General features: G+C 37.2%; 12 protein-coding genes and 3 pseudogenes across 14 annotated transcripts in view; 8 read left to right on the forward strand and 7 right to left on the reverse strand.

Moving 5' to 3' along the window:
• The first annotated feature begins 314 nt into the window (after positions 1-314).
• Positions 315-5,924, forward strand: LOC143586304 (uncharacterized). Its single transcript, XM_077067872.1, has 10 exons — positions 315-635; positions 3,944-4,038; positions 4,132-4,199; positions 4,272-4,315; positions 4,424-4,501; positions 4,584-4,737; positions 4,833-4,985; positions 5,080-5,190; positions 5,400-5,465; positions 5,565-5,924. Exons 1-10 carry the CDS (start codon positions 352-354, stop codon positions 5,649-5,651), a joined length of 1,140 nt encoding a protein of 379 aa, XP_076923987.1. The 5' UTR covers positions 315-351; the 3' UTR covers positions 5,652-5,924.
• An 8,273-nt stretch (positions 5,925-14,197) lies between these two features.
• On the forward strand, positions 14,198-17,059 carry LOC143586315 (uncharacterized). The gene is made up of 3 exons (XM_077067880.1): positions 14,198-14,488; positions 16,631-16,727; positions 16,815-17,059. Exons 1-3 carry the CDS (start codon positions 14,242-14,244, stop codon positions 16,885-16,887), a joined length of 417 nt encoding a protein of 138 aa, XP_076923995.1. The 5' UTR covers positions 14,198-14,241; the 3' UTR covers positions 16,888-17,059.
• A 6,994-nt stretch (positions 17,060-24,053) lies between these two features.
• LOC143586927 (polygalacturonase-like) lies at positions 24,054-25,253 on the forward strand. The gene is made up of 2 exons (XM_077068371.1): positions 24,054-24,182; positions 24,774-25,253. The coding sequence occupies exons 1-2, from the start codon at positions 24,054-24,056 to the stop codon at positions 25,017-25,019; spliced, it is 375 nt and encodes a 124-aa protein (XP_076924486.1). The 3' UTR covers positions 25,020-25,253.
• Positions 25,254-28,041: 2,788 nt separating this feature from the next.
• On the forward strand, positions 28,042-33,548 carry LOC143588229 (casein kinase 1-like protein 2). Its single transcript, XM_077069294.1, has 14 exons — positions 28,042-28,357; positions 28,476-28,516; positions 30,253-30,322; positions 30,416-30,564; positions 30,639-30,734; positions 30,827-30,897; positions 31,003-31,064; positions 31,143-31,206; positions 31,295-31,379; positions 31,459-31,585; positions 31,670-31,752; positions 31,847-31,910; positions 32,973-33,115; positions 33,181-33,548. Exons 1-14 carry the CDS (start codon positions 28,282-28,284, stop codon positions 33,427-33,429), a joined length of 1,380 nt encoding a protein of 459 aa, XP_076925409.1. The 5' UTR covers positions 28,042-28,281; the 3' UTR covers positions 33,430-33,548.
• A 1,617-nt stretch (positions 33,549-35,165) lies between these two features.
• LOC143586937 (dihydrolipoyllysine-residue acetyltransferase component 2 of pyruvate dehydrogenase complex, mitochondrial-like) lies at positions 35,166-41,935 on the forward strand. Its single transcript, XM_077068379.1, has 19 exons — positions 35,166-35,202; positions 37,117-37,254; positions 37,329-37,456; positions 37,544-37,596; positions 37,679-37,719; positions 38,559-38,614; positions 38,701-38,775; positions 38,884-38,976; positions 39,644-39,883; positions 39,989-40,061; positions 40,153-40,256; positions 40,359-40,444; positions 40,529-40,604; positions 40,719-40,786; positions 40,889-40,955; positions 41,173-41,268; positions 41,359-41,461; positions 41,569-41,664; positions 41,751-41,935. The coding sequence occupies exons 1-19, from the start codon at positions 35,166-35,168 to the stop codon at positions 41,819-41,821; spliced, it is 1,701 nt and encodes a 566-aa protein (XP_076924494.1). The 3' UTR covers positions 41,822-41,935.
• A 1,322-nt stretch (positions 41,936-43,257) lies between these two features.
• LOC143588267 (mitochondrial import inner membrane translocase subunit TIM23-1 pseudogene) lies at positions 43,258-43,916 on the reverse strand (annotated as a pseudogene).
• Positions 43,917-48,708: 4,792 nt separating this feature from the next.
• LOC143588249 (protein phosphatase 2C 7-like) lies at positions 48,709-51,578 on the forward strand. The gene is made up of 4 exons (XM_077069310.1): positions 48,709-49,800; positions 50,159-50,503; positions 50,611-50,716; positions 51,090-51,578. The coding sequence occupies exons 1-4, from the start codon at positions 49,306-49,308 to the stop codon at positions 51,425-51,427; spliced, it is 1,284 nt and encodes a 427-aa protein (XP_076925425.1). The 5' UTR covers positions 48,709-49,305; the 3' UTR covers positions 51,428-51,578.
• Positions 51,579-51,783: 205 nt separating this feature from the next.
• On the reverse strand, positions 51,784-63,821 carry LOC143588256 (DNA-directed RNA polymerase I subunit rpa49-like; annotated as a pseudogene).
• An 11,759-nt stretch (positions 63,822-75,580) lies between these two features.
• Positions 75,581-79,634, reverse strand: LOC143588239 (uncharacterized). The gene is made up of 4 exons (XM_077069302.1): positions 79,149-79,634; positions 77,657-77,785; positions 76,598-76,918; positions 75,581-76,226 (listed from the first exon to the last, which is right to left on the reverse strand). Exons 1-4 carry the CDS (start codon positions 79,608-79,610, stop codon positions 75,783-75,785), a joined length of 1,356 nt encoding a protein of 451 aa, XP_076925417.1. The 5' UTR covers positions 79,611-79,634; the 3' UTR covers positions 75,581-75,782.
• Positions 79,635-89,902: 10,268 nt separating this feature from the next.
• LOC143586324 (uncharacterized) lies at positions 89,903-92,193 on the forward strand. The gene is made up of 4 exons (XM_077067893.1): positions 89,903-89,972; positions 90,093-90,219; positions 91,061-91,178; positions 91,748-92,193. Coding segments are annotated over exons 1-4 (300 nt in total). The 5' UTR covers positions 89,903-89,971; the 3' UTR covers positions 91,802-92,193.
• Positions 92,194-100,271: 8,078 nt separating this feature from the next.
• LOC143586333 (uncharacterized) lies at positions 100,272-102,540 on the forward strand. The gene has a single exon (XM_077067903.1). It carries the CDS (start codon positions 100,276-100,278, stop codon positions 102,010-102,012), a length of 1,737 nt encoding a protein of 578 aa, XP_076924018.1. The 5' UTR covers positions 100,272-100,275; the 3' UTR covers positions 102,013-102,540.
• A 1,908-nt stretch (positions 102,541-104,448) lies between these two features.
• On the reverse strand, positions 104,449-107,742 carry LOC143588347 (PHD finger protein ALFIN-LIKE 4-like). Its single transcript, XM_077069375.1, has 5 exons — positions 107,626-107,742; positions 107,510-107,542; positions 105,140-105,368; positions 104,928-105,060; positions 104,449-104,857 (listed from the first exon to the last, which is right to left on the reverse strand). Exons 1-5 carry the CDS (start codon positions 107,720-107,722, stop codon positions 104,603-104,605), a joined length of 747 nt encoding a protein of 248 aa, XP_076925490.1. The 5' UTR covers positions 107,723-107,742; the 3' UTR covers positions 104,449-104,602.
• Positions 107,743-110,538: 2,796 nt separating this feature from the next.
• Positions 110,539-116,371, reverse strand: LOC143588277 (leucine--tRNA ligase, cytoplasmic-like; annotated as a pseudogene). The gene is made up of 5 exons (XR_013145078.1): positions 114,451-116,371; positions 112,438-113,947; positions 111,136-111,650; positions 110,978-111,039; positions 110,539-110,758 (listed from the first exon to the last, which is right to left on the reverse strand). The product of XR_013145078.1 is annotated as a leucine--tRNA ligase, cytoplasmic-like (transcript).
• A 2,473-nt stretch (positions 116,372-118,844) lies between these two features.
• Positions 118,845-133,082, reverse strand: LOC143588284 (polyadenylate-binding protein-interacting protein 4-like). The gene is made up of 15 exons (XM_077069336.1): positions 132,953-133,082; positions 125,357-125,526; positions 125,124-125,282; positions 124,896-125,032; positions 124,577-124,767; positions 124,275-124,452; positions 123,990-124,187; positions 123,747-123,820; positions 123,563-123,635; positions 123,428-123,461; positions 120,226-120,443; positions 119,988-120,134; positions 119,777-119,875; positions 119,608-119,670; positions 118,845-119,353 (listed from the first exon to the last, which is right to left on the reverse strand). Exons 2-15 carry the CDS (start codon positions 125,493-125,495, stop codon positions 119,324-119,326), a joined length of 1,740 nt encoding a protein of 579 aa, XP_076925451.1. The 5' UTR covers positions 125,496-125,526; positions 132,953-133,082; the 3' UTR covers positions 118,845-119,323.
• Positions 133,083-134,581: 1,499 nt separating this feature from the next.
• The window catches only part of LOC143588294 (phospholipid:diacylglycerol acyltransferase 1-like), a 10,134-nt gene continuing 1,291 nt past the window's right edge, over positions 134,582-143,424 (reverse strand). The window contains exons 1-6 of one of the 2 annotated variants that reach the window (XM_077069349.1): positions 143,221-143,270; positions 136,646-136,868; positions 136,281-136,564; positions 135,871-136,189; positions 135,509-135,768; positions 134,582-135,419 (exon numbers count right to left, since the gene is read on the reverse strand). In XM_077069349.1, the coding sequence (XP_076925464.1) occupies positions 134,936-135,419; positions 135,509-135,768; positions 135,871-136,189; positions 136,281-136,564; positions 136,646-136,868; positions 143,221-143,255 (1,605 nt within the window). In that variant the 5' untranslated portion in view covers positions 143,256-143,270 and the 3' untranslated portion in view covers positions 134,582-134,935. Of the gene's footprint in view, positions 135,420-135,508; positions 135,769-135,870; positions 136,190-136,280; positions 136,565-136,645; positions 136,869-143,220; positions 143,271-143,424 lie in introns of those variants that run through there. The other variant, XM_077069343.1, reaches the window with a different exon arrangement.

Below are 143,424 nucleotides of genomic sequence, written 5' to 3' on the forward strand. Positions count from 1 at the left end.
TCACTTTCTTCTCAGGTTTATGTGACTTGATGTTCAGTGTGACTCTGATTTAATTATTGCCCTCAACATTTAATTTTATTTCACCACACTGTCGTGTATTCAAACAATTTTTCGGTTTTTTCCACATCAAAAGAAAAATGTATCGTAACATAATGAATTTAGACGATAAATAATTTAGAAGATTAGTTTTCTTTCTCATTCATTAGTGGGACCCCATTGAAGGATCTCTCTCTGTATACATCACAATCACCATTTGAATAAACTCAAATCACTCGCCATTTGAATCAGTCTCTCTTTATCCATTATCCCTTTCTCTCTCTAGGGTTTCATTTCAAAATCAATTAAAAACGAATGACAACTCCTGGCACCAAGAACAACTTCTTACCTCCAGGTTTAGTTTCGAATCTACAAGATGTCCTCAAGAAGAAAGCCAACATCAACGCTTCCGTACAACACAATACAAAGGACGAACAAGAACAATCAGCTTCAGCTTCAACTACTGATGATTATGATCCATCTAAGCCTGTTATTTTTGTTACCAATAGTGACGGGATCGATTCACCTGGTCTCACGTCTCTCGTTGAAGCTCTTGTTACTGAAGGTCTTTATAATGTCAGTGTCTGCGCGCCTCAACTGTATGTAATTTTCTTCTCTATTTTCCATTATTATTATTATTATTATTATTTTGTGTTGTCAATTGCTTGTATAGTTAGCTACGGTTCAATGAATGCCTGGATTTTGTTCGGTTAACTGTTAATCTGTTCATGGCATGTTAGGTTAGGGTTTTCAATTGGGGATTTGAAGTTATAATATCATATTTTCAATTATTATTATTGTAACACCCCAACTCGGAACAGGCTAACGTGTTACTATTACAGATATCAAATCAACGCCACAATCCAAAATACAACAAAAATTAATGCAACCTACGTCATATTATTAAACAAAATGAATTAACTTTTATAAGCTTGAACTTCATTTTTATCTCTCATCACTAAATTCCCCGAATCCCGGATTACCTGAAAACAAAATAAGAAAACAAAACAAGAAAACACGGCTGAGCCAAAAATTTGACCAGTAACGGAAAGAACAATAGTACAGGTAAAGGCATACATAAGACAAAACACATACTGAAATAAAACTGAAACTATTGCGGATAGAAAACCACGTTTTAGACCGAACTATAATTAGATGCGAAACATAATCCGATACACGATCGGGATGTAATCTGAATATACTCAAATTTAATCAAATGCAGATACACATATCAAAACGGACCAGAAATATAGTGAAACAAAATATAATTACTAAAATACACGACGATGATGTTAAAATAAATAGGTCGTGTTATACGGAAGCACCCAGAGCCTAAACAGAGGGGTACACAGCTAGCTAGTCCATGCACCAAGGAGACGGTGTGGGTGGCGTGCACACATTGTTCCATCTCAAACAGAAGTCAGGAGTCAGGAGTCAGGAGTCGGAGCTAAGATCGATCTATACGCCTCTAAGTGGCCAAGGTACTACATGAGTACTTTCAGAGACGCCGTGAACTTTGATTACGCACTGTCACGATAAGTGCCATGTCAGGAGTCAGGAGTCAGGAGTCGGAGCTAAGATCGATCTATACGCCTCTAGGGGCCAGAGTGCTTATACAAGCACAAGCTAGAGAAGCCGTGAACTTTGATTACGCACTGTCACGATAAGTGCCATGTCGTTGACGCCCCAACGACAAGTCAGAAATGCTCGGGTAACAGAGTACTGAAGCTAAATTCATATAACTAAATTCGAACAGGAACATGCAACAATGAATACAAAATATATATAACCTATTGCATGTTAAAAACTTAATATTAAACATATCATACGGATAAACTGAACTCAATCTGAAACTGAAAAATAACAAAAATCCGCACTACGAAGTGACGGACATAGAATATAATATAGAACCAGTACTATGAGTGAAGAAAACTAAAATCCGTACTACAAAGTAACGGAATATAAATAATACTAAGAGGAAACAAAGACGGAAACCGTACTACCAAGTAACAGAATATAATTGATACTAAAAGTAACAAAAACAGAAACCGTACTACGAAGTAACAAGAAACAGAATCCGTAATGAAGTAACGGAATATAATTTATACTATGAGTGACAGAAACCAGAAACCGTACTACAAAGTAACAAAATAAAATTTATACTATGAGTGACAGAAACCAGAATCCGTACCTTAATAGTCGATGAGTAAGCAAATAAAGCCGAGCCGCGTTACGTTGTACTAATACCTACATTTTATTTATTTCAAAAGATTTGCTTAGATGTGTTAACTTGTTTAGTTCACTAGTTGACCTGTGTTCTGGCGATAGAGACTTTTATATTTTTACATCTCTCTTTTCGTTCAGTTAGAATTCTCAAAATACCATTTATTTTGTTTACATGAAATTATTTGTGGTTTAACATATGTTCCTTCAACAAAACAGATTTCCCGGTTTTTAATTAGTTTGAAAGCTACTCATAACTTTATTATTATTATTATTATTATATAAACACATGCATATCACTTACGTATACAAGAAACATGACTATCTTTTGATTCTTTAATTACACATTCTAAATCATGTAAATACAGTAAACGAACCAGATTATCGATGTTATTAGTTTGTGTATTTTCTTTATAACAAAGTTTTGAAATTCGCTTTAGTCGCCGGAACAAACAAACGGTTATAGACACTATAACCGTACAAGTATTCGTAATCAGATTGTTAACAGTTACCTCAAAAGCCAGACCAAAACGAACGTATCAGAAAGCGAGGGCGGAGGAAGTAACCGGACGCGTGACGGTGGCTGCGTATTTAACCGAATGAGTTGCCACTTTGTCACGTAAATATGATATCAAAAGAATGAAACTGACTCGGGTTGGTACTTGTCTCTTACTAAATTGGGGAGATCGATGGCAGCGGCGGTGTATTCCCGGAAGTTTGCAGAACGGTGGTGGTGCACGGTACTTGACGGTGGTGACGAAGTGAACTTGTCTCGCGACACGGAAGCAATGAAATTTGCAAGGATAGCAGCGATGAACTACTACAGGTCCGTGACGGTCCGTCGGCAGTGGAGTCACCGGCGACCGCTTGAATCGGAAACAAGGTAGGGTCACGTAGAGAGAGAGAGGCCAGTGGTGGTGGTTTAAAACAGTTGCGGCGGCGGTGGTTTTCAAGTAACGGCAGAACCGAATATGATGGCGGTAGGGTTTTGTGAGATTTATGTTGGAGTCTTATCGCGTTTGTGTGTATATATATTAAACGAGTTATAAGCGTGATCAAATTCCTAAATAAGTTGATTGTTTGTTGCTCACGTTTGAATTTGAAACAAGTTGATCTAGATGATGATTGGAATATAAAATAATAAACATATGCTCAGTCATGAGTTTGAAATCATCTAGGTTTCAATTTTAAATTATTATTATTATTATATCTTATTTTGTAAAACTAAAATTTACGGGTATTACAATTATTATTATTATTAGTTTTTATTTTATTTTATTTTCTTTATTTTATGTTGTCAATTGCTTGTATAGTTGGCTACTGTTTAATGGACTGTGCATATAGGTTGTAATTTGTGTTAGAAGAAGGAACTGGATTTTGATCGTTTAACTGTTTAGGGCGCATTAGGTTAGGGGTTTGAGTTGGTGACTTAAAAGTGATGGTATCATATTCTGATAATGAATTATATCAGACAATCACTTATCAGTATGTGTTCAGTGGATTATATATACTGGCTTTGATTCGTGTTAGGGCGCATTAGGTTAGGGCTTGAATTGGTGATTTGAAGATGATAATATCATATTCTGATAATGAATCCTATTAAATAATCACTTTTTAATGTGTATATTTATTCTTTATGGATGAAATCTTGAGGCTTTGTTGACAATTTCTATTGGTTTTTTAGGGATAAATCCTTCTCTGGCCACTCATTTACGCATCAAGAATCGATATCTGTAAGCACTGCTGAAATCAAAGATGCCACTGCTTATGAGGTGTCTGGTAAGCTCAGTTTTCCTTCAGTTTAACAATGGTGAAGTATGGTTGTTTTTAGTGTTCTTAAACCAAAGTTTTATTTGAAATCTGTTCATTTAGGTACCCCTGTGGATTGTGTTTCATTGGCATTATCTGGGGCATTGTTTGCATGGTCAAAGCCTCTTATGGTATGTTTTTCAGTTTCTGTAGCTGCCATCAATGATCAATCATAATACTCATCCAGTTTTTACTCAATTTAGGTGATTGTTGGAGTTAACAAAGGTCCAAGTTGTGGTCATGATATGTAAGTAGTGTTACTCGGTCTGTATGTAACTAATCAAGTTATTGATTAACTGCTAATAAGTTATTAATATCAGATTATCAGATAATTTATCTTGTTATAATTGTACAGGTTTTTATCAAGTGCTGTGGCTGGTGCTAGACAAGCCTTAATTAGTGGTGTACCATCTATATCTGTTTCTCTAAACTGGTAAATTTTGCTTTGATTTCTGTATTGTTAACTCTTATTACAGTAAGAACACGTAATAAACCGAAACATATGCTAATTTCAGGAAAAAAGGTGAGAGTCAAGACAGTCATTTTAAGGATGCAGTCTCGGTTTGTTTACCAGTAATAAAAGCAGCCATAAGAGACGTGGAGAAAGGGGTTTTTCCGAAAAGTTCTTCATTTCATATAACTGTCCCTACATCCCCTACAGAAAACAAGGTTCATCTCGTTTTAAACTTCGTGCTTTGTAAATATGTGAATGTTTCCATGTTAATGCAAATTAATATCTTGTTTGCGATGTGTTGTGTTTACAGGGATTCAAATTAACCAAACAGAGTTTAAGCAGGTCCAAGCCCATTTGGCAAGCAATTGCAGCCAATAGAAATCCTTCAGCAGCCCGTTTTATGGCCAGTCAACCAGCCATGGGTTTGCAACTTGCACAGCTAGGCCGGGATGCATCTGCAGCAGTAAGTAGTACATATTAATGATGTTTAATCCTTTTATAATCAGAAATCACTTTGCATCTTTTGTCTGATTGTTTTATTGTGTTTTATGTATAAGGGTGCAGCAAGGCGGTTAAACACACAAAAGAAAAGCTTGGAGATTGTTGAATCAGTTGGGGTATCTGGGAAAGTTGACCGCACCAGAACAGTGAAATATTTCAGGCTAGAGGTACGTAATTGGTCCGGGCCGATTTCACCCGTAAAGTCGTAAACAATATTGTTACAATGATAATTTAAATATTCGAATGAAACGATTTACGAGATTAAGTATGCAATGTTGGCAACTTTCAATCAGTTTAAATCGTTTAGCTAAATTTTTATTTGATTCGTTTGAGATAGTGTTTATCGACATAATTGAAGTGTGTAATTGTGGTGCAGTTTCAAGACAGCAATCAGGAAGAAACAGATAAGAATCTTGATTTCAGAGCCCTTGAGGATGGATTTGTAAGTATCTCATGTTTTTATATAAATGTTTCCAACATCTATAATTGTAAAGCATAATGATAATGTGAAAAAAAATCATTCTTTTTGTTTCTACAACAGGTATCCGTTACTCCAATATCTGTTTCTCAACTGATTGAACCCGACATTGAAAAGGCCGCATCTGAATGGATTTCTGATGCGATTTAAACCGTTGATTGAAGTGCAGTAATCATGTATGTATATTTGAAGATGCAGATTGGAATTTCAGCTTTTAGCAATTGACATCTTTTTGAGTTGTGTTGTTGAGGTATATTTTTATTTAAAGTTAAATTTAATTTATTTTGGGCGAGAATTGAGAATCTTTCCCACAAGTTTGTGTGGCGTGTTGTAGAAAGCCTTTCTGGTCTTTTGGTTATTTATTGATGACAAACTTGTCACCGGTTTGTTTTTTTTGATTTGGAATTGTAATTTTGTAGTTTGTTGTTTTAAAGGATATATCATATATATATATGCTTTTGCTACATTTTGAGGTTATTGAATGTATATGATTGTGCCATTGGTTGAAGAACTTTTATGGGCATAGTTCAAAACTCAAGTGTCCTTTATTGGAAAGTAAAAAGTCAAAATCTTGACTTTAGAATATTCTGTTAAGGTGGTTGGTGTCATTAGTTATGGTCATAAAGATGGTGTGACAGTTGTTTTTTTCATGATTGTTGTTCACAATAATGATTTTGCTAAGTACTTTCACCTTTGGTGAAACTGTGGAAAAAGAATTCAAAATGATTGATATGTTTAGTGAACTGGTCAAGATTCTTGCATGTGAAGTGTTGATAAATACTTAATTTTCAAGGTATCAAAAGGGTCCAAAACATAACATTAACAATCAGCTGTTGTAGATGATGGAAAATCTTTAATACAAATATTTATATGGGTAATCAATCAAAATACATATAAACATATACTATATTATAAGTTGATTGAGTTTTGAGTATTATTTTGATGAAACAAGTGTGTTGCTAGAGATGTTCAACGAAACCGGTTCCTGGAACCGAACCGGTGGACCCGAACCGGAACCGAACCGGCTCCTACCCGTTTTTTGTAGAAACCGTACCTTATCTGATTCAACCCGATGATCCGTGACCGGTTCTTGCATTTCTGAGTGGGGGCGGGTAGGAACTGGAACCGAACCGGAACCGGTTCTGGAACCGAACCATCCGGAACCGGTTCCTAACCGGTTCTAGCCGTTGGATCGAATATAGCCGTTGGAAATCGTTTTTTTGGCCGTTTTTTGACCGTTGGGGTCAAAAATAGCCGTTTTTTTGGCTCCCCCAAGCACCCCACTACTAGTATAAATAGGTATTTGGTGTCATGGGTTCATCACAACACTCAAAACGCAAACCCGAACGCAAAAAAATACAAAAAACGCTATTACAACGTTTTAAGTTCTCTAATCTCTTGTTTTCTCTTCTTCTATATTCATATTTGTTGTTATGGCTGCCTCACAATCATCGGTTGGTCAAGGTTCCAACGCCGAACCAAGTTTCGTTCGTATTGTACCTCATAATCGTAATCAAGAGATTTGGTGCAATTGGGATTTGGTTGAATTAAGTGACCATTCATTGAAGGCTCGGTGCAAGTTTTATGGGATTTATTTAAACCCACTTTCGAATTCAAATTTGAAGAAACACATCGAAAAACCGTATTGCAAGGCGTTGAAAAAGAACGTCGATTCGCAACAAACGCAAATGGATAGTGAAGGCGGAATATTTACATACCAAATTGATCGAGTTCAAGATCGTATGGCGAAGTTTGTGATTCAAGAAGCTTTGCCGTTTAGCCACTTCGACAACCCTCGCTTAACCGCCATGATTCGAGATACGCTTCAACCACAATACACTCACGTAAGTCGTCATACTCTTAAACGTTATTGTTTAAAATTGTGGAAGAAGGCCAAAGAGGTACTAATTGCATATTTTGAAAATATAAATACGGGAATAAACTTGACTAGTGATGTTTGGTCGGCTCCACATGGTCTACCCGAATCTTATCTTTGTGTCACCGCTCATTGGGTAGACCCGTCATCGTGGGAAATGATGAAACGCACCATTGCTTTCGAACTCTTTGAGTATCCACATACGGGAGATAATTTGTTTGAAATTTTAGATTATGTTATAAAAACTTATAAACTAGAAAATAAAATATTTCAATGGCATTTGATAACGCGTCGAATAATACATCGGCGGTTGATAAATTAAAATTAAAATATACGCCGATTTGCAATGGTGTATTTTTTCACTCAAGGTGTGTTGCACATATCATTAATTTAATCGTGCAAGACGGACTTGCTTCGGATGAGGTTACATCGGTTATAAACGATTTTAGACTAATGATACATGAAGTTTTTAAGAAAAGTAAAAAAAGACAAATGGAATATAGAAAATTTTGTAAAGATACGGGAAGAAAAGCTTTGGGAGCTAATTGGGATGTACCTCATCGATGGAATTTCACTTGCATAATGTTTCAAAGTGCTTTGAAACAAAGAGAAACTTTACAAATGTTTCATTCTAGTCTTGCCGAGAATGATTTGGCAATCCCCTTTTCAAATGAGAAATGGGAAATTATCAATGACTTATCGACTTTTCTTGAAGTTTTTAAAACATCAACTACGAAACTATCGGGAACGTATTATCCGACAAGTCCCTTGGTTCTTTCGGAGTTATTTTTAATCGTTAACAATCTTAAAGAATTTGAAAATAAAAGTCCAATGTTTTCAAACATCATATTACCAATGAAGTTTAAATTAAAAAAATACTTTCTTGAATTGCCACCGGTTTTTACTTGCGCCGCCGCTTTAAACCCAATGTTAAATGTTACGGGGGTTGAATGTGTGATAAACGAAATTTTTTCAGCCTTAGATATGCATGAAGTTGACCCAAACTTTTCAACAGAGGCAAAAAATGATTTTAACTTGAATTTTAAATTTATGTATGTGACAACCGGTAATTTCCCAAACCCATAAGCTAAGTAATCAACCTAATAATTAGGTGATTGTAAATATTAAGCGCGTGCATATGTTATGTGCGCCCTGCGCGAGCGCGCCATGTTAGTCAGCACGTGCAGTTGTTATGTGCAACCTGCGCGAGCGCACCATGTTAAGAACCAGCGTGAGCATATGTTATATGCGCCATGCGTGAATGATTTGGCTTTATGTTTTCATGTAACTTAAACATTATGTTGTCTATGGGTTGACCATCCCGCATGATGCTAAGGCGGGTGCATCCTACATCGTTTATGCGCGTGCGGAAGGGAACTAACCTACCCGCATGGCGGGAACGTTGAGAGCTAGTTTGTCTGAAGCTCCAAGATGGAATTGACTTCAACATGACTGATCACTATGTTGAAATACCAAGACCACTTGGAGAATCTACAAATGAAACTCAAATGTCCCTAACTGCGAGAAGGTTACGCACCTACCCGCAGCAAAGACATGTCCTATACGCAGAAAGCTATGCGCACCAAGTTATACGCGCAGAACACTTGGTCTATTCTCCAGTTAAGGAGATTACTCCCGCCCGAAAGGAAACAGTAGCGTGTTTCAGAGACTTTCCACTTTTTACTGTACACTGACAAAAGTACCTGAAAAAAAAAAGCACACTGTAACATGAAAAGTCAACTGTCAGCCACCCTATTCTCACCAACCCCAGATCTGCATGTTCTGTCCAAATCAAATCAAAATCTTTTATCCACCACTCCACTCTTAAGTAAATAATAATAACTTCCATACTTTATCATCATTACATTTAGATATGAAAAGATTTTAATCCCCTAAAGCAAGGGATTGTGTTCCCTTGAGTTTGCCTATAAATTTGTAGCCTAAATTATCACCCAAAACACACTTCAAAGAACTACAAACTTGCACTAATCCTTTCCCAAGCATCCGTTGTTTCCAGCTCCGATCCTGTTACTAGGTAAGCCGAGAATATAACCTTGAGACCTACTATCCAACCCTTATATTCTCCTATTTCTTGATCTTAATATATATACTTGTTATTTAATCGTATTCTAGACCTTCGATTCCGAGGCCAACACCAAGAAAACCCGAATCTCGATTAATCCCTTAACAAGAACCTCAGGTGAGTCTCACAGCCCCTATTTTCACTGTTTTCACTGTTTTTAAATTGCTTTCGGGGCGAGGGACACGTACTTAAATAATGTTTTATCATGGTATACTTACAAGCTATGCAAGCGATTATGTGTTTTAAGTTATGTTGCATGATGAGCAATGCAAACGGTTATCTAAGGTTTTCAATGTATGTGCGCTAGAACTCGAGTAAGTGATCACTTTACCATTGGAACTCTAAGGGTAGGGACTGCTGGTTTGATCCGCCCACTCGTAGGGGTCGCACCTCTTTGCATGGACGAGTGCCTGGCATGGGGCAGTACTATGGGGTTGAGCCCGCTCGTAGGGGTCGCGCCTCTTTGCATGGACGAGCGCCTTGTTTTCCGGCACAACGTCTGCGCGTAACCCGCGGGACGGTATCCTTAGCTCGTAGGGGCAATGCCTCTTTGCATGGACGAGCACAGTTTCTCAGAATTGTTCGCGCGTAACCCGCGGGACAGTATCCTTAGCTCGTAGGGGCAATGCCTCTTTGCATAGACGAGCATAGTTTTCCAGAAACGTCTGCGCGTAACTCGCGGGACGGTTTTACGTTATTTTAGCTCGTAGTGGCTGCGCCACTTACATAGACGAGCACCGTATCCAGAATTTGTTCACGCGTAACCCGCGGAACGATTTTTATCAGAATATTGTCAGAATTGTGTTAATACGATTTTACCAAGCAGATGTTAATGATGTTGCCAGAAATGTTTCAGAATGATTTTATCAAGTTACTAAAACTTGTGAACTCACTCAGTTTATACTGATTCAAATGTTTTTACGTGTCTTTCAGGAGATAACTAGGTAGCGCATGGAGTCACACTTAGAGCACCACACGCTGAACATCTAAAACAAGCTTTTTGGAAGATTTTGGTTTTATCCCCTCGATGCGCACGGTTACCCGCCGCGTAAGGGGATATGGCGAGGAAATCTTCAGTTTTATACTTGGATGTTTCTTTTTGTAATCTTTGAACAATGTAATGTGTTTGTAATAAACTTCTCATGCGCAATAAAAATCTTTGAATGTTTTGCAATGGCCCGTGCTTAATTATCAATCCCCACTCGTGCGCGCCCGGCTGTTTCCGCCGCTCAGGGCCGGGTGTGACAATGTATGACTTTTATTTAATTAAATATGGGTCAAACATACACATGCCTATGCCGGGGGGGTCTTCATCAAGTTCAAGTGCTACTAGAGTACGAGATCCCATGATTAGCCTTATGAATACCGTTCGCAACGTAACGGCTAAAAAACAAAGGGGTAACACCCCTTCAAGCGAACTAGGAAGGTATAGTGCAAATGATTACTCTACCGGTTTATCCGAAGAGGAATATGGCATTTTTGATGTTTTGGCTTGGTGGAAGGTAAAGAAAACCGAGTTTCCGATTCTTGCCACCATGGCTCGTGATTTACTAACCGTCCAAGCTTCTACGGTAGCTTCGGAATCCGCTTTTTCTCTTAGTGGCAGGGTAATATCGGTGAGAAGAACAAGACTAAATTCGGAGTCGGTGGAGATGTGCATTTGCTTAAAGGATCACTTGGACTCAATCGATCGTATTCAACACGTAACCACTCTCGAAGATGAAACACCACTTGATGTTCGAGTGCACGACGAACAAGAAGGCATTTCTACAAGTAATTCCGAGGAAGAAGTCGCCGCTCAATAATTACGACGAACAAGAAGGCTTTTCTAGAAATAATATGTCACAACTTTATATTTATAAGTTTAATGTTCCCACTGATGAGTATTCCTCATCAGTTAATTGTTTATTTTTATGTTAATTGTTTTTTCTATTTTTCATGTTATACAAATACGAATCGTAGTTTAGAATCCAAATCGCAAACGAAAAACGAAAAAAAAAAAAAAATTTACACTATAACCGGTTGGAACCGGTTACGGTACAGGAACCGGGTTAGGAACCGGTAAGAACCGGTTAGATAGGTTAGGGGTCCGAGGGTGGGAGAACCGGTTCGAGCTTGGAACCGGTTTAAAAGGGGGTTTTGAATATAGGAACCGGTTAGGAACCGGTTCCGGTTCCTAGTCCCATACCGTTTTGTACATGCCTATGTGTTGCTATGATAATAATCCATATATTTCTTGAATCAGGTTTGTATAGAGAACGACACTTTATGGAGCCTTGATTTTTTAAAAGTTGTCCAAATAAAAATTGTAAATCTCAAAAGCACAAAAGCGATATTAGGGTGGTTGTGTCATGCGGTTCACGTCCCTCTATCCTTAAGGGTGGTGGCACTTGTACCTATCTCTTAAAGGTTGAAGGGCTTTTTCCATATATCTTTGATATCTGGGGATACTGGGAGGGGTGGTGTTCTCACTCCATCTCAAATTCATTCCCGCACCAATTAATTCCTTCTTTGTTTATCGAAGAAGATTTTGTGTGTGTGTGTTGGGGGGGGGGGGTTGTTACCGATCGGTACTGCGTCTATCTTTCGCCCATTGCCACCACCCTAAGGGTGAATATGCATGGATGAAAGCCACTTAGCCATTCAGAGTCAGATAAAATAAATGGAGGTCGATGTTCCCTCTAGTGTCGATCGGTACTGCGTCTATCTTTCGCCCATTGCCACCACCCTAAGGGTGAATATGCATGGATGAAAGCCACTTAGCCATTCAGAGTCAGATAAAATAAATGGAGGTCAACAACTCACGTTGAAAATCGAGATTGTAGTCGTCGATTATGAGGCTTATATTGTTGTATTGTCTAAATATATGAATTCCAGAAGATGCCTAGATGAGCTTTGGTTGTTCATCGAGTAACGGAGGATGCACGATCATTTTGTTTGACCTATTTTCTATCACATTGATCCACATATGTTCAAAACAAGGAGGAAGTTTTACTACATAATGGTCAAGATCAAGATCAGATACGTCAAGTGATCATTAACTTGATGTTTCAGAGACACAACTTCACTCTTACCTACAATGCCTATCTTTCATATAAACACAATGTACATTAATAATAATACATCAAGTGCTTGTATTGATGACTTATGTGGTGTTAAGATTTGTGTCTATTTTATTAGTGTTGATTAATTGTAGTGAGATATGCTATTTGCTTTCGTGTTGGTATTGTCGGTTCTTGTAAGTTATGTGTTGATGTTCATAGTTATATGTGGATGTTAACAAATGAACATTTTGTATTAATAAATTTGGGGTTTGTCGGTGTTATTAATGTACTTTGTTTAGGATTTGTGTTGATGTTATTAATTTGTTTTCATTTGGTTGCAGTAATAAGATGAAAAAGTGATTTTGTAACCGGTGCCATTCACGTTGCATGATTATAGGAGTTTGATTTTGACAATTACCATAATACCCATATTCAATGAAAGGTTTCGCTGTGTCTGACCTCTAATCTTTATATCAGGGGCGAGTCAAGCGGCTAAGCCTTTCATCCTGGTAAAAGAGAGTTTGCCCACCCTCTAAGTATCCATATATGGAATCGATTTGAGGGAATTAGTTACCACAGTCAAAGCCAATAAGGAAAGTCAAGTTAAGAGATAGTCTATTTCCAATAGTGCATTTCACACTTCCAACTCATTCTGAGTTAGAAATAGTCAACCCCCCTCCCCCGTTTTACTTTTTCTAGGGTAAAGTCCTCCTATATGGTTTACTATTTCCTTCATTCCCATCAATGCGCCCTAACTCTATCTTCTCCTCTTGTCATTTAGGATATTTCATCGACCCATAAAGAGTTATAGTTACATATAACTCTCAAAAGGGAAAAGGGTAAGGGCTATGAGTTCACTTTAGTATGGAAGTGAAAATTCTGTCCTCACAGTTTCCTCCGCTGTAAAAAAAAATACAACAATTTAGCTTCTCATGCTACTTTTCTCAGTAAATATCATTCTCTTTGTTATGTTTAGTGAAATGTTTATGCTTAGTGTGATATATAAATTTTAAGAGGTGTAACAACATTTATATTGGAATCTCTATCTTTATCTCTTATATAAAATCATTTTTCTTTACATTTATCTTTAACATCTTATATCACATTCTCTAAATTCTTATTTTACTATTTTCCTTTTTTTCTTCCATTCTTTAGGTATAAACCCAAATGCTTAATATACCATCTTTAGATTATAGAGATTGGAATAGACAAATAATGAACCTTTATAAATAGAAACACTATTTAAAAATCTATAAAAGTTTTAAAATATAATAAACCTGGTGAATTCTAAGTTCGATTCCGGGGAGAACTATTTCAATCCCTTAATTTGTTCATTTTGGGTAGATATTGACAATAAAACATTTGAGCTATGTCTTGTACAAGGTTGCCAGCTTGAATTCCGAGCCCACCTAGTTTCGTCCCATCGTGTGTCACGTCAAAGAGTTCTGCTCTTGTGGCGGCACAACGAATGTCAAGTGGTAGCCGGAGATATCAACGTGAGTCCGGTTAAGACAATATAATCTAGTCAGAGCGGAGCATCGGAACTTTCCAAATTTGAAGAGTGTAGTAGCTTAATTACAAGAAAGTGAACGTTTTGAAAAAAAATTATAAGTAGAAATTACAGAGACTAAATGCTAAAATATCATAAACTTGAAGGGCCTAACTCGCAACTGCTCTCTTTCTACAAACTTAACCTCACCGTCCGAACAAAAAACCCCTCAGATCGCCTCTGCAAAAATGTCATCCAAAACCCTAATTCGACCCGGATTTTCGCTGTTGACCCGTATTTTCAACCCGGATCTTCAAGGTCCGGCTCAGAAGATTGTTCCTCAGATCTTCGATATGAATCCGCCGCCATTTCCATCTCAGAAACAGAATCCAATTAATTTGATCGAAAATGAAACAGAAACCCTAAAAAAAGTTTGTTCTGAAGGGTTATTGTATCCCTGTGGCCTTCCTTCTCTCAGATTCTTCCTTCCTGATGGTATTATTATTATTATTATTTGTAATAATTGCTGAAGTGTTTTTGGTTATAATCAGGGGCGTAGCTAGCTTTAGGGGAATGGGTTCGGCCGAACCCGTACAAAATTTTGTTTTAGTGTTATATATTAGTGTATTTTGACATCGAATCCGTAGAAATTTCAACATCGAACCCGTAGAAAACCCAAATCTAAGTGATAAACAATCGGTCTTCTGTCCCTAAAAAATTTTCGAACTCGTAGGAAAAGTTTTCTGGCTACGCCACTGGTTATAATAGATGTAAGAATGCACTGAAGTTGTTGGTTTTATGCTTTTAAATCATTAGTGAAGGTTAAGTTGTAGGTTTGATGAATATAAGCTTTTAAATATACCTAATTGAGTTTTAATTGTGAATTAGGTCAAATTAACATATGTCTTCATGTTCTAATGTGTTATAGTTGTTAAAGACGTTGAGTTTGAAAATTAGTTATCTATATGCATAGTCAATGTCACAAGAATATTAAAGAGGTGCATTTTGGTTCATATGTAAGGGTGCAAACGAGCCGGGCCCGTACTCGACGGTGCTCGTTTTGACTTACGGGAGCTCGAGCTTGGTTCGTGAGTCGTTTTTACAAGCTCGTGTATTATTTATTAATAATTGTTTATTAACATTTTTAATTATCGTTATATATTTCGAGAAACCTTAGACGACCCAAAGCTTGGTTCAAGCTCGGTACCCCCCCCCCCCCCCCCTCTTCTTTTCTGCCTGAGTAGTACCTATGAGGGTTCTACAACACTGATACATAGAAGATAAAAGAGCTAAAAATTTTAAAAGTTCACAAGGCTCGACGAGCCTAAACGATCTTCTCTTACAAGGCTCAAGCTCAATAACTAAGACGAGCCTTATTTGAGGCTTTGGCTTAGCTTGTTTCTAGCTTTTTATTGATTTGATCTGAAGTAGTTGGTGAGTGGCTCTGGCTCGTTTGCACCCCTAGTTAAATGTTGATATGCTATAACCATTAAAGAAGCACACTTTGTATCTACTTAAGAAGTAAAAAAGAAAACTAATATTACGTAAAAATTATTAAAATCTTAAGTTTTTAGATATATACATAACTGAGTTCAAATTGTGAATTAGGTCAAACTAACTTTGAAACTGCATAATGCGTATTTTACTAATTTTATTGATTTTCAATGCGTTAAAAGGAGATTATTAGGTAAATTTCAGAAAAATAAACACGTGTTCATATTCTAATGTGTTGTAGCTTTTAAAACATTTGAGTTTGAATATTAGTTATCTGTATGCGCAGAGAGTATTACAAGAATATTAAAGAAGCACTCTTGGTTAAATGTAGGGAAGCAAACGAACTGAGCTCGATCGTTTTGCTGAGCTCGGCTGATTTTGAGCTCTTTTTCTAAAGCTCGTGAGTCGTTACAAGCTCGAGCTTGGCTCATGCATTTTTTATTAATTGTTTCTTAACATTTTAATTATTTTATATATTTCGAGAAACCTTAAACGAGCCTAAGCTTGAGTCAAGCTCGTGTGCAGTATCTTAAATGAGCCATAGCTTGGTTCCAGATCGGTACCTCACTGTCTGACTAGCACCTAGCGAGTTCTACAGCACTGATAGTCTGATACATAGAGGTATAAAAGAGCTAAAATTTAAAAAAAATTACACACAAGGCTCGACGAGCCTAAATGATCTTCCCATGCATGGCTTGAGCTCGGGCTTGATAACCAAATCGAGCTTTATTTGAGGCTTGGCTTGGCTTGTTTCAAGCTTTTTATCGATTCGATCTCAGGTAGTTGGCGAGTGGCTCTGCTCGTTTGCATTCCTAGTTAAATGTTGATATGCTATAACCATTTAAGAAGCACACTTAGGTTCAAATTAAGAAGTAAAAAAGAAAACTAATACAACAAATTGCTAGGTATCAAAACACAAAGTTAGTTGCAAAACGAACAGGTAAGATGGCAGTTGTGATTGTTGAGTTATGTTGTATGGATGTGTCACTTGTCATTAGGTTGTTTTGAGCTTCTGATAGCTATTATTTTTGCACTTTCTTGATTCTGATATGCTGCATCTTAAAAGATTGAGTCATGAGCTTAGCTTATATAATGTTTCAGCATTTATCTCATATTTTTATTTTTGTTATATCTTTTTTTCAGGAGACGATTCATCTTCAGGTGAGCCATTACTATGCATCAAAAGAACTTACCAGCCTAGCAACTTGAGGCGCAAAAGGGTTCATGGTTTCTTGGTTCGGTAGGTCAAATTCTAGTCTTTAATTCTTTATGGACTTGTTACTTGCACTACATGTGATTAAAATCTGCTGTAACTAAACTTATGCAGTAAATCAACCAAGGGAGGTAGACGAGTTATTGCTAGGAGGATTGCCAAGGGTCGGTACAGAATCACAGCTTAGGGAAACCATGATTTAGCCTTGGTAGCAATTTAGTTTGGATTTTGAGATCCCATGTCACCCTATTGTTATGTGTTCGAGTCAATTTTCATGATGTTTGGTCATGATTGCATAAATGTGTCTCTAGTTCCTTGCTTTTCTGAACTTTTTAATCACATTGGGACACTTGAGCTTGTGGAAATTAGACTTTTTGGGTTGGTTGTATCATTATCTACTATATCAGCAACATAATCTGGAAAATAATAGTAATTTTGTATATTGTTACTCAAATTTTTAACACCCAGTTTTCGTGGTGATATCAACGATCCATAAACCTTTGTCGATGGTTCACAAACTCTTAGGCGGTGTGTTTGGTTCGTAATTTCTTTTTAAAGAATTGAAGTTTGTCAAAAGGAATTAGATTTATAACAGAAATGTAACAAAAACAATGGTATCTCCAATTATAGCTTTAATTATAGCACCCGTGCAATTTAAAATGTCTCTTTATATAGTCCCTACATTATATAAGACAAAACATTATATAAGACAAATGTATGTATTTAAATTCGGTCCGTTGTCGCAACCATTGTCATCGGCCCATTGCTATCACCATATTCATCACCTATGGGCTATAGAGGGTGTGGCGCCAACAAGGTGGTGATGATGAATACAATGACGGGTGGTGTGGGCCGTGGGCAATGGCGGGTGCAACATTAGCGAGTGTTGAATATTTTGGTTCCTTTGGTTGAATTTTTTTTCTCATGATTTGGAATGATGTTAAATTCCCTTAATCGAAGGAGCCTGAGTGAATATCTGTTAATAATGAGACTCGCAGGATGCTTTAAAAAAATCAACTCAAATCAACTCGTAATCTTGTAAAATAACAGGCTTTAAAACAAAGTTACATGGTTTAGAGCACCTTAATTTTATTTAAAAAAAAACTGTAATTTCAAAAATGAATAACGAATATAATCGAAGGTGTGGGTATTAAAAGTTGGTGGTGGTTAAAGGCATGCGGTGTAAAGGTTGAAGAGTGAAGACTATTGGGTTATTTTAGTTAGAAAAGTATTAATTAAATATCTCAAAAGACAGATGTTATTTGTAACTTTGATTAAATATATATCCACAATGCCAATTCGTGTAACTTATTAAATGATTTTGATAAAAGATATCTTATCTTTAGAGAAAAAAAAAATGAAGTAAAGATATCTTATCTTATGAAAGTCTAGTGACCATCTTCTCACCTTATATTACTTTATCACAATAGTTTAGTAATTTGTTAGTAAAAGTGTCATATCCTTCTATTTTCAGTCAGAGACTTGCTTAAAATTCATAGATATAGCAATGTGGGTTATAAGAAAAATAAGATGCTATACAAGATCATTCTTACAGCTTATTGGTGTATTTGGAAGACAAGGAACCAAGCCATCTTCCAAGACATCGGCTAGCGTCTCAAAAAATGTGGATGATATAAAATTGGTAGGTTTTATATAGATAAAAAATTGATCTTTTTAAAAAATTTGCAAAAATTTGCTTTGGAAGAATTAGTGTAATTTTTCCTTGTAGTTCTTTTTTTGTTGTTGGGTTCTAGCACATTGCTAGTGGGTTTAATGAAATCCGCCATTCTAAAAATAACCTAAAATACATATAACTATATAAGCTGTCTAACACCTTATAAATAAATAAATGATAAAATATTTCCTTTGTATGTTTGTTATTAGGCTGCAACTACATACCATTGTTAAAGTAGCATGTTAGTGTCACATAGATGGTGAGACTTTAACTAAATCGCAATTTCACAACTCACAAGGTCGATTGGTTTAAACTAAAGAAAAACAATAAGAAGGTTTGATTAGTTGATTGAGGATGAGCTCCATCTATCACACTCCTCACGGCTCTTAGAGCGCGTTCGTTTTACGGAATGGAACGGAATTGGAATTGGAATTTGCATAGGAATTGGAATTTAAAGGAATTGGAATTGGAATTTAAACATTCCCATAGGAATGGAATTTGCTGGAATTGGAATCCCAATTCCATATAACGTGTTTGGTTGGCCAATGAGTCAGATGCAATCACCTTGACCCACTCTACCGACGACCCACAACGTTTTTGGACGATCCGGCCCGCTGGTGATCCGAACAGCTTCCACCCAACCCGACCCGGCCCGCTTTCGTTTTTTTTGTTTCGTTATTTTTTCCAGTTTCATTTCGGTTTGTTTTTTTTTTGCTTCAGTTGGTTAGTTTATTGGGTTTTGTTCCGGCTCGGTTTCGATTTTTCTGGTTCGTTTAGGTTGGTTTTTCATTTTCTGTTTTCTTCGAGTTCGCTTTTTTTCTTTTTTTTTGTTCAGTTTTTTGAGATTTCGGCCCGTTTCTGTTTTTTTGGTTCGTTTAAGTCGTTTTTTTCTATTTCTGTTTGGTTCAAGTTATTTTTTTTGCTTATATTTCAGTTTTTTCGTTTTGTGTTTGGTTCAAGTTCGTTTTTTTGCTTATCTTGTTCAGTTTCTTGGGTTTCGGCTCGTTTCGGTTTTTTTTGGTTCGTTTATGTTGTTTTTTTCGGTTTCTGTTTGGTTCAAGTTCGTTTTTTTTTGCTTATTTTGTTCAGCTTTTTGGGTTTCGGCCCATTTCGTGTTTTTGGTTTGTTTTTTTCGACATCTGTTTGGTTCAAGTTCCTTTTTTTGCTTATTTTGTTCATTTTTTTGGGTTTCGGCCCGTTTCGGTTTTTTTGATTCGTTTATGCTGTTTTTCGGTTTCTGTTTGGTTCAAATTCGTATTTTACTTATTTTGTTCACTTTTTTGGGTTTCGACCCATGTCGGTTTTTTTTCCGTTTTTATCGGTTTCTGTTTGGTTCAAGTTCGTTTTTTGCTTATTTTGTTCATTTTCTTGGGTTTCGGCCCGTTTTGGATTTTTTTGTTCGTTTATGATGTTTTTTTCGGTTTATGTTTTGGTTCAAGTTCGTTTTGTTTTTTTTGGTTTCGGCCCGTTTCAGATTTTTTGGTTCGTTTATGTCGTTTTTTTTTGTTTCGTTTCCGTTCGGGTTTAATTTTTTGTTTCGTTTTGTTCGTTTCCCTTTTTTTGTTTCATTTTAGTCAGGTTCGGTTTAACTTTTATCTTGTTAGTTTTTTTTGTGTTCGGTTTATGTTTTTTTCTGTTTCGTTTTGGTTAGTTCGGTTTCGTTTCATTTCGATTTCTATTCTTTGTTTCGTTTTGGTCCATGAAATAGCCGGGGCGTCGGCGGACCGGGTCGGGTTGAGCCGAACTGACCCTGGCGTCAAACTGAACACAAACTGACGCGGGGCGCCGAACCGAATGTGAGCTGACCCGGGGCGTTGACCCAAACGCGACCCGGCCCGGAGCATTGAGCTTAAAGCGCTAAGACTCGGAGCGTCGACCTGAATGTGAACACACCCGAAATGTCGACCCTAACGCGACCATGTTAGTCACCCAATTGAATATTCCATCAAATTTACTTGAATTCCTTCACATGATGGAAGAATTTAGAATCCCTTTGTTTAAAGGAATTTGAAGGAATTGAATTCCAATTCCAATTCCACTTCCTTGTCAACCGAACACACCAAAATGGAATTATGATTCCAATTCCAACGAAACGAACACGCCATGTCATGGGATTTTAATTCTAATTCCTTTTAATTCCCACGAATTCTGTGAAACGAACGCGTCCATAAAGTTTTGGCGACATGAATTTTGACGCATGCGTAATAGTGTTGCTCATGTTAAAGGGTGACGTGGCATGAGTTTAGTGTCATGTAGAGATTCCACTATCTGCCACACATAATCTTAAGTTAGAAGCGTGAGTATCACATAAATTTTTATATCATACAAAAATACATAAAGCAATTACGTAATTCTCTTCCAATATTATTTCTCTCCCTCTATATCACTTGTACCACATACAAATGCATTTATACCTACTTTAAAATAATAATATGTTGAATGTTATTAAATACATTATAAAAAAACAATGTGATTTTTCAATACATGATGTACAAAACATCTAAAAGGGCTGCTAGACTAGAATCTTATTATTATTTTAATAATTATTATTATAATAAAAAAACTTACAAGGGTTGACAACACTCGACTATCACACACCAGTGGACAGAGCATGGGGGTGGGGGCTGGTCCGGGTACAACTGTGAGAAACCGAGGACAACAGACTAACCATCAGTGGTCCTTCAATGAGTTGTCACCAATTATATATTAAAAGAAATAATTGATTTGATCACTTTTAACTTGCTAATATTTATGTGTTTACGACCAATCAAGTTATGTAACCAGTTATATACATAACACTTGTTTTAGTTGGGCCATTCCGTCTTATAATTCTTTCTTTTCCAAATTAGTTTTTTTATTCTCATCACTTCCATCCTAAAAGGCTAAAATATTCAAGATTTCTTTTTTTTTTCTCAAAAGAGTGGTGATGTACAAATATTTACTAGAGTGATATGAGAAAAAAAAAACATTTATCAAAATATACTGATTTATTTTATTTTATTTTTTGCATGGAAAACAAAAATAATATCATATGAGCGACATAAACGGGGTGTTTGAAGAAACCAAAGTATGTCCTATGTGTGAGGAAGTAATGGAATCAGTGGAACATGTGATAATTTCATGCTATGTGACGACAATCCGTGGCAATTCATAAGTAATTGGTGTGGCATATCACTGATTTATGCTTTCACGGTTAGAGATCTACTCAAAGAACATTCCAATGTATGGGCCCAGGACGGAAGGAAGAAGGCAATCCACTCGATTATCCTCACGACATATTGGTGTTTGTGGAAGACGAGAAATGATGTCTTGTTCATTATTAGACGACAATATCAATCAATTGGCTGAAAGAAGACATTAAACGTTTTTTGTTCTGGGTAAATAATAGGCGTAAAATAGCGGGACTCGAATGGGAAGAGTGGTGTAGATTTTCGTTTTGATGTACTATGTCCCTTGGTTCCCTTGGTGTTAATTAGTTGCATACTTGCATAGTATTGGACTATTGGTGTATTGGTGTTGTACTATTATATCTACGTAGAAGCTAGTTACTTGCCGGTCTCCTTTTATTGTTTAAGAAAGCTGGCCTTAAAAAGAATTCAAAATAGGTTGGTTTATTAAAAAAACAAGTGAGTTATAATAGACACATTAAATTAAAAGACTTAATAATAATAAAAACATAGTAGTAATAGCTAACAATATTTATAACAGTAATATTACTAACAAAAAAAATATATATATAATAATATATTAATACATGCATGTACTTAAATACAATACCAACTATATTAATATGTATTTATACGTATATATTATGGCTTAAATAGGATGGTCAGGATTACACTACCACTCATAAAAAATCAATATATATCAAGGACAAACGATGTTTCTGTCAATACCAAATACCCCGTCCACATGATATAAGAGTATGTTATCAACAAAATTTAAGACTAACTACTTTAATGCTTGATGTATATTGGATTCACATCTAACCTAATTTAACTATACTAATAAAAGAAAATAATGAGGATGATCTGACAATCCCACATTCATTCTTGGTCTAATCTCTCTTCTCATTCATCCTACTTATCTATGGATTATGGAGCAAAACCATATTAACAAACGAGTTGTAATTTTCTTTCTAATTCTCTAATCTTTCATCTCATTCATCCTAACTATCAATTGGTCATGGGTCAAAATAATTTTGCCAAATGAGTTATAATTTAATTTATAATATTCTAATTTCTCATCTTATTTATCTTACCTATCAATGGGTCATAGGACAAAACAATTTTGAGAAATGGGTTATAATTTCTCTTATAATTCTTTAATCTCTCATCTCATTATCATAGTTATCAACGGGTAATTGGTCGAAACAATTTTTGCAAATGTTGTATATAAAAAAAATCGAATTTGTAATTTTGAGATTCTAGACTTATTATTGTTTGTACTATATATTTTATCTTTTTTTTATCTATAATTTTGTTTATTCTTTCAGATAATAGATCTTTTTATCTTTATCATTTTACAAATCCCGTGTAATACACAAGTAAAAAGCTAGTAAGATATAATAACACGCATTTATATGTTTGCTCACACTCATACCTTACCGATAGTCATACCATGAGTATGATTTACTGAATACGGTTGTTATTATTCCTGTATATCTTTTTGTGATACAATAACACCACAATTTCATGACAATCAACAACAACACGTATTAACAACTACTCTTCAAACCGTGTTGAACAAATGCACTTTAAGAAGTCAAATCTTCTATGTGGGACAAAAGGATAAACTCAAAAACATGTAATCCAAAATAACACACATATATATAATAAAAAAATATAGAAGTTGATTTTTATTTGAAAAGTTATTTATATTAAAAAAATGTTGAAAAGCACATTTTTCTTCCACCCTATATCTAGAGTTAGATGACTGGATAATGGGACAGCTCAGAAGTATTATTGAATCATTATATAAAAAAATTATATAATAAACAAACAGAATTTCAAGATAAAAACAGAAAACAGTTAGGACAACTTAGGTCAAGTCTGTCAAAACATATTTAGGATCTCGAGATATATATTAACACAGTCAATATATCTACGGATTAGAATGACCAGGGCCCACCTCTCTTGTAAATTGTAAGTACTAGAATCACTTGTCTGAGAAGTAAATCCAGCTACTCACCTGATCACTCTCTATCACCACTCCAAATCAAGCAATTACTGCATGGTAGAATCCCAATCAATCAATCATGCCCAGTAAAATCCCACCGATAGCAAGTTTTAAGTAGGGTCTGGGGAGGGTGGGATGAAGGCACACCGTACCTCTATCCAAAGGAATAAAGAGGTGGCTTCCAGAGAGACCCTCGGCTCTAATTACATGTGTATGAAGCAAAATAAAGGAAATCAAAGTTTAAAAGTTATATAAAAACTACTACTAATTATAATAATATTAATAATAAGATCACAGTAGAATCCCAATGAAATCTTTATAAAATTATACATATACGTACAAGTAAATGTGTATCTATATGTACACTCAGATTTCTTTTCATTTGTCGTGTAGGGGTTATATCACAATATATATGGACCCTATATATGTGTCTATCTGCATTCATAAAGTTACAAGGTGGTATATCACATTGTCAATTTGTCATCATAATGTCAAAAGGAATGAAGTCAAGATTCTTTAGTTTTGTTGTGATAATGGTACATATTGTTAGTGTAAATTGCAGGCATTTGGCACCAACTCCAAATGCAAATGCAATACCTTCACAACAAGTGACAATAGCCTTTGAAGAGGTATGTCGGATTGACTACATATAAAAATAAGTTAATGCTTGGGGTCCAATCTAAAGGACCCCTATTTTATCTTATTTTAAGCTTATTTCATGTTAGATTATTTCTTTCTGATCATAACTAACTCAGCTCTTAACTTTTGAATTTTTATGGAGTTGTATAATATTTTTGCATTTTAAAAATGTATACATAAAATGTGAATTATCATTTTCCACGTGTTACTATCTTAAGCAAAATAAAGTAGACCCGGATTTTAGAATCTTTCAAAAAATTGTCAAGTAATTATTAAAGGGCCCTTGTTTTTTTAAAGCCGTGTCTGCATGCAATTCTTATTCGATTATTTCTTTTCGATCACAAGTCACTCAACTCTTAATCTCTCCAAATTTTTATTGGAATTGTATAATCTTTTTGCAATTTAAAAATGGTATACATAAAATGTGAGCTATTATTGATTTATTTCCCAAGTGTTATATCTTAAGCAAAATAAAGTATTTTCGTTTTATGGAAAAGAGTTAAAGTCCCTAGTATTTAGAAATCTTCAAAAAGTTTGTGATGTATTTGTTTCTCTCTCATTTGACTATTTTGAGTTTTTGACTAATGGGTGTGTTTCAAGATTTATTAAAGTTGAAATGTTGGTGTGTTTTGAAGGGTGAAAGTGTGGTTGAGAACAGAATAGGATCAAGCCCACCTAGTTGTGAACACAAGTGCTATGGGTGCAGTCCATGTGAAGCTACACAGGTGCCTACCATTGGCGGTCGTGTAAATGTGAGCATCCAGTACTCGAACTATGAGCTGGAAGGGTGGAAATGCAAGTGTGGTCCGACCTTATATAGCCCATGATGGTTCGGTCATGTGTGGTCAACCCAACAGGGTCTTTGAGTTATGGACCTTTTGGTTAAACATAACATACGTAGAACTGAGTGTGAAAGTAATCTCGTGTAAAATTGGTATTTTTTTGGGTTGATGTAATCATGTGGCAATGTAATATTGACTTTTGGTTGGGGGTGGTTGTGTGATTTGTATTATTAAATATTTAAATAAGTTACTTTTTTTTTGGTTTTATTATGAAAATGGTGTTTTTGAGTCTTTGACAATTGCTTATTATATCAAGTTGTACTTCAGAAGAGAAAGTACACATATTTGTCTTTACTAAAAAAAACTAGTGGGTAATCACTTAAAAGGTTAATTTCGGACTCTGTTTATATAGTAACATAGATATAAGGAAACACGTTCTAATGGTATGTTAGAAATCATAGATAATTAAAAAAAAAAATACATATTCGCATTCTATTTTATAAAATTATTGAACTTGAGCATTGAGTACACGAGAGAAAAAAAAGATAAATTACTAATAATAACAAAATAGGAATAAAATAAAATCAAAATAAGTGTAAGGCATTGCATTGCAATGAAAAAAAGAAAAAAAGAGAAGGGATATCATTCCTCATGCCCCTCTTGAAGTTAAACTCAATGGTCGGTGATCAGTTGATCAAAATCGAGGCCTCTAAGGTCAGGTATCTCAAGATCGACTTTCTCCACTATGAGCAAAAGCTTATTTGCTTCAACAACAAGTTTATGTCTAATTTAAAGAGTCTTTTAGTGAGGTCTCACATTTAGGATAAGCAAAATGAAAGATGCATTACACCCTAAGCAAGAAAACCTTTATCCTTAGACTTTGCGACAAAACCCAAAAAAATTTCTTTCAATACCCCCAATGATATTTGATGAATTTGAATTCCACCATCCCTTTTAATTTCCATGATTGCAATCGAACTCACTAGCCATTCTCTATCGCCCATTTTCAAGGATTTAAATTGAGTGCTTATGAGTTTGCAGTCTCACACGCATTAGATATTCGTTTTTCTTTTCTGGGCAAAAAAAGCACATGATCTCCTATTTTATAGAATTTAGATTCACCGTGCAACTACCATTTATCAAGAGTCCATTGATTCTTTAACCTTTTATCTTACATTATGATCCCAATAAATAACTTGTTGATTTCGTCTCTGAATGTATCACATTTTATACGAATCAGGTATTGCCTCTTTATTTAGTCTATTTCCATAACCGACGTTTTCAAATCAAGTCTCCTTTCCCTATATGTCTGATTGATTGAGAGATCTCCCTTCTAACATAATCTCAAACTAATTTATTTCATTTATAATTTTTACCCACTTAGACTCCTCCACATCGCGAATTTTCACCCACAACAATATACGATCTTTCAGCCCTTGCCCAGCCCAACTTCTCCAAGCACTCTCTACCGCCTCCTTAATACCATCCATTCACAACCATGAGTTATAAATTTGAAACAGAGAGAAACCGAAGTTCACATGCTTATCGACACAATGATCCAACGAGTCTCTAACTAATACATTAACAATAACAAAAGACCATCGTTCCATAACATTTTCACACAAAAAGCCTATTCAACTTATCAATCCTTTCACCATCCTCACTCATCCCAATAAACTTCCTCCACCATATCATACTCCGACAACCCCCTCTTACTCAAACAAACCTATCAAAACCCGCAACACTAAATTCTCACAAACGCACTAAGAAATTCTTCCCAATAAAAAATCCACCAACATGGTAACAATTAACAAACCACAATCCACACTAGGGGTGTCCAAAATACCCGAACCCGATTAAACCGACCCGACCCGAACCCGAATAAGCTAATTAGGGTCGGGTTAAATAGGGTCAAAAAGTATTAATCGGGTTATTCGGGGTGACCCGAATAACCCGAATTGTTAATAGGGTCGGGTTTCGGGTTAACCCGAATAACCCGATTAGTGATGATACTTTACTTCAAATACAATAATGAAAATGTGAAATAAACGCTAAAAGTCAACACTGGAAGTTTTATAAAGGAGTTAATTATTTTGCTTGTTCATGGACCGTTAGACTGGAAATTCTTTTAAAATAAGCGCACGAACATGAAGAAATCCTTCACTCGTTCATCTATGTTCGTGAACACTCGTTTATGATCGTTCATTTAAGTTTGTTTACGTTCGTTCATGTCCGTTTAACATATTAATAGAAAATTATTAAATATTATTTGCATTTAGAAATTATATCACCATAATATGTTTATATTTATTTATGTTCATTTAAATGCGTTCATTTGTGTTCGTTTATGTATGTTTGTTTTCGTTAACGTGTGTACATGTTTAGTCATGTTCATTTATCTTTGTTTAACTGTGTTCATTTATGTTCGTGAGCTGTTCGATTAGATTTTAAATGAGCGATCATATAAAAACAAGAACATGTTAATTTTTAACTAACAAACATGAACACGAATATTCGTTCGATTAAGTGTTCGTGATCGTATTTGTTTAAAGTTAAACGAACGAACACATGTATGCTTTTGTGCATGTCCATCAGATTTGTGTACAAGCCTATATGTAAATATGTAATTATCAGATAATTACTTGTGAAAGAATTTGAAAATTGAGTGGAATGAGAAATTTTGCAACTCACGAGTTACAAGCATAAAAACCAATTTAAAATTATAAAGTAACATGGTTAACCCGATTAACCCGACTAACCCGAAACCCGACTAACCCGAACCCGACTAACCCGAACCTTAATAGGGTCGGGTTTCGGGTTATATATTTTTAAAACAAAACCCGACTAACCCGACGCGATTAACCCGAAACCCGATCGGGTTGATCCGAATAACACCCCTAATCCACACCAAAGTTGAAAGTTAAGTAATATAAGTTGGTGATCAACCGGGTCGGGTCAAAAAGCCTGAAAGCCCTAGTAGTAATAATAATAATAATAATAATAATAGTAACAACAATAATACTATTACGTCACGATACCTCTTCTTTTCTGCCCCAAATCCATTATTATTATTATTATTATTATTATTATTATTATTCCAACCTAAACCTCCATTGACATCTGCTCAACACAAGCTGTTATCACAAATCACCAAATGTCAATCCAATTTCCTTCCAATTGATCTACCAATTGCACCTTCACCGACGTCACTGTTCATGGCCGTTACGGCTGACGTGGACTCCGGATCCACCAATCCGACTCGATTCGTTTGAATTTGTAAATTAGGGTTTTGAATTGTAATTTAACGATGGAGCCTCGCGTCGGGAATAAGTTTAGGTTAGGACGGAAGATCGGAAGCGGCTCGTTTGGAGAGATCTACTTAGGTCTCAATAATTTGATTGATTTGTGTGTGTATATATATATATCTATATATATATACATGGTGTGTTTGATTTTGACTGTGTTGTGTTGCTAATTGTTGTGGATTTGTTTGATTTGCAGGGACTAATGTTCAGACCAATGAAGAAGTTGCTATCAAGCTTGTGAGTATAAGATTACAATTTGTGGTTTAATTTTGAATTAATTTGAATTAATGTTGTTGTTGCTGAGTTGTGATTAGGGTTTTCTCATTTGAGGTTCACATTTAGGCAATGTTTTAACAACCGGTTTTTAACTCGTATCGGATTGGGCTAAAAAATGGTACTTTACCATGTAATTTCGTATAAATGCAACGCAAACTCGAAAAATAATCCAAAGGTTAATTCATAATCAAAAGATAATCTGAAAGTTACTCGTTTCAATGTTAATGCTAGGTTAAAAGTCATTTTTAATAAATATGGGTTGCAAATATAAAAAAATTATTGGGATTAAAACCGGTATTTTATAAAAAAACTGCTGATTTGATGTTCTATCAAACCAGCCAAAAATACCGGGCTTAAAATACCGCCTTGAAATCCAGTTTAGCCGGTTGAACTGACCAGTTTGTACCGGTAATTAAAACATTGCATTTAGGGTATCTAGGTCAAAATAGTCATGCTTGAATAAGAAATTGAAATTGAGATGAATATAAGTTACATAGTTATGTTGGATGCGCATTTCTGGCGTGCATTTGTGGTCTATATAATTTGTGGTGTTCTCTGTAATAGAAAACTGGTACAGTGTATAATTGTTTAATATGTATATGCATGGTTCAACAATCTGCTGGTTGGGATTGCATAATACTTGGTGGAAATTGGTTTCATGATTACTGGATTTGGTGTTATTTTTAAGTTTCAGTCATTGAATCATTGGTAGTAATAGGATATATGCATGGCCAGTGTTATAAATTACTTTTATGAACTTTGCGTGTTTGAAACATCTAGAGTAGGTATAATTTTAATGTATCGTATATTCGTGTGCCATATTAAAAGCACCAGGTGCTCGTGTTTACCTTTTTTGTTTCACGTTAGTGTTTCACAGCTATTTTGTCTATGCAATAAGGTCATAAATTTAGTCGGATAGATGGTTAACGCATTGTTGAAAAACTCAAGTACTAAATGTATCAATTTCTTACGATATGAAACTTCTCAAAGATTTTGGTGAGTTTGACTGTTTGAGTGAAGTGCTTTATAAGCAGATGAATTTTATAAAGGTGATGCGTATGTGTATTTATAACACCGTGTTCATGACATTAGGAGTATAGTGAAAAAGAAAGAATTGGAGAGAGTCACTGTGTTCTAGAGTTATTTTTATTTCGTTTATACAAGAGAAATAAGTTTTGGAGGTAAAGTTGGTTACTTTTCTCTTCGAAACTTCTTCCAAATATGGGAAGATTTTAAGATGAAGGAAACTGGAAGGTTCGGTGCACGCTCATGATGACAAAAGTACAAAATCACCGTTACTTTGTTCATTGTTTTTCGAACGAAACATTCAACCTTTAATTTTGTATCAGGATAACATTAAATATATAATCTTGATGTACAACGTCCATTAAAGTCAAGCTAATAAGCATTAAACATAGTAACATACCTAAATACCCGATTGACCTCAAGGATCTGGTATTTAAATATAAATCTCTTTAGTATTTGCAATGAAATTATCAGTTATGTACGTGCTCATAAGAATATCTACTAAACAGTAAATACATGTACATATCTGAGTTAAGTTATATTTAATTTGTGTTTGTTTCGTTTTAATACAGGATCAATAGTAATCTTTAATTTCTGGATTTGCTTTATTTTCATTTCATTAATGCTCATTTATTTAACTTAACTAATGTGTTCGGTTGTTTTTTGTTTAGGAAAACATCAAAACCAAACATCCACAATTGCTGTATGAATCGAAGTTGTACAAGATACTACAAGGAGGAAGTAATCAACCCCCATAAATTCTCATTCACTTCCTTTTATATGTTTATAATTTATTATCATTCTTACTGTGTTTTATGTTTGCCAATTTGTTAGCTGGGATCCCGAACGTGAGATGGTTTGGTGTTGAAGGAGACTACAATGTTCTCGTGTTGGATTTGTTGGGACCCAGTCTTGAGGATCTGTTTAATTTCTGTAGTAGGAAGTTGTCACTGAAAACTGTTCTTATGCTTGCTGATCAGATGGTACGCCTTTTCATTATTATTTTAAGCATCTACATGTTTTTTATTCTGTTTTCTCGTTATTATATTTGCTGCAGATCAATCGTGTTGAGTTTATTCATTGCAAATCATTTCTGCATCGGGATATTAAGCCAGACAACTTTCTTATGGGTTTAGGCAGGCGTGCTAATCAGGTTTCTATCCACAATTTATTTCATTTTATTTTACTCACGTTTCTGAGTTTTATTTTTTGTTTGTAAAATAAGTTTATTGTTACAAATTACAGGTCTATGCTATTGACTTCGGGCTAGCCAAGAAATATAGGGACTCTTCTACTCATATGCATATTCCTTATAGGTAAGTGTTTGCCTGGTCAACCCAGCTTGACCCGTACATGTTACAATATCTTGAGCACATGCCATGCCATACATTTTTAATCATGTCATGTGTTAAAAAATGCAGAGAGAACAAGAATTTGACAGGGACTGCTAGGTATGCCAGCATGAATACTCACCTTGGAATCGGTAAGCATATGGTGGTCAAAATCAGTCAAACTATAAAATTGCATAATATCACTCTTATACTTTTAATGTATATCTTAGAACAAAGCAGAAGAGATGATTTGGAATCACTTGGTTATGTTCTTATGTACTTCTTAAGAGGAAGGTAGATATACTTAACATCCCACATTTGTATTATTTTATTTAATATAATAATATTGGTGCATGATTATGTTATTATTGGTGCATTGTAGTCTTCCCTGGCAGGGACTAAAAGCTGGGAACAAGAAGCAGAAGTATGAAAAAATTAGTGAAAAAAAGGTTTCCACCTCTATCGAGGTAAAACTATTATATTCAATGATGTTTTTCACTATTGTCATATATTATTTATTTATGTTAGTTATTGTAATGTTTGCAGTCTTTATGCCGGGGCTACCCTACAGAATTTGCATCTTACTTCCATTATTGTCGTTCGTTGAGATTTGATGATAAGCCGGATTATGCTTATTTGAAGAGAATCTTCCGTGATCTTTTTATTCGTGAAGGCAAGTTATTGGAGATAATCGCGCTTTACTTTATTTAATACTTTTGAGCTCTCTAATTTTAGTGTCTAAATCTAATTGCTTCAGGCTTTCAGTTTGATTACATCTTTGATTGGACGATATTGAAATACCAGCAATCACAGCTCGCCAATCCTCCATCTCGTGCTATTGTAAGCCGTCTACTTTTTATTTATTTATATTTTTATGTGGCCATCATATAAGAATCTCATCGTCATTGAATTACATAAAATGCTTTTGTGACAGGCTACTGGTGCTGGACCAAGTTCTGGCATACCTCCTGTGACCGCTAACCTTACTAGGCTATCAGGTGAGTTTTAGTATCTTAATTCTTAAGTAGTTCTAATATTTTCTTAAAAACATCTGATTGGGAAATATAGCTTTATTTATTTATTTATTTATTCTTTAGATTTGTCTATGTATCAAATATCTTGAATATTGATACACAATAAATGCATGCATGGGTTGGTTTTGGGCTCTGTTTGAACCAAATACCAAAATATCAGATTTTGGGTTTTGTAAATCTTTTGGTTCGGTTTAGGTTTTTGGTTATTTTCATTTGGGCTTGAAATTATCAGGCTGAAAAAATGGCCCAAAATAATGAATTTGGGCCTGAAACTTTGGATTTAAATTTTTTATGAGTTAATGATTAATTGATTATTACACATTTGGCTCTAAACCTTTTGGACTATACCATTTATTACTGCTTCTATTAGATTTTTACGGGTTAAGTTCAGTTTTTTTTGGTTTTTTGGTTCCGTCTTTTTGGGGATGAGTACACACAAAACCAAAACTGAACTGGGAATTCAGTTTTTGAAAAAACATTAACCAAACCGTCTGTTTTGTGTTGGGTTTGGTTAGTTCTGCTCGATCATTTCAGTTACGAGTAGGGTACTTCGGTTTCATGCCCATCCCTAATAACCAGAATACCTGATCTTGTGGATCTGTATTATTTCCTCACCTAATCTGTAATGCCGATAATGGCAAAAAAGATAAATTTCAACCTTAAAGTTTCCAAAAGCGAAATGTTGGTGGCATACATGGGATGGGAATGCTATTTTTTGAATTTTGTCTGCCTTTTCTTGTTGATATTATGTAGAGAGGGGCAATGTCAACCCGGTTATTTGAAACAATGTCAGTATAAGTTAAAATGTCGTATTGAACCGAGTCAAACGGGTGAGTTAAAAATCTAGTCTAAGGAAACAAGTTGAACGTTTTGAAAGTTGTTTGAAACATACTCGAGTGGTTACAGCTCTTGCTTTATCAAATATTGGATCATCAGTTTAGTACATGACAGTCTCTGTAATCATATTTGGTATATTAAATTCTTATTATGTATGAAAATAATATGGAAAAACAAAAATGTTAACAGGTGGCGAAGAAGGTAGACCTTCTGGTTGGTCCTCTGCTAATCCCTCCAGGACTAGAAATTCTGGGATGCCCTTCAACTCTGGAAGTGGGACTCTTTCTAGACAGAAAAATCCAGCTTCAAGCGATCCATCCATGAGTAGAGAGGTATTTTTTTTAATAAGATTTCTAAACTCGTTTCATTGATTTAATTCCTTTTGGGCTGTATGCAGTTATCGAGTAATATCATTTTGCAATCAAGTGGATCTTCAAGGCGACCTGGTATCTCTAGCAGCCGTGACCAGGGTGGTGAACCCGAGCCATCATACGGGCGAACCACAAATGCAAGCCCTAGTGCTCTTCGTAGGGTCACAAGCACTGGCCAAAGGAGCTCACCGGTTGTGTCGTCAGACCAGAAACGGTCAAGCAACATAAAGAACTTTGAGTCAACCCTCAAAGGTATCGAGGGCCTGCATTTTTAAACAAAGTGGAAAAACAACATGCTCTGTACCATATAAATTTGTTTTTCAAAAGGCGGATGCAATAACAAAGAAATCTTGAAAACCCAGATATGTTTTTTCTGTTGTTTGTTGAAATTGAGATTATATGATGTGTTGTGGATATTAACTTTGTAATATGGTTTATCAACCATTGTATGTTTTTCTTTTTATTGATTCATCATGAGACCTATGCTTACGCCCTGCTTGCGGTGCGCGCATATAATGTATATATGTGTGAACCCTCGGGTGGGCAAAAGTAAAAGTGCACTAATTTTGACGTTATTTTACTAATCTCGTGAAAATAACGTTAAAAGTGGCGGAAGGTTAATCAGGCATCATGTGGTGGCGTTGATAGCCGAAAGACAAGGGCACATGCACCAATCAGCCGGTGTCCCTGATGATTGAGTGCTATGTGCCTTATGTCCAAGGCTTGATGCAAAACTACTATCGAGCCGGGGGTCTCACCGGAAGCAGCCTCTCTATCCCTATGGGATAGAGGTAAGGCTGTCTACATCTTACCCTCCTCAGACCCTACCATAGCATTGCTATTGGTGGGATATACTGAGTACGATGATGATGATGATGAGACCTATGCTGCTTGTGGAGTACCCCCCCCACCCCCACCCCACCCCACCCCCCTCTTTCTATCTCTCTTTTCTGCAATTTGAAGTTATATATTCATGTTTTTTAAAGGCAGGTTCAAATAACTTCAGCAAAATATTCTCAAATTATTTTGTAAATTCTTCACGTATATTATCATATCATATACATTGCCTAAATTTAATGTTATAGTTTGGTTAAATGCACATTGCACATTATAGGATATCTGTCAACTATTCTTTTAATATGTGATCCGAATAGAACATTTATAAAGCTTGTAAAACTTGGTTATTTATTAGTGGCAGTACATTCAAGTTTAACTTGATTGTGAATGAAATATTAATTATTTAAGTAATTTGTAGTTAGGAAAACTGAGATGCGTAAATGAGTTTAGTCACTTGATGCAAAGCATTGAAAGTTGGTTAGGCCATATGAAATAGGGCAATGTCCCTTGACGAGTCAATCCAAATGGGCGTGAAACACTACTACGGATGGGGCGGCTCTGTCGAACAATGCGTGTTAGCCAATCACATCATGCAACATCACATGTCTTCAGTTTTAGTTCTTATTCTTTGTTTTATTTCCAAGTGAAATCACTACACGCTTTAGTGGCTTTGGAATTTTTTTCAAAGTGAAGCATACGTGGCAGTGATGTGACGTGAGGAGGTGAGACATTTTTCACTTTTTAGTGAAACCACTATAGATGCCCTTACTAGTTCGTCATTTATCCCAAAATGTAATGTGTCTTGGATCAACTTTATAGGCAACAACTATCATCTTCCTTTGTAAATCTGGAGCATTTAGGCTCCAGTTCTCTAAATTTGAAGTCGGGTTCTTCGAGTCTAGGTTCCAAGTAACGCAACTTTGCACGTTCTTAATGCTCTGGAAATCTGGAAGCCTCCATTGTTGTTCATATCAGTCATCCTACCATCTTGAATTTGCTTTATACTTACAACGGAAATGATAAATGATGAACGAATCTAGATCGAGTTTAGAGATAGTTTAGTAAGCTCAAGGTTGAATGGGATATTTAAGAATGTTTTGGTAAACACAAACTATAAAACATTGTTCAGAGTCAAATTGGATGGATTATATTGATATGTTTGTTTATTAGAATAATGGCAGTTGCCCTTTGGCTCTTTTGGAGTGCAAAAGGTCATTGATAAGGTGGTCTTGCATTTTAAATCCAAACTCAAAGTTGCATGAACTTTTAAAACTTATGTTAAAAAAAGTATGTTGAAATAATCATATTTTATTCTTTGTTTTACGTTCGCCTTAACTATTCTTTACGGTTTTAAGCAGTTAAATATTGTTGATAAACTTTTACTCGTGAAAAGGTTAAATGACCCCATCTACTTTCACAAATTGGAGACAGCATGTGCATTTAATTTGCGTCTCATTCAAAACCAACAAGTCCTATTATGCAAATTCAACTTGCTTTTCATACAGTATCAAAACATAACCACACTTTAACATATTGTACTCAGTTGGTTAAGTGGAATTTGCCATTAAGTCCAACATTAATTGGTACTAAAGCACAGAGTAGTTTAATGAGTTAGGTAAATGATTTCAAGAGCATTTTCATCACCATGAGTCTCTTGGCTTATTGGTAGCCTTGTTGCTTCTCCTAACCGGTTCAAGTCTTGGCGCCTGTGTCAAGTGTGTGTGGTGGGGGTGGGGTGGGGGTGGGGGTTGATTTACCCGGTTGATGAGTTTCCGCCTACGAGGGGTTTTCGAGTTGTACCAGAAGTGTGTATAATTGGAGACAATTACAATCCCGTCACAACCACTCTAAAAAACGTTGTAAAAAAGAGCTTTTGATGAGTTTCAAGTTAGACCTGAAGTATTTATAACTCGGGACATGGTTACAATCCCGTCACAACAAGACTCTAAAAAAACGTTGTAAAAAGAGCTTTATATGTGTTTCGAGTTAGACCTGAAGTGTATATAACTGAGGACACGGTTAAAATCCCATCACAACCAGACTCTAAAAAACGTTAAAAAAAGAGTTTTTCATCAAAACTCACAAATTAAGCTATTATTTTTACATGGCAATTATATGTATTAATGATTTAATTAGTGAACGTCAAGTCGTCAACTACTCGCCTAGTCTCTCATCATCATCTAGTGTCACCGTACTGGGGCATAAATCGAACCTGAGTCACATAGATCATCACATCCTTTTCTTTTCACTCCATCACAAACTCATAGGCTAGTTTTACCGAATTAAAATGAAAACAAAAATAAAAAAAGATAAACATAATAAGAAAAAAAAAGTCACTTTTTAACAATTTACAGGAGACCCAAATCTAGACCTTATTTCTTATTTTCTTTTGCCATCGCAATTTGACTTATAAGCCCTACCCAATACAATACTAATAAAATACGAGATTCGCTACAATCCACTACCGCCGTACACCATTTCTTCCGGCGAACTATGACTTTTGCATCTCACGTCTTCCGTCACTCTAAGCAGGCACCGATCATCATTCCTTTTCATCCTAACACGCTCCAATTACTTAACAATTACTGCTATATATGTTCGATTTCGCCTTTGCGTTTGTTACATATTTAGATATATCGTGTTTTGTATCTATCTATAAGCTTACGATTCACGATTACTGATTGACTTTCACTGACTTTAGATGCGTTAGGTCACTGCACTTGTGATATCATTTTAAGATCCAATTTCTAGCTGCTTACTTACTGCTATCTATGTTTCATTTTGCTTTTGCGTTTGCTCGATATTCGGATATTAGGTTTTGTATTTGTGAGCCTATGATTCACGATTGATTACTGATTGATGTGAATCTGTGAATGTATTGACTGACTGAATTTAGATGCGTTAGGTCATTTCATTTGTGATATTATTTTGAGAGCCGTTTGCGCTCATGTATGTAAGTAATGTATCTGTAGCTGGAAAAATGAAGAGTAAATTAGTGTGTGAAGATTATTGAGCGATTTAGGCTGCAGATTAGGTTTGATTGGATAGAAGAAGATTTGTGTTCATTAGGGCTTGAATATGAGGATTTTTGTTTATTACATATTCAATCGCTAATTACCTGTAAGATTTTATTATATTGAATTGTTTTCTTCTCTTTTTTTTTTTTCAGTTGAAAAATGCTCCTGGAGTGCTAAGGCAGGATCAGGCGATTCTGGTTCGGTGGTTTACACATGGCACTCGTTCCGCTACTAGCAAAGGGGATGGTAAGTTATAGTTCAGTTGCAACAAGTTCAATTTTACATGATTGTGTTGACAAAAGTCTGCATTCATTTTGCAGATATGTTGAAGCATCGACAGATTAACAATGCTTTTGGGGAGAATATTTGTGGGTGTAAGTCATGCACTGGATCTGTGTCTAGTACACCAATGCTCACTCGAGGTTACAGGGCGGTGAATTCCACAAAGGTAATCTCTAGGTTTTATTTATGTTGTTGTTATGTTGATTAAATAGAATATTGCTGTCAGATGGTTACTGATGACTTATGTTTCTAGGTGCATAATGGACTTGCTGCTAGTGGTATGGTGTTTAGTAGAGCAATTTCATGGTAATTTTTGAAGATCTTAACCACCATTGCAAGTATTCGGGTTCATAATTCATGTTCTGATTATATGATTTATGTGTAACAGCTCTGATGTGCAACTTAGGAGAAGTTTTGCTACAAATTCAGGTAATCTTTATGAGCACCATTAATGTTTACTTGCTACAGAGCCATGTGACCTTTAATCCTTTGATACATGATTCTATGGGTTTGATTGTGTAAATCTATTGGCGTGTCTGGAACTTTCTTTTTTTGCTGATGAAAGTACAGTCATTATTTGTGATGTTTTGCTGCTGGTCTTGCTGGATGTGTAAATATTCAGTGACCATTTAAGGGTTGTTAGTGGGATGTTCATTTTCTGATTGCTTTAATATTGTCAAGAGGTTGAGTGGAAGCTTAGTGAGTAGAACTTTTCATCTGTTAGGCAGGGTAGCTATTGTGTTGTGTGAAGCCTTGAACTGCTAGATAGTCATATATATATTGTGTTGATTTTGGATCTTTAGAGTTACTGATGGATAGCTCTGTCAACACTAACATGAGATACATAGGTCTATGATCATTTTATTAGTATATGATTAGAAAATAATACCTGAAGAAGCTGATAAACTGATGTGCTGAGGTGGACATGGAAATTTCACTTGTCAACGGTTTCTAGTTTCTTCTACATAGTACTTGGCTTATAGTGTTGTTACAATATTCTGAGAAATATCTGTACTTCTGTTGGGATGTTACCATCAGCTGAATCTACACTGATGTTGATTCACATTGATATTAAGATTACATGTGATACATGTAGCAACTTATATCATGCTCAAGGCCTAGATCAATTATCCTTATATATCATTTGACAAGTGGTTCATTTTCTCTTTGAGATTTGTAGGAGGTTTGCTTTGTTTTAACAGCAATTTTATTTTACCAAAATTCTCGTGCTATTTTAAATTTGTTTAACATATGCTTTCACACTGCAGACCTTCCTCCACACCAAGAGCTTGGGATGCCTTCTCTTTCACCTACAATGACAGAGGTCTGTGCTATTTCTAAGTCTCATGGTTCCGTATTTTAGTTTGTCATATTCTATTTTCTGAAATATTTGTTTGATGTCTTGTATAGGGTAACATAGCACGTTGGTTAAAGAAAGAAGGTGATCAAGTTGCCCCTGGTGAAGTACTCTGTGAAGTTGAAACAGTGCGCCTTCTTTATCTTTAATTTTAGGTTTTCTGCTTATCATTGTTTGCTGAGAATTTTGTACAGTCCTTCAAACTGACTGCCTACATATGCATTAATATGTTACAGGATAAAGCGACTGTAGAAATGGAGTGCATGGAGGAAGGATATCTTGCTAAGATTATACACGGAGATGGAGCAAAAGAAATCAAAGTTGGCGAGGTATTTGATCTCTATATGATGGCAGACTACATTTCTTCTGTTACATGTTATATATTCGGTTATTAGATATAGTCCATTTGGTTATATTTCAAATAAATTCATCTTTTATACACTAATATTTGTGGTGACAAAATAAGCGGGTCGGACGGGTTGGGCAATAACTCAAAAACGGTTTCAGGTCAAAATGGGTGTTTTTGTTATGCTTCAAAATGAGGGGGGGTTCAGGTTGGGCTGACTCACTTACTTTCTATTGATTTTGTAAATGATTAATTACAAAAAACTAGCTGGCTTATTTTAGTTACAGATTAAATGATGGTTAAATCTTTTAGCTTTCCATTTGACCATTAATTGTAAAGCACAAAAAATGTTTAAAGTGGTGTGAGTAATTACGAAAACAAGCAGACTTATTTTAATTAAGCGTATTAGTATGTTTTTAACTTTTATGCATTTGAATATACTTTAGAAGATCTTTACCCCCATTTTACATGTTTTTTCAGTTAAGTCTTTTAGTTCAACTTAATTGACCCATTCAATATAATATATGCATTTCTACATGGATTTGAGTTTAACCAACTAATTTTGGTTGACATGCAACTTACTTTGAGGGTGAATGTCTTCTAAGTTAAGTTATAGCAAGGAGGAACTAAAGTAACTATACTTGTGGCAGGTGATTGCAATAACTGTCGAAGACAAGGATGATATTGAAAAATTTAAAGATTACAAACCCCAAGCATCAGGTGGTGGGGCCCCACAAACTCCCCATGCAGAAAGTGCCCCTGCCAAAGAAAAAGTAGTTGAAAAGTCACCCAGTCCACCTGAACCAAAACCTGCAAAGCCCAGTACAGCACCTCCAACAGATCGTGTTTTCGCTAGTCCTCTTGCAAGAAAATTGGCTGAAGATAACAATGTATCTGATCTTATATATATTCTAATTCTTCTACCATAAACCTGATTCTTTTTAAAACTCACTGTATTCTCATGTTTGTTTATGTTAATGGATTTATATAACTAGGTACCTTTATCAAGCATAAAAGGTACTGGCCCTGATGGAAGCATTGTGAAGGCGGACATTGAAGAATACTTAGGTATTACTCATTATAGTAAAAATAAAGCTGTATAAATTTTGGTTGCTCAATTATATTTGTTTCGACTCATCCGGCCTCTCTTCATTTGTAGCTTCTGGTAAGAAAGATCTTCCAGCAGCACCATCAAAGGCTGATTCTAAGGCACCAGTTTCTGCTATTAATTACACTGACATTCCAAACTCTCAGATCAGAAAGGTCATTTATACCCTTATTCACGTGCCTTCTAAATTTGATACAAGAACTACACACTCTTTCTAATTAACTATATACTAATAATTGATCTTGTAACATTTACAGGTCACCGCGTCACGGTTATTGATGTCAAAGCAAACTATTCCTCATTATTATCTTACTGTAGATACATGTGTTGACAAACTTACAAAGTGAGTTTTGATTTAATCCTAAATGTGAAATGTTGACCATTCAGTCTCTCATAAGATGATCTGATTGATGTTTTGTTTGTACAGATTGCGTGCGGAACTCAACGCATTACAAGAAGCTTCAGGAGGGAAGAAGATATCCATTAATGATCTTGTGATTAAGGTATAAAAAGTTGGATTTTTCACATCATATATAACATTGTTATATAATCAGCTTCATTTTGGATTCTGGTTGATAATTTAATAAGGTCAAATTTGTTTTGGTCTATTTTTGCAGGCTGCAGCATTAGCTCTCCGTAAGGTTCCTCAATGTAACAGTTCATGGACTAACGATTATATTCGCCAGTAAGTATACGCAATTTGGAAATTGTATTCTGTCTTTAAGAAAATATTATTAGAGTAACTTGACATGCATAATAATGACGTGTTTTATGATTTGATTTATAGGTTTCATGAAGTGCACATCAACGTGGCTGTACAGACCGATAACGGACTCTTTGTCCCTGTTGTAAGGGTAAGTCGGTCGCCACTACTATAATTTATAGGTGGCAAAATGGACGAGGTTATATGCATACAAATTTCATAGAAACCTTTTGACTTGTTAAAGATACAACATATTTGAGTTGATCCATTTTTAAGTAAATGGGTAGAAATTGCAACCTCTATATATATCGTGTTTGTGACTTAAAACTTATAAACATTTTATGAGGTTATAATTTGGATTTGTGCAGGATGTTGATAAGAAGGGCTTGTCAGCAATTTCAGAGGATGTTAAGAACTTAGCCAAGAAAGCAAGAGAAAACAGCTTGAAACCAGCTGAATATGAGGTCTGAACGGTTCCCACCTTTTTGTTAAAACTATTTGGTTTATCTTCAAACATGATTCAGTACTTAATAGTTAATACTCTTTTTTTGTAGGGTGGTACGTTCACCGTTTCAAATCTAGGAGGCCCGTTTGGAGTCAAGCAGTTCTGTGCCATTATAAATCCACCACAGGCCGGCATTTTAGCAGTTGGATCTGGTTAGTACATAGATAAACACTCATTTTAAAACCATGTTTGCATTATTATATATTTCTGATTTCCAAACTAACAATAAATAATACTTATATAAATAAATTATGTGCAGCTGAGAAGAGGGTTATTCCCGGTTCAGCAGCCGGCGAATTTAAGTTCGCATCATACATGTCTGTCACATTGAGTTGTGATCACCGTGTTATTGATGGTATGTGACAACAATATTTACTTATTATTTTAATAATTATCTAATTTGGTTAATGAGATGCTAACAAGCAGTTTTTGGGTTATTAGGTGCTATTGGTGCAGAATGGCTTAAGGCATTCAAAGGTTACATAGAGAACCCTGAGACCATGTTGCTTTAGAGACCCTCATCAATTTTTTTCCTTTTAATTTTGTTTTCATTTACGATTATCAATTTCTTTCCATGTGTTGTTACCCACTGGCTTTTGGTTGATCACATGATGAAATCTTTTGTTTCAAAATAAGAAAAAAAAGAGGAGGTTGTCGAGCTGTTGAGTTATGAACTCAGTTTTGGACATGTATAGAGTTAACATCTACTGTGCAAAGGAGATAATTCTCAAGTCGATTATTGCACTTGCATGTAACCAAAATAAAAACCAAATCAAACAGACATAATGTTTTGGTTTCATTTATCTCTATTTCATCTTGTTGGATTGTTTTTAGTTTATACAGATCTTGCTTGGGAATGATAGACCAATTGTTGACCTTAAAACATATCACATCAAAGATTTCAACATTATGATCACAAGTTGTAATTAAAGTCTAGTTGCTTGTCAAATGGTAACGGAAGTCAAGCTTGAACACCATTTGATTTAGTTATTGTAAAAACATGGTTCAAAATTAATGATCAAATAAGTAGATTATGAATGGCTACGTAAAAAAATGCAGCCTTTTGGTTGTAATGTCGTAAACAAAGCGTAGAGCAACGTCTCGAGTACGTGCTCTCCACCTATGCAGCCTCTGCTTATAGAATGTTTCAAAATCCAAAAAGAATATCCAAACGGTTAAATTGATTCTGGTTGGAGAATTTTATCAACTTAAAAGTCTAAAATAACCCTGGTAAAGTAATTTCATACTATGTACACATAACTAAAGACATCAGCATGATTTACAAGACTACCATACATGCCAAATTGGTTTAAATATGTGCCCATCACGGTAGTTGATGCAATGCGTTGCATAAGGCGTGGATGACACTGTGACTTCTCGATATGTGGTCTCGCTTGCGCATGATGTAGTGTCCAGTATTTGACAAATTAGACTATTGGATCGGATTTTTAAGTAAAGAGAAACTCATTCTTTGGTGTTTTCGGGTTTGTGGTTTGAGGCAACATGGACCAGAAGAGAAAGCTTGTGGACTCGTTTTTGATTCCTAGTGAAGATGCTCTAATGAGTGTGTTCTGAGTGTTTTAAAAGTATGAACTTGAAAAACAGTTTCATGTTTAATAAAAATTTATTATTAACTTAAGAAACAGCAAGTACACCACTTAGGTCATGTGGTCTTCACATCACCAAGACCTTATCATATAACACCATTATTCAAAACCAAACTTCACTAATACTAACAACTATAAAACAAACAAGCTGCATATAACTGTAACAGAAGTTGCATATCAATGTCTACATGACTTTATTTGTCACATTATAAAGGGCATCAAGTGTGCACAAAACAAAAGTTTCCTAACCATTTTTAACCAAAGATATGCTAATCGGTGATCACCATTCACCAACATGATTCACCTTCTAACTCGTGATCAACCAAACCTCGACTCAACTGATCACAACCACCCTCAAATCGGAACATACCTCTTCAAAACCTGTTTCCCAGCAACCCCTAACCCGACCACAATCCCACCAACCGCTCCCGCCACCGCAGCCGACCTAATCCCGCTCACCGCCCTATAAACCACACCTGTCCCCAACCCAGCCACCACACTATTAATAACATCATCCGTATCCCTCACCGCAACCATCCCGCTCTCCATTCCAGCATACAACAACCCGATCACACCCACCCGGTTCCCGTACCTCCTCCCCCACTCTCCGGAACCATTAAGTATCCTATTAACCCTAATTTTAGACGTGTCTTGAGGTTCAAAGGCTTTGACGGCGGCGGTACAGCCTTTTCCGGCACCGGCAACGGCTCCGGCGAGGTAGCCAATGCCGGTGTAGTAGGTTAGGTTTTCGCCCCATGAGCGGCGTTGAGCGATGGATTCTTCTGGGAAGAGGTATTGGGGTGATGTGGGTATTTGGAGGGTTGTACAGACGACGGTTGTGGTTGTTGTGGTGGTGGTGATCGTCGTCGATTTGGTTGTGATTTGATGACATGTTGGAATTAGGGGTTTGGGTTAGGGTTTTGGTGTGGTGAGAATGTGATTTTTGAGGGAAGAGAAGAATAGGGGAAGAGAGGCGGTGGTTAAAACCCACGCCAAGATTCTGGGTTTGGGGCGTAGAATACTTTTGTTTTTTAAGATTATCGCGGTCTATTTTAACTTTTGTAAACTGTTAAAATTAACTGAAATTTAAATAAAACGTCTTTTAAACTTATAAGAGTTTTTCAACATTGAAAGTTAAATAATAGTTATACAACACTGAAATAATATTCTTCGAAGTTCAGAAGAGACGATAGGCGGTGGCGGAGAGCAGCGGGGAGTAGGGGTTGTGGAGGGGCGACGCTGGTGGAGGGGAGACGACCGGTGGAGGAACGAGGGGTTGGTGGATAGGGTTGAGAGTCTGTGAAGGAGAACAATAGTTTATGAGGTTCGAAATATGTTAGAAGAGGTAAAAGAGGCTAAGCTAGATTTGCACCGAAACGAGCCCGCACAATTGTTTTTTTTAATTAAACGTCTGTGAGAAAACAAACACTCTGTAGAAACTCATGGTTGTGCAGTGCAGACAGAAGAACTCTTGTAGAGCTTTTTTCAGAAAACAAACATCATCTTAATGTTGAAGATTTTAGGCGTAAGTGAAAAAAAAAACATTCAGTCATGTCACTACATGTAGATAGATATGGAATTTATCAATAACTTTTCTCTACAAACACGCAATAACTTAAATTTTTATTTGAACAACCAATACTTTATTAATAAACTCCAGATCTTAGCAAGAAGCTAAAAAACGGAGCAACATACTACAACACCAAACTTACAAGCAAAATTATAAAACGTAAACTTCCACCAACTCGCCCAATCGAGCTCCTCACATCGCGCATATTTTTCATAAGAATGCACACCTTTTGATTTCCACTTTATCCAATTAACTAAAATCTTATTTAACATCTTCTATTAAATTTGTGAAAAAGTGAGGGTTTATTGGTTAGAAATGAGCATGATCCCACACATCATACTCTAACGCCTACCAACCCTATACCGCCTTCGGCCTTTAGCGACTTCCATCTCACATCCATAATGGTGTTTAACGCCCCAACCAAGTGATGTTATGATGAATGGTGAGTCACTAAACTGTTTGTCGACATGTTGAGAAAGGGTTATGATGGGTAAGAGATCATAGAATAAAGGAGCTAAAACAATTTAGTGTGACTAAGTTTACCACTATTTAAATACAATATTCTAATTAAATATTTAAAACCCCATACAAAAAGTGGGGAATGCGATATAGCATGGTGGATCGGGTCATGTGTTATGTTCCGATATGGTGTACGTAATAGCTAGAGGTTTGGGAAGGCCTTTGGGCCAAGTTTTTTTTGGTGACAAATATAACTATGGGCAACCCGTTTAATTATGGTAGGCCCATTTGAAGTTTTCTTGGCCCTAACTCATTTAACCTAATTGATTCCTATATATATCATAGTCATGTGTGTATTGTGTTTCATAAAAATTATCATAGTTTCACCATGTGGATATAGGTCGTCTTGACTGAACCACCATGTAAGATGTTGTGTCCTGTCTATTGTTTTTTTTTTCAAGTTTCGTTTCTTAGTGTTAATTCTTTTGTTCAAGTGTGTGTTGGTGACACTGCACCACTTGATTTCTAACAAGTGGTATCAGAATCGAAGGCTCGTTGAACACATGATGGGTTCGTATTGAGACGATTTGCAAATTGTTTTATCCCGTTTAAAGATCAAAGACTGACATCGGTTAGGGCTGCCATAACTCTTGGACCCGTTGGTGTTTGTTAGTCACACTTTGCGTAAAGGACACAAAAATGAAATTTAGTTTTCCTTTTTTTTGGCTTACGATTAACAAAAGGAAAAAAGTTATATCCTTCCAAAGGAAGTAGGTCTTTTTTTTCTTATAAGAAAATTACAGCGATTATTATTTTTAGTTTTGTTCGATCAGTTTGCTTAATCCGATCAAAACAAAGAGCAACAAAAGTTGATTGATGAGATTTGTTTGGCTGATTAGATTTTCTTGGTGTAAGCGCTTTTGGATTTGACCATATTAACAAGCTAGGGTTTTGGAATTTCGTTTCGTTTTGTTCCTCAATCTGGAGTTTTGACTACTATATCCAGACAAGTTTTGGGGTACTTATAATAATTACTTTGGATTAATTCTGACATTAACTCACTTAATGTCCAGATGTCATATGTGGAAATCAAGTTTGATAATGAGACTCATACTTTAGTATTGTTATCGTCATTGCTTGATAACTTGTTAGGAACAGTTACTCATGTTATTGATCCTCTTAGCAGGTGCTAAGGTGCAGAATGGCTAAATGCATTCAAAGGCTACATTGAGAACCCAAAGACCATGTTGCCTTAAAGATCCCCCATCTATTTCCCTTCTTTTGATTTGGCAATTACCAATTTTTCTATGTGTGTTGTTACCCACTAGCTTTTAGTTGATCAAATGAGGAAATAGTTTTTTTCAAAATATGGACTCTTGAAGCAGTTATGTGCCATCGTAAATCCACCCCAGGCCGACATTCTAGCAGTTGGATCTGCTTAGTAGATAGATAATTAAGCTTATTTTTAAATAATGTTTGCAATACTATATATTTCTATATTTAGATAAACAAATTATGTGCAGCTGAGAAGAGGGTTATTCCCGGTTCAACGGCTTGCATCATACATGTTTGTCACGCTGTCTTATGATCATCGTGTTATTGATGGTATGTAACAATAATGTTTATCATTTCCAAGTGTTGTTTATCTATTGGTTTTTCGTTGGTTACATGATGGAGTCTTTTGTTTTAAAATAAGAAAAAAATGAAGGTTGTCGAGCTGTTGACTCTTGAACTCAGTTTTGGACATGTATAGAGCTAAAATCTATTGTGCAGAAGACAATATCGAGTCAATTTTTGCACTTGCATGCAACCAACATAAAAAAAACCTCCATAATGCTTTGATTTAATTTATTTCTAGTTCATCTTGCTGGATAGTTTTATAGTTTTAATGAAGGAAAAATGTAAAATATAACGGGGGACAAAAATGAGAAGTGTGTGAAGGATTTGTAACAAAAAAAAACCCTAAAAGAATAAAAAAAATAATAAAAAATCGTAACTCAAAATATAAATAAAATTTTGAGTTATGATTTTTAAGGGTTTTTTTACTACAAATTATTCTCATCATTCTAAATTTTGTCCTATTTTATAGAATAATCTGACCCTCTTAAAATGAAAAGGTGGTGTTGAATGAGAAGGTGACTAACCGGTTGTTGACCTTTAATATTATCACATCAAAGTATTTAACATTATGATTGTACGTTGTAATTAAAAGTTTAGTTTTTATCTTCTAGTTAAAAAACCTCTAAGTTTACGATGATTTGATCACCTTACAACGAATTAGATGCTAATCTTAATTTTATTCTCACAACCTTAAGGGTTATTCTTGGTTCAAAGGTTGGAGAGTTTACACAACATTGACATGTTATATTAGTTAAAAAATTTCGCATAATCTCATACGCCTCGTAAAGATGAACAATAACCAAACTATCAACCAAAATCGAATGAAAAACTAACGAACCAAGACCAAAATTAACCGAAAACCGATTAATCAAAAACCGAATTAGTTGAAAATCGGTTATCTTTTTTTGTACCCTCGTTTAACTGAAATTAACCAAACTGAATTATTCATATTTTAATATATTTCTAACTTTAGTTTCATGTGTTTCATGTTCTATACCTCCACTTTATGTATCTAAGCCTCCATTTAATACATTTCCGCGCAGAAATATTTATCCAAATTTAATTTTGATTATTAACCGAAAACCAATTAATTAATAACACACGGACTCGGCCCCAGACATGGGCAAATGGACTCCAAGCGTGTTTTTTCAACAAAACCATTTAACCAAGTGGGAAGACCCATTAAATATTCTTTATTTGTCAACTCAAGAGTAATAATAATTGTTGTTGAGAAAGTGAATACAAATCCATCTTCTTATCAACAAAACAACAACATGCACTGATTGAAGTTTCATTATTATTTTATTATACTAAAAAGACAACTCATATGCATCCCTCTAAAATAAAAATATACAAGATTGGATGATTAATCAAAATAAACATGTATTACTAAGCCAAAAATCAAATATTAAAGGCTTGGTGTCTATCGTCGATACACGTATATAAAAGCATTTGATAATGGGATAATTTTAAATCATAAAAGTTTCAGTCATTTTAAAGACTAACAATAAAAAATGAAAGCAAAATTTAAGAAAAAAAGAGGAATAGTAAATTGAATAGTAAAAATAAAAAAAGAGGAATAGTAAAGCTGACACTTACCCACATTTAAGGTTTGTTAAATATACTTTATTTTTAAAAGTACAAAAAAAGAGGAATAAAAAACGAAAGCAAAGTTTAAGAAAAAAAGAGGAATAATAAATTGAATAGTAAAAATGTGAGAGGGAAGAAATCTCCTATTTAATATATATATATATATATATATATATATAATTAAAATTTCCTCTCATTGTGGTAAAGGAAATACTAGTTGTTTTATGTGACCTACATTTGATTCGTACTTTCATAATTTAGTTTCAGCGACACGTGGTGATAATAAGAGACTAGACGAGTAAGCGGCGTTCATTAGTTAGATCCTTGAATTAAACGAGTTTTATCTCATCTCACAGTGGTGCCTTCGAGCGCTGACCTTAGTTGAGGGTTTCTCATTTTCCCCGTATAAAAAAGCGGTTGTATCTCAACATGATTAACTTAGCCAATAGTCCATTTAATTGATTTGTTACCCGTTATAAAAATAAATAAAAAAAATCCTCAAATCAAAATCATTCCGAGGAACTTTCTCGTATCATCTCTCCCATACACGTCCCAAATAAACAAAACAAAACAAACAAACACCAAATAAACATCAGCTCAAGAAGCACTCAATCTTTAACCCCTTTTCATTATCCAATCAATAACCAAGTTGCATATGTTCTCATCTCTGCTTCCAACTTGCACTCAAAGATTTAATAACCACATATCTTGCAGTGTAATAGTTTCTTGTTATACACCCATGAAACGAAAACCTAAATTATCTTGACAAATCTCAGTTGGGTTTCTTCAGATCCATCAAACCCAGCTTCCATGTCTGAAATCTTGAATAAAGGTTTGATCTTTCATATGGGTTTTATGTGATCTTTCATGGGTTTGTTTCTTTTGATCTTCCTTGTTTGATTTAGGATTTAAGGTTCTTGTTTTTTGTTATTTGATTGAAGAATCTTGATATTGTGTAGATAGATGCTAAATATTATTAATTAGGCTTTAGGGTTAATCAGATCAGATCCGTTGACCTTTTGGATTGGTCAACTGTAGGATGTTGTGTTTGTTACTGATAAAGCTTCAAGCTTGCATATTAGATCACCCGAACCGTCATATTTAAGTCTTGATCTTGCTTTAAAGTTTAATAAAAATATTTAAGGAATTAATGGGTTTAATAGAAGAGATGACACTAACGAAAATCGCGCTATTAACGAGCGCTACAACCTTGCTATCGGATCATGTTCCCGTGTTTCTTGATGGATCAAGTAATGATCTAAGTATTATTCAAGAAATCGGAAGTAACGGGTTGGTTAATGATGATGTTATGATTCAAGAAAATATTTCAAAAGAAATTAGTTTGGGGAAGGAAACAATCGAGAGTGCGATCGGGCTAAAAGCGTCTGTGGTGGTGGTTGCGGATAAGAATCATAGTAAAACCGTGAGGAGTGTGTTTGAATTAGAATATGTGCCGCTTTATGGGTCTCATTCGGTTTGTGGTAGAAGGACAGAAATGGAAGATACGGTTTCAAGTGTTCCTGCATTTACGAAAATTCCTGTTAAAATGTTGGTCGGGGATCGTGTGATAAATGGGATAAATACGAATTTGACCGAGCTAAACGCTCATTTCTTTGGAGTATATGATGGTCATGGAGGCTGCCAGGTAAGCTTTCTCTATCGTAGTTGATTACATAGTAGCGATTTCATAATTTGTAACACATTTAGACGTCTGTTGTGGTTTCTACATATGTAAACACATCATTTGATTACTATCGAAAATGTATTTAAATGCGTAAAGACCTTATAAAATTGCTTTATCGAAAAACCTAGCAAATTTGTAATAATATACTTGTTAAATCATATGTATTTCCAAAAGATGCATAAAACTTTTTGTTGGTCAGTCTCCATAAACTCTATAATCTATTTTTTATATTTTATAAAAATTTCGAATCACATCTATGACATTTTTAGGTTACATTTTAGGTCCGGTATCTAAGATCAGATCATATTTTGTTTTGTAGGTTGCCAATTACTGTCGTGACCGTGTTCATATTGCTTTAGAGGAGGAAATTAAGGTTATGAAACAGGAACTGATCAAAGGAACCACAAATGAGACGGTACAAGTTCAATGGGAGAAAACATTCACAAGTTGCTTTAAGAAAGTTGATGATGACGTTGGAGGAAAAACAAGCAGCGACATTGACGGGTCGGATACAATTTCTGAACCTGTAGCCCCGGAAACCGTAGGGTCCACTGCCGTGGTGGCATTGATCTGTTCATCACATATTATTGTTGCAAATTGTGGTGATTCAAGAGCTGTTCTTTATCGTGGGAAAGAAGCCATTGCTTTGTCTAATGATCATAAAGTAAAAACATTATTATTTTTGTTGTCATGTGATTTGTAACACTAAATTGTTATTTATATAACACACCATCCGTTTGTTTCTCTTTTGTTTCTGACTGTTTTGATTAGCCGAATCGCGAAGATGAGTATGCAAGGATCGAGGCGGCGGGTGGCAAGGTCATACAATGGAACGGGCATCGGGTTCTTGGTGTTCTTGCAATGTCAAGGTCTATTGGTGAGTTTATTTTAAAATTAATAGCAAATAAAGGTTCAACTTTTGTCAAAAGAGAATAAAGGTAGCAATTTTTTATAAAAATTCTTAATAAAATTATAAAAATCTTCAGATTTTCAAGTTTTTTACAAAAACCCACAAATTTGCTAATCCTTTTGATAATAATTGACGGTTTTTTTAATATATCTTACATAATTGTGCAATCATATTTGGTGACCTTCGGAATTAGAAATTGTATTAAAGTGGTTCAATTTTTTTATGCTGAATTAGAAATTATAGTTAAATGTCTAAAATACCGTTAAAAAATACCTGACCGAATCTTGTATATATAATCTTTCTTTTTTTCTAAAATTTCTTGAATTGATGTTATTCTCAGGCGACGGGTATTTAAAGCCTTCGATAATACCTGAACCAGAAGTCACATTTACTCCTCGAGCTAGAGACGACGAGTGTCTTATTTTAGCTAGTGACGGTTTATGGGACGTGATATCAAATCAGGAAGCATGCGAAGTCGCTAAAAGAAGGATATTAATCTGGCACAAAAAGAACGGCGGGTTGCCTGTTGAAAGGGCGGTCGGTGGGCCCGATTTAGCGGCACAAGCAGCAGCTGAATATCTTACAATGCTTGCTATGCAAAAAGGAAGCAAGGACAATATTTCTGTGATTGTGGTGGACCTCAAATCCCAAAGGAAGTTAAAGGCAAAACCTGGATAGTGTTTTATGTTCACCCATCAAACTTTGATATTTAATATAGTTTCTGTACAATTTAAAAAAATGAAAAAAATGATGTGTATTTCTTTGTTTACATAACTTCATATTTTGTTTAATAAGACTGGATTTATAAGGTTTTAAAGCTAATGATGTAAATCACTTGACTTTATTGTTTATGGTTATGGATTGATATATTTAATTAAGCTAAACATGTCTCTGCGACGCCACTTAACACTGCTGCGACGCTCAAGTTAAAACAGTAGGTGATGTTCATAAATAAAATGAAATGAAACAAAATAACAAGAAGCCCCATCAATATATAGCTCAAATCATTGTAATTTAATATAAGTTCCAAAACAAGTAACAACCACTTTGTCAACCTCAAAATTTTTAAAAACTGAATTGCATAAATAATGTTCATAAATATCCAAAAACAAACTCAGAAAACTCTCCTGCCATCACCATTTTCAGCAACAAAACCTCGCAACCCGAATGATAAACTCACCTTCGTCTTCTGCACCTCTTGTCAGCTTTTGAGAAGTCAAGCGGGGCAGAAAGTTTGGCAAACGTCATATTATGTTGTTTAACAATTTTGCAACCCAAATACTCAAAATGAGTCCTCAATGCACCGGTAGTCATCCTCAGATCTTTAGCAATATCTGTGAAGTCTGTTTTGAAGTCATCAACAAACAAAGTAAGCACCAAAACATATCTGATAAGAAGGTCCTTTTTGTCACCAGCCAGCCATCTTGATTCGGTGTTGGCAAACATGTCATTAAACTTCTGAGATAATATGTTTGGCAGCTTATAATGTTCTTCGGAGGAACGTGCGTCCTTGCTCTTCTTATCCTTATTATCCTTGAACTTTATAAGATGATTGATGTATGAGAATTTACGAGCAAGACTCCTTTTCTCTTCGTCATCCTACCATATAAACAAAGAAAATTGTATTAATGATGCGTATTAACAAGCGCGTCAATATGGTCTGAAACCAAAATGTAACTGGTTTGACTTATTAAAAAGGGAAAAAATTCATAAAAATGAGCTTTTATCATGTTGCACAATCAAGTCCTTAACTTTGTTTTCTATATATGGTTGATTAATGTCAACTTAAAAAGCTAACAGAAAATAAATCTTTTTAATCAAGTTAAACGAATTAACCATGCAAAAAGTAAGAGGTGAAAACAAACTTTAGAGAATTAATCGAGCAAAATATGAACGTAACGCTGAGTGAACCTTATACCTGGACCTCCTCGATCTTACGAATTCTGTTACAAACAAATAAAGGGTATCCTTCGGTCTTTATATCATTGCCTTGTTGCAAAAGCTCAACAATATCTGTAAGGTATTGCCATTCTCCCATTGGAATGATCTTTTCTAGTGGATAAGCCTCCTCAGGTCCAGTTGCTGATTCATCTTGAGGCGGAATATTCCGCCCAACACTACTAGCTTGTGCACAAATTTCTAGAGCTTTCAGGTTAACCATTGCATCAGCCATCTTGCTATTCATATCCTCCTCGGCCTCAGGACCATGGTATGCACGCAAAGCCTTTTCTTTCTTAGCCTATATATGGTATCATAAATGTATCATTTTAGAAACATAAGAATGAAATCGAAAAAACTGATCCGTAACTAAGAAAACAGAAGAAATAACTAATGTACCGAACCCAAACAAACACTGTCGGTTTGGTTTTATGCTTTTAAAAATGAACTTCCGTTTTAATTTCTTTGACTTTTAAGTAATTTTGTAAGAATCTAATATATAGGGTAGCCTAAATATTTTAGTCCATATATAAATTAAACAAGGAACTATTTATTTACAAACAAAATGATGTAGGCCTAGATTCGATATTTTGAGCCAAAAAATTTCAAGCTCAATTTCCCAAATGGCAAAACCAAAACTAGAAAACCAAGCAAAAAGTTTTTCGAAAACTGATAACCGAAATTTCGGTTTTTGGTTCAGTTTGAGCCAAAAACCTACCATTGCATAGTTGCACACCCTTATCACAAACATTATAAAGATAAATATCCTGTCAATATTCTTACTAATCTTGATTTAAATAAATATAGCAGCATTGATGAATAACATGTCTAAGATTGCAACTTTTTTTCATAAAAGCAAGAATTTTGATAATCATAACAATCAATATTACTAAAACAAGCCAATATATAACATGCTTTATATAAGAAGTTTCTTAGCGATTGTTCGGCCTTCTTTGTTGAAAAGTTGAAATTTGGTTTACTATCTTCCACTGTCGGTTCATCTTCCACCTCTACAAAAGCTTCATCTGTAGCAGGATCATAATCCCCAAATTTTGGTTCCAATCTAAACGTCTAAACTCAACACAAAAAAGTTGTATTCATTACATGAAATAATGTTTATGCATGGGTTTCAAATTTAATTAAACAAACAAACATGAAAGCTCGTTTTGTTCGTTCATTTATGTTTGTGAATATCGTTCATTTGAAATTTAATATATACATAAGTAGTTATATTTATATATATACAAACAAAAAAGAGGCTCATTATAGATACACAAACATGTATATTTACTTGATTATTTTTTGTTCATCATGTTACTTTATGTTAGGTCAAGTATACTAATTGAAGAGGTAGGTCCCAGCAGAGCCCAGTTGGACCCGCAAGACTCACCTTAAACAGGGACGTCTGCGCAGAGACCAACTGGATCCGCAGGACCAACCATGCTCAGAGACGTGACGTCCTTACGCGCAGTACGCAAGCTGGTTCCGCAGGAAATGCCTCCCAATGGTGAAGGACTCCGCCTGTCCCCGCAGCCTCGGATACAAGCCATTAGGGAAGGCCACCCGCGCAGCATGGCTACACGCACAAGGCACTTAGCTCTCAATCGTTCAGTGTCACCTGAAGGAATGAGCCAAGCCGGGAGCAATCCCGCACAGAGGCGGGAGGGGGAATACTCCCGCCCAAATAAGCCAGTCCGTATACTGAAGGATCTTTTACTGTACCTGACGAGGTATGGGCAAAAGATCTGATCAGAGATGCGACAGCTCACTGACAGCAGCATGGCAGACAGCACGCCACAGCACTGTGACCAATAGCCGCCGCCTACCCACCAACTCCTGCCATACCACGTGCCTAGCCTGTAGTTGGCAGAAGAGGAAGAGTGCACGACACGCCTGCTCTGTGTCAGCCGCTACCTATCCACCACTCACAGGCAGGGCACGTGCATAGGTTACAGTTGGTAGCGTGTTGGGCCGGCTAAACCCCTTGGAAACCTACCTTCGGCTATAAATACCACAAATGGTATGATCATCTCATCTTATCATATCTTATTACATTATCATCATAATATACCTGATATCTGCTCTAGCAATCTCTTAATATACTTTTATATTTAAAGAGCAATCTAGTCTGATTCTCACGCCGGAGGGTGGTCACAAGGAGGAACCCCCCCCTTCTCAGTGACGAGCTCACGGTGTCTGTTTTGCAGGTTATCAGAAGAACCATCTTCCAAGGGTCTAACCCCTCGTGGGAAACATCTCTCCAACCCCCAGGTTACCAGTAACCTGCCCGGGGTCCGGTTAGTGTTTCTTCATTGGCGCCATCCGTGCATAAAGCTAGAACTACAATTTTCTCCAGTTTTTTCAAAACTTTATACAAAAGATGGTTAGAGAAATTCCGGTAACCACAACCCCAGCTATTGGGGGGAATACCGGCAACACAGTTTTTACAAACACTACTCCGGCTACCGAAGCCGGAGCAAGTGAAGTAAATTTTACGAACACTACCCCACTTACTAAAGCAGGGGCAAGTGCAGTAAATGACCGCCTACTGGGATCCACCGATACCCAGTTTGAAAAACGAAGACTCCCCCGCCAGACTCTCGACGAAGTCAAGGCATGGGCGGAGGCACGACAAAAGGAATTCCAGGCTGAGTTAAATGAACGCTTGCGTTCCGTGCAACAGGCCGACGAATTCGAATACTGGGAGGATGACTCGGAGGAATCCGACTCCGACGCGAACCCTCGTCATAAAGCAAAAGGGAAGCGTAAAGAAACGGAAACCCAACCGAAAAGGCATTTTGGACAAGCCTTCAAACCAAAAAGCATAGATGGAAGTCCACGAGACTTCTCTAAAACGTTCAGACCAAACGTTACAAATGCAGGAACGTCCAAATTTGCAAGGGACATTGCTGAAGCAATTGCCCCGAAAAGTGCTAAACAAATGCCTAACATAGGCACATATGACGGCCTATCTGATCCAGACGATCATTTGAACAGGTTCATAGCGGGGGCAACCGTTAGCAATTGGACGGAACCCACGTGGTGTTACATGTTCCAAATGACGCTGGTGGGGGCTGCTAGGGCTTGGTTTGATCGTTTACCGGTTAACCACATTTACGACTGGGCAGACTTCCAGCAGAAGTTTAGCCAACACTTCAGCCAGCAGCGAAAGTATACCGAGGAGCAATGGACAATCCTCAAATGCACACGGGAAGAAGATGAATCTCTGCCAAACTTCATCACTCGCTTCAACTCAAAGAAGTTAAGTTTGGGCAATATCAGCGAGGATCTTGTTCGCGCAGCCTTCATCCAGGGCGCGCAAGACCCAGAGCTTATCCGCACCCTAACGGGTAAAGATGGAATGCCATCCACATGGGATGGCATCATGACAGCAGCCAAACGCTATGCGGAAACGGAGAAGCAACTGGGTAGAGACCTTCCGCAGAACACAAACCTTTACACCCAGAGGACGAGAGAGGACAACGTCCTCACCGCCCGATTGAACAAAAAACGGAAGCAAGGCATTTGGCAGTCAAGGGTAAACTTTGACACCTCATCCGGCTTACAGCACCGATTGGGTGAAAGGGATAATGTAAAGCCGCACCGGAACTCCAGATGGACGCCACTTACCAAAAGCGTCACTGACATATTTGCTACTGAGGAGCTCCCATGGCCAAAGCCTCCAGTAATCCGGCATCGTCACGATGCTGATCGGAGCAAGTACTGTGACTATCACAGAACAAAAGGCCACAACACTGAAGAACGCATAGACGTAAAAGACATGGTCGAAACATTCGTCAGAGATGGGACGCTCGCGCACCTCGTGGCGAAATAAAAGCTAGGCAGGCGAGTGCGTATAGAACCCCAGCTGGGGAAAACACGAACCAATTCCAGCTTCAAAATCGAGACTACATGCTGCGTAAAGAACGAGATCCCGAACCAGGTGCGTATCGGCTCGATGGCACTCCCATCCCAACATGGAAGGGAGTTCAATTACACAGTTTGCATGTAATCAATTCCAATTTGTAAAGAGAAGGCCAAGAGCCACTTCTAATGGAAATGATTCTCTTTAAGAATATCGAAGCTGATGATTTCACATTTATACTTTTCTGGACACTAATATGCCGGTTTTCACCGCATAATTACGTGAAGTCATTGCATGGGAAGGCGGTCCTACCCGCACGAACCCAGTAACGTGACAAACCTTCACGCAGGTCAGTTGAAGGGGAAAAAGTTCAGCACCCAAAAATGAAAGTGCCGGTCTATCCGCATGAATCATTAAGGAAACTGAATAATAACCTGTCAACAACCGCGCGTCGAACGGTTAAAACTATCCAACACTGGTGACGACATTCACATTACGTGAAGTCGTTGCGTGGGAAGGCGGTCTTACCCGCACGAACCCAATAACGTGGCAAACCTTCATGCAGGTCAGTTGAAAGAGTTCATCCCATTAAATGAAAGTGCCGGTCTATCCGCATGAATCATGAAAGGAAAATGAACACTAACCTATCGACAACCGCGCGTCGAACGGTTCAAAACAAAATTCTTAAAAAGATGAGAAAAACCTACACGCAGGTCAGATAAGGGTAAAGTTCTGCCATCCTACTAAGTGCAAGTGACGGTTCTACCCGCACAATCACGAAAGAGGAAGCAAAACTTCACACCTATTATCAACCACGTTCAAAGGTTAACTTATCCTCAAAAGATGAGAAACCTACACGCAGGTCAGATAAGGGTAAAGTTCTGCCATCCTACTAAGTGCAAGTGACGGTTCTACCCGCACAATCACGAAAGAGGAAGCAAAACTTCACACCTATTATCAACCACGTTCAAAGGTTAACTTATCCTAAAAAAGTAAGAAAAACCAGCACGCAGGTTAGATAAAAGTTAAAGTTTAGCCATCCTACCAAGTGCAAGTGACGGTTCTACCCGCACAATCACGAAGGAGGAAGCGAAACTTTAACCCACTATCAACCACGTTCAAAGGTTCTTATTCTGAACACTTGGAAAATTGCTAATTTAAACATGCAAGTCATAAGTTTATAAAGCAAGGAACCCAAAGAAGGAAATAACAGTCTTATACGCAAAAAGATTAATATTTCAATGATGTATTACAACAGTGGCCGGGTAACTACCCGCCTAAAAGAAATCTATACAAAGCTAAGTCTATCCTAGCGGTGGGAAGAGATCTTCAGGATCAGGCTTCAGGGCCACCTCCGCTTGGACCAGCACCGTCTGAGCGTGGCTGCCCAAGGAAAGCCTTAAGGATGTTTAGCCCATCATCAGCAGCAGCAGCCTCATTCACCTTCTCCACCACTGGATGCGGGAAGGCAGCGTACTGGTTCACAGCTTGGTCATAAGCAGCTTCAGTATTAACATTGAATAAAGGGAAGTTGGAGGGCGGAAAGCCTCTCTCAGCAAACCCTAGACCAAGCAGGAAGCCAGTCTTCTCCCCATCCTCATGAGAAGCGTTGAGGGCTGCGCTCATCGCATCGTCATAAGAGGTCTCTGAAAGGACCCGACGCGCAACCTACAAAAGAATACAAGTTAGAACATTTTCTAATTACGAGCGGAAAGCGTAAAGAAAAAGATAAAGATACCTGAGGCAACGCTTCTCGAAGCAGCCATTGGAGGGTAGCTTGACTTTCTTTGTAAGCACGTTCGGCTCCGTTTTTATCAAGGTTGGCAAGTTGAACTTCCTTGGCGGCAGCCTCTTCGACGCTTTTGAGTTTCCTTTCAGTGCGGTCAAGCACCCCTCTCTGGTCAAGGATCTCCTGCAGCTTCTTGGCATCTTCCATTGCCAAGGCGTCATGAGCATGCTGAAGAGCCTTTAATTTGCATTTAAGCTGCTCATTCTCTTCGCGAAGCGGCTCAACAACAGCTTCAGCCTTGGCAGCCCTCTCAGTTGAGTTTCGCGCAGTCTCCTTGGCCAGCCGAAGCTGTTCATTCACAGCTTGGGCAGCCTTGGAGCGGGCCTCGAGTCGCGCCTGGACTTCAACCTCGAGGGCCTTGAATGCCTTCTCCTTCTCGGCTGCGGCAGCGGCCAACTGCCGGTTCTCCTCCCGAAGAGCCCGCGCTTCAGATACATCTTTGGCGCGAGCTGCTTTTAACTTGTCGTTTTCACGACAAAGCAGCTCGACGCGGGGCTGCGTCCGGGCCTGGAGAACCCGAAGCTCATTGGTTAGCCTACCCTCTTGGTAGCTAGCCATGGCTTCCCCCAACGCACCATGAGGAGCAGCGTGGCGAGCCCAGTCCACGCACTCCACAGGGGTACGAAGGGTTGTTCCTCGGCGTATGTTCCATCTTGGAACATACACTTCATTGGAATCCGACACTGCAAAAGAAACAAAGGCAGTTAGGAAAAGATGATAAAAATATATAAGGGAAAAAGAACCCTATGTACCTGTAGGGTCAATAACAGGCCGATAGCCGCCAAACCCATCACCTGAACCTAAAGGAAATCCATCCAACAGGTCAGGCAGACGGGAAGGTGGCATAGATCGGCGGGAAGCCTGGCGCATACCTGATGGTCCGGCCGTCGGTGCCGGTGGCGCAGGTATAGTGGCAGCCGCTGTGGTAGCCATGTTTGGCGCCACCTCCTCAGCAACAGTAACCGCCGGCTCCGTGAAAGATGCTGTAAAAATTGCACTCACGGCCGGCGGAGACACCTTCTCAGCTGGAACAGCCTCAGGAAGGCTGGAACCAGCGGAAGCAGGCGTAGACGCCTGGGTCGACGCCTCGGGAAGGCTGACCGAGCCTACCGTCATTGGCGGGGGAATACTTGCTCCAACTCCACCCTGGAATGCGTCAACATCCACACCTGCACAAGCAAAAGTGTTAGAAAAATTTATTTGAAACAACAAATCTAGACAAGAATTATGGGGGTACTCACGGGGTTTCTTGAGCTTGAACGCACGGACGAGCGGGGGCGAACCCGATGGAGCCGGCCTCTTGACACCGGTAACCGTCGTCGTCGCTGCCTCCCCGGAGGTAACACCTGCAGCCTCCGGAGCGGTGGTCTCCTCACCACCGGGCTTCCCCGCCACCTCTGCATTATCTGACTCCGAGTCAGATAGGACTACCGGGTCGGCCGTAGAGGCCACCTTCTCCTTGCCCTTCCCGACGGCAGCCTTTTTCTTCCGCACCAGTGGAGGACCTTCTGCGGATTCCTCAGAAGAAGAAATGTCATGAACTCCAGCAGCAGGCACAGCATTGAGAGGTTCAGGGTAGAAGATAGGCTTACCTGGCCGTCGGTGGCTCAGGATCTCTTGGCCTGGCGGGTAAACCTCCACGAACCGACCCGCGGTCTGCTCTAAGATGGGCAACTCGTTCTCGTCCAGAGCACGAGTACCCATCCGCGCGGGACCATCTTCCTCCCGCGGGTTCAGGAGCGACTGAAGATCGTTCCCCTCTGAAATCAGCAAGAAAGTTAGTAAAAATCGAAGTCAGCAAAATGAAACAAGACGTACCATAAGGGACAGAGTTCGAACCATATTCAAGGACGATCGGAACCTTATCCGCATTCGCCGCCTTCCACACCCGGCTCATCCCCAACATCACCATCGCCGACTCCGGAAAACGGAAAACCGGGGACTGGACCCTGGAAATCTTCGAGAACCATTCCGCCTCCTCGTAGTTGAGGGCGGGAAGGTTCGGAAGCGCCTGGCCATTCTTGAACTTCATGGCGATGGGGATGGCGCGAGCGGATATGAAGAAGAACTCTCTTCTCCATGAGCGAAGACTCCGCTCGGTGGTACAAATCTTTAAACCCTTGATACGGGTTGTAAGAGTGTACCACCCTTGGATGCACCTCCATGTATAGAAGGTCATCAGGCGATCAACGAGGGGCTCAAGGCCCAGTATCCGGCACACCCACTCAAAGTGCCGGACCTTGGCAATGGCCATGGGGTGCACCTCTGTCAGGTGCACACCGTGCCTCTCTAGGACACGGTACACAAACTTTGTCAACGGAAACCTAAGGTTCCCGTAGACAAAGAATGCAGCATAAACCCCGATCTTGCCACTAGGGGCATCGTACACAGTATGGTGGGGTTCAGGAAACTCAGGCTCGAGAGACTCGAGCATGAACTTCCTGATGATATACTGGTACAGATCGACAGGAAGAGAGCACTGGCATTCGCCAGCAGTCTTCTGGTCATCAGCATCATGAGAAGACATGGTGGAAGAAAGACGAAAAGAGATTTCAGGGTAATGCTTTACTGAACAGAAAAATTCGCCGGAAATTACTTGAGAAGAAGAGATGAAAGTGGAAAGTGTGAATTGCAAATAACCCTCTCCCCCTTTATATAGTAATCGCAATTAATGCGGTGAATTTAATGCGGAGGAGAGAGAAATCAAATGTGCAATATAACTATGACACGTGGCAAAAAGCAAGCTGGCAACAGCTGTTGAAAGGACGTGTGCCAGTAATTTCGCGGCCACGCGCCCGAAAAATCGCTCCCACGCGCCTGAAAAAGCGACTGGAATGACCATGTTCTGTCACGTCACCATAACTTCCTGCACGTCCTGACACAGTCAGAAGAAACCGTCGCACGACGTTTCAGAGGTCTATCTTTTCACCAACTCTTCGAATTTCAAAATTCAAAATTCGAAAGTATTAAAAAGTAAGCGGGAAAATACCCCTTACCCCTTGGCAAGCAAGTAACCGTAAGACGGATGCGGGTACAGTGTAAAGGCAAAACCCTTCACATACCTAGCACCCGCAGGGAATTGAAGCCAAATAAACCTTGGCAAACAAGTAACCGTAAGCCGGCTGCGGGTACAGTGTTAAGGCAAAACCCTTCACATACCTAGCACCTGCAGGGAATTGAAGCCAAGAACCTTGGTGAACAAGTAACCGTAAGACGGATGCGGGTACAGTGTTAAGGCAAAACCCTTCACATACCTAACACCCGCAGGGAATTGACGCCAGGAATACCTTGAGAGTAAAGTAACCGTAAGACGAGCGCAGGTACAGTGTTAAGGCAAAACCCTTCACATACCTAGCGCTCCGCTGGGAATTGAAACCAAGAAGGATCTTCTGGGCAATGCTTGCGGAAACGGAAATAGCATCCCCGCATAGCGGGAACATCGAGAACTACGTTGTTTGAAGCTCCAGGATGGAATTGGTGGTCTTAACATAATTGATCACTATGTTCAAAACTGCCAAAACCTCATGGAAAATACATACAACTGGGACTCAATGCTCCTGACTTTCGAGGAGGTTACAGACCTACCCGCATCATACCCAAAGACCAAGCAGGAAACTCGGGCATTTCTGCAAGTGACAAGGACTTTCGCGGAAAGAATCCCCATGGAAAACCTTACAAAACCCTTTTCAAAACCCTTTGCTCAAGTCCAAAAGTTCACCTCACTTCATTAAACACTCATGAGAAGAACATTGGACTGGGGGGACTTGAAGAGGTAGGTCCCAGCAGAGCCCAGTTGGACCCGCAAGACTCACCTTAAACAGGGACGTCTGCGCAGAGACCAACTGGATCCGCAGGACCAACCATGCTCAGAGACGTGACGTCCTTACGCGCAGTACGCAAGCTGGTCCCGCAGGAAATGCCTCCCAATGGTGAAGGACTCCGCCTGTCCCCGCAGCCTCGGATACAAGCCATTAGGGAAGGCCACCCGCGCAGCATGGCTACACGCACAAGGCACTTAGCTCTCAATCGTTCAGTGTCACCTGAAGGAATGAGCCAAGCCGGGAGCAATCCCGCACAGAGGCGGGAGGGGGAATACTCCCGCCCAAATAAGCCAGTCCGTATACTGAAGGATCTTTTACTGTACCTGACGAGGTATGGGCAAAAGATCTGATCAGAGATGCGACAGCTCACTGACAGCAGCATGGCAGACAGCACGCCACAGCACTGTGACCAATAGCCGCCGCCTACCCACCAACTCCTGCCATACCACGTGCCTAGCATGTAGTTGGCAGAAGAGGAAGAGTGCACGACACGCCTGCTCTGTGTCAGCCGCTACCTATCCACCACTCACAGGCAGGGCACGTGCATAGGTTACAGTTGGTAGCGTGTTGGGCCGGCTAAACCCCTTGGAAACCTACCTTCGGCTATAAATACCACAAATGGTATGATCATCTCATCTTATCATATCTTATTACATTATCATCATAATATACCTGATATCTGCTCTAGCAATCTCTTAATATACTTTTATATTTAAAGAGCAATCTAGTCTGATTCTCACGCCGGAGGGTGGTCACAAGGAGGAACCCCCCCCTTCTCAGTGACGAGCTCACGGTGTCTGTTTTGCAGGTTATCAGAAGAACCATCTTCCAAGGGTCTAACCCCTCGTGGGAAACATCTCTCCAACCCCCAGGTTACCAGTAACCTGCCCGGGGTCCGGTTAGTGTTTCTTCACTAATTTATGTCTGTTAAGTTGTAAGTATTAATTTAAGTTTCTTATATGCTTGTGAATGTTCGTTTACGTTCGTTCATTTAAAAATTTAATATATACATAAGTAGTTATATTTATATAAATACAAACAAAAAAGAGGCTCATTATAGATACACACACATGTATATTTACTTGATTATTCATTGTTCATCAAGTTAGCTTATGTTAGGTCAAGTATACTCATTATGTTTGTTAAATTGTATTAATTTAAGTTTCTTTGTTTACGTTCGTTCATGTTAATTCAGTTAAAGTTAAATGAACGAACACAAACAAAGTTGCACGCCTAGTTACAATACCTTATTACTATCAATGGGAACAATTTTGAACGTCTTAGTCCTCTTATTAAACACACAAAGAGTAGTCAAACACATCTGAGGAACCGCACCCTCACCGGAATAATTAGTACCAACAAACGTCACCGGAGAAGACTCGTTAGGCTTCACTGCAACTTTCACTCTACTTCTCCTCTTCACGTTCCTTAAAACCTTCACAGTAGGTTCTTCGGCCTGCTTATCCTCGTCGTATCCTGATGGAAAGTACACGAGTATAGGTAACGACCTGTCGGGTCTTTCCTTAACGACCTCAATCTTGATAGTAATCCGTCCTCATTTTCTTCAGCTTCTCTCTTGCGTTTAGATGTAATTGTTTGAGGCTGAACGGCGTCGTTTTCCTCCATTGTTGCTGTATGGATTTTGTGCTTCTTACCCATCTCGAAATCAAGGAGGAACAACAACAACGCCGGCTGCAGCCGTAATATATATATATATATATATATATATATATATATATATATAATATGCTAATTTGTGGTAGGGTTTGTGAGAAACTTAAGGAACAAGAAGACTATTTTGCATGTATATTCATTCCATAATATACCAATTACATTAGACACCCCCTACTATTATAAATAAAACAGACTCCCCCCTTAACTTTGTTGACTGAATAATAATAATAATAAAACGTAACATTTTGGATGTTAAATGAATCCGAGTCCGATGGGTAAACCTAAAAACATACCCATCTAGTACAAGATTTGTATGGTTTGGCTTTTCGGGTACGAGTTATGCAAGAATTGAGGCGACGGTGGCAAGGGCATATATACAATGGAACACCATCGAGTTAATTTTTGGTTTATTAGTGAGTTTATTTTAAATTATTTGGAAGAAAAATACATTGTTTTATTTGTCAAAAAGAATAAAAGGTAGGCATCTTTTTTACTTAAAGGAACAAAATAAAAAGAAATCCGTCAATTATTTTAATAAGAATCTTAAGATTTTCAAGTTCTTAATTTATAAAAACCCACAGATTTTCTAATCTTTTTGATCAAATCCAAAGTTGAGTTTTTTTACATATCGCCATATTTGGTGGTGAGCTATTGACCTGCTAATTTATAGAAATTACTTTAAAGTTGGTTAGTTTTTTATGGTGAAATATATAAGTTATATAGAAATGTCTAAAGTAATCTTAAAAGAACAATACAGATGAAATCTTGTATTTATGGTTTTTTTTTCTTGATTGATGTTATTCTCAGGTGACGAGCATTTAAAGCCTTAGATAATACGTGAGCCAGAAGTTACATTTACCCCTCAAGTTAGAGACGACGAGTGTCTTATTTTAGCTAGTGACGGTTTATGTGACGTGATATCAAATTATGAAGCGTGTGAAATTGCTAGAAATATAACCTGGCACATTTATTTGAATAAGACTGGATTTATATAAGTCTTATATCAATGGGATAGGCTAAACGTAACCCCCCCCCCCCCTCATTCTCTACTTGTCATACCCCCTCCCCTGATAGTGGTAGAGGGGTACGTTTAGCAACACCCTTATATAAATCTCAAAAGTGGCTTACACGTTGCTCATAACTTTTTTGTATTGCCATGTAACTTTTAGTAATAGTATAATAAATGCTGATTAAATAGCTCATTTTAAGTTGTCCAATTTTTATTCTTTCTAAAAACGCTCTTTTTTTTAATAATTGGATAACAAGAAGGCAGGGTTTTGTTATTTAAATGTAGATTGGAAAATGTTCTTAACAAAAACAAGCTCTAAAATTATTGGAGTAACTAGTAGATACCCCGGTGCAACGTTGTCTAACGTATGCAATTTTTTACCCGTGTAGTCAAGTTATAGATTAGGATTTGCACTTAGTACTGTAACACCCCGACCAAAGGCGGATTATACATCGGGGCGCCACATATTGTTTCATTACTCGTGACACTATTGGGTGTCAATATTTAATAAATACATTCATTCGCGCACGCGCAAAGTAAACACAAGATAACATAAATCAACATAAATCAATATATTATAAATCATAATATTCGAACATCAAAAACTTGTCTTGATACATTTTAATCTAGGTCCAAAATAAAGAAAACTTCCTACGTGTCCACAAGCTCCAAAACAGCTACTGCAAACCTGAACATGTGTTAAAATAAACGTCAAACACTTGCGTGTTGGTGAGAAATCAAGTTTAATACAATACATAGATAACAATAAATCTGCGCGCAACACGTGTATGTCTGGTGTTTAACAAGGGTGCAATCAGATTGTGATCAAGCCTAGATAGATCATAGCTCATAGTTCATAGTTCAATCCGTGCTCCCAATTGAGCACAAAAACGAGAAAACATCTGTGCAAGTGTAAACAAAGAAAACCGTAAACGATAGGTCTCCCGTGTTCATCTAATGGATCCATGAAAACTGCGGAATAGGCCGAACAAAGCGGTTAATGATACACACATACAAATAAACAGCCAAGTAAACGTCCTCAACGCATGGGATACTGCGCGACTAAAGCTCATAAACAAGTTTAAGACTCTAAGTTTGTATGAACACATGAACATCCCAAAACATTAAAAGCAAAAAGGGATTAGGTACGAGATTACTCACATGATAAACGATGCGGTGTAAGATAAAGCAAGAACCAACTTTAAACAAGCACAAGTTAACCTATAAACAAGATTATTGTTTTAATGATTCGTTTTAAGTCTTGATTATAAGTTACCATAATTAATAAGTAAATTATTATATATAATATATATACCGGAAAAGCAGGGCAGAACAGGGAGGAAGACGGAGGCAGAAAGGGAGGCGGCAGAGAGAGCAAGGAGGAGGACAGGAGAGATTAAGTGTTTTGTGTGTGTAGTGTTAGGAAAAATAATACTATTATTTATAGAGAAACCCTAGGGAACACAATCCCTAGAAAAAGGGGAAAAAGATCTCAAAAAGCAAAAGATTCCAAAAGCAAAAGATATCAAAAGATATGGCAGCTGCAGGGGGCAAGATAAAGCTGACAGGGAACAGTAAAAAGGCATGGGCGGTTCAGAAAAAGGTACTGGTCAAGCATGGAAAAAGCAGATCTCAAAAGATAATGTCAGTCACTTTTTTCTGCCAACCAATGGGGTTGGTGCGCATGCTGCGCCGAAAGTGGCTTTTCAGACATAAAGCAGATTAGGTCAACAGCACAAAAGATAAGACAACACAAAAGCAAACGGCTAGATTAAACAGAAGAAAACTCAAAGGGTTCAGCGCGAGAAAGCTCGAGTGCGAAGGCAGACACAGAAGGACAAGAGAGCGCGAGCGCGAAGGCAGACAGAACCAACCTTAACGCGTCGCGGAAAGAACTACATTTCTAAGCGCGCCGCGGGAAGAATCACATTTCTTAGCGCGCCGCGGGAGGAACTAAAATTCCTAGCGCGCCGCGGGAAGAACTATAATTCTTCGCGCGTCGAGGGATGAACTACGATTCTTAGCGCGCTGCGAGAAGAACTACAATCCTTAGCGCGTCGCGGGAAGAACTACCGTTCTTAGCGCGCTGCGAGAAGAATTACAATTCTTAGCGCGCTGCGAGAAGAGTTCGTCTCGCGTATCGCAGGAACAGATGGTCTTCACGCAGGCTTCCTTGTAAGGGGTCTGGCGCGTGGAGCTGCGCAGACAACCTTAGGCGGGAAGGAACAAAGGACAAGCAAAGAGTTAGAAGAAAAAGAGGGAAACAAGGCGTAAGGGCGGGACGGCGACAAGAAGGAAAAGAAGGCGGAAAGAGAGAAGAAGAGGGACGGGACGGCGGAAAGAAAGAGAGAGAAAGAGGCGGGAAGGAAAATATATATTATTATTAAAAGTAAAATATAAGTATAAATATTAAATCATAAAAGGAAGAGATCGGATCGGAGAAACGGGTACCTGGGTCGGGTCGGATCGGGGCAGATGTCACAGTCTCCCCTACTTTAAGAAATTTCGTCCCGAAATTTATCTCGAAGTAGGTTGCGCAGAGAACAGGTGCGGGTACTTGATCTTCATTTGATCTTCCCTTTCCCATGTAAACTCGGCTCCGCACTTGGACTCCCAGCGAACTTTCACGATAGGGATGCGACTGCGCTTGGTTTGCTTAACCTCGCGATCCATAATCTCAACAGGCTTCTCAATGAAATGCATAGATTCATCAACTTGAACTTCATCAAGTGGAATGTGAAGGTTCTCGTCAGCTAAACACTTCTTGAGATTGGATACATGGAACGTTGGATGCACATTACTGAGCGCTGGCGGCAGGTCAAGTCTGTAGGCAACTTTTCCTACACGCGCGAGAATCTTAAATGGTCCAACATATCGAGGAGCAAGCTTACCTTTCTTCCCAAAGCGGACAACACCCTTCCAGGGCGACACTTTGAGGAGAACAAGATCACCAACTTGAAATTCGAGAGGCTTCCGCCTACGATCTGCGTAACTCTCCTGTCGGCTTCTGGCAGTCAGCAGATGATCACGGATCTTGGCGATTTTATCGGTTGTCTCTTGAACAAGTTCGGGTCCTGTGATTTGAGCTTCACCCACTTCGCTCCAACAAATCGGGGAGCGGCACTTACGACCGTAAAGTGCTTCAAATGGGGCCATACCAATACTGGAATGATAGCTGTTATTATAAGAGAACTCAATCAAAGGCAGGTGTGAATCCCAATTACCTCCAAAATCAAGAACACAAGATCGGAGCATATCCTCAAGAGTTTGAATAGTTCGCTCAGACTGACCGTCAGTCTGAGGATGATATGCCGTACTCATGTCCAAGCGAGTTCCTAGCGCAGATTGGAGAGATTTCCAAAAGCGAGATATAAAACGGCCATCGCGATCGGATATGATGCTCAAAGGAGTACCATGGCGGCAGACAATTTCCTTGACATAAAGCTGCGCGAGTTGCTCAACACGGTAGTTTTCACGAATGGGCAGAAAGTGAGCAGACTTAGTCAATCGATCCACTATTACCCAAATGCTATCATGTTTGCTTGCTGTCAAAGGTAACTTGGTAATAAAGTCCATCGCTACACATTCCCATTTCCACGTAGGAATTTCTGGTTGTTCGAGCAAACCAGATGGGCGTTGGTGTTCAGCTTTTACCTTAGAACAAGTCAGGCATTTAGCTACGAACACAGCAATATCCTTCTTCATACCGGGCCACCAATAAGTAATGCGCAAATCCTTGTACATCTTATCAACGCCAGGATGAATAGAATACCGAGATTTGTGCGCTTCACTCAGAATATCAGCGCGAAGATTCTCATCAAGGGGAATCCAGATGCGATTGAGATAGCAGAGAATTCCACTCAGATTAGGGACAAAGTGCGCTTCCGCGCCACACGCTAACTCGGCGCGAAGGTTACCATTACTGATGGATGCGCGCTGCGCGTCACGAATACGCGATTCAAGGTTGCTTTGAATCGGCGCGAAGTGAAGCTGCGTGCGCGGCAAGATACAGTTAAGCTGGCAGGGTTTTCGGCTGAGCGCATCGGCTACCACATTAGCCTTACCAGGATGATACCGGATCTCACAATCGTAATCGCTGATGAGTTCGTTCCATCGGCGTTGCCTCATGTTGAGTTCCTTCTGATCAAAGATATGCTGAAGGCTTTTATGGTCAGTGTAGAGGATACACTTAGTACCATAAAGGTAGTGTCTCCAGATCTTCAAGGCAAAAACAACTGCACCAAGTTCGAGATCGTGAGTTGTATAATTCTTTTCATGAACCTTAAGTTGCCTTGATGCGTAAGCGATAACCTTGCCTCGTTGCATAAGAACACAACCGAGACCTTGGTTGGAGGCATCGCAGTACACGACAAAATCATCATTACCCTCAGGTAGCGCAAGAACAGGAGCTTCACACAACAAACGCTTGAGCGTTAGAAAGGCTTCTTCTTGCTTCGAGCCCCAAATATATGGTTTACCTTTGTGCGTTAGAGCTGTTAAAGGCAAAGCGATCTTCGAGAAGTTCGAAATGAAGCGCCGGTAATAACCAGCTAAGCCCGGAAAGGAACGGATCTCAGAAGGAGTGGTCGGCGTAATCCAGTTCTTGATTGCTTCAATCTTGGATGGGTCGACATGAATACCCATCTTGTTTACAACATGGCCAAGAAACTGTACTTCATCCGACCAAAATTCACACTTGGAAAGCTTAGCATAGAGTTGCTCAGCTCTAAGCTTTTGCAATACCAATCGGAGATGTTGCTCATGCTCGGCCTTGGTCTTAGAATACACCAGAACATCATCGATAAACACAATCACGAATTTATCCAAGAAAGGCCTACACACCCGATTCATTAGATCCATGAAAACGGCGGGTGCGTTGGTTAAACCGAAGGACATGACCAAGAATTCAAAATGGCCATAACGAGTTCGAAAAGCAGTCTTCGGAACATCTTCATCGCGGATGCGCAACTGGTGATAGCCAGAGCGGAGATCAATCTTAGAAAAACAAGAGGCACCTTGGAGTTGATCAAAGTGGTCGTCAATACGCGGTAAGGGATACCGGTTTTTAATGGTGAGTTTGTTCAACTCGCGGTAATCAATACACATGCGAAACGATCCATCTTTCTTTTTAACGAACAACACCGGAGCACCCCAGGGCGAAGAGCTAGGGCGAATGAATCCTTTAGCAGTCAACTCTTGAAGTTGGCTTGCCAATTCTTGCATCTCAGCGGGCGCAAGACGGTAAGGAGATTTAGCTACGGGGGAAGCACCAGGGACAAGATCAATACGGAACTCGACTTCACGAGCGGGAGGGATACCAGGAAGATCATCAGGAAAAACTTCAGGAAAATCACGCACAACAGGGATATCGCGAAGCTTCTTTTATTCAGCAGGTTTAACCACATGGGCTAAGAATGCAATACACCTTTTCCGCATGAGTCTTCGGGCTTCGGCGCAAGACATAAGTTTAAGACCGAGGGAGGGTTTTTCGCCGTAGATGTGAAGATCACCATTTTCTCGAGGTATGCGAATCATCTTCTTGGCGCAAATAACTTCGGCGCGATTATGCGTAAGCCAGTCTATACCAATAATAACATCAAAGCTTCCAAGAGGCATGGGGATGAGGTCGATCAGAAAATCGTTTTCGTTAAGGTTAAGCGTGCAATCTTTAATCACAGAGTTAATTAAAACAGTTTCGCCGTTAGCCAATTCAACTGAAAAATCTTCTTTTAAGTTATCGCGCGGTCGCGCAAGCTTCTGCTCGAAGGCGCGAGAGATAAAACTTCGATCGGCGCCAGTATCAAAAAGTACAGAAGCATAAAATCCGTTAAGCAAAAATGTACCATTAACTACGTCATTGTTCGCTTGCGCTTGGTGCGCGGTTATGTTAAAAGCTCGTCCACGCGTCACTTGGTTCGAAATCTGGTTCACCGGATTCGCTTGTGTGATTTGCACTTGTAGTCTTGGGCACGCGTTCCGGAAATGACTGGGATCACCGCAGTTATAGCACGATCTGGGTCGTGGGTTTTGGTAGGTTGGTTGTGGATTCTGAAGGTAGACTGGTGGTGTTGGCGCAATTGGATTGGCGGGAAGGACTCTACAGTTTTCTGCAAGGTGACCAGCGCGGCCACATCGGTTACAAAGTCGACATGGGACTTGAGGTGGGTGGTGGAGTCTACAGGTTGGGCAAAAGGGGTGGTTTCCTGTGTAAGGTTTCTTAGTTGGCGGGGCAGGGAGTGCTGGATTGGTTAAGGCATAGTTGTGGACTATAGGGGGAGTTGGGTAGGCTGACAGAGGGTTAGGCGCGTATACTGGAGGTTGGTAGGCGGGTTGCTGGACTATGGGCGGGCTGGTAAGCGCATAGGCCTTGCGCCTGCGCTTGAGGTTGTTACTGTTCGAGGGTTCAGGTTTGGTTTCTGTTGGTTCAGGGGCAGTCTTGGTGAGTTTGGTCTTTTCAGCTCCCCGCAGGAACAGGGTTCCTGCTCTGACATGGTTGTCGCTGAGCACAGCGGCCAACTCGATGGCGTCAGAGAGGGTTACTGGGTTTCTGGCCCATACAGAATCTTGAATTTCCATGGGGAGACCACCAAGGAATTTCTCTATGGCTCGGCGGGAAGGGGTAACAAGGTGAGGGACAAGCAGGCTTAGTTCATGGAAGCGCGTCGCGTACTCGCGCGCTTCACCACTGTATTGCTTAAGATTCCAAAATTCTTCCTCCAAGCGCTTAACTTCGTTGGGAGGGCAGAATTCTCGCGTCAGAATTTCCTTAAATTCCTCCCAGAGCATGTTGGAAGCAGTTTCTGCGCCACGCGCATGAGCTACTCCATTCCACCATGTAAGCGCTCTAGATTCCAGGACACTGGAAGCATATAGGGTTCGTCTGTCTGAGGGGCATTGGGTGTGGAGGAAAGTGTTTTCTATTTTCTCAAGCCACTGGAGCATCACGGTGGCTCCTTCAAGACCTGTGAACTTTGGAGGGTTACCCGCGTTAAAGGATTTAATGTTGTAACCAGAGGTGTTGGTATTGTTTTGGCTCAAAGCTTGGGCTATTGCGGCGGCCATTTCCTGGGAACGTTGCTGCGAGCGTCTGCGCGCGGCTTCTTTCTTCTTGAGATGGCGAGTTGATAGCGGAGGCATTTTATAAAAATTTTAATTTTAGTTAATATCTTGGTTTTAGCGCAAAGTATAACCTCGAAAAGCTTGGTTTCGCGGAGTTAGTTACTGTCAAAAGTTAAAGTAAAATAAATGACCCTAGATGCAGACTTAATAGAGGTAACAAATTCGAATCAAGAATCGACAATTCATGTATCACCATGACTTTCCGAATTCCCAATTTAAAATATACGAGCAAACGAGTATTGGAGATTGACGATTCATGTATCACCATGACTTTTCAATCTTCAATATAAAATACACAAGAAAATGAGTATTGGAAGTTGACAATTCATGTATCACCATGACTTTTCAAGTCTCCAACCTCAGAACATAATCGTAAATGGAAATTGAAAATCAACTATTCATGCATCACCATGACTTTTCGGATTTTCAAATCCCAACAAACGAATATGCAAGAAAAATCAATAAAAATCGAAATTCAACAAGAATCGAAATATCGCGAAATAAAACATAAAATCATATACTGCGCAAGCGCGAGCATATTCATAAATAACGAGTAATTAACAATAAGCGCGCAAACATGAGATTTCTCTCATGCGCGAGAAGGGACTCTTAGGTATTCTAGGCCGTTACGTCTAACCACCTATCCTAAAGTCAACGAGCTCTGATACCAATCTGTAACACCCCGACCAAAGGCGGATTATACATCGGGGCGCCACATATTGTTTCATTACTCGTGACACTATTGGGTGTCAATATTTAATAAATACATTCATTCGCGCACGCGCAAGGTAAACACAAGATAACATAAATCAACATAAATCAATATATTATAAATCATAATATTCGAACAGCAAAAACTTGTCTTGATACATTTTAATCTAGGTCCAAAATAAAGAAAACTTCCTACGTGTCCACAAGCTCCAAAACAGCTACTGCAAACCTGAACATGTGTTAAAATAAACGTCAAACACTTGCGTGTTGGTGAGAAATCAAGTTTAATACAATACATAGATAACAATAAATCTGCGCGCAACACGTGTATGTCTGGTGTTTAACAAGGGTGCAATCAGATTGTGATCAAGCCTAGATAGATCATAGCTCATAGTTCATAGTTCAATCCGTGCTCCCAATTGAGCACAAAAACGAGAAAACATCTGTGCAAGTGTAAACAAAGAAAACCGTAAACGATAGGTCTCCCGTGTTCATCTAATGGATCCATGAAAACTGCGGAATAGGCCGAACAAAGCGGTTAATGATACACACATACAAATAAACAGCCAAGTAAACGTCCTCAACGCATGGGATACTGCGCGACTAAAGCTCATAAACAAGTTTAAGACTCTAAGTTTGTATGAACACATGAACATCCCAAAACATTAAAAGCAAAAAGGGATTAGGTACGAGATTACTCACATGATAAACGATGCGGTGTAAGATAAAGCAAGAACCAACTTTAAACAAGCACAAGTTAACCTATAAACAAGATTATTGTTTTAATGATTCGTTTTAAGTCTTGATTATAAGTTAGCATAATTAATAAGTAAATTATTATATATAATATATATACCGGAAAAGCAGGGCAGAACAGGGAGGAAGACGGAGGCAGAGAGGGAGGCGGCAGAGAGAGCAAGGAGGAGGACAGGAGAGATTAAGTGTTTTGTGTGTGTAGTGTTAGGAAAAATAATACTATTATTTATAGAGAAACCCTAGGGAACACAATCCCTAGAAAAAGGGGAAAAAGATCTCAAAAAGCAAAAGATTCCAAAAGCAAAAGATATCAAAAGATATGGCAGCTGCAGGGGACAAGATAAAGCTGACAGGGAACAGTAAAAAGGCATGGGCGGTTCAGAAAAAGGTACTGGTCAAGCATGGAAAAAGCAGATCTCAAAAGATAATGTCAGTCACTTTTTTCTGCCAACCAATGGGGTTGGTGCGCATGCTGCGCCGAAAGTGGCTTTTCAGACATAAAGCAGATTAGGTCAACAGCACAAAAGATAAGACAACACAAAAGCAAACGGCTAGATTAAACAGAAGAAAACTCAAAGGGTTCAGCGCGAGAAAGCTCGAGTGCGAAGGCAGACACAGAAGGACAAGAGAGCGCGAGCGCGAAGGCAGACAGAACCAACCTTAACGCGTCGCGGAAAGAACTACATTTCTAAGCGCGCCGCGGGAAGAATCACATTTCTTAGCGCGCCGCGGGAGGAACTAAAATTCCTAGCGCGCCGCGGGAAGAACTATAATTCTTCGCGCGTCGAGGGATGAACTACGATTCTTAGCGCGCTGCGAGAAGAACTACAATCCTTAGCGCGTCGCGGGAAGAACTACCGTTCTTAGCGCGCTGCGAGAAGAATTACAATTCTTAGCGCGCTGCGAGAAGAGTTCGTCTCGCGTATCGCAGGAACAGATGGTCTTCACGCAGGCTTCCTTGTAAGGGGTCTGGCGCGTGGAGCTGCGCAGACAACCTTAGGCGGGAAGGAACAAAGGACAAGCAAAGAGTTAGAAGAAAAAGAGGGAAACAAGGCGTAAGGGCGGGACGGCGACAAGAAGGAAAAGAAGGCGGAAAGAGAGAAGAAGAGGGACGGGACGGCGGAAAGAAAGAGAGAGAAAGAGGCGGGAAGGAAAATATATATTATTATTAAAAGTAAAATATAAGTATAAATATTAAATCATAAAAGGAAGAGATCGGATCGGAGAAACGGGTACCTGGGTCGGGTCGGATCGGGGCAGATGTCACAAGTACTGGGTTGAAGATATCGTTTAAAAACAAAATAAATAAAAGATGATCATCCGACTAAAATCACTATACATGTATATCTGAATAACATGTTTTACAAACAAAACCACTTACCGCCAAGATATTATCGATCACTATACATTTGCAACGCTTCAAAGATAAAAGGACGGAAACTTGGGTCGTCAGTTATGGGTGCCTTCCCTGCTCAAGTTTACAGTAGAGAGGTCATTTCCGCTAAATTTAATCAAACTTGACTTTTGTAAGTCAAATATGATGATTCTAAAACTGAACTTACCTAAATCTTGTAGCAAATTTAGATGAAATTGTTGTTATATTTAAATAAGTTATTGACAAAGTTGTCCTTGTTCACATTTTCTTCTTCAAAACTTACTAAAATCGAACTAATTTTCGGTTTTAAACTTAACTAGTTGGTCGCATAAAGTCAAGATGTGCTATGGTTGGGGTTTTATTGTCTTGCTATGATGCAAAAGTTAAAAAACGATATTTTATAATAGTCTTTTTTAAATCATAGTACTTGTGTGTACTTACACATACAACTGAATCAAAAGGGCATATTGACAGCAACACTTTCAAGCAAATACAGAAACCTACCCATAATCCTCGTTTGAGTTTCGTTAAGTTTTCGAGCTTTAACGCTTATTGTCGTTTTCCTTTTTCAAAATTATAATGTGCAAAACTTAAATATAATCCAATTGTATCTGATGAAGCAAGTTCAACCTGTTTCAACTTCACACTAGACATGATCTGTTTCAACCTATACTAAAGCAATCAGAAACTAAACACGTCTCGCTACTTTTAACACTGCTACAACGCTTAACTTAAAAACTTAAATAGCAGGTATAACGACAAATCAATACTCAGTAAATAAAAAGAAACAAAATAGCAAGCCTGATCAAGATATTGCTCCAATCATTGTAATTTAATATGGTTCCAAAACCACTTTGCCAACTTCAAAATTTTCAAATCTGAATTACATAATATTGTTCAAAAATATCCAATAACAAACAAAACCATCCTTCTGCCATCACCATAAAACCTTGCATCCCGAACCATAAACTCACGATCATCTTCTGCGCCTCATCCTGGGATCTGGGAACTTAAGCGGAGCAGGAAGTGTGGCCAATGTCATGCTATGTTCCCTAACAAATTTGCAGCCCAAATACTCAAAATGAGTCCTCAAATCACCAGTTTGCATTCTCAGATCTTTAGCAATATCTGAGAAGTCTGTTTTGAAGTTATCAACAAACAGAGTAAGCACCAAAACATAGCTGATAAGAAGTTGCCTTTTGTCATCAGCCAGCCGGTTCCACTTTGCTTCGGTGTTGGCAAACATGTCATGAAACTTCTGAGATAATATGTTTGGCAGCCTATAATGTTCTTCTGAAGAACGTCCATCTTCGCGTTTCTTATCCTTGAACTGCCCCTCCTTGCTGTTCTTATCCTTGAACTTTATAAGATGATTGATGTATGAGAATATGCAAGCAAGACTCTCCTTCACTTCTTCGTCCTACAATATAAACAAAGAAAACTATATTTATGATGTGTATTAACAAGTGTGTGAATACGGTATGTAACCAAAATGTAACTGGTTTGACTTATTAAAAAAAAAAAAATTCAAAAATATGAACTTTTATCGTTTTGCACACAAGTCCTAAAATCATCTTAATAAATATACAACACGCCAAGAATGTTTTTAAAAAACTAGACAAAACGTGTTTCGATTACTAGTTCAAGCCCTTGGCCCTTGCGTGTTACGTGTTTCAGTCCATACGAAAATTACCTATTTTGACCCTTTACCCAACCCGACCACTGTCTCATTTTTCTATCCACACACTAATAAATAATTGACGCAACATTGAGTTTGAGTGAACTTTATACCTTGACCTCCTCGATCTTATGAATTCTGTTACAAACAAATAAAGGGTACCCTTCAGTCTTTAAATTTTTGCCTTGTTGCAAAAGCTCATCAATATCTGTAAGGTATTGCCATTCTCCCTTTAAAATGATCTTTTCTAATGGATAAGCTTGCTGTGGTCTAGTTGCTGATAAATCATAAGGCGGGACATTCCGCCCAATACTACTAGCTTCTGCACAAACTTCTACAGCTTTCATGTTTACAATTGCATCAGCCATCTTGCCATTCAAATCCTCCTCGCCCTCTGGACCACGGTATGCACGTAAAGCCCTTTCTTTCTTAGCCTATGGTATCATCATTGTATCGCTTTAAGCCCATAAGAATAATAGAGTAAATGATATCACAAACTAAGGGGGTGCATGAAACCGAAAAAACTGATCCGGAACTAAAAATCAGAAGATATAGCCAAACCCAAACAAAACCGGACGGTTTGGTTTTATGATTTTAAAGAACAAACTTTCAGCTCGGTCTTGCGTCTAATCAAAAACCGAAAAAACCGAACCAAACCAAATTAATGTATTTTCATTTCTTTCTTTGAATTTTAAGTAACTTTGTAAGAATCTAGTATATCGAGTATCGATAATATGTAAGTTCATATATATACAATAATCATTTAACTATTAATTAACAAAAAGATTTAGCCTCAAATTCAATACATCTATTAATTAATTATTAATTAACAAAAAAATTTAGGCCCAAATTCAATATTTTGAGGCAAAAAAATTACAAATCCAATTTCCCAAATGGCAAAACCGAAAAAACCGAACATAAGGTTTTTCAAAACTCAAACCGAAATTTTGGTTTTTGGTTTGAGTTTAAGCCTAGAACCTACCCCTATCCCAGACATAAAGATCATCAAACGTGTCATATTCTTATGAACTTCAATAAATATATAACATTGATTGATAACATGTCAAAGGTTCCAATTTTTTTTCATGAAAGCAAGTATTTTGATAATCTTAACAATCAATATTACTAAAGTAAGCCAATAACATGCTATATTTATATAAGAAGTTTCTTACTGATTGTTCGGCCTTCTTTGTTGAAAAGTTGAAATTTGGTTTATAATCTTCCACTGTAGGTTCATTTTCCACCATAGCATCATCGATAGCAGGATCATAATCCCCAACTCTTGGTTCCAATCTAAATATCTAAACTCAACACAAAAAGTTGCATTAATCACATGAAATAATGTGTACAGCTTTTAAATTCAATTTTAATTTCAGCTTCAAATACAATTAGGCCTGTAACGAACCAAACGTTCATGAACTGTTCGGCAGGAAGTTCGTTTATTTAATAAACTAACGAACATGATTACGCGTTTGGTTCGTTCATTTATGTTTGTTAATGTCTGCATATTTTCGTACATTTAAAGTTTAATAAATACATAAGTAGTTTGATTTATATAAATATAAACAAAAAAAAGCTAATTAAAGTTGTCATACAATGCGTTAAAGCTCATTTGTCATTTGGGCTTACATTTAAATATCAAAGTTCGAATGTTAGGTTGGATGTGGGATTTACTTGGCTGGTGTGATAGTAGCTTTAAGGGATAACTACTTATTTTATGATGTAAAGGGTAGAACATAATATGATTTGCAGATTGAAGTGGGGTGCAGGTCTAATAATGATATTACTTGGCATGTAAATTAGGTTATAAAAGAAGTTGGTATGCCGTTATCCCGCTATAAATCCATACATCAAGTTAGGCTATTGGTTAGATAATATAATTTTGATTGAGTTGACCATTTTCTGACAAATACAAGCTGCTGCATTTGGTTAAATGTTTTTGGAAATAAGTGTTTTTTGCCGGTTTCTGTCCCCTTTAACCAAAAAAAAAGGTATATTCATCTATGTTTGTTCAATTATATTTGTTTATGTTTATGAACTACTCGTTTAAGCTTTAAACAAACTAACATAGGGCTGCAAACAAACACAAACAAAGCCTTGTTCATGTACATTCGTTAAGGAAATAATGTGTTCACAAACACTTACCGTACAGGATTTTTGTTCGTATTCATTCATTAAGAAAATAATGTGTTCACAAACGATTCACAAACACTTACCGAACGAAATATTATGTTTGTGTTCGTTCATGAACACATTACCGAACGTTTACGAACACAACTCAACGGGCTGTTCATGTTTGTTAGCTTAACCAACCAAACAAAATTCCTTGTTCATGTTCGTTCATTTATTAAACGAACAAACAATGTTGGGTTCACTTACAGCCCTAAACTAACATGAAACACACACAATTTCCTAATAAACTAACATTAACAAAAAAAAATCCCTTCCATGTTCCGTTAAAGTTAACCCGACCAAATACAAACACAAACACCCCCGCCCCTGTTCATGTCCGTTCGGTTCATTTCCAGCCCTAAGCTAACACGAACTAATAAAAACTTGTTCGAGTTTCGTTAAACTTAAGCCCGACCAAACACAAACACTCCCCCGCCCCGCCCCAGTTCATTCGGTTCATTCACACGCGTAATTACAATATAATTGCAATACCTTATTGCTATCAATGGGAACAATTTTAAGCGTCTTAGTCCTCTTATTAAACACACCAAGAGTAGTCAAACCCATCTGAGGAACCGCACCCTCACCGGAATAATTAGTGCCAACAAACGTCACTGGAGAAGACTCGTTAGGCTTCACTACAACTTTCACTCTATGTTTCCGTTTCACGTTTCTTAAAACCTTAACACTAGGCTCTTCCGCCCGCTTATCCGGGTCGTACCCGGATGGAAAGTACCCGATTACAGGTAACGACCTGTCGGGTCTTTCCTTCACGACCTCGATTTTGATAGTAATCCGTTGGTGGTGTTCTTCGTCTTTTTTCTTGTTCTTCTTTTTGGAAGATTGTTGTTCAGCTGTTGTTGTTGTTTCAGGCTGTACGGCGTCATTTTCCTCCATTGGATCAACTTCAAGTGTTTCTGTATCTATTGAATGGGTTTTGTGCTTCGTACCCATGGCTGTATGCAAAGACGATGGAGGTGAAGAAGATAGCGGCTGCAGTAACCCTAAACTCGTTATAGTATCCGTTTTATATTTTTCCTATTACCTGTTGTGTTGTTACGTTAAAATTAGGGGTGCAAATCAACGTATCGGTTTGCAAATTAATTGAGATCGGCTCGTTAAAAAGCTATATCGAGTCGAGTTAAATCGAGCCCAAGCTCAAGCCTAAAAATAAGTTTGTTTAATAAACAAGCCCGAGTTTCACTTATCGAGTTTGAGCGGGCTCGCGAGCCTAAACGAGTCTGCCATTTATATATATTTTTTAAATATATATTTAATATTTATTAATTAATATATGTAATATAAATTGAAAGTGGATCAATGGTAGAGCACTTACTTTACTATTGAAATGTAGGGGTTCAAATCTCACTGTCACCAATTTATATGGGAGATATAAGGGATGACCTTGGCAAGCCAATGTTCGAATCATGAGCTCACCCGGTTTTACTGACTCCTCGTGTCATGTCGTTTGGCGGGCGTGGAGGTCGGGTTTTATCCGGGAATCCCTCAATAGGTGGACCTCTAGCGGCTCCGTCCGTCCGGACTCGTGCTCGGCTTGGGATACCTTTAGCCAATAGGGGCCGCGTACGAAGTACCCGACGCTACTTAGATGGTCATTCCAATATATATATATATATATATAATGTTATGAAATATTAATAAAAATACTAAATAATATATATTATTTTATACATAAAATTATAATATAAAATAATTATAATTATGTAAAAAAATAGTTGGTAAATAGTAACTAAGCCGAGCCCAAGCCGAGTTCGAGCTTCAAAATCCATTCACGATCTGAGCTCGAGCTTTGAAAACAGAGCTCGAAATGAGCCGAGTTCGAGCTCTGTGTAAGTTAAACGAGCAGAGCTCGGGCTTGACTTGGCTCGTCTGCACCCCTAGTTAACATATTGGCCTAAACGAGTCGATCTGACCCGACCCGACTGACCCGAAATATTGTTAACAAATCAAACGTTCAGTGAACAGTTCGTGAAGCGTTCCATGAGAAGTTCATTTATTTTTGTTTGTTTAATAAATGAACGAATATGAACAAGAAAATCTGTTCGATTAGTTTAACAAATGAACGTGAACAGAGCCCCGTTCGCTCAATTGTGTACTTGAACGTACGGTAATGTGTTCATTCATGTTCATTTGTATATGTTTTTCATGAAAGTTTTTAGTATCTATTTATTTTATCTAAACATTTTCACTAATATAATATAGAAAGACATATTCTAACATTGTTTTTGCATTGTTATAATTTTCTTTCTCATTATTCATAATCATATTGATAAATACATCGATTTCAATATTTAGGCTCCGCTGATTTTATTTGTGTTCATGTATATAGTCATTTCCTTAACGAACAAACACGAATATAGTCTCGTTCAAAAAGTGTTCGTGAACCGTTCGTCAACACATTAACAAATGAACATGAACAAGGTTATGTTCGTGTTCGCATGGTTCGTTTGCAACCCTACATATTATGTATGTTTTAGGTATGAGAACATGTGTAGGATTGATTAGTTTAGAACCTCAAAACAATTCGTCTTCCTGTTACTCTGCCTAGAAATATATTTGAAGTCCAGATTGCACATTTGCAAATATTAAACGTGCTCTTGACTTTTTTTTTTCTTTTTGTGAACTCATGTTTATTTTTCTTTTTTTATTATTTGAATAAATATCACACCCAATTATAATTAGCTCGTTTTTTCGGTAACTAACACAATGGTATAGTTTAAGTGAATTTTCTTCACCATAAAATGTCGACATAGTCATTTTAAGCTTCTCGTCCAAGTTTTACTCATTGACATCCCTTACAACTACTCCACACCTACATAAACATTAAAAATAACCCATAAGTTCCGTTCCACCAAAACTTATATTTATAAAATGATAAATAAATGCATGGTATGTAGTGAAATTTAAATGTTTAAAATGTCTTAAATATGTCTAAAAATGCAACTAACTGGGGTTACCAATGTCAGCCTCGTTGCCATCCTTAGAATCGAGTTGGTCCGAGCTCTACAAGTTTGAGCTCGGCTGATTTAATTTACGAGAGCTCAAGTTAAGTGCATAACTAGTTTATTAAATTTGAGCTTGAGTTTGATGCATAGTAGTTTTTCAAATTCGAGCTCAACACTAGGCTCAATTCATTTATTAATTAATTTATATACACTGATTAATATAATATAACAATAATATATATTATTTAGTTATCTTATCAAAATTTTATTTTCAATAATCATTGTTACATAAAATATATTTAACACATTGAATAAAAGTTGTATAACTAGTTTGTGTGCCTACTCGATCTTGATAAGTGAAGCCCGAGTTCGAACTCATCAATTAAACTAACTCACATTAGGTTTGAGCTCATTTAAGCTTGATTAAATTTGAGCTTTAGCGACCAAATCTCGTGTGAATTACCAAGAGTTAAAGTTATAGGTCGATATTGTTCACGTTATCTATTTAAATGTATTCTCGCTTTTAATTTATCTATGGGTCTCTCTTGTATTATCCGGCTGATAAAAATAGTTGTTGACTATGGTGGTTTATACTTTGTTTTCGTTACTTTTATAACCCAAAAGTTAACTTTTATATAATTGAATGAAATTGTTCATGATATTATGCATCCAAAATGATTATTTGAATGTTTGAGGGGTTCACCTAACCTCCTTTTAGTTAAAGAACATTTAGGTAGCGTTTGGTATGCAGAAATGAAGGACGGAATGGAATGACCCATTGTGGGGATGGAAAATAGTGTGTTTGGTTGATCAAAGGAATGGAATGACCCACTACGTAGTCCATTTCATTCTCTCTAAAATACCTCAATTTCATTCCATCCATACCCCATGTTTTTTTTTCCATTTCATTCCCTCCTTCACCCTACATCACTTCCACCACCCTCCCAACACCACCACCCACCACCACCACCAACCGCCACTGCCACCAGCCACCACCAACGCCGTCCACCGTCATCCACCGCCACCACCACCCACCTCCACCAACCATTGCCATCGGTGCCAGCCACCAAGCACCGTCAGCCGCTTGCTGCATATATCAACCATCGCCCCACCATTACACATGCCGCCCACCACCGCCGCCACTACCACCAATCACCACCATCGGCGTCCACCGCCGCCACCACCCACCTCCCCCGCCATCACACACGCCGCCTACCACCACCTCCATTGTTACCCGCCACCACCACCTCCACCGTTACCACCATCTCTCACTATCATTTTAATTTTATTTATTTATTTATTTTTTTTCTTACCAACCAATCATGTAAAGCAAACGTGATAACCACTACACCACAGAAACTTGTTTGCAATTATAGGTGTTTTTTTTCTCATACATTTTAACTTTTAAAAACTGAAAAACATTACAATTTAAATAGTACGTTACAAGCTTGCTATTTCACGTGCATCACTTATGATATAACTTTGTAAAAAAACGGAAAACATTACAATTTTGTACCTTTCTTCCTTAGGTTCGAAAATTACAGCTTTATTATCAACTGTTTACTCAACCATCATGATTTAGTCTTTGAATTACACATTTATTAAAAGCACATGGTAAGTTAAATTAAAATTTGCTTTTACCCTTTAATTTAAAAAAAAAAGGTCATGTAAAAATATTTTTCTCACTAAAAAGATGTTAGCTGAGTAAAAATGTTACCAAAATACAAATCACCATGGACAAATAATAAATTGTATAAAAATACTATAATGTGAAACATAAAGTTAGGAGTTGTTTGAGAAGTAATGAACTATTAAGATGATTGTCTGAGTTAGAGACTCTGAACCAGTAAATGCTGAACCAATAAGTGTTGTTTAATTAAACATTTGAATAACTATGTAAACGCCTATTATACCCCTGTGAACTACTTGTGATGAATAAACTGAATTTGACAAAATAAAATCAAACTAGTAATAAACCAACATATGACCTTAGAGTAGGAAAATATCTATCAAGAAAAAAACATCTATTTACAATGATAATACAATCTCTTTACATGGACGTATTTACAATAGACTATAGTACTCGCCTAACTACCTACCCATTTTCATCCATGCTTTTGCGATTTGTCAAATGTTTGAAATTCCTTTGATCAGCCATAGAGTTGCAGTTCTCTGCCACACTCGCTTGTTCAAACTTTCATAGAGCTACATTTGGTATCTCCTTAGCTTGGAAGTAAGCACCATTGAACAAACATTGTCCTACATTACAGCTGTGATCAAAATGATCACATAACCAAAACATTACTTCTACATAGACTTCACGAGGTGTTTACAAAACTATATATTTCCGATTGTATAAGCATTTTAACTTCCTAACCTAGGTCACGAAAGGCATAATATTCTTTGTCTTGGTCAGCTTCTGCTAGATTGTATAACACTTTACCATAAGTCTTGCCGGCTATCCTTTTTTTTTTGGTTGCATAAGAATAAACATTGCAAGAACAATTGTTCCAGCATAAGGTCATGCAATGTTGACACTTGCCTCCCCAAGAGTGCCAAATTTAGCATACCCCTACAACAACAATGAAATGGATGATCGAGATCCAAAAAGTTCAAACAAGTGGCATCTTACATGTAGTTAAAGAATTAAGCACATCACATTACAAGTAGAAAACCCTTACTTTCAATGGTGTCCTATTTCTCACAAACTGTCCAGATGAATGAATTATTACTTATTAGTTATTAGTATCATGATAGTTTTAATGGCAAATTGTGCTTCATGCACTTGGTCACTCAAATTACCATTTATTGATTTAGGTGATTAGGTGTGACACTCGTCAATTTCAGGTTAACTCCGTTAATCCGAACTCCTTTAATTCAAACTTAAGATCACACGAACCATAACGCATATCTCATTACATTTAAACTAGGGTTTAGATGACGCATGATAATCACTACACAAGTAGTCTTTCGGAATTTCACCGAAACACACACGAGTCGACTCAAAGCATTGGTGAACAAACGATGAATATTATAAACAAGTACTTGATATAATTATGTGTTACGTTTATATGTATAAATGTGTGCTTGTATGCATGTCATTATATTATGGAGGTGATTTATGTTTTATGCTAGAATTATACAAAATAGAAGTTGAGGGTGCTAGTTGTAACTTGTCATTTATTTAGTTAATATATAAACAACCTTAACCATAAACCCTAACCCTCTTTTCCCTCTCCCTCTACCACCTGCGACGGCAGCCCCCCTCCCCCTTGGATCGACCGAAACACACAACACACATACACATACAATCATCCTCGGAACTTGTTGAAGGCTTAAAGTGTTAACTAGGTAAACTAAACACTATATGTAGCCTATTCTATTGATTTTTGGCATCATTGAACACATTAATCATAAACCCTAAATGCTAAATATGTTGATTGTTGATTAGTTAGGGTTGTATGCATGATTTATAGTTCATAGGTTATTTGTATGTTGAGTTTTGATGAAAACTGATGCTGGACAGATTATTGAATTCGTGTTTAAATGACTGTAACTCGATGTTAATTACATGTTTTGATGTGATTGTTGATTCTATAATATACTAGGTCGAGTCTAGTTTCTGAAAAGTCCAAGTTTGTAATTTTTGTACGTATAAAAGTTAGTTTTTATTATTTTACAAAACTGTTGTGCAGGGCTGATTCAGGAGACCTGCTGTTAGGCTGTTTTGCGACTAAGATATCTCATAAACTACAAGATCAAATGGGTTGGTTCCACTTCTGGAAGAAAATAAATTGAGTTAGGAACCTAACTCAATTGGTCTTGCATTAATTGAATTTGTCATTTAACGGGAATAACAAATAACATTCTGTTGCGCATGATAATGATTGTTGTGTGTTTGCTGTGATGTTTTGATATTTGTGATAAAACCATATATGACAAAAATATAATAAAAATAGGTTTAGAAACCTAACTCACGTGTTCTTCTGTGATGATTTTTGGTGATTTATTTGACTTGGTAGAATTTATTAATAAGAGTAATCTTGTCGAGTGAAAATCTGCATGGATAATTTAGCTGTTGTATTATTTAAATTGTCATGAAAAGTGCATAATCGATCGATGTTTGCTATGTTTTGACCAAATTGCCCTTTTGGGGATAATTGCTAGTAATGTACAATGTTAATACTTGACACTTAAGTAGTTGTTCACACATGTAACGTATCACAAACGTGTTTGTCGAGTCGCACTTATTTCACAAACGAAACACGAAATGCATCTCATGCATAAGTTGTATGTGTCGAGTCTAAGGACTCACTCGTAGTTTAAATACTTAGAAAATCTCGTTTTTGTTTTTAGAACACTAGTGAGGATTTTCTGTGACGCACATCTTTTCTCGGATCTTTTTGGTTATCTTCGCAAACAGTGAATTTCATGTCCCCTTTTTACTCTTTTTAAACGCTTTTATTTGGGGGAGATAACATACTCCAACGCTGTAGATTTTGTTTAGTTTTTATATATCACTTGTAAGGCTAAGTGGCAAACAAACCAACCAAAGTCCTTCATAACATCGAACCGGTTAATATTTGGATAATAGCGAGTCACTGTTGAGTAGTACTACTGGGTTTGACAAACCCCACCCAACTCTAAACTCGACTGTAGGTCGAGTGGATGTAATCTTGGCTAACACATTACCATGGTCGTGGTTGACATGGTGGCAAGGCAATTGATAGACAGTCAGCTTCGGTGTCGAACACTTAGTAATACATGCTTGATAGGTTAGCTACCTATTGATATATAATTGACTTAACACTATCTGGTAACGCAAACGCAAACGCAAAACGCAAACGCAAAACGTAAACGCAAACGCAAACGCTTTATTTATATAAACCTGTGAACTCACCAACCCTGTGTTGACACTTTTAGTATGTTATTCTCAGGTAGCCGAGGCGGGCGCGCGGTATAGGAACATGCATTCGCTAAACACCATCGCTTTGAAAACTTCTTTTAATTTTTATCTTAATAATTTGGGTTTTAAGTCGTCCTGTGTGGCGCAAACTTTTTGGTTTACAATTTATGCATCCGCATTTTTATTTAAGACTTAATGTCCTGTTGGGTTGAAAACTTTAAACATGGTATTTGATTATAACTAATGATTCCGATTCTGTTAGTTCACACCCTCTGACGGTAAAACTCCGTTAGCAGATTTTGAGGGTGTGACGTTAGGTGAATATGCTTATGTTCCTTGGTAAATGGTAACCAACAAGCAATATCATAAAAATTGTCCAACACATAAAAAAGGACATTTCTATAATAATGAACTAGTGTATTGCAATCACTAACTTCAATAGAAGTGTTAGTGGTGGTGGGACACGTGGGTTAAAGATTGCTCCCAGTACTTGTATGTTTAGCTTAAGCATAGATACTTCTTAGTTACAAATATTTGTCTGTTAATATGAGAATTGGTTTAGGGGCTGATTATTTATATTTGAATGGAATCATTCAGATGTAAACATCTGATTCATTCAGACTTCAAACTGTTTGATTCTAAACAGAAAAACATCTGTATGGTTAAAATTAGGTCTGAATCATTCATATTTATTGTTGTTGCTGAATGGGACAGAGGTTCATTAAGATCTGATTCATTCAGATCTGAATGAACCAAACAAGCCCTTAGTCTATATGAACTCGGCCGGTATTGGTTAGAGATTACGATATCCGAACCAAATTCAAAAAATAGATTTGTAAATGAACATATTTATAGGGGAAAGAGCCGGACATTTCGGCAACTATTCAATGCGTATTCAGTCAATATTGGTTAGGTACGTTATGATACCGAAACTAAACCCAAAAAATTAACTTTTAAAAATAAACATATTTATGCAAAAAAAAAAGGTAAGAACAAGAAATATCAATTAAAAAATTCTAAAAAAATATTTGTAGAACCAACCATGGGTTTTAATCAATAGTATAATTTTTAGAAGTCCTTGTCATTTTAACAAAATTTTAAATACACCCGTCTTATAGTTGTTTTAATTTATCAACAATGATATTTAATCCATTGTTCTTATAAATATACTTTTGTTTCATAAATGGCTTTTTATTTTGGTTATTACATCAAAGCGTATATATCCCAAACGGTGGTAAGTGCTACACCAACTAAAGATTTTCGTTCATAAAATCATAGTCATTGTGATTGACTCACGATTCAAACTTCACCTTTCCATACCCATTAAATACACTACTTCTTTCCCTAATTAAACTTCGATATAAATATTTTACAAACTTTAAACACAAGGTTTTATCCATTTTGATCTTCACCTGCGTCTATCTTTCGTTTGCTTATGTTATTTGTAACTTCTAATTAATCTGAACCGTCGAAAATGCATATATGTTATTGTCATCGTCAAGCACAACTCGGGTGGCTTAGAAGTTATAAAGAACATAAGCATACGAAAGATAGACGCAAGTGACGATCAAAATGGTTAAAACCTTGCGTCTAAAGTTTGTAAAATGTTTATAAGAAAGTTAGCTTTTTTTTTTCTTTCCGCAGCTATTTTATATAATTTACTATAAAACGATTACAATAAAGTGGCAGGCAAACGGGCAACAAACTGCGCCGCAACCCCCTTTTGAATAGCAAAGACAATCCTGCTAAAAATGAAGCTTTGGGACCTAGAAGCTGAAGAGGTTCCGTGTACGACGTGCTGAACCCTACTCAAAAATTTCACAGCCTCTGGAGCCAGAAAACCAAATGTATCAAAGGCAAATGGTAGAAAGACATGTTGATTGTCTAAACAAGCTTTCTCGTGTTTAACAACTTTGCCCGATTCAGCCTTCAACGCAGCCTGACCCACAGCAAACCCACGGTCCCTGAGCCCAACAAGAGGAGACACTCCTGTAAGATCCACACATGCGTGTTTCCCCCCTGCCCACCCGAACACAAGAATATCAGCTGGTCGTAAAGTAGACCTCCCTTCAAGAGGATCCGTGAGAAAGTTAACAGGGGCCTCCTTTTTAGCAGAAATCCCTGCCTGTTTAAGAACATCACACAGAACATCCCTAACCAGATCATGTATGTTTGGGTAGGGAAAGGCAAAGTTTGAATCGGGAGTTAAATCACAATGACTATGATGTTTGAACCAAAATCTTTAGTTGGTGTAGCATTAGTACCGTTTAAGATATATATGATTTAATGAAATAACCAAAATAAAAAGCCATTTATAAAACAAAAGGATATTTATAAAAACAATGGATTAAATATCATTGTTGATAAATTATACGAGTCGTATAAGCTAGACAACTCGTATAAATAGGAGAGACTGAGGGCTGGTTTGGGAACCAATGTTTTAAAAACCGGGTTTTCACTCGTACCGGATTGGCCTGAAAAATGGTACAATCGGTTTAACCGGGTTATACCGAGAGGTTCAACCGGTTGAATAATTTATATTATAATTTCTTATAAATGCAACTTCAACTCCAAAATAACCCGAAAGTAAATGATTCTATAATTGAATATAATCTAAAAGTTATTCCATATTTCAAAAATAATACAAAAGCACTCATTTTTTAAAATAGTGTTAAAGTTCACACATTTGTATTCTAATTATTGGGTTAAAGTAATTTTGATAAAATATTGGCCGCAAATATAAAAAATTATCCGACTTAAAACCGCCGATATTTTAGATATAAACCGCGGGTACGATGTTCTAGCAAACCGGTCAAAAGTACCGGGCTAAAAAACAGTCATGCTGTGTGAATTCCGGTTTAAAGAAAAAGTGAAAAATAAAAATTACATGTTAGAAAAATAAAAAAAAGGTTGAGTTTTTATGATTAAACAAAAAAAGTAAGTAATGTCTAAATAAGCTTTACCTAACACCACCTCTTGGATATCTTACACCGCCGGCTACCACTCTACCACCACCACCACCACCACCAACTTCAAACTCAACGCCGGCGACGTCGTTTCAACCGGATTCTGGGGTACACTACCTACCCTCACATTTACTAATCTTGTAAACAACTTCAATAACTCACTCTCGTTTAATTTTACATATTTAATCTAGGGTTTTAGTAAATTAACAATATAATATTAGTGTTTAATTTGTTCTCTAAGTTTGATTGTTATTATTTACAGAAAACCCAATAAGATTATATTATTATTATTATTATTAATGTTAGTCAATTTAATCCATTTCTGTAAATGTTAATCTTCTTCTTGCTTGAAACTATTGATATTTACTGAATGTTTGCTAGCTGGTTTATTATTTTTGATAACTAACTATTTATTATGTGTAGTTGCAACAGGTTTTTTAAAGAAAAAGAAGCTCAAGAAATAGACTTACTTCCCAAAGTAATAATCCTTTATTGTTTATTATTAAATATTTGTTGAGTTGTTAATGCTTTCTGGCTTAGGAATCCAAGGGAAGCTTTGATATTTTTGTGTAACAATTTGTTATATTTGTGTATGCAGTGACTTTGTCTGATTTAAGGCGAGATAAAAATGGAAATTACACATTAATTGGAGACGCAGAGGGTCATGAGCTGGGATATTTTGACAAACCCCTCCCTTGCTTTGGATTTGGAATAGGGTGGTTTTGGTGAGCTCTTTTCCGTCCATTGAACTTGTCGTTTACTTGGGTTGTGTTTAATATCAAACGGGTGAAATAAACGCTGGGTTCTGTTTTATCTCAAACGGGTCAAATAAACATGGTTTGTTTGTTTTTTTTTATCTCAAAATATGTCAAATATACATTGGGTTGTGTTTTTATCTCAAACGGTCAAATAAACCTTGGGCTGTGTTTTATCCAAACGGGTCAAATAAACTGTGGCTCGTGCTTTATCTCAGACTCAGACAGGTCAAATAAACCTTGGGTTGTGCTTTATCTTAAACGGGTCGGATAAACCTTGGGATGTGCTTTGTCTCAAACGGGTCGGATAAACCTTGGGTTGTGCTTTAACTCAAATCGGTTAGATAAACCTTGGGTTGTGTTCTGTCTCAGACGGGTCACAAAAATCTTGGGCTGTGCTTTTTCTCAAACTGGTCAAATAAACCTTGGGTTGTGCTTTACTTCAAAGTTCAAACAGGTCAAAGAAACTTTGGGTTGCGCTTTTTGACTTTTTTTCTCAAACGGGTCAAATAAAAAATTTAACTAAAATGGAGCGTTCGAAAATGTCACACACGTTAAAAATCGCCCTACTTCTATATTTATTGCACCCAACCTCCAAAACCAGTTTTGAAACACTTGAACTACTATTGTAAGAAACTAAGAATATTGTTTTAGAATAATTCATAAAAGATTTGACAAAAATGTGTTTGTGAATCAACCCAACCCAACCGAATGCATACTTAAATTTACATGTTACCTAACCTGCTTTACTTGGTGACCTTTCATCTTGTCATATCTACAAAACATAACATCTTAATTTGTGCTTTTGCAGCCTGTTATTTGGGTTCATATTCCCTTTGCTTTGGTATTATGCAACAATCTTGTACTTCAGAAATTACTATCAAAAGGATCCACGGGAGCGAACAGGACTTGCTGCCAACGCAATCGCTGTATGTATTTTAATTTAAACAAATATTTTAAAATTTCTAATCAAGTTAATTCCTTAAAACATAAGTAGACTGTTGTGAACTCTAAATCCCACCATCATATTATTCCATTAAAACTAATTATTGTCAGGTGAAACATGTTAGGCTCATAAATAACGGTAACCGCTTACGCTAACTTTATGATAAGTCGCACTTAATTAATTCTGGTTGTTGAACTGTTTTGTGTCACAAATCATAAAGAAGAGTTGTTCAAAAGTTATGTTTGATGATAGTACATGTCAACATGTGCATCTGCAAAAGATTGAGAACTTTAATTATTATAGGTATATAGATTTTTTTTAATCATATTTTAGTTTGTTTCCAACTTTCTGTATATAGGAATTTTGGTCCCGGTATTTAAGGTGATGCAGCTTGTTTGTTATATTATAGATTCCATTTGTTTGAGAATATTTAGGTTGCATCATGTTTTAGTTTTGGTTTATTGAAGTTACATAAAGCCACTTATAATTTTTCTCACTACACATTTCATGTATAGCTGACCAGTCAACTAACCGAAAACGGGTGCATTGCAGGCTCTGATATGTACAATTGCAGTGCTCATTACAATACTCATAATCTTCGTATGATTGGTGGCTCGTTGCTGTTGTACCATGACCCGTATCAAGGACAAGCCCGGATGTAATATCATATGCATGGATTAGAAAGCCCGAGAACATGAACTGTGTTGTAAACTTTATGCTGAGTTTTTCGGTCCATCTTGTTTTTTTTTCCTTTGAACTCATTGTAAAGCGCTAACTCGAGTTCAAACATGTAGTGTCTGAAATCTTGCATGAAAGTTTAGAAAATGATGTTTTTATACTTAACATAATGTCCCATTATGAATGCATGAATTTATTTATTTTTTATTTGAAGGGCAAAGAGAATATATGAAATCTTGGTTGGAAATATTTCGAAACAACCAATTTGTTCCGTGTTGGAGATCTAAACCAATCACGTGTGAAAAAGAACATCTAATAATTGACCCCAAGATCCTCCAAATTACCAAAAAAATGTATTCATAACGAGTGAGTTTGGGGCATTAAAAAGAGCACGGATGGGGCACTTGGGGTCTTTTAACCTAATATAGTAGAAGTTTATAGAAGAACTTACGAATTTGAGGGGGTGCATATGCTCCCCCTGACTCAATACTGAATCCGCCCCTGGAAGTCACCGTAGAAGTATTTTTGCCAACCTCATTTTTGTCACACCCCGACTTAGGGTCTAGGTGTGTGATCATTAGTTGATGTGTTTTGTAAATGTATCAAAGTTGCGGGTTATTGTATGAATAATCAGATGATATTTTTGTAAGTGTAAAGTATAAAAAGAAAAGAGAAATTTTGATCCAACCACATAACCGGATCTAACCGGTTGGGCAAATGAAAACGGTTCAAGAGTATTCAATTTGACTGGTTGTGTTGGTGGTTCATGGTCCAACAAGCCGGCATTAGCTGACACAGTTCAATATGAATCATGAACCCTCATGTCATCTAATACGTTTGTATAGTTTTGAACACACAAGTCACAAGTGTTTAGTTCAAGTGAAAGTTTTGTTTCTGTAGTTTCATATATAGTTTATACGAAAGTTAGTTAGGCAGGGGTACTATGGTAAATTCACTATTTTTTTTCTTTTGAGAAAATTACTGTTTTAGTCTTCGTGGTTTTTAGACGGAGTCACTTTTCGTCCCTGATAAAATAAATGAACTGTTTAAGTCCTTGTCATTTAAAAAAAGTGAACCATTTTCGTCCCTCCGTTAAAACGGCTATTAACATGATGTTTAAAATCAAGGGTATATACGTAATCTTGCACCTTAAATACATTTACCCTGGAATAATATTTAATAACATCTTTCAATTTACAGCACCAACAAAAAAAACAAACGCCGTTCATCAGTTTACAGCCTGCTGGATTTCAAGCCCCGCCGGATTTTCCCATTCCGACCGCCGTTCCACACTTCCCATTCACCGGATATTCCCATTCTTCGCCATTCTACACTTCCCATTCGCCGGATTTCCCATTCCTGAGACATTTTTGGCTCAAATAGAAGATGATAGTGACGGTCGGCTGGTTTCTTGTTGTGTCCGGTTGTGTCTAGTGATTGTGATGGGATGGTCGCTGGTGTCTGATGATGGTGATGGTGATGGTGATGGTGATGGGATGGTCGCTGGTGTCTGGTGATGGTGATGGGATGGGATGGTCGGCTGGTGTCTGGTGACGGTGATGGTCGCTGGTGTCCGGTTGTGTCGTCTGGTCGTTGATAGAAAGTGTAATCAAGTGGAGAAGAGATTTGAATTAGGGTTCAATGATGATAGTGATGGTGGCTGTGTCTGTCACATATTATACTCGAGCAGGGGCAAAACTGTAAATTCATACATTTTAGATGTAAAAACTAACGTGAAATTAACGGAGGGACGAAAATGGTTCACTTTTTTAAATGACAAGAACTTAAAACAGTTCGTTTATTTTATCAAGAACGAAAAGTGACTCCGTCTAAAAATCACGAGAACTAAAGCAGTAATTTTCTCTTTTCTTTTTTCTTATTTCTCCAGCCTCATCTTTTCTTTCCTTTCCCCTTGTCTCACCACTCTCTCTCTCTCTTTACATCTTCCTCCCCACCACCACCACCTCTCTCTCTCTCTCTCTCTCTCTCTTTTGCTCCGATGAGATACCCCAACATCTCCATTTAAATCTAAAACTAAAAAACCTACTGCCGGAACCCCCACCACCACCATCTATCACCATCCAACCTCAGACAACTGTCACATAATCAGCCAACCAATACCACCACTTGTACAACCTACACAATCACCACGACAAGCCAGAAACACTAGTGTTTTGCCTACAACAGTTTATTGTAAACGGGTGTTTAGTTCTTCACGAGTCCTTGTAATTATGTGTATAACTCTCTAGATCAATAGGGGTTTTACTTTTGTTTAGATGTTAGGGTGTGTTTGGGATTGCTTATTTAAGTGAAAAAGGACTTTTGATTAAAAGGACTTGTAAACTTATGAAATTTTGAAAAGTAGTTTTAAAACAATGTTTGGATCAGCTTATGTGTTGGGAAAACCAAAATGACTTTTTTTAAAAGTAGTGTAATGGGGTTTAAGGGTGAGAGGGGTGTAATAGATAAATCAAACTCATTAAGTTAATAAGTTACATATTCCTAACTTTTCAAAACCCCTCTATTTTGCCTTCACCATAAGTTAAAATTCATAAGGCCTTATGGTTTGCCAAACACCTTATACACCTTATTAACTTTTCAAAAAGTTTATAAGTTATAAGTTGATGAAAATAAGGAATCCCAAACACCCCCAATGTATATTAATTATTATAAACATTGTAAATTATTTTGTTTTTGTCATATTAGAATAAGTATAATTTTTCTATAGTTTCAGTATTGACTACTGTATTGTTTATGATTTAAATATTTTCCTAAGTTAGGTTAGTAAACTGCCACGATAATTACTACAGTAGTCAATATGGATGTTACTTATGACATTAGCTATAACATGAATATTTTGAAATGAAATTTAAACAAATAACTCAAATAAGACGTTACTTGTGTCACATGAGACATCCATGTTATGTGAAAAGGTGTAACAGTTGTTTTTGTAGCAATATCCTCTTCAATTACTTAAGAGATGACATTATAATTGCAACAAAATCTGAAAACGACATAAATGTCTATTATGTGTAATTTTTATGTCTAGTATGTGTAATTAGAGAGTAGAGACAAAGCAAGGTTTTGCTCATCAATCTATTTATTAAATCTCACACATATATATCAAATCCCATACATTTATAACAGAAAATAAAAGTACTGAAAATGCTGTCTCAACAGAGAAGAATATTTTGATAAATAGACTTAGGGGGTGTTTGGGATTCCTTATTTTACCTCCTTATAACTTTTTATTAAGTTAATAAGTTACAACATTGTAATTTATGAAACTTTTTCTCTCACAATATAAGCAATCCCAGACACCTTATTACTTTTAAAAAAGTTAATAAGTTATAAGTTGATAAAAATAAGCAATCCCAAACACCCCTTTAATCACCTTCTTCAAATTCCTCTGCCTCTGCAAGCTGATTTAAGTTCGGCCACTTCATCCTCTGTTGGAAATTTTGGACTAAAAATATTAATTAGTATACTAATTAATAACGAGTCCAATAGTATAAATGAATATGATATTGATGCTCTAAAATATGTGGTTAAGAACTTGAACTTTGGTGAAATGAAAATGGGTTTGTCCCACATTGATAGAAGGAAAAACTAAGAAGTGGTTTATAAGGAGTAGGGCTCATAAGATTATATTCTTGTATAACAAGACACACTTAGCGGCACTAGCAAGGGTGTGAAGCACCCGACGCGCACGGTCTCGGGCGATGGGCGCAATGTGGCGCTTTAATGGCAATAAGCTGGTTCGGGACAAATGTCGTGATTTGAGCAGATGTATGCCAAGTGTCGAAGCCTCCCTGCACACTGTTGCGGCTGTTGTACCCTGGGAGACAGACGGGTTCACCTGGGTGCTAAGCTATCAATATCGGCGATATATCGGTGCCTATGTAGCACGGGAACGGGTACGGGACTCGGAAACGGGGACGTTACGGGTACGGGAAACGGCAAAAATCAAAAATCCACCACCTACTCCGATTCTCTCCCCACCCATTAATCGAATTTCTCAGCAAAGCGCAACCACATCTCCACCAACCGATTGAAAACTGTCCTTACGTATTCCCATTTGTAGACTCATGTCAACAACACAAACCACACCAGCTACTCCAAAAACAAAAGCGGCCCATGTAAGAAACTTTTTTCTTTGCACAGGGCCCGTAACTTCATTTCAGTTGATTGCTTGTATCCGGGCCTTTCTAGGAACAAATCTTATCGCTCGATATCCAACAAATCCCTTTTTAGATCTGATGTTCTTGATCTCGGTGTCAGCATTCGGTGTAGGCTTTCTTGCCTTGATAATATATTCATTCTGCACATGTGGCACCTTCCTCGGAAGGTTTTGGAATTTCATGACGTATGCCCTTTTCATCCTTTCTTTGGTCGGGCTTGTGGCAAACTTGGTTCTTTTGGCATGACTTGATTATCCACACAAACCCCGCCACCTGAACTACGGATATGAGACAACCGGTAGTTACTATTATAAATATTTTATAAATAAAAACAACAAACGACCTATAGTTAATGGTTCATATATATATTATTATATAATCATAATGATAAGGGAAGGTTGTCAAAGGTGGATACTGAGAAGATGGTGCAGGAGGCTGAGAAATACAAGGCTGAAGATGAAGACCGTAAAGAAGAAAGTGGAAGCAAAGAATGCTCGAGAATTATGCCTACAACATGAGGAATACAATTAAAGATGATAAGATTGGTTCGAAGCTTGCGGCTGATGATAAGAAGAAGGTGGAGGATGCAAATCAGCTTGCAGATGCAGAGGAATTTGAAGAAGGTGATTAAGTCTATTTATCAAAATATTCTTCTCTGTTGAGACAACTTTTTCAGTACTTTTATTTTCTGTTATAAACGTATATGGGATTTGATATATATTATATAATTTATATATCTACAATTTTGGGGGTCGGTAGGCTTCCACTATTGTACAGCATGCTTCTGTGTTTGTACCCTTACACCACCCTGATTATCTATTTAACTTCTGTGTAGGCGGCATATCCACGTGCAGATTACGTATCCCAGGTATGTGTTTCGTCGCTTGAATCTCTGTGATTTAATTCATTGATAATTCCATGTTTAGTATCATGTATGTGGAAGACAATTTTAGGGTTTAGCCAGACAAAGCCAAACGTTATCTCAGAATATGTGCGGAAAGAGTCTCGGATTTAACTTCATATTTTGATTTTGCTATAATCTGGACAATACGAAGCTTAGTGACCGATTGCAGCCTACGATTCCTTTAGTTGTAACTTTTATTTTTTATAATTTAGGTTTTCATTTTGATTTGAAGTGTTTACTGATGGATTATTATTGTCTTTTTTGAGTTTGCATTTAGTAAATTAAGAACAAATTGAATTAATTTTTTTTATACTTAAAACCATTTTAAGTATAATAATGAAAAGAATATTTATTTTAAGTTTGCAGGTTGTTTCAATTCATTCTATCAAACTCAGACCAAGTAAGTTCATAATATTTAATTTTGTTTATGTTTTGTTAATTAAAACTGTTCCATGCTTTTAAAAGAAATCATTAAGACTGAGTAAGTTCATAATATTCAATTTTGTTAAGATAAAATTGCTGTATTCTTTTAAGAGAAATGCACTCCGAGCAACTTTTACCGCTTTATCCTGTATTCTTTTTAGCAAAATAGTCAACAAGTGGATCCCTCGCTCTACCAGCACCACCCGAATAAGAAAAAACATATGTGACTCCCAACTCTGCATTCACCCTCCCGCCCACAACACCAGCCAACGACAAAAAAGAAAAGAAAGTTCAACGATACCACAGGTAACTATATTCCCCTTTTAAACTTTCTAACCAAAATATTACCCAACAAATTTTTTTTTACAAAAGACATTAACGAGAATGACATTAAGCAAACTTAAAAAAACGGTTCAGGATTGCACAAATGGAGTGAAAAACATATGTTGGAGGTGTGGTTGTATGTGAAGGTGAGTTCATCATGGTTATGGGTAGTAGCGAAAAACTCATGGTTCACTAGGTTAATTAAATGTTGCATGTTTTTATGTTTTTCTTTTCATTTGTTATGACTTTTAGATTAATTGTAATCCGTCAAACAAAATCATTTGGCTTTAATGAGTGTGTTTCCTTTTGGTACATTGGTTTTTAGATTTATCATATGTTGGTTTTTTTGTTTGAGTTTCATAGGAGGATAGATGTGCGGGTCTGGTACTCTGGTAATGGTTTGGGTCAAACGATGTTTGTGTTGAAACGGTCATGTTTTAGTATGTGCGAGTCTAAATTAGGTGCCTTGGGCTGCCTTGACTAGGGAGTAAACGAGCTGACCAACTAGTAATATATAAATGTGTGAGATTTAATGAATAGATTGATGAGCAAAGCCTTGCTTCATAAATGAGAGGGATTGATGCGGACATGATTCATGAATCAACGGATGTTGATTTTTGTGGTAGTTAAAGTTAATTTTTGATATTATGCTTCTCTAATTCTAATATTATTTAAGTGGGCAAATTACTAAAAAATATTCTGTAGTTTTCTGCCACCCTGGCTTAAGAAAATTGGCAGCTGCCCTCAGATCTATCAAAATTAAAACAAAGACCTTTTGATATATTAATACATACATTCTTCTTCTTCACCTGATTTTTTTATGAGTCAAATAATTATTTTTTAAAACAAGTTCATACCTGCTATAATAATATTAAAAAAACTGATTATTTAAAGGTAAAATGAAATTACGATTTAAATTACACAATCACTTTCATAAGTCATAACTATATTTAAAATGTTAAATCCTCATTTTAAGCTATTTAAGATTTTTTTTAATTAAATATAATGTTTTGGGCCATAGATAATTTGAATGGTAATGATGATGTTTGGTTGTAACTTGTAAATGACCAAGGAATCACGGTACGCGGGGATCCATCTGTACACAAAACCATATTACTCTATACACGCCATTGTCTTTTGTTTTTAAATTTTAATATGGTCAACAAATTCAACCCCCACAATTTGTTTTATTAACTGTTTCACAGCCTATAAACATACATACTATAAGTTTTAGGTTATAGCTTCTATACACATATTCAACAAGTAGCTTGTAGTTTAATTATTATATTAATTGTGTTTATAAGTTTTAGGTTATAGCTTCTATAAAAAGATAGGGCGTGTTTGTTTAATTATTTGTTTAACAAAATCGTACGTTTTTTTAAGAAAGAAACTTGCGTGAGAATGACGATTGCTACAACGTTAAATTATAAACGAGGACTTTATTTTTTACTTTCAGTTCATGGTATTCATATATTCATAGGGAGTGACCAAGTGTGTGATAATTTTTGCTTTTTTAACTTTTGGATTCTTTGACAGCACAATATCATTGTTAAGTTGTATCATGGGCATAATCTTGTGATATGACTCAAGCATATCTATAGAGTGATTAAGGCAGAAATAATGTGAGAGTATATACAAGGAATTGAGGTGTATTTAATTATTTTATACCTTTTATATAGTATTTGTTAAAACATTTATGACGTTTCAAATTTTAGTTGCAATTATAAATGTCATCTCTTAAGTAATTGAAGAGGATATTGCAACACTGTTGCACCTTTTCACATAACATGGATGTGACATAAGTAACGTCTTATTTGTTTTAATTTTCTTTTCAAAATATTCATGCTATAGCTAATGTCATAAGTAACGTCCATATTGACTACTATAGTAATTATCGTGACAGGTTACCAACCAAACTTATAAATATATTTAAATCATATTATAACTTATGAACCATACAATAGTCAATACAGAAACTCTAGAAAATATATCCTTATTCTAATATGACTAAAACAAAATAAATTTACGATGTTTAAATTAATATACATGAACATCTAAACAAAAGCAAAACCCCTATTGATCTATAGAGTTATACACTTATACACATAATTACAAGGACTTATGAAGAACTAAACATTCGTTAACAATAAACAGTTGCAAGCAAAACACTAGTTTACATGACTTATCATCAACGGTGCAAATCATAACCGGTTATTAACTGATGCCTAGAAACCGATTAGGAATTTTCACATAAAACTAATTAGAAACCAGAACCGGTATTTGCACCTCTAGTTATCGGGGCTAAATGCGTGTTTACATGATTACATTACATCATTACACGTCCTCAGCAAAACCAAACCTCCTGATATTGATACACTCTTAATATTATTATATATGTCCTATAAGACTTCATAACAAATAAAATATTAGCACAAGCAACATAGGCAACAAGAAGCCGACTAAAACCACTACATAAACATTACTTTTATCAAAAGCTAAAAAGCAAAACAACCCAAAAGCTTCCTCAAAACACTTTCTTCCTTTTCATCACCTCTCACCTAAAACAACTCATGGAAGACAACGACGGTGGTGACCAAACCCCAAGAACACCATTTTGGGTCCAAAGCACCACCAATGTCCGCCGTGTCGACCTCTTCCGCCGCCGTGCCACCTCCATGATCTTCAACTCCGGCGTACTCATCATCCTATTATTATTATTCGCCATTCTTTCCATCATATTCATCATCCCATCCATTATTTCTTTCACTTCCCACTTTTTAAAACCAAACTTGGTTAAAAAAAGTTGGGATTCCATTAATTTGGTGTTGGTTTTATTCGCTTTGGCATTCGGGTTTTTAAGCAGAACTATTAATAATAATAATGATAATAATAATAATAAGTTATTTAATCGGAGTGTATCCGATTTGTCAAATGGAGCTCCGGTGGTATTAACACCAACCCATTGGTATGATTTCCCGGAGCAACCGGTTACCGGGTTAAGAAGACATCGGAGCACCAGCTCTTACCCGGATCTCCGGCAGCTATCTCCGCAGTGGAACCACCGTGTGGAGTCACCTTATCGGTTTTCCGATGATACCCATTTCAACTATGATCGATATTATTTTCGAGAACACCATACAGTGATGGATCTTAATAATATTAATATTAATAATAATAAACAAGATTCATACGCGCCGCCGTCACAGCCGCCGGTTGTTGAAGCTGAATCCCCATCTCCGCCGCCACAGCCGCCGTCACCACCATCTCCGCTTCCGGAGCAGAAACCGGAAGTAATCAGAACTTATTATTCTGTGTCTGGAGCTGATGAGCAAAAAGACAACAGCTTGGAGTTGAATAAAGTGTTGCCGGAAGTGAAAAACAAGTTACCGGAAAATCAAGATTCCGAGCAAAGAACAGAAATTGGAGTGAGAAAAAGAGTTAAAAAAGAACGGAGAAGAGCAAGAAGCTCAGAACCCAGAAAAATGGTGCCAGAAATTAACGATTTTGCGGCTGAACCGTCGTCTCCGACGGAAATATCGCCGGAGTTTCAAGATTCCGACCAAAAATCCGGTAAAACTTACCCGAAAAGAACCGGGTCCAATGCTAAAGAGTTTTTCACAAGCTTTTATCTTAAAAAGAAGAAAAGAAAACAAAGACAAAGAAGTGTAGACAATTTAGACATTCTTTTACACCATTCACAACCTCCGGTCAACACCCACCTCCCGCCGCCGCCGCCACCACCACTACCACCACAATCAATCCTCAACAACTTATTCCCATCCAAAAAAGAGACGAAAAAAACTCCATCTTCAACTCCTCCGGTGCCGGCGCCGCCGTCCACGGCGGCGAGTTCGTCGGCGCGTGTACCAAAACCTACTGTAACTAGAGTGTCACCTTTTGTGACGGACAAGCCTAAAGCGCCGGTAAAGATGAAGTTTTTTAACACTATCGATGACAGCTCAGACGACGGCGAATCTCCGATGAGAGGGATACCGCCGCCGCCGCCGATGCCGCCGTTTAAGATGCCGGATTGGAAGTTTGCGGTGGAAGGTGATTACGTTAGGGTTCAGAGTACATTGAGCTCCGGCAGCTTGTCTCCTGACGGCGATGAAGCGCAGTCGCCGTCGTCCGCCGTGGCGTCGCCGGCGTTTTGTCCGAGCCCGGATGTGAATACAAAAGCTGATAAGTTTATTGAAAGGTTTCGGGCCGGGTTAAAGATTGAAAGAATTAATTCGTTTAATCAGAGTCAAAGTAGAATGTCCAATCTTGGGCCGGGTCCAGGCCCAAGTGGAAGTCATCGGTTATAAATATTTTTTTATATATTTATTTGTTTATTATTTGTAATTTGGTGTGTTATTAAGTTATTATTATTTTGCTAAAATATGGGTAGCGTGGGTATTAGAGTTGACAGTTAAGATTTTGGTGGTATTGGATTGGGTGGTGAAGAGCATGTTAACTTTTGGGGTTGTTTTTAGCTGTCTTAAGATTGAAAGAGACTAATACGAGTACTATTTTTAAATTTTGTTTTTTGTTTTTATAAGAGTAAATTCGACTAATCGTTTTCATACTATGTATCATTTGTATCTCTCGCCCACAAGTATTGAAATTTAGGCATATCTCGGTGTCACACTTTTGATCTTTGAGACAGATGCACCATCTAGTTTGAATGATATACTTTGTAAGATGATCGTTTTATGCCTTTAACTAAAAAAATAACCACAAGGGACCTTTCAACATCTCGCTACATCATCCCAAACCATCCTTGTCAGAAACATAAACATAAGGATGGTAATGAGCCAAGCATTGGTAATTACCAGACATACTCACGACTTTTATGTATATCTCTTAGCTTGTTAAAGAATACACATAGAGGTTTTCAAGTGCATTTTTTTATCATTCTAATTGTTATAATCTTATGTTTTTAACAAATTGAAAATATAGTGATTTATATACGTATAACTGTCACCGTATAATGTTTGAAATACCAAACAATGTAATTTTCATTATGATATAAATTTTAAAACATAAATTCATGCTTAGTGACGTACAAAAATATATATAATACCACCGAATATCTATAGAAGAAGCATTACTAAATAAGGTTAAAAGAAAGTAAAATAAGTATAATTTTTTTAGGGTATATTAATTTGCGGCTGAAACCGAGTCTACAACTCTATATCATACCACCTTGTTGAGAAAAGTGTATCCATAAGACTCTGAATACCATTATCAACATCCATGATTGGGTGTTTAAATAAAGGTGCCTTAAAGAGTTAAAGATAAAACATATATGCTCCATTATTCATCTTTTTAAGAAGAGCGCAACTCTATGACGCATCAAACGTGAAAAAAGTCAACATCATTTATATTGAAATGTTGATAAAAATAAAGATGTCGCAATGAAAATCACGTTCTTAAAGTTGTAAGAGAAAAAAATAACTTGTAAAAAAATCGAAACCTTGAAGCAACTTTGAGGGAAAAAAACAAAGAAATGAGATCGTGTCATAAAAAATCTATAGGTAAACTTGACGGGGTGAGGCATAAAATAAGGGGTAAAATTGTAACAATATTGTTGAAGTTTTGGTACTGTTGTAACTTTTATCAAACTCATATATGTGAACAAAGAGAAATTACATTACAATGTTCTACCAAATGCTTTGATTTTTGTAAAAATATGAATAGTAATGTTAAGAGAATATCACAACGCTATTACTTAAATAGATAATTCATTCAACGTTTCATTAAAAAATGAACAAACCCAACATAAATTTATTAAAATAGGTTCAAGTATATTATTAACTTCTTACAATAAATAAACTAAAATCTAACGAAATACATTCACAATATTAGCTACGAAATTTTAAACAACCCCTGTAATAAGTGGGACAAAAACTAGTTACTAATATAAAAATAAATAATCCTAAGAGATGTGTAAAATTGAAGACCAAGGGAAGATAAGTTAATATCATGCATGAGAAGCTTGTACGACATGCAATAATATACCAACAAAGACTAATAGTAATATGCCCTCAGAAAAAGAATATCAATTAATATACATAATAATAATTTGAAGACTTGGAAAAACTATACTCATTTCATTTGGTATCACAAGGATGAAGTGACGTGGGGGCGGACCATTTTCTTGTTGCTTGTAACATTTTCTTTGTTTAAGCGAAGGAGTTATTCTCGTAACCAGGCATGTTCCCTTGTAATGTCCCGGTACCATCTTTTTGCGTGATTTCTCGGGTTTTGTTTATTTAAAAAACTTTTATTTGGAGTTCAACATTGTGTGTTCGTTTAGTTAATGACTTAATTCTTAGGCATAGCATTGTGGAATAACGCCAGCCCCTCCACCCCTTCCAGCATTAACTCATTACCGCCCCCAAAACACCCTGTTAACCGTCTGGCGTTATAGTTAACGCCCCCCACCTCTTGCTGATTCAGACCGGCTAACGCACCCGCTCATAGTGCACAACGATTAGCCTTACAATGCAGAATAAGGTTTGCAGACTTGCAGTTGAGAAACACTACCTTGAATATATTAGGATGGCAGAAACTGTTTCCTTTTCGAACACGCACCAACCCACCAAGTGAGAAGTCACCATGGTGTCGTTCCACCTAGGTTCGATTTGTGACTCCGAATACACTACTAAGTGGCACAAACTGACAATAAACATTAACAATGCAACTGCTTTTGTTAGTTAACGCACCAACAAAAATGTGTAAGATATGAAATACTTCAGTTGAATCAAACAAACATGATCTGCTCACTAATTAATTATACACTAACCGATATCAAATTCACGCATAAACAGACTTAACCAACCAACATCACTTTTCACAAACCAGTTAAAACTTAAAAGTAAACAACACGATACTATATCGACACAGTAATCATCAAGGTCGAGCTCTCTTATTGCTGCAAGACGGACACTTGTACTGCTTAATATGCTCTGCTCTTGCTGGTGTGATTTTAACACATTTGCCATGAAACCACTTCTCACATATATCACAACATATCCAAAATTCATTCGATGCATAATTCTCCCCACACGACCCGCATAAAGTTTCACCATGCTCATCATCATCATCTTCTTCTTCATCTGCATCTTCATCTTCATCATCTAAGCCTTCTTCTTCTGGCGGTGGTGGCTACACGGAAAATGAAGCTGTTATTATTAATGATTAAAGATATAACGGGATAAATTGACCGGTTCAATACCTTTGAGTTTGATTTGGATTTGGTGGTGCTGTGATTGGAAACTGATGATTTGTCCTTTGGGTTGTTCTTTGTACTACCGTTTACAACTTCGTATATTGTCGGGAGGTCATTTATCATATTGAAAAGTCGTTTCCTGTAACATGGAATGAAAAAGACAGTCTATTATCTTAATAAATGGGATTGATTTGAATTAAAACTTGTGTTTTATTTACCTGTCTGATTTGTCAAAACCGAATCGAGCACCAAAATAGAAGGAAACAGTTAGCAGCCAAGCATCACTATGAACAGCAACTAAAGATAACCAGTCTTTTTCTTGCATTCCGTCTCTTGCAAAATTGATTCCAAGTGCGGGTTCTGGTAGTTCGGGAGGTACCTCTTCAGCAGGCAAATTCACTTCCCAATGCTCATTTGGAAATCCATACAGACACAAATTCTCCTTTTCTGTGCACACACAGATGCACTCTTTTCGTATTAGTAGTAAAATAAGCATTAAGTTGTGCAAATCAAAAGCAATGTTAACACCTTTTTACCATATAAAACATTAATCGGAAAAAGCAAACTGAGTTTGTTAAGTGAATAATGGCTACAATATGGCAATATAAATCAGTGAATGCTCGACCATTATTAGCGGTTATAACAATTCACCTTATTTTTACTTCAAAACTATATAACCATAAAATGCGAGTTTTCCCAGTGCATAACAATTCACAAGGATAATGTTTAAGTGCAAATAGTCAAACACCATAAACAGTAATAGAATAGATGGTGAAAGTGTAAAGAACATATGATAATTATAAAGTAGTAAGTGCAGATATGTGTCGAAGTCGAGACTTCTAGAAGAGGGTGTAATGAAATAAAAAGTGGGTGTAAAAGAAACTCGGATTATATGATAATATGTTTAATGCGGATAAAACATCATTAAAAAGTCACAAAAGTAATAACCATTATGCCACCCAGCTAAATAAAAACCATGGCGCAAACCTATAATGCCCTAACAGATGTATATGTCGATTAATAACTACGGGTAAACACACAATAAGAGGCATCAAAGCAAAGAACCAAGACAGACAAATTGACACAAAAAAGCACCTTTATAATATAAGATAAAAGGATAGAATTGCCTCAATATCTATAGTAATTAAGTGGTCATTATCATAACACTTACTAAACTTTTATCATATTCTATAATGTACTAGGAGACGATTATGTATCTATGAACTTCAACTTGTTTAGTTTTCGGGTATCTCCCTTTTTTTGACTAAGGGAAAAACAGGTAATTTCTCTTCATAAAACAATACCTAATTGAGCATCTTTCAAGCATATTTAGCAAAACTGCATCATTCAAACTATGAATCTAAAGAAATCTAGTTACTGAAGCAATCTCCCTTAAAAGAAAAGGTCTGTGGAAGCCATCACACTTACAAACACCCCCAATCACTTCTTTAGAACAACATAAAAGTAAGGATTTAACAACGCTTCAAATCCAAACTCTTTCAAGGTTCCATAAAAGGTGACACGTGTAACCGTGAGTGAAATATGATTTCAAAGACTTGCCCCCTATTAATTTCTAAGCAAATGCTATGACTTGAAGGTAGTTTCTACAGATTACGCAATAATTAATTATTAACCTTAAATAAACTTAAGAACACTACATATCTATATGACTGTGCTTGAAAAACGTATAATAAGTATCGAAAAGCCTTGGAATAGTTAGATATTTCTGAAAAGCCATATATAGCTGCTAAACTGTACCCTTCAAAACTATGAATCTATGGAAATCTAGTTACTGAAACCGTCTCATTAAGAAGTGTGTTGCAATAATGTAAGTCAACAAACTGATAAACACTCCAATTGATCCAATCTCTTTCCACGTTTCATAATAGGCGACACACGTAACTATGAGTGATATATGATTTCAAAGATTCACCCCCTATTGATTTCTAAGCAAAAGCTTAAACTTGAGGGTAGCTACTGTAGATTATACAGTAACTAACCTTTAAACAAACTTAATAATAACACTACATATTTACAAAATTGTGCTTGATAAACGTATATGTGTTACTAAATTTGTCAGAATAGGAAAATAATCGAAGCTTTAAAAGAATTACATCACTATCACACATCTAAGGCTCTAAGCTGGCAAACTTCATCACTCACTTAGACTAACAAAATTATAGAAACAAAATATATATAAATATATATATATATAGGATGAGTATCATTACAGAACTGTTAAATTATTTAAGAACTTGAATGAACCCATAAAAACTAAGGTTTTTTATAAAAAAATTTGTATGTTAATGTTATTTGAGTGTAGCTTTATCATTATTTATATCTATATTTACGATTATAATTTTGAAAATTAGTTTTTACACATATCTATGTTTTGTTTTACACCTATGTAAATTTGTTAGTACATAAATTCCCCAATAGGCCTACACACAATCACAATTACAGAGCAGCAACAAATAAGGCAACAATTCAGGACTTGATGAAGTTAATAAAACAATTCATGCCTTAAAAACTATAATAATTAAACAATTTTCAATGCATGCAGAAAGAACTCATGAAAGAACCCTAACCAGGATCACACTGCTGAAAAAACTCTTCAACATCTGCAACAAACAAACTTACAATTAAAAACCCTAATTAATAAAACATTATCAATCAAAGCAATAAGAGTAAGTGAGCAAGTGACCGATGGTGAGAGCTTTGATAAGTCCGGCACGGCGGCCTTTGAAATCCTTAAACACTTCTTCAACTGTGCGAGGATTATAGTTTGCTCCTCCGTCCATGCTTAATTTATTAATTATTTATTAATTTTAGAAAGAAACTGAAGTGAAGAGAAAGAAAGAGGTTAGAGAATGAGAACAAGACAGAAGACACGTAAGAGGCGGACTTGAATCTAATCATAATCCAGCCAGGTGTGAGTTTCTTTATTTATTTATTTAATTTTTATCTCACGAGTCCGATACCACAAACGCAAAACCCATCTTACAAGATATCATCTTCTTCTACTTTTACTACCAATATAATTAATAACTATAATAATTCTATTTCTTTTCTTTGTTTTTCAACGACCAATCAAAAATCCCGATTAAACGTCAATTAATCGTTAGTCACCACTTCACTGATTAATTTTAGGCTAATCGGTTAATGGTCAAATCCGGCCAAAATCAACGGTTTACGGCATGATTGTGACCAAAATTAGCATTTTCTGACGATATTCCAACCAAAATTAGCGGTTTCCGGCGAGATTCAAGCCAATTTCCGGCCAAATGTGTTTATGTATGCATAAAACTAAAAACTACATATAAAAATATGTGCATGCATATATAAAATTGAAAATTATACATTAAAGTCCGATCCGATTAATACCGATCAATCGCTTGTCGGACCCCACCGCCCGATTGCAACTTTATACACTCGCAATCGCATACAAGGCTGGGTAACTAATTCAAGCCCACCATTATCTGTTTTTGAGGTAAAACCGGGTTATAATTGAATATGAACTTGAGACCTTGTGGCATTCCGCCTAAATTTTGCTTCCACTCTTCAATGTCGTCAGTTGAGTTAAAAGCTAAAGTTTGGATAACACGTGACAAAACTGTACACATTTATATTATATTTTTCTGTTTTAAATTTTTACTTCTCTTTTTTCTAAAGATTATAATTAATGACTGTTTTCTTTTATATCTTTTGAATGCTCAATCAGCAAATAATTATGAAGCAAATTGATAAAATTAGATATACTGTTTTGAAAGTTGTGTATATATTAGTTTTTTAGGCTAGAAACTCATATATTATATATAATATGTTATATATAGGTTGAATAAAGAAAATATTGAATAGTTATTAATGAAGATTTAAAAAAAAAATCATATATTAGGTGGAATAAAAAAAGCGAGAAAAGTAATGATAGTTTTAAAGATAAGCTTAATTTTTGGAAAATTTAATTATACGAAAACTAAATGGGGAATGTATTTCGTGATATTATTTACATTTTGTATGTTGTGAAGTATACGTATGAAATTGTATAAAAACTTATATAATCTTGTATTTGCTTATACAATATGGTACTTGATACGCAATTAAAAAACATATAGTACATTATTATAAAACGTGGTACGTGACTATACAACCGTGTACATAATCATATACGGACGTCTCTGCAGCTACGCCCCTCACCATGCGTCGCATTTTGATGACTTCTATATTGGAGTTTACAGAAGAACCTCAAATTCAAGAGAACATTTTAAGTATGAAAAATGAAAATGAACTGAAAGACAACGATTTGTAATAATAAACAAATAGTAGACATTAAAAAAAACAGACACGTTCTTAAAGTGCAAAGAGCAAATTATAAAAAACATATTTCTCACTATTGATGTTTAGTAATTAAACTTATTCCGTAAATACATGTGTGCAGTGTGAGACTAATAAATTGATACAACTAATGTTTTAAACCAAACTAGCGTGGTGGTGTAAGAAGACTAAATATGCATATCAAGACACACAAGTGTCGACTGTTTGAAAAACATATAAACCGACAGACCAACAAACGTCAAACCTTGAAAGAGCGACTAGTCTGGACCACACCGGTCTTTCATCACACAATAGAAAAACGGTCGGCCCAACCATTTTGGAGGCCTAAAGCAAAGTAAGCTTCACATGGCCCTTACCATAAAATTTTGTTTCGGGCTTTCGTCTTTTGTGTTTTACATGATGGAACCTGTAAAGGCCTAATAAATTTTTAACCAAATGGTTAATTCTAATCAAATAAAGTTGGTTATCTCAAATTAAAACAAAGTTGGTTAAGTGAGCTTAACCCACTAGGTCATAAAATAACTCACATCAATTGCATTCTTTAACGTTTTCACAGCCATGTTGCGTATTAAAAGAGTAAAAAACATGCATAAAAGAAGGTAACGAAGATCACATATTTAGAGAAAAAAGTATGAAAATAGACATACCCAATAAAAAATAAAAAAATATCGGATTTACAACTTATGAAGAATACGATAAAGTTATGAAATATTTATTCGCTCAATATTATCATGTGCAAGGAAACTTGGTGGGGACTTTTACTTTTTCTTTTAAAATCACCTAACTTATATATGTTATAGTTCACGAGATTTATATAATTTAACGTACTACATGCGGGTATTCTCAAATAATCAATACGTTTTATATACTTTTTTTTATAGTTTTTGTTTAGACCAGCAACCGTAAAAATCTCATATTGATTACGTTTTATATACTTTTTTTTATAATAAAATTCTTATCTACATACTATTGAAAAAATAAAGGGAAAAAAATCCTAAGAAATTTTAAAAAAGGCAGTGACGTTGGATGAAACAGGGGGTTTCGTAAAAACAATTTGAAAATCTTGCCACTAAACCACACAGAAAATTTGAATGTAAGTTTAGACCATATATTTAACATAATTTATTTTAGAAAAATGGGGCCTTGAAAATTCTGTGGCCTAAAGCTGTGGCTTCACATGCTATTAAGGTAGAGCCGGCAAAAACATGTTTACGACTCTTGTTAAAAAGCAAAACGATTGACCACATACATAGTTAACAAAAGCAAAAAAAATATCCAAGTTCTATTAAACATGACCAAGAAAATACAAAATCACTGGCTTATAAAAACATAACATGTCATCTAAGTTGAATCACTTCCAAAAACGATAAACATTTCATTGTTCCACCTACTTAAAGAAAAAAAAGTGTTCCTTCCCAACATCCGCCCGATGAGAATCAAGTTTGTAAAAAACCAAAAACCAAATAACTAACCGCATATCATCCTCCATTCTATACCTTTGCTATCTGCTGCACATAGAAAGAACGGTAAGTCAACTTTTCTGACCATCAAACACGGCTGGGTTAAATAAAAATGCATCCCACTCTCTAACGTTTTAACTGAACAAAAGCGATAACTCTATATTCTACAAAGAAAGAGAAATAAAAGTAATATAGAATCTTAAAACCAAAATAAAGCAGATGAACATAAGCAAAAGAATAGCGAGCAGGCATGTGGGCAAGTACCTGAGTCACAGCAGGCTCAACACTCTTTTCCGTCCTCTTAATCCGAAACCTTCAAGCTAAATCTAAATAAAAGAATCAAAAATGAAAAATAAATGACACTAAATATATATAAAGCATCAAAAATGAAAAAAGTGCATACAGTTCACTGAGTCACATACCATCCTTAGTCAAAAAGATAGAGGTAGGAGATCCCGGTGATGGTGGAGTTTGCTTTAACAACGAAGCATGTCGGCCAGCCTTGGCAACAGCATGTGAATCAGTAGCCGACAAAATCCTAACATCTTCAAGACCAATCTGTCTCTTAATCAACTCCAAATTCTCTCGAAGAACTTCAATTTCTCCAAATGGCAGCTTTAGATCCAATGCTTGGACGCCAAGTATCATCACTTCATCCTTCTTAAATCTCAGAAATGGCATACAGAGTTTCTGTGTCTGCTTAAAGTTTCCTTCCTGGCCCACTGCACTCTGCTGCAATGCTTGCATTATCTCCTGATCCGGTGCAAATTTACGGTTTTGCTCATCAAACTTGTCACGTAAGATGTTCAAACACTCTCGCTTCCATCCATCATATTGTTCATTCACAAATATAAGCCCGATTGTTGGTTTGCTCTGAGTACTAGGTTTGTTGTTACCTTTCTTTGAACCACCTGAAGCCTGCTTTGAAAGAAGCTTCCTGAAAATGATTTATCACCAAACACCAACTTTATAAAACTACGCATCAAGCAGCCACAAATGACGAAACACAAGTATTACAAAAAATTAGGCTTGTGAACAAACAAACAATCGAACACGAAAAATTAAATGAACAAGATTTTCTTGTTCATGTTCGTTTCAGCTTGTTTGATAACGGTAAATGAATGGTTCATGAATGTAAAACGAGCATAACTGAGCTAAAACCAATTATGAGTAAATGTGATCAATGTGTCAGGCCTAAAAAGTTACTAAAACTAGACGCGTAAAAAACTTACACATATTAATGAATGTAAATGAACGAGACATGTGTTCATGCTCGTTTGTTTAACTAAATGAACAAAAAAATTTGTTCACATTCTTTCATCTTATTAAACAGGCAACAATGTGTTGGGCCTAAAAAGTTTTTTTTTTTTAAAAAAAGAACTAGACAAAAATTGCAAGATTTTTATTCCTTTTTTATAGAAACATGTATATTTTGCCTAATAGATTGTACCTATGGTATTAATATACTTTATTTTCAAGTGGGTCCCAAAAATTTTGACCAAGTAACACAAATAATCCAAGGATATTTTAGTCTTTTAATAAAAAGTTTTGACATAAATTTGAATGGGGTTAGTTTGTTGCACCTTAATTGATAAAGAAATGAAACTGTTGGGACCAAAGAAAACGAATTTACACTAATGGACTAAAAGAGTATTTTGGGTCAAACCGCAGGGGACTAAAACCATTTTTAACTCAAGAATATTATGTAGAGCAATAAGGTAAACCTGAAATTGATAATAGACTCCTGCAAGTATCTGTTGGCCTTTTGAAGGGTGAGATCAGGGTTTTCAGCTTCAGGCCATCCAGCTTTAATAACAAACCCGTCTTTCTTTAAAAGTTTCCTCCAAACATATTCAGAATAATGAGGGCAAATCGGGGCAATAAGCCGCGTTTGAATATCCATAAACCGCCACACAAGATCACGGTTCATGCCACTCGAGCCACACGAAAACCTATACTCATCTCTGGCAGCTTGCAAATCATAAAACCCGGATTTAAGAGCTTCACGAAACATGTACTCATTGTAATTCTTCTCAGTCATCTTTATGGCAAAGTTGATCTCATTAGCAAATACACGGTCAGCGTAAGTAGAAGGCGGGCCCGTTCTTAAGGATGACTCGGCAGCAAGAACCTCCTCCATCCACACTCTCTCCTTCGTGAGACGTAAAATAGCAGCGTTTGCGGTTTCAAACACAAAATTTGCATCGTCCATACCGTCTCCAGCATCAGCAAGAGAGAATCTAGTGGCATCTGCTGAAAACTCCTCAATTGCTTGTTTCAAAGTCCTGAAATTCCCAGTTGACTTCTACATTTTCTCAGAATTCAACATAATGTGACCGTTACATCTGAACCCACGAGGCCAATGTTCTTTGGGGAAAATTGCAGTGTGGTTATAAATACTAAATGTAAGATGGTTTTGTATTAAATCCTTACCAGACACACGGAGGTCAAGAGGATACCAATACTGAAACTCCTGTTTCATCTTTTTAAGTAGAGTTATATCAATATCTGAAGATTTAGGTTCCGAGTCGGAAAGAAATAAATAATCCCAAACGTCATCGGTAAGCTGTTCGGGTTTTACAGTAGATGTGTCCGCGCCGAATAAATCCCCTTTCTGTATCAGATGGCAGACTGTATAATAAGCCATGTAGATAGTGGAATCGGATAAAGACTCCACCAAAAACTGTTCATCCCATGGTATGCGGGTTCCGAGACCAAAGCTTCTAGAACATGCCCATTGGTTCAGCCAGCTCAGCGTGTGTTCGAAACCGTGCCGGGTCTCATCAGAGTATAAATTCATGCTAGCTAAACACTCCTTTGCCTTTTCTAGCCAGGTTTCTTCACCATAAGTTATATACCATTGGTCAGTTAACGCAACGACACACTCGTCACCAGATCGTGACATCACTTTCTTTTCTGGTTCACTGTACACAACAGCTTGGTTGAGTTCTAGAAGCTTCTGTTTGATTAGGGTTTTAGCCTCTTGAACACGCATGCCAGCATATTCACCAGCAACCATGGTTCCTTCATAGAAACCGCCTTTGTAAATTACCTTTTTAGCAGCTTCGAGTTTTTCTCTCTCGTTTTGGCTCTTGATTTTCATGTCGTTGCATATTTTTCAGCAGATTTGTCACCGAACTCAGGGTGGCTGATTATTGGGATGACCTCAAAGGGTAATACCCACTCGTCTTTTACACCAAATTTAGCCCTAAAAGGAGCTTTTGCTTTCAAATCCTGCAATTCAATAAGTTGATCTTAAAAGTTACAAAAATGTAATAAGAAAATAATTGAACTATTCTAATTTAATGAAAATAATTTCATGATTTGTAGAGCCAAAAGAATCAATGATTCCCAGTTCAAAAGAATTAACCGTCTCAACTGAGCCGATATAACCAATGATTTGTAAGATTTTTTTCGAAGGCTATGTAATATATACAAATGTTAAATGGTAAAACTCAAATTATTGAAGCCCAAATATCTAATAACAATGTATTAAGTAATTAAAAAAATTTAGTCCAAACTTTCAGGCCCGGTTACATTGTTTTTGGGCTATTATAGTCAGTCCCAAACATTTCATGACACATTCTAGTTCGCAGCCATTGAACAAAGCCATAACCAAACCAAATCAACATGTAAACCCGATTAATCAACTGAAAGTTCGGTTATGATTACAGTTTTGGGCCAACACCATCCCATACACACCCTACCTAAAATTAATAACAGGCAAAATATATTACCTGCAACGCCATGTAATCATCAGGTGAGTCACTGGGAACACTTGTAACAATCCCAGTACCCTTATCAGTAAGAACTGAGAGCATTGGAAGACAGTAAATAATATCATTGAATGAAAGCGGTGATCGACAAGGTAACCCAATAAGATCTTGACCAGTCAACTCAACTAAGCATGTAGCCTTTTCAGGCACCCTGGAAAGATTCTGAAAAGCAAGATTGCGAGCCGCGCGCTCGGTTAAGATAAAAACTTCAGTTTCATTAATCTCAAATGCCCCATATTTGCCATCTGGCAACACCCATGAATTTGTCTGCCCATACATAGTTTCGGGCCTCAAAGTCGCAGCCGCCAAATAAACTTTCTTACCTTCTAAATGTGCAAATTTTGGTGGGAATGGTGGGACCAACTCCATCTTAATGAGTGTATATTCTTGAGGTATAACACCTTCACCCGACGCCCGATCATGGTCCGCACAAGGCTGACCATCTAAAGGTGAATAAATTGTGTATCTTAAATCTTTAATAATCTTGTTTTTTGATTTCAACTTCCTCATCTGCCACCTCACAAACTTATCAAAAAATGGGTTGATGTCGGTTGTGATAAACGACCGCCTCCAATCAGCACCCAAACCGAAAGCTTTAAGATCTTCAACCGCCAAAGGAGGAAAAAACCGCAACCATTGAACGGGATCTTGAAACGTAGCAATTTCAGCATCAGATAAACCGTACCCGCGCATAATCTCCCACTGATAAGTCTCCCGACCTGTCTTTGATGCCACTTTCGACTTTTTCCCCTTAAACTTCTCAGGGTTATTTCCACCATTAGGTTTCGATTCAGGTTCAGGTTCAGGTTCATTAACCACCACGGCTTCAACGGACGGAAAAACAGGTGGATTACCAAATTTTTCAATCTCTCTTCTAAGTTTATCAGCAGATGCTTTAATTGGCATTCCAGTACAGTGGAATCCAAAGGGTAAGAGGACGTTAGCACCCCTCAATCTGTGATAAGCAGCAGCATATTCAAGCTTTGAGAGTGAAAATGCATGACCTAAGTGCAAATACCCGTTCATATATGGAAACGGGAATGTGCCAAAAAACTTTTCGCCTTCTTTCGCATGTTGAGCGTGAGCTTCGGCATTGAAAACGTGACTTTCGTCCCACCATTTTCTTACTTCGTGTTCCATTTCTAGAAGCTGGTCCCGCCTCTTGAAGCTCCTACCACTATCGGTATCCGCCATCTCGTTACTAATGTAACAAAAACTGTAGAATAAAAGATATATTACAAACTTTTATAAAGACGTGATGATCAAAGTAAAAGACTATACAGCAAGATAATATAACTGTGCCAAGATCAGATATGCATAAACTAACCCAAAGAAAAACAGGACACGAACTTTTACAATAACCTGAAAAGGTGAATACAAATCAAATCTGTTGAAAACTAATTGAATCGAGCAACAGAAACAGAAAAGCGCTTCCTTCTTAACCCAACTCTAGGTCAACTCTTTCTATATTATTATTGACTGAAAACCACAAAGACCCTATTTATATATTATACTACTCCTAACCTTGCTAAGCAACCGCTTCATGACCCAGACTCAATTCTATACTATTATTGACTCTTTCTATATTCTTATTATTCCTACTTGTTCTCCAAGGCACTTTGACTCTACTTGCACCCCGAGTTTTCTTATTCCTCAAGTTTGAAATCATTTCACATGTGAATCAATTACCTTCTAAATCCAAATTAACAATTAACCAACACGCAACTAATGTTATTCGGTGTTCAAATAGAAAACTGAGACAATAAGTTCTACTACTTTGTCAACTTTTAGACAAATTCACCAAAAAATTATTATATAATTAAGCAGCTGTAACTTCCAAGTAAGTAAGAAATAACCTAAATCCATATAATAATTATAGTTGCATATACAACTTCAAATCAAATTAAAGCATACTAATAAAACTAATTAAAAGCTGTAGTAACAAAAACCCTAAAAATTAGAGAAACACAACCTCTGGTGAATTAATTAAGAACAATGTTATACAGCAAAGCTGAAGTAAAGCAGAGTAAGATGAATAATAATAATAATAATAATAATAATAATTATCTACCTCCTCCTGCTGCTGCTGCTGCCTGTAATGGATCGGATAAGGTGAATTGGTTGCAGACGAATACGAAGCTTTAACGCCACACTTGTGTATCTATCGACCTAGGGTTTTTATTATTATAATAAATACAGCACAGTTAAGAGAACACCGTTTTACTGTGTACTGTTTTTTGCGAAAATTTTTATTTTTATAATTTTATATATTTATAAATACGAGATGAGTTAGATTAAAAATCGGTCCAAAAAATTTGGGTTATTTTACAAAGATTGGTATAGCTTTATGTTGATCAATCGCCTTGGGCTATTGAAGTCTTATAGTTGGTTGTTGGTGTTTGTATTTGGCGATTCTAGCATCTTGCTAGTGTTTTAGTAAAAGTTTTTTTTTTTGTTATTAAAGAAAAAAGTAAATTACACTTTACTTAAAATATGATGCAAATAAAAAGACACAATAAAGGTGAATAATAAGTAGTATATGAAGATGTTTTGAATTTACAATTTACTAAGTTGAAAAAATCTCATTGTAAATAACTCGTTTCATATTCAATATTAACAATTTTATGTTGTATATGCTTGTTACTCTGGACAACGCAACACACAATTGTCCATGTGAAGAAACCAACCAACCGTAAAAGAGAATGTCCTGGCTCTTATTTATTGTCATTGGAAAATATACGACGATCGGGAACTGTCTCGTTTGGAATTCGAGAGGAATTTTTTTTTTACTAGAATGATTTAAAATAACTCTATATGTAAAAGTACGTTTTTAAAAGTTATTGTCTGATGTTAGCTATAGCTTTGATCCATTACATAATTCAACCTTCTAATCATGGTTTCTTGGTAGGGCTGTTCACGAACCGAACCTATATATTACATAATCCAAGTTCATAAGGAAAGTAAGACTATTATGAACTTGGATTGGTGGATATTCATAAGGTATGAACATAGAGCAAGGGTTTGCTACCAAGGTTTATAGATATTTATGGGATATAAATATTGGACTAACCCGCCCTCAAATTTTACTACATGGAATCCTTGTGATTGGTGGTCATAAGTAAATTTGAGTAAAGGAGAAAATCATAGTATCCTCCGACCTGAGATACATATTGGGTCTTGATATTCACCAAATATTATGCTTTGACTTAGTTCTTCGCTGCTCTGAAACATGACAGTACATAAGGCTAAGCTCAAGTGTAGATTTGTTGCATCTACTGTAAACAACCAATTGTACCTGTTTTCGGCATCCATCATGGCAAGTCTCAGATTCATGAATCTAGCAACAACAACTTCTTGATCTTGATCTTGATCTTGATCTTCATCTTCGTCTTCGTCTTCATCTTCATATTCATATTCATATTCATATTCATCTTCACTTCTGCTGCTGCTGCCTCCACTCTCCATCCTAACCATTCCTACATGTACTTCTACCTCCACCAAGAAGCCATCATTGTTGTACACAAACTCCCTTCGGTTTTCTGTTTCTTCAAGATATAGAGTTTGCATTGCATGTTCTATCGGTTGTATTGCAAACACGGACTGGGCTTTGTTGCGTATGGACGCCAAAGCCAATTCGTGATTGCCCACAGGTAGCACCATCATGTTGTTCAACTCAGCTTCATTGAGGTTTGCAACTTGTTCGGGTGCTTGATAGTTTAGTTACCGGTCATCTGAACCATACCGAAACAATCGTAAACGACGGGCCTGATTTGGTGTTGTTGCATCATGCAACAAAGAGAGAATGTAGTTCAACCCGTCGTCTTCGTTTGTAACTACTCTGGTTCCATGGTAAGCATTTTGAACGAATATCATAGCATGAAACTCTTACTCTTATGTCTGATAATTGGTTGGTCCAAATGTTGAAAATGTAGAAACCGCCAGGTCCTCTGCTGAGGATGAGGTTGCTTTCATGCACGACAACCAGATGAATAGGCCAATCCTCCCTTCCATCTTCAAAGAATGGAAGCCAGATTATCCTAGACACGCCATCTCTCTCTCTCTCTCTCACAGTAGACCCATTGCTCAGAAAGGTCACGCGGATTCCAGGCGTGGACCAAATTCCAAATTGGCCTTGTTTCACTTTGGCTATAACCTCTAATCTCATAAATCCACCAATTACCCATGCACCACTCTTATCTCATAAATCCACCAATTACCCATGCACCATCAACCATTTTCGATTAAACTTTTTGTTAGTTCGGCTTTTTAAAATTCGATTCAATTATAGAATTGGATTTCTGTTGGACCAAATTCATCGTGCAGGAAAGCTATGTTAAACCAGAATCATATGTCAAACACACACACGCCGATATTTTGTGGAAACTCCCACGACTCTTTTCTGTATTAATAAAAAAGCACACAAAATACATACCAAACAAAATTGGAAAGGGAAAAAAACATAAGTTGTTAAACTCAAATACTTATTCCTAAAATAATAAAACTATTTCTAATAATTATCTCTTCCCCCTATTAACCTGATCCACTAAAATCTCATGCAAATCAGGATTGTGTCCATCAAACTCAGGCATATCAAAATCCAATTTAGGGTTGTAAAAAGGTACTTTCTTTTCAAACTTATGTGGTTCAAATAACACAAAATCAAGAATAGAAAGCATCACCCCAAAAGAGACAATGATCAAAAGGTTACATTCATCCTGCTTTTTTCGTTGTGCAAATCATGTTCCAAGTTACAACTGTTGCCAAATCTGATTGATTCTTTTCATCAGCATCGGAGAATCTGATCATTATCAACGGCTCAGATCGTTTGACCATCCTAATAGTCTCGTCCTTTATATGGCATTTCCTGTATTGAATTAAAAATAGAAAAGTATGTTTTCAGTGTATATATCAATAGAAACAAACCAACTTAGAAATCAACCAAAATGCAACTTTTCTAGACCCAACTGTAACAAATCTCTCGTTTTCATAGTCTTTATTACCATTAACTAATTCTTTAGGAGTTACAGAAAAATGCAAATAATTCAGTCTATATGTAATTTATTTTCACAACATTGAACAAAGTTGAACAAAGTACAAAGTCAAATTCAAGTTTCTTACCGGAGGATAAGTTGGCATGTATACCATCTGTCGGGGTTGACCAAGCAGCATCTGCTGTCCATACTGCAATACATTTACCATTTTTTTGCATGTGACAATAAATTTTTTTATCACTCAAGTGAAAAATATAAAATAAAAAAATAAAGACAAGTGTAAACCGTAAACATACCTGTGGAGCATTCGGGTGAAAATATGTCTGCGGGGGTTGCATAGGTGTTCCTTGGGGACCAAATATAACAGGCTGGTGGGACGGAAATGCGGGCCCCATCTACAAGCATAAGTTTGCATAACACTTATATTAATTGCAAAAAACTTAATATTTTCCTGGAAATATTTGATGAAGATATAAAAAATAAAATGTAATTATTATTAAAGCTTACCCCGATGCCAACAGGCATGCCATGCATGTGTGGGGCCGGTGCTACATTAGCCGGGTAGTAAAATGAAGCATCAGATACAGGTGATGCAGCTCTTATTGGTGATGATGTTGGAACAAAACTCTTGGCATTTGGATTCAGTCTAAATTCCTGGAAATATAATGATAAGACCATAAAGTCAAAAGAAACAAAAATAACAAAGGTAATAATGAATAATTGTGTTAGCATATTTTGTGTTAACCTTTGCATTAGGATTGAGTGTTGACTTTTCTGAAGTCAAAGAGCCCATTGATGAGCTAGGTGATAACTTGGGCCCACTTGCAGCAGTTCGGGCAGCATTTCCGGATTCTGAAGTTGATGACACGTCACTAGAACTTTTCTTTTCTTGAGCTTTAGATGAGACATTGGTTGGTGCATGTGCAGTATCAGTACTTTCTTTATTTGGCAACAATGATGAATCTGTATTTTTAATAAAATTCAAACGATATTAAACCCACTTGAAAAATGCAGCAGCAGAGCAAATGATGAAGAGATGAATTCTAAATCACATCACATGAAGCAACTGAATATACAGACTCATATAATGTATTTTTTGAAATAATATGTAAGAATTTATATACGATAAAGAAACCATAAGAGAAGATTGCCCTCCCGCTAAGGAAGAGGGGAAAAAGGCGCTGTCATCTATCTCGACCAGTTTCCCGAGGCGTTGGAAATCCAGACCGGCTCAGAAAATCACTGGTGCTATTTAGTCCTTCGTTTCGACAACAAAGAAGTCATCTTTGACGATTTCCCTTTCCTTCCCTGCCGAGCCGCCTCTCTTCGCCATTCGATGCCTCTGCCTTCCCTTTCTATAACATAGCCAAGCGCCCTCCTTTACAATCACTAAGAAAAAATAAATACCAATCAAAGCCCTATCTTATCAGTAAGTCTCTGTGATTTTTCCGGCCCCAGGGGACTTTACTCGACCCATTCCCCAGTCTCCCGCGCTGCTCAAGTAAGTGTGCGACTCCGTATGAGGACCTCCTTCCCTTCTGCCCACTCTCTGTTCACACGGTTCTCAAAGCAGAGGAGGAGGGGTGGGCAGCAGGTACCACGAGCCCTCTGTCCCACACATCTATCCAGAAGCAAGTGTGGTTCACCGGTTCCACCGAATGCTCCTATCTGTCGGCAAAGATCGTGTGAGTGTGCAGTTATGCTTCGGATGCTTCGACATAGAATAGATCGACCCAGTTCCCGTTCTTTTCCGGTGCACTCGCTTTATATCTCCGACACACAAGGAAGGACGCGGTGGGAAGGAAGGAGCCCTAGCCTCTGTCCGGCCGATCATTCCGCTGGCATCTCGCATTCACGCCCCCGTTTGACTGCCGCTCGGGGATGTAGTTGTAGATACGTTAGTCTTAGTGGGTCGTTGGGAAATCTCAAAAGAGAATATGAAACTGGATTTTTACTGAAAGTAAAATACATGTAAACATTGATTCAGTGTGCTTTTAAGAAAAAATGTAACCGATCCAAGCCTGGTGATGCTCAAGCTCGGCTCGTTAAATCTCTGAATGTCGAGCTCAGCTCAGATCGAGCCTAAAATTTCAAAATCGAGCTCAGCTCGTTACATAATCATAAGAACTTAGATTAGCTCGGGCTCATTAACTCAATGAGTTTTATACGAAGCTTGGCTTGTTTTGAGCTTTTACTTGTTCGATCTGAGAAGCACACGAGCGGCTTGGCTCGTTCACACTCCTACTTTTAAACACACTCATCTCTCCAAAATACTTACTTTCATGAGGTAGGAACTCCTTGTTTCACACTTAATATTTAGAGTAAACAAACAGACAGTCTGTGTGGTTTGGGTAAAATCACGGATTTAGTTCCTAGGCTTTAATTTTTACAAAATTGATCGCTATGAACACTGCTTCCTTTCAAAGATGGTGCTAGGGTCATGTGAGATTACTATTTTTCTCTTTTAAAATTTATACTTTAACCACTTTGACTATTGTAATTTTTTTAAACTGCAATTTGACCCCTTTTGTTACTATTATAATTCACCGCCTGCTTTATCTAACCAAAAAATAATTATTATCCTTCGTCGGAGAAACACATCAATGTACCTCCTAGAGAAACCAAATAGAGGAAAAGTGTCAGAAAATTATTTGCATGGCCCTTCATGGGCCAATTAGTGGAATCACAATCCAAATCTGATGTCGATGCCTAATTTTAAAAAAGAAAAAGGTGTAGGGATGGCCGGAAAGTACAAGAAAGTCGGGCAAGGGTGTGGGAAGACACAAGAGGTGGTTGTGAGTTGTGACCAACGCTAGGGGGTGAAACAGGGCACCTCTGTAGGCATTCTACAGATTAAAGACAGGTATCCTAAAACCACATGAAAACATTGATTCCTATGTTAACATAAAGACAAGTATCATAAAACCACACAAAAACATTCCTATGTCAACATTTTGGCTTTTGTTTGTTTATTTAATTTCCATCTATACTACTATTAACATTTTTTTCAGGTTTTTTATTCTTGATTCTAAATCTGACAATCTAGTTGTTTGTTAACATATTATGTATACATCAAACAAACACATAGATTGTCATACATAAAATCAAAAAATAAAAAACCTGGACAAAAAACTGTTGATAATAGAAAAGAAGAGGAAAAGACAAAACAAAGCGAAAACGTTGTCACACAAATCCATGCCTTTGTGGCGGCTTCATGATTCTTGATATTAATCCATCGAATGCCAGAATAAAGGCCCTATTTCACCCTAGCGCTGGTTGCGACCCTCTATTGTCTTACCAAACCCTTCTCTGCCATTCTTATCATATTTTTAGCCATTCACCCGCCACCTAATTTTTAATTAAAATCGGGCTCCAGCATCGGATATGGAATATACTCCCAATGATCGGCCCATGAAGTGCCATAAGAATCGTTTCCTGATCTTGTTCTATTTGATTTCACTGGTAAGTACTTTTAACGTGTTTCTCCAGCAAATGATGATTCCAAAAAAAATATAATTAGTTTTTGGTCAGATAAAGCAGGCGGTCAATCATAAGATAATGATAACAAACAAAAGAAGTTACAATGTAATCTTTAAAATAGCAAAATAGTCTAGGGGTTAAAGTGTAATTATTAAAAGGGCAAAATAAAATAGTAATCTCACCTGACCCTAGTCAAAACTACTTTACATCCGGGCGCTTCAATTATTGAATAATTATATCATACTCGAACTTATAGTTTATCAGTATATTAGCTCAATATGATTCAAGATTTTCACGACATTATAGCTTCAAATAGTGTATCAGTATGTGAGTTTATCAGCATTTGTTTTATTAATCGCACTATAGATATCACTAGCCATATCTATAGTGCAATTAATAAAACAAATGCAAACAAAACATACAGAACCTTGTCGTCAAAATACACAACAAAGTATAAAAATACTAACCCTCAGATTGCGAAGTCTGCTTTTGTTCATGTACCTGCATCAGTCATATACACAAAGGAACAGTCAGAAATTGTACAAGAAAAGCATAATAGCAAACATGTTGACATTAAAAAAGTAGTTAGAAAACTAAATTACCATGTGCTTCTCTGTATCCTGTTTGGTGTCATCACTACCAGCATATCTTTGATTAGTCTGATTATTTTCAATACTGTAACAACAAAGGCTTAGTGAGATAATTAATTTTAAAACAATTATTGGCGTTCACTATACATAAAACAACATAAATTTGAAAGAAAACAAACTAAAGCAATATACATACATGCTCGGACCATCTAAAGCACCAGATGGATGGATGGCGTTGCTAGTACCCAAATGAGAAGATTGAACTTCAACCTGCATAGTATGGAATTGAGGCCAAGCAAATAAAAGAATAAAATAAGCAAGTTGAATGTATTATATCATCTAATATATAAAAAGAAGACAAGGTTAGTTACTGGATTAATAGTTCATTTATGATTAAACAAGAACTATATATCACAATAGTTGATATTTTTATACATACCGAAGTTGAAAAACTTGATGTTAGCTGAGGCCCGTTGTTTGGAAGAGAATCGGAAACATCTCCAAAAGTTTGACTATTTTTTGAATCCAATATATCCTCATCTTCATGATACCCGCTATCATCAACCCCGCGAAAAACAGAAGAATATTTAGTTTCCTCATCGAGATCAAACTTGTCATGAAAACTGATGCCTCTTTCCTAACACAAGAAAAGGTAAGAGAGCTGTAAGAATTAATAAAATCATTTTTTATATAACAAATTGATATTAAGAAGCAACACCCTTACCTCTGCTAAATGAAGATCTTGGGTATCCTCACCCTCGATTTCCCTAGCTAATCTTAAGGCTTCTTTTTCTAATTCTCTCATTTGAGGACCTCTATCAAGCTTTGTTGTGTAGAGTTCCTCGTTAAATGTACTTTTTACTCCAAATAGTGTTGCATTTGCTTCAAATTGATCCCAACCCCTAATAAATTGTGAGGTATATCAGTAAACTAAATAACATAAGGTATGTACTAAATATTGATAATTGTGATTTCATTATCAAATATTGATATTAATAATTGAATATCGGAAAAAGAATCTAGAACCTGTTCCAGTGACGATCAAAGGTATTGTCTAATTCAGGACATTCTAGATTATCATCATCAGGGACCCACGGTGCCAACTCTCGTTCCAAGTCAACATGCCGAGATTGAGAAATGGATGAGTCTATCATGATGTCATGTGGTTGGTCATTCTGAAACTCATTCATCAACCCTTCCCTAGTCACAGGCACATTCTGCCCCAAAAAGATTATATAAAAACCTTTCATCAGTACATGTAAAACTTAAGTTTAATAAATGATACATATAGAACAAAATAAGCAACAAATAAACTTTTGAAGGAAACTGATTATATAAAACAAACCTTAGCTACAATCTGCACAAGTTCTTTTGCGGGTATAATTAATGTTTTAGAAGGGTGCTTTTGAACAGAATCTGACACATTTTTCTGTCCACGAGATGAACCAGCCTTTGTTAAGCGAGCCATTTTCAAGATTATTCCTGCAAATAGGAAATCCATATTATCTTCATGATAATCAACTATGCATTGATGCATTATTTTAAACAATGTTACATATGATATAAAAGGTACCAAAATCTTTCTCTGCATTTGTGGCATGAAATATCCCAGTAAACAAAGATCCATCAACAACCTGGACTTCCACCTGATGTCCAATGAGGCATGTTGTTAGATAAACTAGTCGATCATGTGATGGGCTTTCAATCCCCCCTTTGTTTCCAGTTTGTACACCTAAACAAGCTTATGTTAATAACTTAATATAAAAAGAACGAATATCATCAAACAATTAGGCAAGAAAGTTTTACCTGCAGCTGTCATTCTGTTGAAGTTTGATTTTCCAGGCTGGAACTTATTTTCCAGCCTACTCCCTGTTTCCTTTTCACCTCTTCTACGAGGAAACCCATTTGCAGATGATCTGGACTGTGCAACTTGTTGTGGGTTCATACTTGAACAGAATCTCTAGTGTGTTATACCTCTGCCAAAATAAACATAAAGATCAATACAGTTACAAGGACCCCATGAATAATATCATTTTGCTATTTTTCTGAACTTGTTTTATGGCGGCAAATTATTTATACCCTAGTTAAAAGATAAAGAGAATTCTATTTAGCGGTGGTATATGAAATTAACGGAAGTACGCTAGCTGCATCCACCTCACATCTACCAGTTTTGCCCCTAATTTTTTTAAATGGCACACCAGTATCAAGCAATTCAGCAAGATAAACTTGGTAATTGTAGATTGTTTTATATCTCAACATACTGATTACAAGGAAAATATATAGAACCATAAGCATTAAATCTAGAGTCTATTCAACTCCATAACCTACATAACCTACAATCTATTCATATTCATGACTGTCTAATATTCCCCCGCAAGCTAAGGTCGGGGAACGACCTGTAGCTTGGATCGTAGGAGAAGAAACCGTTGTGTAGATAGAGGCTTAGTGAACACATCAGCAATCTGATCATCAGTCTCGATGAATTGAACCAATAGCTTTCTTTGAGCAACCTTCTCTCTAACGAAGTGAAAATCAACCTCGACATGCTTTGTACGTGCATGGAATACTGGATTTGCTGATAGGTAAGTGGCTCCTAGATTGTCACACCACAAGACAGGTGCAGAATTCAAGGAAACATTGAGTTCCTTTAAGAGAGCTTCAAGCCAAGTTAATTCAGCAACTGTGTCTGCCAAGGCCTTGTACTCGGATTCCGTTGATGACCGAGAGACAGCGCGTTGTTTACGAGCACACCAAGATATTAGATTAGAACCAAGATAAATAGCAAACCCCCCCGTGGATCGACGGTCATCGGGACACCCAGCCCAATCAGCATCCGAAAAGGCAGTGAGAGATGGACAATGGGCATCAGTGTAGGCATGAATGGCTGATGTGGAATTATGTTGAATAAGCAAGCCATAGTGAGATGTGCCCTGAAGATAACGAATGATCCTTTTTACAGCAGACCACTGATTTTCAGTAGGCGAGTGCATAAATTGACAAACTTTGTTCACTGCAAAGGTAATGTCAGGCCTGGATAAAGTTAGATACTGAAGGGCACCAACAACCTGGCGATATTTAACCGGGTCATCAAAAAGAGGACTATCGCCAAGGGATAAACTGGAGGTAGTTGTCATCGGTGAGTCAACAGGTTTACAATTTGAGAGACCTGTCTTGTGAATAATATCTGAAATATACTTCTTTTGGGACAAGAGTAAGTCGTGACCTTTAGGAATAACTTCAACCCCCAAAAAATATGATAGGCTACCCATGTCTTGAATAGAAAAAGCAAGACTAAGCCGGCGAATGATATTGTCAATAAGCTGAGGATTGTTTCCCGTGACAATGATATCATCCACATATACCAACATGTATATAAGATTACCCTTTGATGAATATATAAATAATGACGGATCAGTCTTTGAACCTGTAAACCCGAGATTTAGCAAAGCCCCTGATAAACGATGAAACCAAGCACGAGGAGCTTGCTTAAGACCATACAATGATTTGTGAAGAAGACAAAAATGATCCGGTTTAAAAGGGTCAACAAATCCAGGTGGCTGTCGTAGGTAAACTGTTTCCTTCAAATCACCATGTAAAAAGGCATTCTGAACATCTAGCTGGCGAAGACACCAGTTTCGTGAAACTGCAAGCGAAAGAACCACACGAACCGTTGTAGATTTAACCACCGGACTAAATGTTTCATAATAGTCAACTCCTGGCTGTTGGTTGAATCCTTTAGCCACCAAGCGAGCTTTGTAACGTGTGATAGCCCCGTTTGCATCACGTTTCAGCTTGTACACCCACTTACAATCAACAACATTAGCATTAGGAACAGGTGGAACTAAGGTCCATGTACCATTTCTCATAAGAGCCGAGAATTCCTCTGTCATGGCGGTCCGCCATTTAGGACTTTTGTTAGCAATAGAAAAGCTGGTTGGTTCAGTTTGAGACGACTGGGAGGTGGCATAAAAAGCGGACTGATTATATGGAGTTCTTTGTTTCGGGTGTGGACGAAGATTGGCAGGCCTAGTGCGAGGAGGAGTGGGCGGTTGAGGCAATTTAGGCTGGTGGTTGTAGGTTTGAAGTGGTGGACTGTTTGAAGATGAAGTGGGTGATGGTGAGCTGTTTGGTACAGTTTGAGGGCTGATTGGAGGTGAACTGAAATGAACATGGCTGATTGGTGAGGTAGGACTGCTTGGAGAAGGGCTGGTTGGAGTGGAATGAGATGAGTCTGTGGTTACGTTTTGTGGCAGTATTGGGTTGTTTGGTGAGGTAGGATCAGTTTGAGTGCAGGAGTTGGGTAAGGGATTATTTTGTGGAGAATTAGTTGCAAAAGTGGGTATAGGATAGGAGGAAAAGTAGGGATCAGATTCTGAAATTGGAGGTGAGGTTACATTGGGTTTAAGGAAGGGAAAATGTTGTTCATTAAAGCGAACGTGACGAACAACATAAAGTCTTTCAGAAGTAGGATCAAAGCACCGATAGCCATAATGAGCAGGGCTGTACCCTAAGAAAATACAAGGCAGAGAACGGAAATCCATTTTGTGCTTATTGTAAGGACGAATATGAGGAAAGCATTGGCAACCAAAAACCCGTAGAAACGAGAAATCAGGTTTTCGATGGAAGAGATGTTCAAAGGGTGAGGTATTGGTGAGGTATTGAGGTACCCGGTTTCAACGACATGTCTATGGCGCCTCTCAACAAGACCATTTTGTTCGCTTGTATGAGGGCATGAGAGACGATGCAATATGCCAAGAGTGGAGAAAAAAGGAGATAACTTGCGAAATTCTCCCCCCCAATCTGTTTGAACAGATTTGAGTTTGGTTTGAAACTGTCGTTCGGCCATTGCATGAAACTGTTTAAAGGTAGCAAAGACATCAGATTTTTGTTTTAAGGGAAAGAACCACATGTATCTAGAATAATGGTCTACACAAAGTAAAAAATAATGGTGTCCATCAAATGAAGTAGTAGGAGCGGGTCCCCGAACATCACAAACCACTAGATCTAAAACATGATTACTTTTATAATTTGAAGATGACAAATGTAATTTGGAGGATTTTCCAACTGAACATGAATTACAAAAAGAGACTGAAGTTTTATTAAAAACAGGAAGGCAATATTTAGATAGCATAGATTGTAAAAGCTGAGGATGAGGGTGTCCAAGCCGTTGGTGCCAAATAGTTGGAGAAGCACGAACTGTGGAGAAAGCAACCTTGGAGATAGAATGAAGTTGAGGCAAACTAAAGGAATAGAGCCCTCCTTCACTTGGACCCGTGAGAAGGGTATTGCGTGTAGCCTTGTCCTTCACACAAAAAAAGGTAGAGTGAAATTCAAAGAATACGTTATTGTCATGACAAAATTTTTGTACGGAAAGAAGATTTCTTTTGATTTGTGGAACATGAAGAATATCGTTGATAGAAAGGGTTTTGTGGTTAGAGTAAAAATTAGTAGAACCGATATGAAGAATGGGTAAACCTGTACCGTTGCCAACATGAATTGTATCCTTACCATAATAAGGTTCAGAGTTGTCCAGGCTATTAAGATCCGGAGCAACATGACTGTTAGCACCAGTGTCCGGCAGCCAAGAAGTTGATGTTTGTGAGCGAAAATCTGCATAATTTGCTTGTGAAGGCTGTCTTGATGGCCGAATAGTTGCAGGATCACGGTTCGGACATTCTGATGGAATGTGTGCAACACCACACCTATTACAAGAACCATAGACTGTGTTCTGATTTGAAGCCCAAGCAAATCTATTTCTGTTACCTGTGTTATTTCCAGAATTTCGGTTGTGCTGGTTGTTGTTGTAGTTCCCGCGACCACGTCGACTAGAAGAGCCCCGGTTAGTGTAGTGACTATTGCTTGGTCCACGGTTAGCATAGAAAGCCTGGGTCTGCTGTGTTTGCTGTTGTGCAGGCTGAATTTGCATACCAAATTGTGACAGCAATTGTTGCACAGACTGCAATGTTTCAGAAGGGAGTTGAGGACCGGCGGTGGGAGCATGTAAGGGGCTGTTAGTGGCCAAGAAGGCCTTAGCAGGGACAGCAGAGATACCCGACGGCTTTCTGACCATAAAATCATAATCAGAAAGCAGCCCGTGAAGCTCCGAGAAGGCTGTAGGAAACTGCCTTCCTAACAATGTTGATTTCAAACCATTGTACTCCTCTCTAAGGCCTGAGATGACTAACATAACTAGATCTTTTTCTTTAATGGGTTCACCAATGTTAGCTAAGGAATCTGAATATTCCTGTGCCCTTGAAAGGTATGCAGCAGATGTCTCATCAGGCTTCATCTCAATCTTTAGCAACTGAGTTTTGAGAGTATACTCACGGGAAGAGGTGTGTGGGGCATAAGCACGTTCTAAGGCGATCCACAAATCACGAGAAGTATCACCTTGTACGTGTTTAAAAGAGGTTTCTGAAATTGTTGAAAGCAACAGCATGCGAACGTGTGCATCATTAGAAACCCATGTAGCATGATTAGGGTTTGATTGTGTAGTTATTTCCTTGTTGGAGGATGAGGATTCAACAGTTGGTGATGGACAAGGAATGGTGCCATCGACGTAGCCAAAAAGATTGTTGGTAACAAGGAATGGTTGGATCATGGTTTTCCAATATCCATAGTTTGTAGGGTTTAGGGTAAAACCGAATTTATGAGAGTTGTGATTGGTTTTCTCCACTGTGGTGAAGGCAGGAAGTAGCGCCATATGTTTGATTGAAGAAAGGATTATGACTTGAAGAAGGATGAGCCGATCAGATGGCGGCTGATGGATTGTGATGAAGGCTCTGATACCAAGATAAACTTGGTAATTGTAGATTGTTTTATATATCTCAACATACTGATTACAAGGAAAATATATAGAACCATAAGCATTAAATCTAGAGTCTATTCAACTCCATAACCTACATAACCTACAATCTATTCATATTCATGACTGTCTAATACAGCATCCATCACAATTGTGATAGATCTTTGTTTTCTTTGCCAACTTGCAATTTGATATTTTGTATAATGACTCATGTTATTGGGAATTTATGAACAGTTTTTGCTACTTTTTTCACTTGTATATTGCCCTTGTACCTCTGATGAGTATCACAACTTCAAATCCAGACAAGAAAACATAATAATATGTTTTAGGATGTCACTAATGTTTGTCCCACTATGAAATAAATAAATAGATAATGAAAGCCACTTCACTTCAGAGTGATTATATCACACAATTTAAGATAAAAGAACTGTTTCTGGGACATATAGTAAATGCTTCTTGAGGCTTGCATGATAAGTGACATATTGATGCTAACTTTATAATATTAGTTATTTTACAAATATTAAGAACTATGTTAATACATATTCTTACTGGATATCATCCTAGATGCTATGATCCTCATCCTTAACCCATAGAATTATAGAAAATTGACCTCAAATTTCTTTCTGTTGGGAGAAATTTTTCAATCTTCGTATTTCATATTATCAAGGGTATTGAAGAATAGGTTTATTAGGGTATATCTTGTTCAACATCACAACAATCTGTTTGACAAAACTATCCTTCATAGTTAAACATGACCTGAATTGCAACTATTTACCTAAACTTCAACCATTGCAGCATAAACATTTAACAAGCAATTAGGAGAATTTATTTATGAGCAACATCCGAATGTCGGTAACAACATAACCCACATTTTACAAGATTTTTGAAGTTCATCGCTATATATACACAGACACCTAGGAAATTAGTGTGCCCGCTGCTTTGATTAGTTATGGCTGCTTAAGGCCTTAAACAAAAAAGTGGAAACAACCAACTTTCTCAACTTGTATAGTATTCATCAATCAACTTTTCTTAGAAGGGTGTCATTCCAATATTTATAACTTATAAGTAATTGCAACAATTGAGCAACAAAACTAATAATTTAACAATCATAACAGCTTAACTCCAGCTTAGCAGATTAGGCATCAAAAGATCTTTCAACTACCTAAATTTCTCAACTGTTTTAGTACAATAAATTTTAGCCGTGAACCAGAAACAGTTTTAGGCCTACATCCTTCATCTTGAAGTAACTAAACATCCTTCATATGATCAAAATCTATTTCCATCATTTAAGCTACAAGAATTGCTTACAAAAACTGACAAGTAGCATGGAATTACAAATTGAATTTCATGTTATGTATCATTAACTAGTCAGATATATATGTGATATGCCTAAGAAATAAGGTATTCATCCTGCAGTGTACGTATATTTATAAAGCTATCACCTCCACTATGCAACTTCATAACTAAATTCACTCCTTCCATACTATAAAAGCACTCAGATAATCTATTTCAAAGACGAGAAAGTGAGAAACACAGATTAATGTTAGGTTTTCCAAGCTTCTTGTCATCTGCCATTCATTGTCGACAACTAAAAATGAATTGAAAGCAAATAACGTATAGATGCAATCTGGAGCTTAATAAGTTACTAATTGTCGAATCGCGTGATCAAAAACTCAATTGGGATTCAACCAACTTGCCTCAACTAAAAGAGTGACATTCCAATCATTTATAACTTATAAGTAATTACAACAACTGAACAACAAAACTAATAATTTAACAATCATATCAGCTTAACTCTAGCTTAGCAGAATAGGCATGAGAATATCTTTCAACCACCAAAATTTCTCAATTGTTTTAGCCTTGAACCTAATAGAATTTTGTTCTTCAGGTAAGAAGCTTCTCAACTTAAATGGAAAAGGAGTTTCTCAACTGTTTCAGTACACTACAATTCTCACTTAACTAATAACGATTTACATTTCTATCCCTATTTTTATAACACTACATTTCTCACTTAAACTAATAACAATTTACGTTTCTATCCCGATTTTTATTTACAAAATTTACATTTTCACTCCTGAACTTTAATTTTATCACACGGCCCCTTAACGTTAATAACTCTCTTTCTTTAAGCAATTTACGTTACTACCCCCGAACTTCAAACACGATTATCCTTTTCCAAGCTTCTTATCATCTGTCATTCATGATAGGCGACTAAAAATGAATTGAAAGCAAATAACATATAGCCTATAGGGACAATAGAGCACAATAACTTAGTCATGATCCCCTACTTGAAACCCTAGCTTCCATATACACACAACAAAATATCAAAATCCCTAATCATAATCAACCAATTAAAACCCTAAAATACAATCAGCACAATAAACCTCATATCGAATCACAAATCATCGAACAGCTGGTGGATGCAATTATAAAGTATGTATCCATACACAATTCATTAATTATAAAACCCTAATTCCGCTAATAAGTGTATACTGCGATGAATAATATAGACATAAGCACAACGAAATGATATAGAAATAGAAATAGAAAGAAGCTTATATTAGATTATATGTGTGTGTATATATATATATATATACCTGAAAGATGTTGAACAGAATTGATGAGAGAAGAAAGTGTGTTGAAAGACCAAGAAGAAGAAGATCTTGCAGATCGAAAGAGAGCAGTGGTGGTTTTCGTTTAACCTATATTATTATTATTATTATTATTATTATTATTATTATTATTATTATTATTTCATTTCACGTTCACACTCACTCTTTGATGCGCGTGGTTATTGTTGTTTGTTTGTTATCGGTTAGGTTTCTTACGGTATCGACACAGGTTATACCAGCCAAGAGAGTATACATATGAATTAGTGATATATTTAAAGGCTACGATAACAGTGGTACAGTCGTGATATACCTAAAAGGTTACGATAACACGTATATTAGTATCGATGTTGTTTTGTCATAACATATTTGGTTCGTCATGGGGTCGACACTACGTTGTTCTTTCACAAAGAATGAGGTTTTTTTTAACTTAAACTTTGTTAACCAACTACTAACAAGCTAAACACACACAATAAAAGTAGACTCTTCCACAAAGCTCGGAAGAGTTGCTGCAAAAACCAAAAAAAGAAACCAACATAAAAGCAAGTTACATGTTGTATGGAGTAGGGATGAGCAAATTCGATATTGGTATCGATTGGTACTGGTACCGGTACTGATACCAAAATTGGTTTTAGACTTTTAGATACTAAGAGTCAGGGCTAAAACCATTTGTGGCACCCACCTCAATATTTATCTTATGTTATAATGATCAACCCAATAAACAATTACCCTAAATAACTACATTTTTAGAGTTCTAAATCCCTAATATATTAATCTGTTTTAAGATTCATTGTTAATTTTTAGGTACTTTAGTATGTTACTTTGTTTGATAGTTTGTGATATTTCTAGAGTAGTTTGTCAACTAGGGGCGTTTAGTAATTGCACCGGATTTGAAAAACCTGAAATTCGATTTGAATTTAGCAATCGGACTTTGAATCCAACTATAAATCTTAATGTTCAAATTGTTTGGTCTGTTAATTTGAGAATTTGAAATTCGTTTTGATGAACCTAATGTTTTTGAAATTAATATAGTAGGAAGACTTATTAACCTTTGATTAGAAAATGAAAAAAGTAAATTGACCTAGTATTAAGACTATTTCTTAAGCGACATGAAGTTAATAAAAATTTGCAGAGTTGAACTTAGTCTAAATTCGTTTTGATCAATTTCGGGTGAATCTGAAAATACTTCTAGTAAAACGGACTGTGTTTGGTTTAACCTGACATATTCACGTGATATGTGTCAAGTTGACGTTTTGGATTTCACCTATGTTTGTGTATGTTCAATTATGTTTATGCTTTGTTTAGTTTATATATGTTTGGTTTATGATTCGCAATTGTTTGCGGATCAATAGAGAATGGTGTCGCCGTTTTGGTAAAAATGAGAAATCAAATAAGATCAAAGTTTAAACCAGTGGTGCCTTGTTGCTTCAGTTTGGAGTTGAACTCGGCGATGGTCGATGATAGAATTACCATCAACTGTCATGTATGGATGAGGCGAAAACATAAAACTAAAATGAGTAAACTACACAAGTATATAACATTTACATGTGTTTTAGATATATAAAATAAATAACATATTGTTTAAAATGCGAGACTTCCAACAAAAATATTCTCAGGTGGGATTAATAAATTCCAATTTGCCTTTCTAAAATTGATCAAAAGATATCAAAATACAACAAACAAGTTCTTTATGGCTGTCTAAGGAAGCAACATGCTAACATATTTCAAAATAATACACCCACAGTCCAGATTTGTGGGTTAATGTATACATGGTACGTTAAATACATAATCAAATCTAAGTAAAGAACTAGAGAACCATACAAAAGCTTATGTTACATCTAATCATCTTATCATCTTCCATATACGGTTCTCATAGTTCTCTGACTAAAACTGCTGCTTATGTAATAAACGCACCCAAAAATACACATACCTTCATAGACCTATTTGTATAAAACTTTTAAGTCAAACTTTTCATAACTTCAACTTAACTTTCTCGGACCACTCGAATATATCTGTGTACACCTGATCACCTCCCAGTTCTTCACCTGTGGCTCCGGCTGCAACTCTAATAACATCTTCAATCAACTGGAAATTACCCATAATATCCACGTGGGCCCCACTTTGCGTACCCCGGCCCTCAAGAATGTTAGCTGGAGGGTTGTGATCGTATTCCCGAACATACGTTTTGATTCCTGAAGGATTGAATCGGGTTTTCCCACGCCAACCTTTTGCACACATGTAACCCGCGCTCAATGTTGGTACGGTTTCATCACCATCAACTGTATAAACCCCGTCTTTTAAATAGCCGTCCCCGTTTTTATCCTTTGCTGACGTGTCAATTTGGAATGGTATGTAGCATTCTGCTGCAGTTGTGAGTTTGTAAACATATCCTCTTTCGGTTGGGATACCAACACCATACATTGAATATATCTCCATGTCTGGAGCGTTTGGTAACCTGAAAATGGATATTATTGCTAAATACTAAGGGCAAAAAGGTCATTTTGTAAACGCTACATAACAAACATGTGTTACAAAGATTCTTACTTTGTCTCCAATGGATTAGACCAATATTTGTAATGTTTGTATTTTGGGTCATCCAAGTTATCAGCAATACCATATGAGAAATGAGCACTACCGCGTTCCATCATTTTTGGAGCAACAAACTCAAGCAAATCCACAATGTCACTAGCTGTATAAACCTTGTACTCTGCAACAGCCTTAATTCCACCAAATCCCATGTCATGGTATTCAGTCCACACATCTCGACATGTATTATTTGCAACGTTGTTACCCTTCACAGCACCCTAAACATCGACACTTACTTTAGAACATATTATTGGATCTGAAACTGCAGTAATAGTAAATACGATATAATTGTTTGAATAAACCAATACTAAAAAGCGTACCCTGAATTCTATTCTCTCGATCTCTGAAGATGGCGCCTCTGCTGCATCTCTCCCAAACGATATTATTCTTCCATAGTTTGCATGTGTTGCTTCAATTTCAGACTCACTTTGGGTGGAAGATTCAGTGTCATTTTTTGCATGTTTTCTCTTACTTGGACTATACCCGTCTTCGGGTGACCAATCAAGACCGCCCCAAATAGTGTCCCCACCTTTCGGTATCATAGACATGGTTGAATCCCACGTGCGGCTCATTCTCATTACATGTTGTAACGTTTGAATCTGAAATAAATCCGAGTCCAACACACCCGGTGCAAGAGCCCTGCAAATAAGTTGCATACAAGTAGTGTTAAATGTTGAATTGTTTATATAAACCTGACTGATGTATTACATGCTAAAGTTTAACAATAAACCTGACTGATGCAATATCTTTGGCTTCAGCAGAGAAAAGCCCGGCTACAGCTTTTGGAACACCTAAAAACGGTCCACCAATATTCAACACCGCCTTTATGTGTTTGGCACACCAATCCGGTCCACCTCCGCCACCCATTGGAGCCGGTGCTTCCACCCATTTCATAAAATGCAGAAAGTAGATAACACCCATTGAATGGGGGATAATAACCGCCTTTCTACCACCATTTGTAGCAACCATCAGTTCTATATTGCTCTTTATCCGGCTCAATGTTTGGTCTCTTACCTGCACACAACAAAACAGCCCATTTCAGTTATGACCAGACCCATCCATCTTGTCACCTAGTTAAGTAGAAACAAAACATACCTCTGTGTTTTGAAATGAGAGTCTCCAGTCATATGCAGCCATGTACATATTTTTCTCTTCGTATCCAACACGGGCCAGGTTAGCAATCAAAACAGCCCAAACAAAATATCCTGGGGCAAAGTAGTCAGCTGCTACAAGTCCATAGACGGGTCTGACCCGTATACCTGGTGGATCCATCCCAGTTTTGTTGTCTAAAGACATATGTTGTACCCAACATGAAGGCCTGCAACATATCCACAACCACACATATAACACACGATTATATACAAAACACATGAATTGCTATAAATTATAATACATAATTACATATAAGCAACTTCACTTCCAAAGTATGCAAATAATCTACATTTTGGCATCACATAATTTACAAAGCATGCTAATCTTTACATCCTGCCACTGGATTATAATGTTTACTAAACAAAAACACAATTAATAAAATTACCTACTTTCTGTTTGTACTCTCGCTATCTGATGCGGGAGCATCCAACCCGACAATACGACCCAGCCCAACTGATAATCCATATGAAGAGTGATGAAAAGTGACGTGAAGTTTGATTCAAGCAAAAACTATTTTGGAAATTATATTGAGAATTGTCATTATTTAGTTTCCTAATTAGTTTACTTTTGGGGAATTTGAAATTCCTTGTTTACTTTTTAGTCATTATAAATTAGGATCTAGGTTTTTCATTGTTAATTAGTTTTTGATTAAGTTTATTTATTATAAGAACATTGTTCTTTGAACCTTTGTTCGTTTTATCGTTTTTGATTAATCATGAGTTTTTCGAGCCATTGATCGCTTCCAAAACTGCATCACTATCATTTAAAGAGATTACAGGAAACAAATTGCTAATAAGAAGCTTAGATCAAACTTCAAAGCCTGCAATCACTACAATATGACAAAAACTCACATAAATCATAAAATCAAAAATTATGTAACATGTATAACTACAAAGAGCAATTCTCTTATAACATACTAATCTAGCCCTAATTTGTCTAATCAAGCCATCTAGTAACTTATAACAACTGGAACAAAGTTGTTAATAGTGAATGGCGAAGGATAGCGACAAGCTACCTATACGCTACGTGGTTATAGCAATAAAAATAGTGGGCGTTATTTTATGTTTAGCAATACACTATAAATATTTTTTAGACATATTTTATATGTATATTATATCTAAATACACTGTTATAGGTATATTTAACATAAAAGACATATATTATCGCTATATATATTGAACAAAAAAAACAAATAAACCTGAAATCCCGCTAATTACTCGCTATGGAGGCGCCAAACTAATATTGCAATGGATCATCGCAACACGACGCTATTCAATATAGTGTTCATAGCGAGTGCTATTAACAGCTATGAACAAGATCTACAACTAATTATGTTTCTCGTTAGTTGACTGAGTTAGTTATGTAGGGGTATGGTACTAAACCCGGTTTTACGACCCTAAATTTATTATGTTTGGCTTATTTTATTATATGGACTAATACAATGTTATTGGGCTGAGGGGGTTTTGTGGAGGTAACCCTAACTGGGCTAGGCCCATTAGGGTACCATGATGGTGGCCATGAGGCTCCCTATATAAGGAGGTCTCCACCTCCTTATTAAGGGTTGGTTGTTGCTCTCAATAAGAGCCACCATCACACTATTTTTATGTCTGTAAACAAGGGATCCTTGAGATTTCTTAGCAGTCACCTCCACACCCCCGAAAAGCCATTGCAGGTCTCAAGCAATCGGAGAAGAAGATCAAGTCGTGGTTCGTTCATCTCTAAATCCGTGGGAACATCGTCATGAATCAGGTCAGATTCATTTCATGTTTCGACATTGGCGCCATCCGTGGGACGGCAACGAGCTATCCTTCAATCTTCGTCTCGGTGCTCAGATCTGTTCATCCATTATTTTAGATCTGTGATTTTCTTCTCTCCAAAGAAAAATCCAGATTTGGAAGTTTACAGAAAGATGTTTCAAGATTTGTTCCATCAAAGCTCAAAAAGATCCATAGATCTAAAAGATGCTTCCAGATCTGTGTAAAAATGAAGCTGAAAAAGATTTGTAGATCCAAAAAGAAACTACCTGATCCGGACGGTCAAGCCTCCGCATCTGTGATGGTTTTAAATCCTCTCCACTTCGGATCTGGTTTACAGATCTATATCTAGGTTATAGATCTGGATTTTAGGTTTAAAATTACATCATATACTGCGCCATCGCGGAAAAATGTGATGGCCGCACGTGCGCCATCGCAGATAAGACTCCTGACGCCGTGCATGCGCACCCGCGAGTCATCACTTCGCCGCCATGCATGCGCTCCCGCAAAAACCCAACACGCGGGTCGGAAGACGACTCCATGCCTTTGGTTTTGCGCAGAAAACTTCGCCACCATGCATGTGCGCCCACGAGTCACCACTCCGCCGCCATATTTCAATAATATTTAAAGGTTGGGAATCCTTATAAACCCATACGGCTACGCGCCAAACTTAAAGGTTGGGAATCCTCATAAACCCATAAGGCCACGCGCCAAACTTAAAGGTTGGGAATCCTCATAAACCCATAAGGCCACGCGCCAAATTTAAAGGTTGGGAATCCTCAAACCCATACGGCCACGCGCCAGACTTAAAGGTTGGGAATCCTCGTAAACCCATAAGGCCACGCGCCAAACTTAAAGGTTGGGAATCCTCATAAACCCATAAGGCCACACGCCAAATTTAAAGGTTGGGAATCCTCATAAACCCATACGGCTAAGCGCCAAACTTAAAGGTTGGGAATCCTCATAAATCCATAAGGCCACGCGCCAAATTTAAAGGTTGGGAATCCTCATAAACCCATACGGCTACGCGCCAAACTTATAAGGTTGGGAATCCTCAAACCCATAAGGCCACGCGCCAAACTTAAAGGTTGGGAATCTTCATAAACCCATAAGGCCACGCGCCAAACTTTAAGGTTGGGAATCCTCATAAACCCATACGACCATCGGCCGCGCGCCAAACTTAAAGGTTGCGAATCTTCATAAACCCATACGGCTTCGCGCCGAATACAAGACCGAACGCGGCTCCGCTCCGCTCAACACGCCGTCATAATTAAACCTCTTATAACACAAGCCACGTCGCATGCGCGCCACCGCGGATCAACCATTCCGCCACTCTACATGCGCACCGCCATGATGCTTGCGCGCAGTCGCGTATCACATTCCACCAACTTGATCCGGTGGGTAAAACTCCGCCGTCACGGAACGCATGCGACCTTCTTGAAGTTCAACGCTAACTCTGGCAATTACGAACTCCATGCAACCATCCCAAATGTTCAAAATGGTGGCAGGAACGTGCAGAGGCAAACTATTAAGTCTAATCTCTTACCTCGCTCGCGCAAGACAAGACACATTAGACTTGGGGGGCTTGAAGGGGTATGCACCCGCCTTAACATCGAGCGGGGCGGGTCAACCCACAAGATATAGACAAGGCTTGAAATCAGGATGTCATGAAGACACAAAGCCAAAACCTATGCGCGTGGCGCATATCACATATGCTCACGCATCACATATGCTCACGCATATCACATATGCTCATGCATCACATATGCTCACGCATATTACATATGCTTACGCATCACATGCTCACGCATATCACATCAGCGCATGCAACATCTGCGCGTGGCGCATGACAAAAAGCCTATACGCAAGCGCATGAAACATCTGCGCGTGGCGCATGACAAAAAGCCTATGCGCACGCGCATGAAACATCTGCGCGTGGTGCATGACACAAAGCCTATGCGCACGCGCATGCAACATCTGCGCGTGGCGCATGACACAAAGTCTACGCGCAAGCGCATGCAACATCTGCGCGTGGCGCATGACAGCCTATGCGCAAGCGCATGAAACATCTGCGCATGACACAAAGCCAAAACCTATGCGTAAGCGACACAACAAATGAGACAATAGTCTAATCCAAATCAGGATAAGGGCAACCTTATTTAGCAGTAATGAGCTAGGGGACTATCGTGGTATACCACCACTACATTATCGCGATGGAAGACATCCGAATTTTAGGGCGGGAGCCTAATAATATCCCAAACGGCCACGCGCCAACGCAGGTTGGGCACACCTCATAATTTGCCCGAGGATGGGAACCTTGTAATACATCCACTTTTAGTTGATATGTTTTTGCAGGTTCGGCTACGAGTCGCACAAGCACCTATGACATTATTATTATCTGGCCGATTGCGCCTCCATTATTATTTTGAAAACAAGTTGGGATAGTCATCCTGCGTAGAAGAGGCCCTTGTGGGCCAGTCATTATCATCATATTATAGCTCATAAGTCGCCTCGCGCGCAAGCTTCATTATTTTTATAGCTCGTAAGTCGCCTCGCGCGCAAGCTTCATTATTTTATAGCTCGTAAGTCGCCTCGCGCGCAAATTGCATTACATTATTATCGAGATGCGCGCTCTATCTTTAATCAGGCCCCGCGCCACTATTGTTATGATGCGTGCTATATCTTATTCATGCCAGTGCACCATTATTATCATAAGGATCACAACATGTCACCATCACGGAGAAAACCTCTCAAAACTCAAAGACAATAAAGACAAGGCCGAAGAAAAGGGAAAAAGCCGCCTCATATCCTAACACACCTTACGAAGTCCAGCGCTCCACCTAAACGCTTGCACGCCTAGGAGCAACACTGGACTTGGGGGGCTTGTAGGGGTATGGTACTAAACCCGGTTTTACGACCCTAAATTTATTATGTTTGGCTTATTTTATTATATGGACTAATACAATGTTATTGGGCTGAGGGGGTTTTGTGGAGGTAACCCTAACTGGGCTAGGCCCATTAGGGTACCACGATGGTGGCCATGAGGCTCCCTATATAAGGAGGTCTCCACCTCCTTATTAAGGGTTGGTTGTTGCTCTCAATAAGAGCCACCATCACACTATTTTTATGTCTGTAAACAAGGGATCCTTGAGATCCCTTAGCAGTCACCTCCACACCCCCGAAAAGCCATTGCAGGTCTCAAGTAATCGGAGAAGAAGATCAAGTCGTGGTTCGTTCATCTCTAAATCCGTGGGAACATCGTCATGAATCAGGTCAGATTCATTTCATGTTTCGACAAGTTACACAGTTGACTTTGAGTTAGTTAGATTTCTTGTTATTTAGTCTAACTAACACGTTTGTGTGTTGTGTTAGTAAACCTATATTCCTATGCATTGGTCTATACATAGATGTATAATGTATTGAGATTTGAGACTTATTGTAAACTAACAAAAACACAATTAATAGAATTACCTACATTCTCCATCTACTCTCTCACTACAAGTAAAACAATAAAACTTCATTTTAACATATTTGAAAAACAAATTTGCTAATAAGAAGCTTAGATCAAACTTCAAAGCCTGCAATCACTACAATAAGACAATAAACTGACATATTCACAAAATTAAAAATTAATTATGTAACATGTATAGGATTACTAACTACCAAATGATTTAGTAAGTTATAATAACCTACAATTTGGCATCACACAATTTACAAAACATGCTGTCACGGGGGATTATGCGTATAAGCAATCTACAGATAGCAATATATTAGCAAGTTGACTGTGTTAGGTTAGGTACACAGTTGACTTTGAGTTGCTCCAACTAACACAATTGTATCTGTGTTTGTAAGCCTATGTATTAATCTATGCATAGATGTATTAAGATTCACTGTCAACTAGCAAATACTCAATTAATAGAATCGCCTACTTGCCTACTTTCTCCATCTACTCTCTCACCAGTCACCACAACTGTAACAATTAAATCTTCATTTAAAGAGATGTAGGTCAAAGCCTGGAGCCTACAACCTGCTACTAGACCACATAAATCAAAAAATCAAAAACTAATCATGTAACATGTATAATTAGTTAATCACAAATGGCAAATCTCTTATAACATGCTAATTTAACCCTAATCTGTCCAATCAAACGATCTAGTAAGTTATAACAATCAGATATCCAACTAACTACGTTTCTAGCAAGTTGACTGAGTTACTTAGATTTCTTGTTAGTTGGTCTAACTAACACACTTGTGTGTTGCTTAGTAAGCCTATGCATTAGTCTATACATAGATGCATTAAGATTCACTGTAAACCAACAAAAACCCAATTAATAAAATCACCTACTTTCTCCATCTACTCTCTCACAACAACTAAAACAATAAAAACTTCATTTAAAGAGATTTAGGTCAAATCCTAGAGCCAATAACCTGCTACTGGGTGACATAAAGTCATGTAGCATGTATAATCACAAAGAACAAATCTCTAATATAAGTTCATTAATAAATAATAAATGAGTCGTGCAGTGTCGTGCCGTGCTGTGCCCGAGCTTGAAAAAACTACTCACGAGCCGAGCTCAAGCCTAGTCAAGATCAGGCCTCGTCCCGTTTACATGTATAAGCACAAAGGGCAAATCTCTTATACCATGCTAATTCAACCCTAATTAGACAAATCAACAAATCTAATAACTCATAACAACCAGATCTCCAACTAATTATACTTATAGGTTACGTACACAAAAACAATCTGTCAATTACTTAATAATACCTATTATAAACCTCACCAAACGTATATAAGTTCATTAATAAATAATAAGCTAGCCGAGCCCAAGCTTGAAAAAAACTACTCACGGACCGATCCCGAGCTTGAAAAAAACTACGCGAGCCGAGCTCAAGCTCTTGTAAGTCAAAACGAGCCGAGCTTGAGCCTAGTCAAGATCAGGCTTGGCTCGGCTCGGTTCATTTATAACTG

The sequence above is a fragment of the Bidens hawaiensis genome, unplaced genomic scaffold, assembly GCF_021521415.1.
Source record: "Bidens hawaiensis isolate Kalapana, Puna unplaced genomic scaffold, B.hawaiensis_p1.1 tig00001575_1, whole genome shotgun sequence".
Lineage (NCBI taxonomy): Eukaryota > Viridiplantae > Streptophyta > Magnoliopsida > Asterales > Asteraceae > Bidens > Bidens hawaiensis.

What these genes read in the sequence shown, in the direction of transcription:
- LOC143586304 (XM_077067872.1), top strand. Translation starts at nt 352, where the DNA reads ATGACAACTCCTGGCACCAAGAACAACTTCTTACCTCCAGGTTTAGTT. An exon ending in ATATCTGTTTCTCTAAACTG is followed by an intron (nt 4,502 to 4,583) that starts GTAAATTTTGCT and finishes TGCTAATTTCAG; the next exon opens with GAAAAAAGGTGAGAGTCAAG. An exon ending in GCCGGGATGCATCTGCAGCA is followed by an intron (nt 4,986 to 5,079) that starts GTAAGTAGTACA and finishes TTTATGTATAAG; the next exon opens with GGTGCAGCAAGGCGGTTAAA.
- LOC143588239 (XM_077069302.1), bottom strand. Translation starts at nt 79,610, where the DNA reads ATGGGTACGAAGCACAAAACCCATTCAATAGATACAGAAACACTTGAA. An exon ending in CAAAGAAGGCCGAACAATCA is followed by an intron (nt 76,919 to 77,656) that starts GTAAGAAACTTC and finishes ATGATACCATAG; the next exon opens with GCTAAGAAAGAAAGGGCTTT. An exon ending in ATAAGATCGAGGAGGTCAAG is followed by an intron (nt 76,227 to 76,597) that starts GTATAAAGTTCA and finishes TTTATATTGTAG; the next exon opens with GACGAAGAAGTGAAGGAGAG.
- LOC143588284 (XM_077069336.1), bottom strand. Translation starts at nt 125,495, where the DNA reads ATGAACCCACAACAAGTTGCACAGTCCAGATCATCTGCAAATGGGTTT. An exon ending in GCTTTAGATGGTCCGAGCAT is followed by an intron (nt 123,636 to 123,746) that starts GTATGTATATTG and finishes TTGTTGTTACAG; the next exon opens with TATTGAAAATAATCAGACTA. An exon ending in TTCACCCGAATGCTCCACAG is followed by an intron (nt 119,671 to 119,776) that starts GTATGTTTACGG and finishes AATGTATTGCAG; the next exon opens with TATGGACAGCAGATGCTGCT.
- LOC143588249 (XM_077069310.1), top strand. Translation starts at nt 49,306, where the DNA reads ATGGGTTTAATAGAAGAGATGACACTAACGAAAATCGCGCTATTAACG. An exon ending in ATGGTCATGGAGGCTGCCAG is followed by an intron (nt 49,801 to 50,158) that starts GTAAGCTTTCTC and finishes TTTGTTTTGTAG; the next exon opens with GTTGCCAATTACTGTCGTGA. An exon ending in CTTTGTCTAATGATCATAAA is followed by an intron (nt 50,504 to 50,610) that starts GTAAAAACATTA and finishes TGTTTTGATTAG; the next exon opens with CCGAATCGCGAAGATGAGTA.
- LOC143586333 (XM_077067903.1), top strand. Translation starts at nt 100,276, where the DNA reads ATGGAAGACAACGACGGTGGTGACCAAACCCCAAGAACACCATTTTGG.
- LOC143586927 (XM_077068371.1), top strand. Translation starts at nt 24,054, where the DNA reads ATGAAGTCAAGATTCTTTAGTTTTGTTGTGATAATGGTACATATTGTT. An exon ending in TGACAATAGCCTTTGAAGAG is followed by an intron (nt 24,183 to 24,773) that starts GTATGTCGGATT and finishes TTGAGTTTTTGA; the next exon opens with CTAATGGGTGTGTTTCAAGA.
- LOC143586937 (XM_077068379.1), top strand. Translation starts at nt 35,166, where the DNA reads ATGGCAGTTGCCCTTTGGCTCTTTTGGAGTGCAAAAG. An exon ending in GGGCGGTGAATTCCACAAAG is followed by an intron (nt 37,457 to 37,543) that starts GTAATCTCTAGG and finishes TTATGTTTCTAG; the next exon opens with GTGCATAATGGACTTGCTGC. An exon ending in TTTAGTAGAGCAATTTCATG is followed by an intron (nt 37,597 to 37,678) that starts GTAATTTTTGAA and finishes TATGTGTAACAG; the next exon opens with CTCTGATGTGCAACTTAGGA.
- LOC143588229 (XM_077069294.1), top strand. Translation starts at nt 28,282, where the DNA reads ATGGAGCCTCGCGTCGGGAATAAGTTTAGGTTAGGACGGAAGATCGGA. An exon ending in ATCCTCCATCTCGTGCTATT is followed by an intron (nt 31,753 to 31,846) that starts GTAAGCCGTCTA and finishes CTTTTGTGACAG; the next exon opens with GCTACTGGTGCTGGACCAAG. An exon ending in ATCCATCCATGAGTAGAGAG is followed by an intron (nt 33,116 to 33,180) that starts GTATTTTTTTTA and finishes GGCTGTATGCAG; the next exon opens with TTATCGAGTAATATCATTTT.
- LOC143586315 (XM_077067880.1), top strand. Translation starts at nt 14,242, where the DNA reads ATGTCATCCAAAACCCTAATTCGACCCGGATTTTCGCTGTTGACCCGT. An exon ending in CAGATTCTTCCTTCCTGATG is followed by an intron (nt 14,489 to 16,630) that starts GTATTATTATTA and finishes TCTTTTTTTCAG; the next exon opens with GAGACGATTCATCTTCAGGT. An exon ending in GTTCATGGTTTCTTGGTTCG is followed by an intron (nt 16,728 to 16,814) that starts GTAGGTCAAATT and finishes AAACTTATGCAG; the next exon opens with TAAATCAACCAAGGGAGGTA.
- LOC143588347 (XM_077069375.1), bottom strand. Translation starts at nt 107,722, where the DNA reads ATGGACGGAGGAGCAAACTATAATCCTCGCACAGTTGAAGAAGTGTTT. An exon ending in GGTTTTGACAAATCAGACAG is followed by an intron (nt 105,061 to 105,139) that starts GTAAATAAAACA and finishes TCCATGTTACAG; the next exon opens with GAAACGACTTTTCAATATGA. An exon ending in AATCCAAATCAAACTCAAAG is followed by an intron (nt 104,858 to 104,927) that starts GTATTGAACCGG and finishes TTTTCCGTGTAG; the next exon opens with CCACCACCGCCAGAAGAAGA.
- LOC143586324 (XM_077067893.1), top strand. An exon ending in TTTGGAATAGGGTGGTTTTG is followed by an intron (nt 90,220 to 91,060) that starts GTGAGCTCTTTT and finishes GTGCTTTTGCAG; the next exon opens with CCTGTTATTTGGGTTCATAT. An exon ending in TTGCTGCCAACGCAATCGCT is followed by an intron (nt 91,179 to 91,747) that starts GTATGTATTTTA and finishes GGTGCATTGCAG; the next exon opens with GCTCTGATATGTACAATTGC.